The sequence below is a fragment of the Megascapheus bottae genome, chromosome 10 (assembly GCF_031878675.1).
Source record: "Megascapheus bottae isolate mThoBot1 chromosome 10, mThoBot2.hap1, whole genome shotgun sequence".
Taxonomy (NCBI): Eukaryota; Metazoa; Chordata; class Mammalia; order Rodentia; family Geomyidae; genus Megascapheus; species Megascapheus bottae.
The window spans coordinates 22,093,643-22,225,546 of NC_143518.1; the positions used below are offsets into that span (position 1 = coordinate 22,093,643).

A 131,904-nucleotide genomic window follows, 5' to 3' on the forward strand; every position below is an offset into this window, starting at 1 on the left:
TCTAGGCACAGTTCAAATAGATTACAGGAGAACTTTAAAATGTGATTGGACAGAAATCAAAACGGGCATTTTGAGGCCGGGAGTTTGGCCTAGTGGTTAAAGTGCTTGTCTAGCATGCATGAAGACCAGGGTTCGATTCCTCGGTACCACATACATAGAAAAAAGCCAGAAGTGGTGCTGAGGCTCAAGTGGTAGAGCTCTAGCCTTGAGAAAGTCCAAGGACAGTGCTCAGGCCCTGAGCTCAAGCCCAGGACTGGCAAAAAAAACCCCACAAAAAACAAAAAGGGCATTTTGGAAGAAATTTAATGTTGATCTTCCCACTTTTCCTCCTCTCCCTCCTCCTCTTCCTCCTCCTTCTCCTCCTCCTTTTTCTTCTTTTTTTTTATTAAATTTTTTTATTGTAATTAGTAAAAGGGTTACATGATATTTGCCAGATAGAAGGTGCATTAATTCACATACATTGATACCCTTTCACATGTCTTGGTACCCGTATCCCTCCCCCCCCACACCCCCCCTCCTTTTTCTTCTTCTCCTCCTCTTCTTCTTCCTCATCCTCCTAGACACAGTATCTAGCTATGTTACTAAACAACCCTCCTGCCCCAGTCTTCTAAGTAGCTAGGCTTAGTCCCACACAGGCCCAATGTTGATTTTCTATTTTAGGTATGATTATGGCATTTTTCTGATCTAGCCAAGCGTACTGAAAATGTCTGCAACTTATTTTCAACTGTTTTGGCAAAAGAGACAGGAATTATGTATGCCCATATGTAGAGAAATAAAGTTAGTATGGTATATTTGACAGTTGATAAATCTAGGTGGAGAACAATATGGTTATTCATTTACTGTTGTTGGGCTGGGAATATGGCTTAGTGGTATAGTGCTTACAACAACAGTAAATGAATCCTCAGTACCACATAAACAGAAAGAGCTGGAGGTGGCACTGTGAACCAAGTGGTAGAGTGTTAGCCTTGAGCAAAAGACACTCAGGGGCAGTTCCCAGACACTGAGTTCAAGCCCTGGGACTGGCATAAATACATAACTAAATAAATACTGTTCATACCACTTTGATTTGATTTGATTTTTTTTTTTTGTCATGAGGCCTGAACTCTGGGCCTGGGCGTTGTCCCTGAGCTCTTCAGCTCAACGCTACCGTCCTACCCCAGGAGCCTCAGTCCCACTTCCTGTTTTTTCTAGTGGTTAATTGGAGATAAGAGTCACGTGGACTTTGGTGGACTTTAGTGCTTGGGTTGGATTTGAACCTTGATCCTCAGATCTCAGCCTCCTGAGTAGCCAGGATTACAGGTGTGAGCCACTGCAGCTGTCTTGATCTTGATGTTTTTGTTTTTGTTTGTTTGTCAGTCCTGAGGCTTGAACTCAGGGCCTGAGCAGTGTCCTTGAGCATTTTCCTCAAGGCTACTTCCAGCTTTTTCTATGTATGTGGTACTGAGGAATCGAACCTAGGTCTTCATGCATGCTAGGCAAGCACTCTACCACTAGCCAAACTTCCAGCCCCTTGATTTTTTTTTTGAAGGAAAAAAAATTGCTTCGCTTGGTGGCTCATACCTGTAATACTACTCAAATCTTAGACTAAGATCTGAGGAACATTGTTTGAAGCTAGCCTGGGCAGAAAAGTGTGAGACGCTTATCTACAATTCACAAGCAAAAAGCTGAATGTGGAAGTGTGGCTCAAGTGGTAGAACATCCGCCATATGTGAAAAGTCACGAAAAATTGAGGCATAGGTGGCTCATGCTGGTGATCCTAGCTATACAGTTGTGGGTATTTGTGTAGCCTGACTGCTCTTTAACCCCTGCCTTGACTTTCAGTCTTTTCCCAGATAGACCCTTGGAGGGAAACTGTACTGTCTTTACTCCTGCCACCCTTTCCCTGTCTAGTCATCATAGCTCAGAGGAAAAGCCTCCTGGACTTAGTCCTGGGGGAGAGGTGGAACACAAACATGTGGCCAATCACCTTAGAGGCCTGATGGGGAGAAAAAATGGAAAGGGTTGGGATGTTTGGACATGGCCTAGCATCATGGCATCATGTAGTCTATAGACAACAGTTTGATGATTCCTTTGGTGGGTTGATTGGCAGATACTTAGGACTGTGGAATTAACCTCTGCTTGTTGACCCCAAAGACATGGTTATAAAATGTATCAAGATCTTGGTCATTCATTTTCAGAACTGATAGAAGTAATAGGAGTTACCATACAGCTCTGATGCAAGTTAAGTGTTTACATTTGGAATATGGGAATTACTAGTAATATTGACTGAGTAAAATAATTATGTTCAATTCTATAGTTACTGATATGGCATCTTTGTTCACAATGATGGTTCAGGGAAAATGAATTTTAATGTTATTCCTGTAACCAAAAGATCAGTTTTATATACTATGCAAGGGAAGAGTCAACTTCTTTTCCATTCATTCAAAGCTGGTTGAGCAGGCCATGGTGGCTCACACCTGTAATCCTAGCTACTCAGGAGGCTGAGATCTAAGGACTGGGGTTCAAAACCAGCCTGGGCACTAAAGACAGAGAGACTCTTATCTCCAGTTAATCACTAAAAAACAGGAAGTGGGACTGTTGCTCAAGGGGAAGGGCTGTAGCCTTGAGCTGAAGAGCTCAGGGACAGGGCCCAGGCCCAGAGTTCAAGCCCCATGACCCGCCCCCCCACCAAAAAACAAAAACAAAAAAATGCTGGTTGAGCTGGATGTTGGTGGCTCATGCCTATAACAATACCTACTTGGGAGGCTGAGATTGGAGGATCACAGTTTGAAGCTAGCCTGGGCAGGAAACACAGTGAGACTTTTATCAACAGTTAACCACCTGAAAACCAGAAGTGGCGCTGTGGCTAAAAGTGGCATAGTGCTATCCTTGAACTAAAGAGCTCTGGGCCCAGGCCTAGAGTTCAAGCTCTGTGATTTAAAAAAAAAAAAAAAAAAGTGGTTGAAATTAAGTTTTCCAAGAAATATGAAGGTGAGTTGAAGCCAGCAGGATACTTCCTAATGATTAGTAGGTCTTTCTTTGGGAGGTAACTACATATTGTATCTAAACATTCCATGTAATTTATAGCAATTCTAGTATTACAGGTTAAAAGAAAATCGGTAGTGGCTGGGAGTTTGGCCTAGTGGTAGAGTGCTTGCCTAGCATGCACGAAGACCTGGGTTCGATTCCTTGGCACCACATACATAGAAAAAAGCTGGAAGTGGTGCTGAGGCTCAAGTGGTAGAGCTCTGGCCTTGACAAACCCCAAAGACAGTACTTAGGCCTGAGTTCAAACCCCAGGACTAACTAGCCAAAAAAAAAAAAGAGAGAGAGAGAGAAAGAGAAGAGCAAGCAAGAAAGAAAATTGGTGTTTTGTTACTTGGCATCAGATCCTATAAATTGGGGCAGCAATCAGATTTGTTTTCCTAGATCCATAAACTATGGGCCTTGAGATAACCCATGCTGAACATAACACATTGGCTTTATCTTGTGCCAGTTGTTTAACTTCCTGTTAAGGAATTCACAGCTAACATTAGTCAGGGTCTTAAACCTTGTCTCCAACCTGTCTCCTAGTGTAATGTAATCCCAATGCTAGACTCAATGATGTAAAATAGGTCTGGGACCACAAAATGAGACCAATCAATGTCCTGTAGCACGAAGTCATATATGAGTCCATTCACTATATACCCTGCTCCTTAACTGACACCACTGACCTTGTCAAGATCATGATCTCCCCCTTTTTGCTCAAGGTTAGTGCTCTACTACTTGAGCCACAGCACCACTTCCGGCTTTATCTGCGAATGTGGTACCAAGAAATGGAACCCAGGGCTTTGTGCACGCGAGGCAAGCACTCTACTCCTGGCCCCCCACAAACTATTTTATCCTATACCTCAAAATAGGTTTTCTCATTAAGGTCCAGTTTGACCTTGGTCAGGTTCAGGCAGTCATGCTTCTGACAGATGATTCCTTATTTATAATTTTTGTTGTGTTTATACAGACTATGTATTAGATTATTCCTCTTTCTAGTCCTTGCCTTCACCCAGCAGCCTTTCAGGAATGATTTTGACTAGTATCTTACTTTACTACAAAAACATACCTTTATACCTTCTCATTTCTTTCCCACTTATTTATTTTTCCTTTTCTTAAAAGTTGTGTAAGGGGCCGGGAGTTTGGCCTAGTGGTTAAAGTGCTTGCCTAGCATGCATGAAGACCCGGGTTCGATTCCTCGGTACCACATACATAGAAAAAAGCTGGAAGTGGTACTGAGGCTCAAGTGGTAGAGCTCTAGCCTTGAGAAAACCCAAGGACAGTGCTCAGGCCCTGAGCTCAAGCCCAGGACTGGCAAAAAAAAAAAAAAATAAATAAAATAAAAGTTGTGTAAGAATTAAATCTTGTAAAACCTTTGAACTTTTTTCAGTAATAGGGCTTGAACTCCTAGAGCTAGGCTCAAGGATAGCACTCTACCACGTTGAGCCACAGCATCACTTCCTGTTTTCTGGTGTTTAATTGGAGAGAAGAGTCTTTTGTACTTTTCCTTCCAGGCTGGCTTTGAACCTTGATCCTCGGATTTCAGCCTCCTGAGTAATTAGGAGCCATGGACACCCAGCGATAATAAAGTTTTATATCCAGAAACAAAATGCATCTTAAAGTTTCTCTATGCAAGAACAATTAAACACAGTTGTTCAGATCCATATGTTGTAAATAGCTAAATTTGAAGGCCTCATTGCCATTCATGTTCAAAATGGCCCTTTTTTCCTTTAGCTGGAGTTGAGAGTTAATGATTGCATTTCTTTGGACTAAATTGAGGTAAGAATCATCTTTAAAAAATATTATTATTATCAGGGTGAGAAAGAGAGGGATTACAGTTACATTTGTATTAAGTACATTACTTCTTGAACATTGTTACCCCTTCCCAAGTTTTTCTCCCACTTTCCCTCCCCCCACTCCCATCCAAGTTGTAAAATTCATTTCCAAAATATTGTCTTATAAGTATTGCTGTTATATTGGTTCACACTTTATACGTTGTCTCATCATCTTGGTGTTCCCCTTCCCTTCCTTAATTCAAATACACAAATAAACATATATACAATATACCAGGTAACAGTAACAATAGGGGGTAAATGGTAAGGAAAACAAACTAAAACAAAAATAAAAGAGAAAAAAAATAACTTCACACAGTACATTAAAAAAACACCACCACAGAGGCTGGGAGCGTGGCCTAGTGGTAGTGTGCTTGCCTAGCGTGCATGAAGCTCTGGGTTTGATTCTCCAGAATCATATACACAGAAAAGACTAGAAGTGGTGCTGTGGCTCAAGTGGTGGAGCACTAGCCTTGAGAAAAAATGTCCAAGGTATAATCCTAGGAGGCTGAGATCTGAGGATCAAGATTCAAAGCCAGCCTGGGCACAAAAGGACCTGAGACTACTCTTATCTCCAATTAAACTGTAGAAAATGTGAGTGGGGCTTGGCTCAAGGTTAGTGTGATAGTCTGGAGCTGAAGAGCTCAGGACAGTACCAAGGCCGAGATTAAGCCCCACGACCCACAGAAGAAATAAAAAGTCCAAGGACAGTGCCCAGGCCCTGAGTTCAAGCCCTAGACTGGCAAAAAATAAATAAATAAATACAAAAACAACAACAAAAAAACAACCACCACAAAGATAAACCACGTTTCCATATCCTGGAGTTTATTTCGCTTAGCATCATCCTGTATGGCCATATGCACATAGCTATTGAACCATTGTGATCCTCTGCTAGGAGAATCCTAGACATAAAATAATTATTATAAATGAGGCAAACCATGGGGCCTATGTTTCTTGGGGTCTGGCTTACTTCACTTAATATGATTTTTTTTCCCCAAGTCATTCCATTTCCTTACGAATGGGGCGATGTCATTTTTCTAATGAAAACATAGGATTCCATTGTGTATAAATACTACAATAAGAACCATCTTATAAAGAGATAAAAACTTTTTTAAACAATAGATAATTTATAAATACCCCCAAGCTCATATACACAATGAGCTGGGTTTAGATCATCTTGGTGCTGGTGGCTGTTGTCTGTAATCATAGATTTCCAGCAGTCTGAGATCTGAGCATCTTTCTTTTATTGCCCATCATAGGGCTTGAACTCTGGGCAATGTCTCCAAGCTCTTTAGCTCAAGGCTACCACCTTGGCTCATGAGCCACAGCACCACTTCTCATTTTTGGGTGGTTAATTGGAGATAAGAGTCTCACAGACTTTAGTGCCTGGGCTGGCTTTGAATCTTAATCCTTAGATCTCAGACTTCTGAGTAGCTAGGATTTCTGGCATGAACCACCACACCCAGCTGACATGAGTATCTTGATTCAAAGCCAACCCTAGTAGAAATGTTTGTGAGACTTTTATCTCCAAGAAGTCACAAATAAAAAAAAATAGCTGAAAGTGGAGCTGTGGCTCATGTGGGTAGAATGCTAGCCTTGAGCCAAAGAGGCTCAGCCCTGAGCACAATAAATAAATAAATAAATAAAAAAATAGTGAGCTCCAAGTGAAAATAGGCTTTATTAATATAGAACACTCTCAGGTAGACATTCGTCCACATTCTCCCCAATAGACTATTTGAAAAATGTCTAAGGGGGCCTCCTTAGCTCCATTTTAATTGACTTCTCAGGGCTAGAATGTTTTTTTCTTTTTTTTGCCACTCCTGGGCTGGGCTCAGGGCCTGATTACTGTCCTTGGGTTTTCTCAAGGCTAGAGCTCTACCACTTGAGCCACAGTACCACATCTGACTTTTTTCTATGTATGTGGAATCAAACCCAGGCCTTCGTGCTTGCTGGGCAAGCACACTACCACTAGCTAAACTCCAGGTCCCTGGGCTAGAGATTTTACTTCCTATTTTTATCAAATGCCTGTGTACATGTTTTCCTTGGCACTCATCCCCCACATTGGAGGTTTCTTGTGTACCCATTTTGTTCTCAACCACCTCTAGTGAAGGTTTTTCATAAAATTAGAAATTCCTCCCAGAATATAGGGCCTCTGGAATCCTTCCACAGTTGCGACTCATCTCTGTCAAACACACACTTAAGGCCTGAAAATATCCTATCACCAAGACTATTTATAGACCATCTTTTCCTTTCTTGACTTTTGCACAAGGTTACCTTTTGATTTCAGATCCATTGTCAGCCTGGAGGGAAGCCTGTGTTTACCCTGAAGGCTGCAAAGGGAGAGCAGAGTACCTCTCCTTTTAAGGAGGGACTCCCCAACCCTCTGTGGTTACTTGAAAGATTGTAGAGAAATCTGTAAATTGTTAGAAATATCTTGGAATATTGTCATAAATTTGAAGGTGATGAATCGTGGTAGAAAATGGTTAATTTCCTTGTTTTGATAGTAGAAATGGGCAGCAGCAAGTAAAGTCTTTGAAAATATCTTGCTATGTAGCCCCAGCCAGCTTGGAACTTCTGATCCAACTCCTTCAAGCCTCTGCAGTGGCATCCTGTAGGAAGAACACAACTCAGAGGGAAGGCAAGGCAGAGGTTACTTCTTTAGAAGCATTGGGTAGTGACAGGAAGCAGTTTAAGCACGCCCACTTGGTGGAGTGCCCTTTCTTCTAATTGGTCATAAGTAGAATCGTAACCTTGTAGAACGAGTTTTAATGGGGTAAAAGTTTACTCAAGCAACCAACCAAAATCAAGGCACCTTTCCAAAGCAGGTACTTGTTATAAAACTAATTCATACTCAGTTACATTGACTCAAGCCCTTTCTTTACAAAAACATGCTTAATAGCAGGATTTTTATAAAAATCAGATGTTAACCCTTAACAAAAGTATTTTAAGCTGCAGGTAGTGGAGTAACGTGCAGCATGCATTGTGGAGGGGTCTCCCAAGAGCAAATAATTATTTTTTCAAGATCAAAATATATATTGCTTGAAATTACACTGATGAACATTTTTACACTTTGAAAACATTTTTTTTTGTTGTTTTTATTGGTAATGGGACTTGAACTCAGGAGTGGGTTTTGTTGTTGTTGTCATTGTTCCTAAATACTTACATACAAATACATATATACCAAATACTGTTTTAAGTATTTTATACATTTAATTCTCATAATAGTGTTACAGTGTAGGTACTATATATTGTCATTACTTTAGAGAGAATGAAGTGAGGCACAACAAATTTCAGTTGTTTATCTTAGTAGTATAAATGGATAAAGGTAAGTATTGTTTTTTGGAAACAGCATCTTGTTATGTAACCCTCAGCCTCTCTAATAATAACATTGCTGATATCCCATTAGGCCGTGACAGAGTGAAGTTTTGAATCTAAGCATATAACTTTTGAGTTAACACCCCTACCGAGTGCACTATACTATATTTATGTTATTATATCAGGCATGACTTCAGTGAGAAACAGAATCATTATCACAAAGCTTAAATTCTCACAAATAATAAAAATTTCAAAATAATTTTTGGTTTTATGGTCATCTTTATGATCTGCATTAAAACTAACCTGAATAATCTAACTGCTGAATTTTTTTGCTGTTGTTTTTGTGGGTCATGGGGCTTGACCTCTGGGCCTGGGCGCCATCCTCGAGCTCTTCAGCTCTACCCCTTGAGTCACAGCACCACCTCCACTTTTCTAGTGGTTAATTGGAGATAAGAGTCTCATGGAGGGGCCGGGAGTTTGGCCTAGTGGTTAAAGTGCTTGCCTAGCATGCATGAAGACCTGAGTTCGATTCCTCGGTACCACATACATAGAAAAAAGCCGGGAGTGGTGCTGAGGCTCAAGTGGTAGAGCTCTAGCCTTGAGAAAGTCCAAGGACAGTGCTCAGGCCCTGAGCTCAAGCCCAGGACTGGCAAAAAAAAAAAAAAAAAAAAAAGAGTCTCATGGACTTTAGTGCCCCAGATAGCTTTGAACCTTGATCCTCAGATCTCAACCTACTGAGTAACTAGGATTACAGGCATGAACCACTGTGCCTGGCTTCTTCTGAATAGTTTTTAAATTAATGTTAAACACTTCAAAAATGTTAAAAGTTTTTTTCTTTGTTTGTTTAAAAAGTTTAGACAGCATGTTGTTCTGTTGCCTTGGCTAGTCTCATATTCTAGGACTTAAACAATGCCCCTCCTCAGCCTCCTTTCTAGCTAAGATTGAGACTGCTTCATCTAGTGGGACAGCAAAGACAAAACATTTAGAGGGAGGCAGAGTCTTACTGTGTAGCTCAATATGTCCTTGAATCATGAATCCCTTGTTGTACCCTGACAATACTTCTTCCCCAAATATTTATTTTTTTCAACATTTGAAAATTGTTATTATAAAGGTAATGTACAGAGGAGTTACAATTATATGTCAGGAAAAGAGGACATTGATTTATTGATATTGTCATTCCTTTCCTTACTTTCTCACAGTTTTTCCCTCCTGTTCCTTCCTACAACTTGTATAGTTCATTTTCACCTTAGTGTCAAGTGAATACCACTGCTGCATTAGTTCACCATTTGTCCCTCTGTTTCTAAATTTTGTTTTGTTTTCCTGTGCTGGTTGTAGGGCTTGAACTCAGAAACTGGAACACCAGTTTAGCCTTTTTTCCCCTCTCCTACTCACAGCTGATGCTCTGACACTTGACTGTTACCTTCAATTTCTCATTTTAGATAGTTACCTGGAGATTAGACCCTTGGATTTCTCTGTCTGGGCTGGCTCCAGTGCTACTTTCAGATTCTAGACTCCTGAGTAGATAGACTTATAGGCATGAACCACCAAATTCCTCTCCTTTGCTTGATTTTTTCATATATTTTTATTGTAATTAATAGAAAGGTTACGTTATATTCACCAGATAGAAGGTGCATTACATTTATAAAGATTGATACCCTTTCTCATGTATTGGGCTTGATTTTTTTTAGATTGTATTAAACTAAACATTACTTGGTAGTGACTAAGAGGACCAAAGAAAAACATTTTCTCCTTTAGTCAGCAAAGGAAGGCTTTATCAATTGCATAATACATACAATATGCCTTTGCAAAGACTGGTTTTTATTATGAATCATTATAAGGGCAAAAACAAGCAAGTAGTACAATGGCAAAGAACTGATTAAAGCTAACATAAGATGAGAAATGGGACTACAAATGGGAGTATGGAGCACACATAACCCAGGTGACTGCAATTCACAGTTAAGCACAATAGCTCACACCTGAAATGGTAGCTACTGGGAGAGGTGTAGATTGGAACAGAACAATCCCAGTGAAAAGTTTGTTAGCAAACTCCTCCCTCCCCGCCATCTCACTAACAAGCACTTAAGGTGGTACTAGCCTGTAACTCCTGTAACTCTAGCTTGGCAGAGCACCTAAGTGGTAGGATCACTGTCGGAGCAACAACCATGAGATGCAGAACTAAAAGCACAAATGGACCTGGGAGGGATTTGTTTCAACCCATCCCAAGTTCAAGACCCTGAGATCAAACACACAAAAACTCAATTTACAAAAATTAAAAATGAGCTGGGTGCTAGTGGCTCACACCTGTAATCCCAGCTACTCAGGAGACTGAGATTGGAAGATGATGGTTTGAAGCCGCCTTGGGCAGGAAAGTCCCTAGGACCATCAGTAAAAATTACTCAGAACAAGCCAAAAGTGGTGCTGTGGCTCAAGTGGTAGAACAGGAGCCTTGAGCAAAAAAAAAAAATCTCGAAGACGGTGCTCTGGCCTTGAGTTCAAGACCCAAGATCAGCACCCAAAACAACAAGGGCGTGGGGAGAGGGAAAGGGTGATGAAAACATGAGAAGGGGTATCAAGGTTCGAGAAGTAATGCACTCATTACCTGAAGAATGTCACTGTGACCCCTCTGTACATGATCCCGACAATAAAATACAGTAAAAAGTAAAAAATAAAATAAAACGACAACAACAAAAATACAGAATTTTACTCTCATGAATTTTGTACCATGTAATATATGACTTGGGCTACGACGGATAGGGACGTTTAGGAAAGGACTCTCCTTCGCATTTTTGGGATCCTCAATTAGATGGCCACGAATCGCTAGGCTTCCTGAGCTTCAGTTGTGTTTGCTGGGAGCGGAGCACGTGGTGGGCCCTCATCTCAGCCCACATCTTTTGACAGCTGGAGGTGGGACCGGAAACGCTGGAGCCCAAAGCGGGAATCATGTGGAGCCGGACGTAGAGGAATGAGGCGTACTCATCCATCATGGGGAGATCATGTGTGTGCGCGGCCCTGACGGTGCCAAGAGCCACCCCGGGCCCTAAGACTGAGAGAGGCCGTCGTTATGCAAATTAGGTGGGCTTGGGGCAATAACCGGGCGGGTGTGCGTCCTGGGGTGGGAGGGCCCGAGGGAGGCGTGGCCACGACAGACCACGCCCTCCGCGTCGCGGAGGTGACTAGGCGGGCGGGGAGCAGGGGCGCTCTGCCCCGCGGTATCTCGTTGCTCGGCGGTTTAAAGATGGCGGCGGCGGTGGAGGCAGTGGCGGCGGCTTTGAGGGTGCGGAGTCGCCGGAGGCGAAAGGAAAAGCGAAGTGTGTGAATCGCCGAGAGGTAGCGCGGTGGTTGCTGTGAGGATTCCAGGTGCTGAGTCGCCAGAAACCCTGTCCTAGGGGTTTGGGCTGGGAAGGAAAGGCCGAAGCCGGGCACGGAGCCTGAGGCCGGAGCCCAGGAGGAATGTGACCGGGGGTCGGCGGTGGCGCGGCGGAACGCGAGCGCCAGGATGGGGCAGCAGGTGGGCCGCGTCGGGGAGGCTCCCGGGCTCCTCCAGCCTCAGGCGCGTGGGATCCGCGGCAGCAGTGCGGCTAGGCCCTCGGGCCGCCGGCGGGACCCGGCGGGGCGTACCGCGGAGACCGGCTTCAATATCTTCACCCAGCACGGTAAGTGTGTCCTGGAGCCAGCCGGACGGCGCGAGGGATACCGGGGGTGGAGTTGGGGCGGGGTTCGAAGCCCGGGGCGCACGGGCGGCCTCGGGGGGCCGAGGGTTGTCGGAGCGTGGGGGCGGAATCTGCTGCCATCTGGGCCAGTCATGGGAGGCGGAGTGCCACCCCTCCCCCGCCCGGCTCCGGGCTCCGGCTGGGCTGGCAGCGCTGGGGGCGGAGGGGAGAGCGGTGGTCTTCTTGACGTGGGGAGGATGAGGGGCGGGGGTGAGGGGAAGGCTGGCCTCTGCGTCGGGACGCGACTCTGCGCGTCTGTGAGACCATGGATGATCTCCTCCTCCGAGGGAGAAAGATGAAGGGAAGCTTGGGGCCCGATCCACGAGGTGGGAGCAGCATTAACTGGTTGTTAGGGAAAAGAAATAGGAAAATCGGAAACCGAGTCTGGGGAGAGTGTGGCACATGTGTCAGTCTGGCTATGCCGTGCGGTGGCAGAATGTCCTTAGTAGCTTTCTGTTGGCAAGGTAAGGGGAGAATCTCATCGTTTTGGATTATTTGCCCCTCAACTAGAAATAGAGGGCTTTGCCTCTATTTGGACTAGGACATAGGATTCTCGGGTGGTTGTCAGGGATTATACGTTGGTTGGTATAGATAGGACGTTAGTGTGGATATGGAGAGGAGTTTTTCCTTTGTATCACTTTTGTGTGTTTGTGGTGGGGGGGATGTGTAAGCTTACATACACATGCGTACATCCTTGGATATATAGCTAGCTATATAGTTTGGACTCATTTTTAGAGTTGTTTCTGAACTCTGAATGTCATACACTTATCAGAATACATGCTGAATTTTTCATATTTATTACATACGTGTTATACTGTGGTACTATGTAATTTGTAAATATCAACAATATGAAGACTGGAGAATTACTCTAAACAGTACATGTTTACTGTGAAAGCACTAGAAAGTTAAATCTCCAGCACCCACCTTACCTCACCAAAAATAAACTCAAAATAATAAAAAAATACAATAAGAGTACCCTGTTTTTGCTTTGCTACAGCATTTTTGTTTTTTGTTTTTTTTTAGAGCCATATCTCAAAGAATGAAAAGGAGAAAGGGAGAAAGGAAAACTTCATGGGATCAGTATCTTAAGATTTGAGTACTAGAGATGGTATGTGTCTTCCATAGAAAATACTGAAGAGATAAATGCTGGTGGTTCAAGCTTGTACATTCAGGAAATTGAGATATGAAGGATCTCAGTTCAAAGCCAGCTCTGCAGAAAATTCATCTATACTCCATCTCTAAAATAACCAGCAGCAAAAAGATTACAGGCCTGGATTCATTGGTAGAGGAAGTAAACAAGTCTAACATGTGTAAGGTCCTGAGTTCAAGTTTTGGTATCTAAAAAAAAGACTGAAATTGGATGAGAAATGTTGGACTTTTAATTTTACTGAAGATTGGTATAGAAAAAAATCAGGTATAAAAGCTGGAGGGTTTTCTATACTATGCGATTCAGTTAAGGAGAGAAAGCAAAAGAGATGAAATTTTGGAGGACATAATGGTAGATCCAGGTGAAATGAACCCAAGGATTTGTGACTGTGAGGCGAGTTCTGTGCTTGGACTTGTGAGTAAAATAATCCCTCCCCAAATTTTTTTTGTTTGCTGTCCCTAGTATTTGAATTCAGTGTTTTATGCCTGGTAGGTAGGCAGGCATGCTACTGCTTGAGGCATGCCACCAACCCTTTTGCTCTAGGGGGGGGGGGGGGTGGTGTGTGTGTGTGTGTGTGTGTGTGTGTGTGTGTGTGTGTGTGTGTGTGTGTGTGTGTGTGTGTGTGTGTGTGTGTGTGTGTGTGTGTGTGTGTGTGTGTGTGTATGGGTGTATGGGTGTATGGGTCCTGGAGTTTGAACTCAGGCTGCACTCTGTCTTTGTGGTGTTTAATTGGAAACCTTTTCCTGTACTGTCTGCCTTCAAATAGTGATCCTTGAGCATGAGCCGCTCTAGTAATTTTTGATATATATATATGTATATATATATATACATATACATTTTTTTTTTTTTTTGCCAGTTGTGAGGCTTGAGCTCATGGCCTGGGCACTGTCCTTGGACTTTTCTCAAGGCTAGAGCTTTACCACTTGAGCCACAGCACCACTTCCAGCTTTTTGCTATGTATGTGGTACCGGGTCTTCGTGCATGCTAGGCAAGCATTTTAACACTAGCCCAAACTCCTGGCTCCTTTCTTTTTCTTTTTGCTAGTTCTGGGCTTGAGCTCAGGGCCTGCACACTGTCCTTGGACTTTCTCAAGGCTAGAGCTCTACCACTTGAATCTCAGCACCACTTCTGGCATTTTTTTTTTTCCTATGTACGGAGGAATCGAACCTGGGTCTTCATGCATGCTAGGAAAGCACTTTACCACTAGGCCAAACTCCCGGCCCCGTAATTTTTGATATATTTGCCTTACCTTTTCGTCAGGGCTGGCCAGAGCTTCTCAACATAGGTGAGATGACACCTATGCCCCATTTTTCCTTTTTTTGTTTTCTTTTGAAATGAGGCATTGAAAGCTTTTTCTTTGCACAGGTGTTAGGGATCTACTATCTTCCCAATCTCAGTTGCCTACGTAACTGGGATGACAGCTGAGCCCTGATTCTAGCTGTTGATTGAGATGGGATCTCCTGAACTTTTGGCCTAGGATATCCTCAAACAGCAGTGATTCTGCAGTCTGCTTCCTAAGTAGCTTTCGATAAGATTACGGATGTGAGACACCTATATCAGGTTGGTAATTGTTTCTTTTCTTTTCTTTTTTTTTTTTGCCAGTCCTGGGCTTGAACTCAGGGCCTGAGCACTGTCCTTGGACTTTCTCAAGGCTAGAGCTCTACCACTTGAGCCTCAGCACCACTTCTGGCTTTTTTTTTTTTTTCTATGTATGTGGTGCTGAGGAATCGAACCCGGGTCTTCATGCATGCTAGGCAAGCACTTTAACCACTAGGCCAAACTCCTGGCCCCTGGTAATTGTTTCTTAATGGAGAAGGTATGGGTGATTTGAGCCATCTTAGCATCCATTTCTTTTTTTTTTTTTTTATTTTTTATTATAATTAGTAAAAAGGTTACATGATATTTGCCAGATAGAAGGTGCATTAATTCACGTACATTGTTACCCTTTCACATGCCTTGGTACCCCTTTCCCTCCCCCCCCCCCACACCCCCTTAGCATTCCATTTCTGCTGTTAGAAATGTGTTTGGGAATGTCTTCCAGGTATATGACTGTTTTCTGCACATGAGATTTGAATTCATTTTTGTTGAAATCACTTTTTAAAATAGGAAAGAATTGGGCCGGGAGTTTGGCCTAGTGGTAGAGTGCTTGCCACAAAGACCCAAGTTTAATTCCTCAGTACTAAATACATAGAAAAGCCAGAAGTGGTCCAGTGGCTCAAGTGGTAGAGCTCTAGCCTTGAGGAAAGCCCGAGGACAGTGCTCAGGCCCTGTGTTCAAGCCCCAGGACTGGCAAAAACAAAACAAAAACCAGGAAAGAATGGATTAATCGTTTTTTAGGGAAGAAATCATCTAAATAGCTTTACTTTATGTGAAATGTTAGTATGCATTAAACTTGGTTTGTGCATTAACAATGACTATCTCCAGAGTCTAGTATTTAATTCAGGACATAAGATTTTATATACCAGAAGGAAGTTATTAAGAGTAGAATAGGAAGAGATTTTGGCGAATGGACAAGATTTGGATTTGTGGAACAGAAAAAGAAAAAGCTTGATAGGAGAAACAATTTGAGCAGGTAGAATGGGAATAGATGCAGTTTGGTGATGGCATAGGTAGGTGGTAGTAATGAAGTAGCCTAACCTTATAAGTTGGAAAAATACATTCAGAGCAAAAATTGTTGGAAGAATCAAGTTCTGATCCAGACTTTGGTCCATTTTTGAGTTGCTTGCTGTCTTTTCTCCCTTACATCTCTTTTCATTAGACTTTCCTCCTTATGTAGTCTAGGTTGGCTCAAAGTGGAAACCCTCTTGCATTAGACTCCCACATGGTAGAATTATGGACATTCATGTCTGGCTATTCTTGTCTTTGTGTTTCTTTATCTTTAAATTAACAATACCGTATACTGTTATAATTTTTTAATTGTCACTGGGAAGTTTTGGGAAGAAAAATGAAAGGATTGGATCAAACTTTTTTTTTTTTTTTTTTTTTTTTTTGGTGTGTCATGGGGCTTGAACTTTGGGTCTGGGCCCTGTCCCTGAGCTCTTCAGCTCATGGCTACCGACCTATCCCCCCACTTCCCAATTTCCAGTGATTAACTGGAGATATGAGTCTCACGATCTTTAGTGCCCAGACTGGCTTTGAACCGAGATCCTCAGATCTCAGCCTCCTGAGTAGCTAGGATTACAGGCATGAGCAACCATGCCGGACTACTTTTTTTCTCTTTGAATACCTATTGTCCTGGGTTCTGATAATGAGTACAGTAATAAATGACACAGGAAACGTAATTTAAGTTTTGTTTTGCCAGTCCTGGGGCTTGAACTCAAGGCCTGGGCCCTGTCCTTGAGCTTCTTTTGCTCAAGGCTAGCACTCTGTTACTTGAGCCACAAAGCTATTCCTGCATTTTATGTTTATGTGGTACTGAGGAATTGAACCCAGTGCTTCATGCATACTAGGCAACCACTCTACCACTAATTCCCAGCCCAGTCTTTGTTGTTGTTGTTGTTGTTCTCGGTCTTGGGACTTGAACTCTGGGCCTGGGTGTTGTCCCTGAGCTCTTCAGCTCAAGGCTATTGCCCTACCCCTTGAGCCACAGCACCATTTCTGTTTTTCTGGTGATTAATTGGATTAAGAGTTTCACAGACTTTTTAGTGCCTGGGCTGGCTGTTGAATAGTGATCCTTAGACCTCAGCCTCCTGAGTAGCTAGTATTACAGTTAGCCCAATCTGTTTTTATAAATACTTGCCTAGCATGCATGAAGACCCAGGTTCGATTCCTTAGTACCACATACATAGAAAAGCCAGAAGTGCTGTGGCTCAAGTGGTGGAGCTCTAGTCTTGAGAAAGCCCAAGGACAGTGCTCAGGCCCTGAGTTCAAGCCCCAGGACTGGCCAAAAAATAATAAATAAAATAGCAGACTAAGGTGTCTTAGCCTAGGCATTCATTATTGACATTTCAGATTGTATAGTTGTTGATGTGGGAACCTGTATATAGGAGGATGTTTAGCAGCATGTTTAAGGAGGTAGGAGGTGTGTAGGTATTTATAAAGACATCATTAAAAATAAATGAGTTTAGGGGAAATTTTATATTAGTCAAATCATCCTATTGTATATTTATGTATTTGAGTGTGTATATGTCTGTATGACAGTATTGAGCTTAAAGTCAGGGCTGATATTCTTTAGCAGTTTTGCCCAGGACTAGCACTCTGAGTGGTCTTTATGTACTAGATGCCAGTAGAATTCACTTTTGCCTGCTCAGGTATAACTTTATTTATTCCTTCCCACCCCTCCCAAGATTTCTAAATTCCTTGAAGAAAAAGGGAGGGCAAAATTACCCTTAGTTATCAGTGTTTAGAAATATGAGACAGATTCTGAATTAAAAGATGAGTAAATTAGATTTGAGTGTTTGTTCTTGGACATCTCATTAATATTGATTCTAGAAGTATTGTAAATCCATTGTTTTCAGTTAGTAATATTGAGGTTTTTAGTATATAATTGCATATATGCTATTTAGGTCTGACAGGTTCTTGAGTTTACATGTAGGTTTTAAATAGTATTCATAGTTTATTAGTGATTTTTTTTCTTTAATCAAAATGATATTTTTTTTCTTTGTTAATATGTGACTGGTTTGCCCTGCCAAAGTACTTTAGTGAGTGTAATGGAGGAGTTGCTAGGATTATATGAGTGAGCCACCAATATTCAGCTTACTGTATTATCACTAACAACATCATGACCCTTTATTAGTCTAGGTAAATTTCAGTAAAATACTTTCCTTACCTTAGTGATTGTTTTTTTCACTTACTTGGTGTACTTACTTTACCTTGTAATCCTTGTAGTTACTGTAAGTATAATTTTCTGCACTAAATTTCCTAATTGTTTACTGTTAGTATACAGTAGGCTCTTCTTCCCTTTTGCTTGTATCATTCCTCTCCACCCCCAGTTGGCATGCTTGGTCAGCTGGTGTTTTACCAGTTGAGTCCAGTCTGTAGTTTTGCACCAATAATTTTGGAGATGTAATTTTAAGCATTTTTTGGCCTGGGTTGGCTTTGAACTACTATCTTGCAGATGTTTGTGTGTGTGGCTCAGACTGGTGATGTTTCTTTGTTGATGTTGGGTCATGTTGCCTTATTGTACTTACTATATCTAGTGGCTTTGAACTGCCATCCTCAGATCTCAGCTTCCTGAGTAGCTAGAATTACAGGCATGAGCCACTGTGCCTGGCTGTCATAGTAGCTTTTTGCCACTGTTTTCATTTTCTTAAAACTTAAATAATTAGCTGGGAGCATGGCCTAGTGGTAGAGTGCCTGCCTAGCACGCACCAAGCCCCAGGTTCGATTCTTTGGCACCACATACACATACACAAAGCCAGAAGTGATGCTGTGGCTCAAGTGGTAGAACACTAGCTCTGAGAAAGCCCAAAGATGGTGCTCAGGCCTTGAGTTCAAGTCTCAGGACTGGAAAAAAAACCCTAGTTTTTTGATGATTATTCTATAAAAATTTTAAAGCTGTTATTAGTCTATCTTGTTCACTTTACTGGGAAACTTAATATAAGTCATTTGGCTGAGAGGAGATGTGGTAGGTTATGTGTAGAGATCATCTGTATTTTATCATGAATACAAGCTTTGTCCCTTAGCTTTCCATAAAAGTATATGTAGTAAATGTAGTTATCAACATACATATATGTATGTAACAAATCTTTTTAGAGAACTCTCTAATATTTTAATGGGTGATGAGAAATTGTAGGTATTTGTCTGTATTAATTTGTGTATCTTTTTTTAGTGGAGGGGGATCATGGGGCTTGAACTCTAGCCTGGGCCCTGTCCCTGAGCTCTTCAGCTCAAGGCTACTGACCTACCCTTAAGCTGTTGCCCCACTTTCCACTTTCTAGTGATTAATTGGAGATAACAATCTCTGGGCTTGGTATTGCCCAGGCTGCCTTTGAACTATGATCCTCAGATCTCAGCCTCCTGAGTAACTAGGATTACAGGTGTGAGCTACCACGCCTGGCTTAATTTGTATATCTTAATGTCATTTCTTTTTTTAAAAATTCATTTATTTTTATTTTTTTGCCAGTCTTGGGGCTTGAACTCAGGGCCTGAGCACTGTCCTGACTTTGACCCTTGATCCTCAGATCTCAGCCTCCTGAGTAGCTAGGATTACAAGTGTAAGCCACTGGCGTAGCTGACTTCTGACTTTTTTCTATGTAAGTGGTACTGAGGAATCAATCTAGGTCTTTGTGCGTGCTAAGCAAGCACTCTGCCACGAGGCCAAACTCCCGAGCCCTCTTTAATGTCATTTCTGGTGGTTGGTATCTACAAGAAAGTAAGTGATTACTGTTTAGTTTGTGCTCTTGCACTTAAGGGAAAGTTTTATTTGACAAATATATTCCTCATGTTGGTGAGCTGGTGACAATTAATTGTCAGTGTTCTATATTAGTAGTTGAAAACATTGGGTTACAACTCTGAGCATTGGTTTGGCAAATGTAAGCCTTGGAGGCATGTAAGAGATATATTCTGTGCATAGTTATAAGAATTCTGGATTCTTTTTACATTACATTTGGTCTTATGTTTAACTTTAAAGTTAAATTCTTATATCCCAGCTAATTATACTGTCATTTGATCATATCAAGAATATAAAACTAGTACTCTGCCACTTGAGCCACAGTGCCACTTCCAGTTGTGGTTTTTTTTTTTTTTTTTTTTTTTTTTTGTGATACTGAGAAATTGAAACCGGGCTTCATGTATGCAAGGCAAGCGCTCTGTCACTGGGCCACATTCCTAGCCTGGTACAGGATTTTGAACTCAGGTCTTCAAGCCTTCTTATTTGATAACCTGTGCGTGGCTCCAGTTACCATTTGTTGGCATCTTTTTTTTTTCTTTTTGGTAGTATTCTATGATAATACATAATGAGCATGTGCTTTTCAGCTTTGTTGCAAGGTTTAATTATTGCACTTAATTATGGCTAGTAGGCAGGCGTGATTTGAGAGTTTGACTGAGTTCTCTGCTGTTCCTAGGAGGTGATAGCCTACATGGATGTTACACTATCTTTAAAAAGATAATTCATGATAATATAAAGTAACCAAATATGACATATGAAGTTGATTTTATTAAGAGTTAATAAGTAGTTTGTTCATTTTGAGATAAGACTTCATATACTTTAATCAGAACTAATTGTTAAGAAATTTAGATAGTGTTGCCAGGAAAATATTTTAGATAATTAGTATTGCCAGAAATGTATGTAGGAGATCAGTAGAATAACTTTTCTGACCTTCATGTAAAAAATATATTTTACACTTAAAATTCTTGAGGCTTTTTGGTTTTCCAGTTGCATGCTTTCAATTATAACATTGCTGCAACCATTTCTAACCATGATGATAATAGTATGTAATTTTGTGTAAGATTTACATGGGTTTACGAATTTGTTATCTTAAGTATGAAAATATTTAGAACCTGCAGGCTTTGAAATCATGTATTCGTCCTTTCTGCCTGCCTGCCTGCCTGCCTGCCTGCCTGCCTCCCTCCCTCCCTCCCTCCCTCTCTCTCTCCCTCCCTCCCCCCCTCCCTCCTTCCCTCCCTTCTTCCCTCCCTCCCTTCCTTTTTTTGGCCAGTCCTGGACTTGAGCTCAGGGTCTGAGCACTGTTCTTGGGTTTTCTCAAGGCAAGAACCCTACCACTTGAGTCACAGCACTACTTCTGACTTTTTCTGTATATGTGGTACTGAGGAATCAAACCCGGTCTTCGTACATGCACCCTACTTTTTCTCTTTTTGGTTGTGGTACTCAAGGCTAGAGCTCTACCACTCAAGCCACAGAACCACTTGTGGTTTTTGAGCCTGATGGTAAGGCTATAGAATTAAACTGGGTCCAGAAGCGTGGCCTAGTGATAGAGTGCCTGCCTAACATGCATGTAGGTGCTTGGCTCAAGTGGTAGAGTGCTAGCCTTGAGAAGTTCCAAGGAGTGTGTGTCTCGTCCCTGAGTTCAAGCCCAAGGAAGGCAAAAAGGGAAAAATAAATGAATTAAACTGCCTGTAGCATTTTGTTAACTATGTGAGTGACCCTGGGAAAGTTATTTAACATTCCTGTAATTCAGCACCCGTATTTGTAAACTACTTGTTAGATACCTACTGCACTTAACAAAATACTTTTCCCTGGAGTACTCAGTATGGAGTTAGTGCTGCTGCTGCTTCTTCCTCTTCTTCCTCTTCGTCTCCTTCTGTGGGTCATGGGGCTTGAACTTAGCCTGGGCATTGTCTCTGAGCTCTTTAGCTCAATGCTACCACCCTTACCCTTGAGCCAAGGCCCACTTCCTGTTTTCTAGAGGTTAATTGGAGATAAGAATCTCAAGTCCTTTTGTGCCTTGGCTGGCTTTGAACCTTGATCCTCAGATCTCAGCTTCCTGAGGAGCTAGGATTACAGGCATGAGCCACTGCGTCTGGCTTGCCTTTTTTTTTTATTGTTTTGCTATACGAAATGCTAGTTTTTTCTCGTAATCTAAAAAATATTTCTGCCTCTTCTTGTTTGGGATATTAACTTTATAAGCAGTTGCTCTAGCTAATTAGACTAAAATACATTATTATGGGTTAGTAATAACATATTTTTGGACTTGGTAGATAGTGCATAAAAAAATTTTTTTTTGAGACTAAGTATGGTGGGTTATGCTTGTAATCCAAGCTACTAGGAGGCAGAGTTCATCAGTTTTAGGGATGCTCAGGTCAAAATGTAGTGGGATTCTATCTCTAGATATAAGCTACGTGGGAGTTATAGATAGATAGGAGGGACACAGTATGGTCATCCTGGGCAAAAATTTGGAAATCTATGTGAAAAAAAATTAAAGCAAAAAGAATTTGGAGTGTAGCTCCAATGACAAACTCAAGTGACAGAGTGATTGCCTTTTATACATGAGTCTCTGAGGTCATACCCAAATATCACTCCTCTCCCATTTTTAAAAAAATTTTAAATTATTATTATTTTCCAGTCCTGGGCTTGAACTCAGTGCCTGAGCACTGTCCTTGGACTTTCTCAAGGCTAGAGCTCTACCACTTGAGCCTCAGCACCATTTCCGGCTTTTTTTCTATGTTTGTGGTACTGAGGAATTGAACCCGGGTCTTTGTGCATGCTAGGCAAGCACTCTACCACTAGGCCAAACTCCCAGCCCCTAAATTATTTTTTTTAGTGCTATAATTAAATACAGAGCCTCACATATGTTTGGTAAGCAGTTATATTGAGCTATACTTCCAGTTTCCCCATCTCTGTTTTAAAACACTGGGTCTTAAGGCTGAAGCAGAGGGATTGAGAGTCCTAGATCAACCCCTCCAGTCAATAAGAAGGAACAACAACAAAAGATAGAATTACTCTGTTAACTTATACAGATCATAACTGCTCATTCAAGAGATCTTATTTCCTCAATATCTCAAGTAGCTTAGTGTGTAGGTGTACAATAACTCACTAAGCTTGAAAAGAAATTTATTTATTTATTTTTGTCATGGGGCTTAGACTCTGGGCCTAGGCTCTGTCTCTGAGCTCTTCAGCTCAAGGCTACCACCCTACCCCTTGAGCCACAGCGCCACATTCCAGTTTTCTAGTGGTTAATTGGAGATAAAGGTCTCACGTTCTTTAGTGCCTAGGCTGGCTTTGGACCAAGATTCTCAGATCTCAGCCTCTTGAGTAGCTAGGATTACAGGCATGAGCCCGGCTTTGTGGTGATAATTTCAAGGAAATTTTTTTGCCCCAACTAGCTTCAAACCATGATCACAGGGAATAAAAGTGAAGTTCAACACAAAAGCCATTACAGAAAATACTCATTCTCATGGAAACTGAACCATACTTTGCTCAGTGGTCATTGAAGAGATAGAAAGGGAAATTCAAATGTTTCTAGAATTCAGTATAAATGAACACATGGAATACCAGTTCCTTTGGGAGATGGCAAAGGTAGTACTCAGAGTAAAATTTATAGCTATGAGTAACTACATGAAATTAGAGAAATTCAAATCAGCACTCTTAATGATCCTCTAAAGCTCCTAAAAAACAGCAGAAACAAGCCAAACCGTAATTCTGTAACTAGAAAACAAATTTAAAAAATGGATCAGAAATAGATGACATAGAGAACTGAAAAAACATAAAACATCAACAAAATATTGGTTCTTTCAAAAAATTAACAAAATTAGCTGGATTACAGCTCACGCCTGTAATCCTAGCTACTCAAGAGGCTGAGATCTGAGGATCGCAGTTCAAAGCCAGCCCCATTCAAAGCCAGGCTGCCACTGAGGAACATGAGACTCTTATCTCCAATTAACCACCAGAAAACTGGAAGTGGTTCTTGTGGCTCAAGGGGTAAGTCAGTAACCTTGAGCTGAATTCCTCAGGGACAGTGCCCAGGCTGAGTTCATGCCCCCACAACCACCCTCACCCCCCCCCCCCGCCCCCCCCAAAAATGGACAAAACTGACAGGCTCTTAGAAAAATCTAAGAAGAGAAATCACCCAAATAAAAGTAGTAATGAAAAAGAGAACACTGGGCAGGAAGTTTTGCATAGTGGTAGAGTGCTTGCCTAGCCTGCATGAGGACCTGGGTTTGATTCCTTGGTATTACATATGTAGAAAAAGTTAGAAGTGGGGGAGGAAAATGGGGATAAAAATGAGAAGGGGTATCAATATATGTGAACTAATGCACCTCCTATCTAGTGAATATAACTGTAACCCTTCTATTAATTACAATAAAAAGAACATAATTTTTTTTTTTTTTTAAAGAAAAAGCTAGAAGTGGTACTATGACTCAAGTGATAGAGCTCTAACTTTGAGATGCCCCAGGACTGGCAAAAACAAAACAAAGAGAAAGAGAAAAAGAGCATCATAACACAAAAAGGTAAATTCAGATATTTTATTTTATTTTATTTTTTGCCAGTCCTGGGCTTGAGCTCAGGGCCTGAGCACTGTCCTTGGACTTTCTCAAGGCTAGAGCTCTACCACTTGAGCCTCAGCACCACTTCCGGCTTTTTTTTCTATGTATGTGGTACTGAGGAATCGAACCTGGGTCTTCATGCATGCGAGGCAAGCACTTTAACCACTAGGCCAAACTCCCGGTCCAAATTCAGATATTTTAAGGGAATACTTTGCAAACCTTTATGCCAATAAATTGAGAATCTGGCAGAAGGGATCCTTTCCTAGAGAACCTCAAGATCCCTAAATTGAGACTAGATATTACCCAATTAAATAGATCCATAATAAGCTATGAATTTGAAATGAAAATAAAAGACCTTCCATCCAAGCAAATCCCAGGACTTGATGGGTTTACAGCCGAATTCTCTTAAGTTCTTCAAAGGAGAACTAACACCAATGAAATAGAGAAGAGATCACTACCAAATTTATGCTATGAAGCCAGTATTATGGTCATCCCAAAACCAGATAGGGACCCATCAAAAGAAGGTAATTATTGACATATCTGTTGGATGAAAATAGGTGCAAAACTTCTCATTAACACTTTGGCCAAATGACTAGCCGAAAATATCATAGACTATGATCAAATGGGATCCATACCAAGGATGCAATGTTGGTTCAACATATATAATTTGGTAAATGTAATACAGCATACCAACAAAAGAAAGGACAAGACTCTCACATGATAATCTTAGTAGTTACAGGAAAAAAAAAACAACTCTTGTCAATAAACAGCATCTTTTTATGATACAAGCTCTAGATATCCTAGGATTATATGGAATGTTCCTCAATGTAGAAGCTGTTACTACAGCCACCATCATACTTCATGGTAGAAAAACTACAAGAATTTCCCCTAAAATTAGGAACTAAACAAAGGATGTTGTTCACTCCTCTTTTACTACTCTAATACAATGTTGGAAAAACATAATGGGGATTCAAATAAGGAAAGAAGAGGCAAAACTTTTCATACTTGCTGATGACTTGAATCTGTGTTTTAAAAATCTTATAGGCTGGCTGGGAGTTTGGCCTAATGGTAGAGTGCTTGCCTAGCATGCACGAAGACCCAGGTTCTATTCCTCAGTACCACATACACAGAAAAAAGCCGGAAGTGGTACTGAGGCTCAAGTGGTAGAGCTCTAGCCTTGAGAAAGTCCAAGGACTCAAGCCCAGGACTGGCAAAAAAAAAAAAAAAAAAAATCTTATAGGCTCTTTCCCCAAGCTAGTAGAACTAATTAAAAATTTTGGTAAAGGGGCCAGGAGTATAGCTGAGTGGTAGAGTGCTTGCCTAGCATACTTGAAAACTTGGGTTCGATTCCTTGATACCACATACATTTAAAAAAAAGCCAGAAGTGTTTCTATGGCCCAAGTGGTAGAGCTCTAACCTTGAGAAAGCCTGAGGACTTGGGTGGGGAAAAAGGCTTTGGTAAAAACAGTAAGGTAGAAAATCCACAAAAATTACTTTTGACACTGAAATCAGGAAAGAAACTCCATTTGCAATAGTTAAGAGAAAAAAAGTGGGCATGGGGGGTAGGGGTGAGTTGGGCCTAGTGGTAGTGTGCTTGCCTAGCATGTGCTTCGCCCTGAGTTCAAGCCCCAGGCCTGCCCCCCCCCCCCCAAAACCAACAACAACAAAACAAATATGTGAAGGACCTCTACAGTGAAGATTATAAATATTTGAAGAACAAAATCCAAGATGGTAAAAGGAAGTAAAAACCCTTTTATGTTCCAAGGGTGGCAGAGTTAATATCATGAAAATGGCAATACTACCCAAAGTGATCTATAAATACAATGCTGTACCCATTGTGGGTCATAGGACTTGAATTCGGCCTATGTGCTGTCCCTGAGCTCTTCAGTTCAAGGCTGCCGCCCTACTCTTGAGCCAAGCCCCACTTCCCTTATTCTGGTTTTCTCAGGTTAGAGATGTGTCTCAGGTCCTTTTGTGCCCTGGCTGGCTTTGAACCTTGATCTTCAGATCTCAGCCTCCTGAGTAGTTAGGATTACAGGTGTGAGCCATTGCACCCAGCACCAACATCATATTTTTAATGAGTAGAGAAAACAGTACAAAAACTTAAACCCATAAAAGGCCCTAAGTAGCTAAAGGGATGCCTTAGTACAAAAGTAGTACTGGAGGTATTACAGTATAAAGCTTCAAACTACTATGGAGCTGTAGTGTTGAAAAGTTTGGTACAGACATGCACAGCCGTGGCACAAAATTGAAGACTCAGAAAGAAATCTACACAACTAAGTCATTTAACATGATAACTAAGCCAACAACTTAGGTTGGGATTAAACCTCATTAACAAATGGTACAGACATGCACAGCAGTGGCACAAAATTGAAGACTCAGAAAGAAATCTACACAACTAAGTCATTTAACATGATAACTAAGCCAACAACTTAGGTTGGGATTAAACCTCATTAACAAATGGTAGTGGGGAAATGGGATAACCACATGCAGAAAACAAACTGGATATTTATCCATCACATAACACTAAGATCAGTTCAAAATGAATCAAAGACCTCAATTTAAGATCTGAAATCCTGAAACTGTTATAGGAAGGAGAGAAAAATGAAAACTCCTTGGCACAGGAAGGAAGTTTCTGAATAACAACCTAGTTACACCATAAGTCCAAGAAAGTTTTGATAAATAGGATTGCGTCAAATTAAAATGTTTCTGCATGGAAAAGGACATAGCCAACAAGCTAAAGAAGATGGGAGTTGGCCCGGAGTTTGGCCTAGTGGTAGAGTGCTTGCCTAGCATGCATGAAGACCCGGGTTCAATTCCTTGGTACCACATACATAGCAAAAAGCCGGAAGTGGTGCTGGGGCTCAAGTGGTAAAGTGCTAGCCTTGAGAAAGTCCAAGGACAGTGCTCAAGCCCTGAGCCCAAGCCCAGGACTGGCAAAAAAAAAAAAAAAAAAGAGTTTTTTTTTGTGTTTTTTTTTTTTTTAGTAGGTCATAGGACTTGAACTCTTGGCCTAGGCATTGTCCCTGAGCTCTTGAGTTCGAGGCCACCGTCTTACTCCTTGAGCTACAGCACCATTTCTAGATTTTCTGGTGGTAAATTGATTGGAGTCTCACGGACTTAGTGTTAGCTTTGAACTGAGAGCCTCAGATCTCAGCCTCCCAAATAGCTAGGATTACAGGTGTGAGCCATCATGCCCAGTGGGAGATTTTTGTAGATATACATTATACAGTGACCTAACATTTAGAATATATATAGATACCTTAAATTCTGCTGAGGTCACTTTTTTTTTTTTTAATTTTTTTGGCCAGTCCTGTGGCTTGAGCTCAAGGCCTGAGCACTGTCCTTGGGCTTTTTTCAAGGCTAGTGCTCTACCATTTGAGCCATGGCACCACTTCCAGCTTTTCTATGTATGTGGTACTGAGGAATTGAATCCAGGTCTTTGTGCATGCTAGGCAAGCACTCTACCACTAGGACAAACCCTGGCCCCTGAGATCACTTTTGCGTGCGAGGGGGGGAGCTGGGGGGTCATGGGACGTGAACTGGCCTGGGTGCCATCCCTGAGCTCTTCAGCTCCAGGCCACCATCCTACCCTTGAGCCAAGCCCCACTTCCTGTTTTCCAGAAGTTAGTTGTGCCTGGGCTAACTTTGAACCTCAATCCTCAGATCTCAGCATCCTGAGTAGCTAGGATTACAGGTGTAAACCACGGGCACCCAGCATTGAGGTCACTTCTTGATTGTCTTGGCCTCCTTTGGACAGAACTAGCTTCCCCAGGCTCTGAGGTAACATCCGCTGTGATTACACCTCTTCCTCCTCTTCCTTTTCTTCCTCTTCTTTTTTGCTTGTCCTGGGTCTTGAACTCAGGGGCTTGGGCACTGTCCTTGAGCTTTCTCAAGGCTAACACCCTACCACCTGAGCCACAGTACCACTTCTAGCTTTTTCTATGTATGTGTTACTGGGGAATTGAATCTTTGTGCATGGTAGGCAAGCACTCTACCACTAGGCCAACTCCTAGCCCCTCAGAACTCTTTCATGCATATTATTTGTGTTGCTGATGAAAATTTATGAGTTTAGTTTTTAATCCTAGTTATTTTTGAAGGAGGAAGGTTGGTTGTGGGACTTGAACTCTGGGCCTGGGTGCTATCCCTGAACTCTTCAGCTCAAGGCTAGCGCTCTGCCACTTGAGCCACAGTATCTCTTCTGGTTTTCTGGTGATTAATTGGAGGTAAGAGTCTCAGGGACTTTTTGTGCCCTGGCTGGCTTTAAACTATGATCCTCAGACCCCAACTTCCTGAGTAGCTAGGATTATAGGCTGAGCCACTGGCACCCAACTTAAAAATGTTTTTAAAGTCAAGGTAAATAGCTGCTTACTCAAAAGTTGCAAATTTCAGTAAAAGAAATTTTAAATTAAAATCACAGTTAAATGAGAAACCTTTTGGACGGAACAGAGATTGTTAGAACCAGAACAAAAAGTTATATCTAGCCTTTTTGCTGTTTTGTTTGAAATGTTTCTGTTATCTCAGAACCAAATAAATACCTACATATTACATATTTAAAAAAGTTATATCTAAAGCAATAATTGAAATGGGTAAAACGTGTACTAATGGCAGACTTGAAACTCATATCTTTTTTGTTTTTGCCAGTCCTAGGGCTTGAACTCAGAGCCTAAGCACTCCTTGGGCTTTCTGAAGGCTACACTTGAGCCACAGCAACATTTCCGGCTTTTTCTCTGTATGTGGTACTGAGGAATCAAACCTGGTCTTTGTGCATGCAAGGCAAGCACTCTACCACTAGGCCAAACTCCCAGCCCCAAAACTCAGATCTCTAGGAAGGCTTGTTTGCAAGGTTGGGCCTTGGATGGCATTTGCAGACTTGGGTTTGGGGAGGTTTATGTATTATTCTCAGAACTGTGATGAATGGCGACTTACTGTGCCTAAAGTATTTTTAACTATGTTCTTTATGCAGAATATCTTTCTTCCTCAGAGTCTCATAATATATAATACACACACACACATATATGTTGTGAGGCTTGAACTCTGTCTCTGTCTCATAATATCACACACACACACACACACACACACACACACACACACACACACACACACACACACACACACACACACACACACACGTACGTTGTGAGGCTTGAACTCTGGGCCTGGGTACTATCCCTGAGTTCTTCAGCTTGAGGCTTCTGCCTTACCCCTTGAGTCACAGCACTACTTCTGTTTTCAGGTGGTTAGTTGGAGTTAAGAATCCCATGGACAGGTATCCTCAGATCTCAGCCTCCTGAGTAGTAGCTAGGATTACAGGTGTGAGCCACCGTGCCCTGCATAATTTTTGGGGGGATACTGAGGCATGGTTTCTGTGCCTTGTGCTTGTTAGTTCTGGCTCTGTTTTTCACTTGTTATTTGGAGATAGAACCTTCCTTTCTACTCATGTGCATGTCTGGATTATGATCCTATTTTTTTTGCTTCATGTTATAAGTACAATGACAAGTGTGTGGCACCAGGGCCATCTCAGCCTTCTAGTTGAGATGAAGTTTTGACAAGTTTTCTTCTGGGCCTGGCCTGGAACCCTGATCCTACCAATCTCATCCTCCTCTATAGCTCAGATAATAGGGTCACCCCAGTACACCTTATTGGTTATGAAAGGGTCTTACATGTATGCCTAGGGCCTACAAATACTGTTCTCCCACTCTTAGCTTTCTTTATAGATAGGATTCAGGCATCAGCCACATTGGTGCTTGGTTTGAGAGTCTGAAATTTTGATACAGAGGATGTTTATATGACCACTTCCCTTAGATAGTCCTTGAGTTAGTAAGTTTCTGAAGAGGTTATCTTGAACAGGACAGTTTACATAGTTTCAAACTCATTGTTGGAAGAATTAAGCAAGTCTTTTGTAATTCTAGTAGGAAGAGATGTTTGGAAGCTTGTCCTATTTTCCTTCATTTATTTTCCTCTAAACTGTTTTTTTCCCTTTGCTAGTTTGGTCTTGTATTCTTTTGGTGTAACAAATCATAGCCATGTGTACAATTACATGTAGAATTTTCTCAGTAATTTTGAATTATCAAACCTGAAGGTGAGATTTATGAATACAATGACACAATAATGGATCAGATATAAGTAGAATCTACCATATTTGCATAGAACTTCTACCTGTAAACATTAAACACATACATATTATTTTATAGTAAGATAGTAGGTAGGATAGGATAAAACTAAAAGTAAACGTAATAGAAACTTTATGAAACTTTTTTTTTATAATTTTCTGGTGGGTGTCATGAACTAATTGATACCTCTTTGTAAGTTACATTAACTGAAGAACATGGAAAAGTTGTAAGAATAATTCTGAATTACTTTTTGCCTAGCTTACCCAACACTTAATATTTTTTCTTTTTTCTTTTTGCCAGTCCTGGGCCTTGAACTCAGGGCCTGAGCACCATCTTTGGGCTTTCTCAAGGCCAGAGCTCTATCACTTGAGCCAAAGCACCACTTCTGGCTTTTTTTCTATGTATATGGTACCGAGGACTTGAACCTGGGTTTTTGTACATGCTAGGCAAGCATTCTACCACTAGGCCAAACTCCCGGCCCTCTTTCTCTCTCTCTCTCTCTCTCTCTTTCTTTCCTTCCTTCTTTCCTTCTCTCCCTCCCTTCCTCTCTCCTTCCTTTCCTTTCCTTTCCTTTCCTTTCCTTTCCTTTCCTTTTCCCCTTTCCCTCTCTCCTTCTCTCCTTCTCTCCCTCCCTCTCTCCCTCCCTCCCTCCCTCCCTCCCTCCCTCCCTCCCTCCCTCCCTCCTCTCTCTCTCTCTCTCCCTCTCTCTCTCCCTCTCTCTCTGGCTTGAACTCTGGGCCTGGGCACTGGCCCTGAGCTCTTCAGCTCAAGGCAACCACCCTACCCCTAAGTCACAGCACCATTTCCTCCTCTCTTACATTTTTTCCTCCTCCTTGCCTAGTTAATAAATAACATGTATCAAAATTCCTTGGAAAATCCTTTAAAAGTTTTACTATTCAATTATATAAGCTAGTTAAGCAAGCTTCCCCTAGTGATTTGGTTGTGCACATTACGTTAGTTCATAATTATACGTTGAAAAAATATATAAACAATGAATACATAGTCTTTTTAGGATGGGAAAGTATCTTGCTTTGTTGCTAGGCCAGTCTTGACCACCTGAGCTCAAGTGATCCTTCTTAAGCTTCTGGACTGATGGGACTATAGCTATATGCCACCATGCTCAGTGAATTCATATATATATGAACATATACATATATACATGTATATACATATATGTATATATATGCATATACACATGTGTATATGTACACATATTTATACATGAATATATATGAATTGTTGTCATTCAGATCAATGAAGTAGTTTAACTTCTTATTTTTTATTTTTTTGCCAGTCCTGGGCTTGATCTCAGGGCCTGAGCACAGTCCTTGGACTTTCTCAAGGCTAGTGCTCTTTTGCTTGAGCCTCAGCACCACTCCCGGCTTTTTTCTATGTATGTGGTACCGAGGAATCGAACCCTGGTCTTCGTGCATGCGAGAGAAGCACTCTACCACTAGACCAAACTCCGGCCCATAATTTCTTTGAATATTTTGCTTCAAATTAGTGTTACTGTGAAACAATACATTTTTTTTTTTTTTTTTTGCCAGTCCTGGGCTTGAGCTCAGGGCCTGAGCACTGTCCTTAGACTTTCTCAAGGCTCGAGCTCCACCACTTGAGCCTCAGCACCATTTCTGGCTTTTTTCCATATATGTGGTACCAAGGAATCAAACCCATGTCTTTGTGCATGCTAGGCAAGCACTCAACCACTAGGCCAAACTCCCGGCCCCTCTTTTTTTTTTTTTTTTTTTTTTTGTCAGTCCTGGGCCTTGAACTCTGGGCCTGGGCACTGTCCTTGAGCTCTTCAGCTAAAGGCTACTTCACTACCCTTTGAGCCACAGCACAACTCCGGTTTTCTGGTGGTTAATTGGAGATAAGAGTCTCAAGGATTTTACTGCTGGGGCTGGCTTTGAGCCCCACACTAAATGTGAGATGTTAGTACTCACATCTCAGCCTCCTGAGTAGCTAGGATTGCAGGCATGAGCCACCGTGCCTCACTACATTTCTATTCGTTTTCATGTAAAAAAAAAAAATCCTGGAAGAGTTTATTGGAAACAGCATCTTATGGAAAAACAAATGGGCTTATGCTGTGTTGAAACTACCGTAAATTAAAAATAATGAGTCTGGGAGTTTGGCCTAGTGGTGCAGTGCTTGCCTAACCTGCACGAAGACTTGGGTTTGATTCCTCAGTACCACATGGACTTAAAAAACAAAACAAAACAAAACAAAAAAACGCAGAAGTGGTGCTGTGGCTCAAGTGGTAAAGTGCTTGTCTTGAGAAAGCCCAAGGATAATGCTAAGGTCCTGAGCTCAGGCCCAGGACTGGCAAAAATGAAATTTAAAAAAAAAAAAAAAAGAAGGGGCCGGGAGTTTGGCCTAGTGGTTAAAGTGCTTGCCTAGCATGCATGAAGACCCGGGTTCGATTCCTCCATACCACATACATAGAAAAAAAAAGCTGGAAGTGGTGCTGAGGCTCAAGTGGTAGAGCTCTAGCCTTGAGAAAGTCCAAGGACAGTGCTCAGGCCCTGAGCTCAAGCCCAGGACTGGCAAAAAAAAAAAAGAAAAAAAGAAATTTATAAAAACTGGTTAACACTTTGAATCCCTTCTTTCTCTCTTCCCTACCCCCTTTCTCCTCTCCTTTTCCCCTTCCCTCTCTGTGTAGGGTCTAGGGCTTGGGAGCAGTCCCTGTTTCTTTTGCTCAGTGCTTCAGCACGCTACCATTTGAGCCACAGCTACATTGGTAGCTTTTTTAGTAGTTTATTTGGAGATAAGACTTTCATGTATTTGGCCTTCAGACCGTGGTTTTCAGATCTCAACCTTCTGAGTAGCTAGGTTTATAGGCATGAGCCACTAACAGCCAGCTGAATACTTCATTCTGATTAAAAGGTGCTTTTGAGTTGGGATTATGAGTAAATTTATTGTGATGAAAATAATTGTTCCTTACCAGTCCACTAGGGGATACTGCAGTACTTAGGAAGAAAACTCTGGAAAATTAATTTGAGAAGTACCAGTCTTTATAGAGATTTTGCTTTGATTTTTAAATTTTAGAATTTCTAGTATGATTTCTTTGCTTTGTTTTTCTTTCTTTCTTGGTAGTGTTACTTCCAAATGACTTCTCTGAGCACTTAAAAAATTGAAGTTTGTAATCCTAGCTACTCAGGAGGCTGAGATCTGGGGATCTCGGTTCATAGCCTCCATGGGCACTAAAAATCTTTGAGACTTTACAATTAACCATCAGAAAACTGGAAGTGGTGCTGTGGCTCAAGGGGTAGGGTGGTAGCCTTGTGCTAAAGAGCTCAGGGACAACACCCAGGCCCAGAGTTCAAGTCCTACAATCAACCAAACAAAGCAGAACAAAAGAAAACTGATAATTATACTAATTTTAATAGTATAGTATAAAATAGTGTGTGTGTGTGTGTGTGTGTATTTTTTTTTTTTTTTCTTTTGTGGGTCATGGGGCTTGAACTTGGCCTGGGCACTCTCCCTGAGCTCTTCAGCTCAAGGCTACCACCCTAACCCTGGGCCTGGGCATTGTCTCTGAGTTCTTCAGCTCAATGCTACCGCCCTACCCTTGAGCCAAGCCCTATCTCCAGTTTTTTAGAGGTTAATTGGAGATAAAAGTCTCAGGTCCTTTTGTGCCTAGGCTGGTTTGAACCTTGATCCTCAGATCTCAGCATCCTGAGTAGCTAGGATTAGAGGTGAGAGCCACTGGGCCTGGTCTATTTTTTTGTCGGTCATAGGGCTTGAATTCTGGGCTTGGGTGTTGTCCCTGAGCTCTTCAGCTCAAGGCTAAAGCCCTATCCCTTGAGCCATAGTGCTACTTCCTATTTTTTTCTTTTCATGTATTTTTTATTGTAATTAATAGAAGGGTTACATTATATTCACCAGAAAGAAGGTACATTACTTCACAAACATTGATACCCTTTCTCATGTCTTGGTCCCCATTTCCCTCTCCTTACCCCTCCCCTCATCTTGTTTTCCCCTCTTCCTATCCTATTTCAAATAACCAAATAAGCATATATACAATATATCAGATAACAAGGTAACATACTTTAAGAATATGAGATACCTGATTTTTTTTTAAGTTGTGCTTTTGTGTTTAAAGGCCAACAAGGCTGTTACTCAGTTTTTGTCTGTTAATTTCTCTAAGATAATATGTATTTTTAAAAATATCTTATGAAGGGGCCGGGAGTTTGGCCTAGTGGTAGAGTGCTTACCTAGCATGCACGAAGACTCAGGTTCGATTCCTCGGTACCACATACATAGAAAAAAGCTGGAAGTGGTGCTGAGACTCAAGTGGTAGAGTGCTAGCCTTGAGAAAGTCCAAGGACAGTGCTCAGACCCTGAGCCCAAGCCCTTATGGAGTATGAAATACATAGCATTAGAAACATACAGCAGTATAGTTTATATAAGCTAGGTACCTTCTCAGCCCTTAGCAGGATGAAACAGGAAGATCCCAGATTCAAGGCCATCCTGGGCTAGAAAACTCCCACTAAATAAATAGGTTTTGACAGGTTTTTTTTTTGTGTGTGTGCCATTCCTGAGGTTTGGTCTCAAAGTGTGGGTGCTGTCTCCTAGCCTTTTTGCTCAAAGGTCTTCCACTTGAGCTCTTATTTCCAACTATTTTGGTAGCTAATTGTCGATAAATAGTAACATGGACTTTTTGACCTGGACTGGCCTTCAAACTGCGATCCTCAGATCTCCATCTGTCTATATCTCTGAGTTGCTAGGTTTATAGTTATGTGACAGTGGCTCCCAGCTTTAACAGTTTAGTTTTTATTTCCTATGAGTGGTTTCTCACACCATTCTGTGGCAGCTCTCATCCTCCAAAGCCCACACCTGTCCTAATTCAGAACTCTGGAGGGGACAACATTGCATAAAAGCAGAGTAGAAACCTGTTCCCTTTCCCACCCTCAGTGTTCAAATGAGATTTGCCCCAGTTGGGCGGGGGAGGGATTGTAGAGGTGTGAATTTATAATCAGGTATGTTATTTATTTGATGCCAGCACCGAAGGTTGGACCCAGGTCCTGAACACTGTCCTTGAGCTTTCTCAAGGCTAGAGTTCTACCACTTTGAGCCACAACACCACTTCTGGCTTTTTCTCTGTATGTGGAACAAAAAGTCTAACCCAGGGCTTTGTGAATGCTAGGCAAGCACTCTACCACTAGACCACATTCCTGGCCCATAACATTGCTTGCTTGCTTGCTTGCTGTCTTCCCTCTCTTCCCTCTCCCTTCCATCTCTCTCCTTCCCTCTCCCTCTCTTGTTCTCCCTTTCTTTTTCTTTCTCTCTCTCCTTCCTTCCTTCCTTCCTTCCTTCCTTCCTTCCTTCCTTCCTTCCTTCCTTCCTTTCTTTCTTCCCTCCCTCCCTCCTTCCCTCCCTCCCTCCCTCCTTCCCTCTCTTTTTCCTTCCATCCCTCCCTCTCCTCCTCTCCTCTCCTCTTCCCTCTCTCACTTCCTTCCTTCCTTCTTTGTCCTGGGGCTTGAACTCAGGGCCTGAGCACTGTTCTCAAGGCTAGAGCTCTACTACTTGAGCCACAGCACCACTTCTAGCTTTTTCTCTGTATATGGTACTCAGGAATTGAACCCAGGTCTTCTTTGTTCGTGCTAGGCAAGCACTCTACCTCTAGACCAAATTCCCAGCCCATGAATTAATTCTTTTGCCTGCATGCCAATCTCCAGTGAAGATTCCTTCCTCAGCGGCATTTGTTCCCCTCCCCCCCAATCTTTAACACAGGAGATTGAACCCAAGGCCTTTCACATACTAGTTGTATGCTCTACCATTTAAGCTCTACCCCAGCCTGATGTATTTTAGAAATACGTTTTAACAAAATCATTTTCCTAATCAGGACACTTCAAACTCTAGGGGGTGATTTTAGAAGAATTTACTGCTCCTATTATTACCTGCCTAGATCTTACTGAAAACTCCCTACCCAGAGGACAAAATACTAGTTTTGTTTAAACTCTCTTTTCTTCACCAGAGAGCTTAATAATGTGGGTGGAGGTTAGATTCCCAAGGAATGTTAGCAGCTTGTCTGAGCAGACAGCTGTGCATTTAGAATGTCTGCAAGGTCCATATGCATTTTTCCCCCTGTGGCAGTTTGCATTGTTATTACAAGTTTCAACAATAGTGAGTTATTATTGAATATTACCTGTTTGAAATGTTTCTCCTTATTTTCTACAGAAACATTATACTTTTTTTTTTTTTTTGGTTGTGGGGCTGAGTGCCTGGGCACTGTCCTTGATCTACTTTGTGCTCAAGGCTTTGTGCTCAAGGTTTTTGAGTGGTTAATTAGAGAATCTCTTGGAGACTTGCCTCTGCATAATGCTCACAGCTCAACCTCCTGAGTAGCTATGATTACGGGCGAGAGTCCCTGGTACCCCTGGCATGTTTTTTCTGTTTTTGCACATTTATCTTTGTGATAATAATCAAGGCCTTTAACCAGTTCTTTAAAAGTGAAAGAATAACGAGAGTATTAAATATATGAACTACCTTTTTCCATTTTAAATGTTTTACAAAGTAGGGAAAATAAAATGCCTATGTTTCAAATAATTATCTTCTTTAAAAATTTTAATTTTATATTGTAACAGAATACCCTAACAGAAAACAGCCCTCTTATCTGAAGTTTTAATATGTTTTGCATAATATCCTGCATAAAAGAATAGTTCCTTGGTGCTGGCCCTTATCTACTTTGGCCAAAGGAAATCTCTGTTACCCTGTTTGTTTACTCTTGCTACTATACTGATAACATTTTACTCTTAATTATGGAGAGCCTTGTGTTGTAGGAATGAGGTGTTGAGGTGGTAGATCTTACTTAGAAAAGGATCCTTGATAATGCAGATTCTGTAAACTGAACATGGCAGCCTCACTCTTCTTCCTTCTCTTTTCTTTCTCCCCAAAACCTTTCTTGGAGCTGCTTTGACAGGTTGTATGGGAATGCCATGAGTCATAGTGCATAAAATTCTGATTTACTTACTTGTTGACCATCTTTGTTTGGTTTTTAGCCATCTTTAAGAAGCAGTCCAAACTCTTTAAGAGAACATCAAAGGCTTTCATAATTTGGTGCAGAGATCAATCCCATACATACTCCCTAGGTTCTCCTATAAAATGTGCATGAACCTTCCACACATCAGGTGGCCTGTGTTTCTCAAATAAGTGACAATGCACAGAGACATTTCAGCTGTGTTTGTTTTACATGTTAACTTATGTTTATTCACTAATTCTTAAGTTTAAGACAGGAATACCCGCCAAACCCCAAGTCCTAGGGCTTGAACTCTGGACCCCTGGGCCCTGTCCCTGAGCTATTCAGCTCAAGGCTACTGCCCTACTACTTGAGCCACAGCACCACTTCCCATTTTCTAATGATTAATTGGAGATAAGGAAGAGTCTCACGGACTTTATTACCTGGGCTGGCTTTGAACTGTGATCCTCATATCTCAACCTCCTGAATAGCTAGGATTGTAGGCGTGAGCCTCCTCGCCCGGCCAGGAATACTTTTTAAATGCCAAGATTACCTTTTAAAAATACCTCTGTTGGAACTGATGCTCTGTCTCCAGAGGTAGTATGGTAGCCTTGAGCCGAAGAGCTCAAGGACAAAACCCAGGCCCAGAGGTCAAGTCCCATGACAGAGAGTAAAGAAAAAAAATGCCTCTGCTTTCGTATTAGTAGACCTTCTTGCTGAATAATACCCGAAACATTCAGATTACCTCTTTTTTTTTTTTTTGCCAATCCTGGGCTTGAGCTCAGGGCCTGAGCACTGTCCTTGGACTTTCTCAAGGCTAGAGCTCTACAACTTGAGCCTCAGCACCACTTCCGGCTTTTTTCTACATGTGGTACTGAGGAATCGAACCCGGGTCTTCATGCATGCTAGGCAAGCATTTTAACCACTAGGCCAAACTCCCGGCCCCCTCTCTTTTTTTTTTTTTTTTTTTTTTAAATGAGTAACAGGGGAGGGGGAAGGGAAATGGGGACCATGACATGTGAAAGGTATCAATGTGTGGGAACTAAGGCACCATTTATCTGGCAAATATCATGTAACCCTTCTATTAATTACAATAAAAAAATATATTAAAAAATTTAAAAAAATGAGTAACAGTTTTGTTTCTCCTGTTTATATGTAAGTTCAGAGACTATGTCTTATATACCTTCCTATTCTCTAAATCTGAGCTGATTTTTCATAGACACTTTGGGTTACAAAGCAAACAAAATAATTTTTTTTTCATGTAACCCTTTTATTAATTACAATAAAAAATATCAAAAAATGTAAACAAAATCCTGTTGGTTACTAAAGGCATTCTATTGAGCTCCGAATCCCATCCATTTAAACTCCAGGCTATGGAAGTAGACATGTGGCTCAATTGGCAGAGTGGCAGCCTTGAGTGAACAAACAAGTAAAAGCACTAGGTTAGGCCCTGCATTGGAGCCCCACTGGGGCAGGTGGGCATACATACATATGCATGTGTGCACATGCACACACACCCACACACTCACACACAAACTGCTATCTAGACAATATTTAACAAAAATGTTAGTGACACTCAACTGTTTGAAAGCAGCTTCATGTCCATCTTCCTGCCATCCTTACAGGTGCAGAAGAAACTTCCCTTACTTTCAGTATTTATTTATTTTTACAAAATCCAGTTAAGCATAGACACAAGCACCTATAATTTTGATTTTCCATAGAACCACCGGTAAATTACATTTTTTAACAAGGAACATCATTAAACATGTAACAATTTTAAGACATCATAAAGTTTACTTTTTTTGTTTTTTCTGTTTGGAGTCAGGCTTGAACTCTGGGCCTGGCCACTGTCCCTGAGTTCTTCAGCTAAAGGCTGGCACTCTACGACTTGAGCCATAGCACCACTTCTGGTTTTCTGGTGGGCAATTCCTGCTCAGGTTCAGTTCGCCATCCACGTTCACGTCCGCCTCCTGCAGCTTGGCCATCTTTCCCGGGGATCCCGACCCGAAAGTGACAAAATAATTTTTAAAAAAATACTGTAAAATAGCTGTTTCTCTTGTTTCTTTATAATCACAGTATGTAATGTTACAAATTTAATAGCTGTGGTTTCTCTCCTCCCCAATGCCTACAGTATGTTTGGCCATTGTACACCTGAGTTCCTATTCTATGCCATTTTAAGGTGAAAAATGCCTTGGCACTTGTACAATAATAAGCATTCCAATAAGTATATATCTTGGTTTTAATTAGTATTATCTGATTGCTTATTACAGTATTGGTTTGGGCAGGATTTTAGAATTAGAAAATTCCCCTTCATTTTTAGGAATTATCTAAGCACATTAAATAACTAGGCTAGTTATATAAGCCCTTACCTTTTTAGATAAAATACACCTTGGTTACACACATTTTAAACTGGTGTGAGTCATTAAATCACATTTCTGCTTAAGATGTAACTATTGTTAATGCCATTTTATTTCTGAATCTCTTACTGCTTCTATCAGCGCTGCTTTTCTTTCTTAACCTGACATCAAGAGTTGTATAACCTGGATCCTTAGAATTAATGACTTAGTGATGTTTTTTTCCTACAAATCTTTCAAGTCAGGAGTTTGGTGCCTATCATGCTGCACCAAGACCCGGGTTCCATTCTAGGTACCATGTATACAAGGGGGAAAAAATGCTGGAAGTAGTTCTATGCCTCAAGTGTTACAGCTCCAGCCTTGAGAAAGCCCAAGAGCCGTACGCAGGCCTTGAGTTCAAGCCCCAGGACTGGCAATTAAAAAAAGAAAAGAAAAGAAAAAATCTTTTAAGTGTTCTGCCATGTTTTTAAATAATTTTAATGAACTTTAATCCTTTTGCTATAAAATTGTGTTGTGTTATGTTATGTGTATGTGTGAAATAGTAATTGGGCTTGAATTCAGGGTCTGGATACTGTCCTTTAGGCTGTTCATTCAAGGCTAGTGATCTACCACTTAAGTCATAGCTCCATTTCCTTTTTGCAATTAGCTTTTAATTTTTTTCTTCCATGTAATCATGAGAGTAGCTTAAACACTAGTCAATAATTTTTTTTGGAGGGGGGGGCATTCCTGAGCTTGAACTTAGTAGTGCCTGAGCACTGTCTTTGAGCTCTGTTTTTTTTTTTTTTTTTTTGCCAGTCCTGGGCTTGGGCTCAGGGCATGAACCCTTTCCTTGGACTTTCTCAAGTCTAGAGGTCTACCACTTGAGCCTCAGCACCACTTCTGGCTTTTTTCTATGTATGTGGTACCTAGGAATTGAACCCAGGTTTTCGTGCATGCTAGGCAAGCACTCTACCACTAGGCCAAATTCCCACCCCCCCTTTTTTTTCTTTTTTTTTTTTTTTTTTTGTCAGTCCTGGGCTCAGGGTCTGAGCACTGTCCTTGGACTTTCTCAAGGCTAGAGCTCTGCCACTTGAGCCTCAGCACCACTTCTGGCTTTTTTTTTTTTCTATGTATGTGGTACTGAGGAATCGAACTCGGGTTTTCGTGCATGCTAGGCAAACACTCTACCACTAGGCCAAACTCCCAGCCTGTCCTTGAGCTTTTTTTTTTTTTTTTGCCAGTCCTGGGCTTGAGCTCAGGGCCTGAGCACTGTCCTTGGACTTTCTCAAGGCTAGAGCACTACCACTTGAGCCACAGCACCACTTCCTGCTTTTTTCTATGTATGTGGTACCAAGGAATCGAACCCAGGTCTTTGTGCATAGTAGGCAAGCACTCTACCACTAGGCCAAACTCCCGGCCCCTCCTTGAGCATTTTAAATACCTAGCGCTCTACCATGGGAGCCACAACACCACTTCTGTTTTTTTTTTTTTATAATATAGTACCAAGGAATTGAACCCAGGTCTTCGTGTATCCTAGGTAAGCACTCCTACCACTAGGCCAAACTCCTGGCTTTTTTTTTTTTTTTTTTTTTTTTTTTAAATGCTGGTCCTGGGACTTTAATTCGGGGCCTGGGTGCTGTTTTTGACCTTTTTGCTCAAAACTAATGCTCTACTACTTGAGCCACAGTTCTACTTTTTACTTTTTGTGGTTAATTGGAGATAAGAGTCTTACTGACTTTCCTGTCCTGACTGGTTTGGAACTTAGATCCTCAGATCTCAGCCTCCTGAGTATGTAGGCCAAAGATATATTTTTTTTTTTAAAGTTGTGAGCCATGGCACCTAGCAGATGGAATTTTTAAGCATATTAAAAATTGTTTTGGGAGGCCAGGTGTTTGGTAGAGTGCTTGCCTAGCATGCACAAAGACCCAGGTTTGATTCCTCCATACCACATACATAGAAAAAAGCTGAGAGTGGTGCTGTGGCTTAAGCGGCAGACCACTAGCCTTGAGAAAGCCAAAGGCTAGTGCTCAGGCTCCTGAGTTCAAGCCCTAGGACTGCCCCCCCCCCCAAAAAAATTGTTGGGTATATTTTTCAATTTGCCTCAGTCAGTCTAAATACAGTAAAAGTTAGTATACATTATTGAAGATGCAGTCAACTCAGTGCTAGGGTCCTTTTTTGGTGGGGGTCATGGGGCTTGAACTCTGGCCTGGGTGCTCTCCCTGAGCTCTTCAGCTCAAGGCTACTACCCTACCCTTAAGTCACAGACCCATTCACATTTTCTGGTGATTAATTGGAGATAAGAGCCTCTCGGCTTTGTATTGCCTGGGCTGATTTTGAACCTGGCTTTGAACGGTGTTCCTCAGATCTCCTGAGGTGATCCTTCTGAGTAGCTAGGATTACAGGCATGAGCCACCATGCCCTTGCCTGGCTTGGGGTTCTTGTCTAGTACTGGTAGAGCCTAGGTTCTATTCCTAGCACTGACTTTTTTTTTTTATTTTGGTAAGTTGTGGGACTTGAACTCTGGGCTTGGGCATTGTTCCTGAGCTCTTCTGCTCAAGGCACCACTTCTGGTTTTCTGGTGATTAATTGAAGATAAGAGTCTCATAAATAGTGTGCGTCTGTGTGTGTGTGTGTGTGTGTGTGTGTGTGTGTGTGTGTATGTGTGTGTGTATCTTGGGGCTTGTACTAGGTCTGAGCACTGTCCCTGATATCTTCAGCTCAAGGCTAGAGCCCTACCCCTTGAGCCACAGTTCCACTTCCCCTTTTCTAGTGATTAATTAGAGATTATAGTCTCTCATTCTTTAGGTCCCAGGCTGTCTTTGAACAACAATCCTCAAATCTTAGCCTCTGGAGTAGCTAGGATTACTGGCATAAGCCACCACACTGGACTTGTTTTTATTTCTTAATAGTGCTTTTGTCGGTTTTTTTGGCCAGTCATGGGGCTTGAACTCAGGGCCTGGGCACTGTCCTTGGACACTTTTTGCTCAAGGCAAGCACTCTACCACTAAGCTATGCTCCTGGCACCTTGATACTGCTTTTTGGTGTTTTTTTTTTTTTTTTTTTTTTTAATTGGTCTTTGGGCTTGAACTCGGCCTGGGCACTATCCCTGAGCTCTTCAGCTCAAAGCTACTGCCATACCCCTGGAGCCGCAGTTCTTCGGTGGTTAATTGGCGATAAGACTTTAGTGCCCCCGGCTGGCTTTGAACTTTGGTCCTCAGATCTCAGCCTCCTGAGTAGCTAGTATTACAGGTGTGAGCCACCGTGCCCAGCTTCTTTTTCATTGTTTTTTTTTTTTCTTCTTGTTTGTGCCAGTACTAGGATTTTAACTCAAAACCACACAGCAATGGACTTTCTTGTTTATGACTGGTGTTCTTTCACTTGAGCCATATTTCCAATCGTGTTTTGCAAGTTGGTTGGACATAAAGTGTCTTCGGTTTTTCAGCTCTGGCTGGTTTCAATCTTTGTTTCTCCAAGTCTCAGCCTCCCGAGTAGTTAGGATTACTGGCATGAGCCACTGCTGTCCAACTTAATTTTGTTTTCTTGAATGGCACTGGAATCTGCTATGTAATTGTCTTTGTCTCCCAAGGAGTCATATCTGAAAAGAACTTTTAAGAAATATGTAATACTGAGAATTATATATAATGTGTATATTTAACAAGAAGTGACGTTGGCTTTGATAAGCTTCCTCTAACTATAATCTATTTTGCTAAGCTGATTTGTCATCTCTTTTCATCAGCCTCATTGCCTGGGGTGGTAGCTCATACTGTCATTTATTAGTGGTGGGCCACACAGTAGTAAAAATTTTTTGGGACATCTGTTGGCCAAAAGGTAAAATTTAGTTAGATGTTTTATTCCTTAAAGACATTGAAGGAGAGTTGTTTCTTAAATTGCTAATTTATTTCCTTTAGATAAATTTCAAAATTGTTCTAATATTTGGATTAAACCTACTTATGTAATAAATTTTATTAGCTGTTAAAGTAACTAGAAGTAGGTTTTGTGTTCAGCTCCACAGTGGGAAAACAGAAGGCTCCTTTGGGGGGGGGATAGTGGTGCAAAGGAACTTAGTTCTAATTATTTTTGTCAGCCTGTTGTAATATCTTTCCCCTATTTATTTTCTCTCTTTGACTTTAATTTCCTGTTGATAATATGGCCATGTATGTTTGCCTATTTGCTAGATACAAAGAAAATGTAGATAACAAAAAAATCTCAAAAAAAAAGAAGAGAAACAAACTAAAACTACCTCATAAATTTCTCCCATTTTTGGAATTTACTAGGAATAATCAAAGAAAAAGATTCAGGGGAAGCTCCTCTCTGTTTTTCCTTTTTCTCATTTTCGCTTAGAGCCAATAGGAAATTGAGGATATGAAAAAATGTAGTTTTTTTTTTTTGAGAATAGACTGTGGGTGGAATAAAGTAATTTATATTCATCTATATATACTGGAATTATTTCATTCTCATTTTTGGGTGTACATGTAGATCTGGGAGATACTAGGAATATATCAAAGAACATTATTAATAGAAAGGCATTGATCTGTATATTTGAAAGTAGGTAAAGTTTCTTATTACATAATTCTAAGTATGAAGAGGTAGGAATTGTGTGTTTCTTTTTTTTTTTTAGATACAGTCTTATGCTTCTTAAGAATCATTGCACTTTTTTGTCTTGCCTTACACTTAGAATTCCCTGTAGCCAGTATTTCAGATATTCCCTGTAGCCAGTATTTCAGATATTCACTGTTACACCTAGCTGTTTCATCCAGGTAAGACTTCCCAACTTTTCTCCCAGGCAAGCCTGTAATCACTGTTTTCCTAACTCTGTCTGAGGTAGTTTTTAACTTGTAATTGTGCTTTTTGCTATTTGAAAATTCTAATGAGTTATTTATTTTTCAGGCTAATTGCTTTGCTTTTTCTTTGTACCTAGGCTTTTTGTTTGTTGGTTTGGTTTGGTTTTTAGTTAATTTTAGTGAAGTTTTAAGGCCTTTGTATGTCTGCTTTTTTTTTTCCCCCACTTTAGGTTTTTTTTCTTTAGGGATATAGACCATTTTAGCTCTGCTTGCTGGTTTTTGTTTGTTTGTTTATTTTTTATTTTTTTGTTTTTTTTTTTTGCAGTCCTGGGCTTGGGCTCAGGGCCTGAGCACTATTCTTTTTCTCAAGGCTAGAGTTCTACCACTTGAGCCACAGCACCACTTCTGGCTTTTTTCTATGTGTGTGGTACTGAGGAATGGAACCCAGGTCTTCCTGCATGCTAGGCAAGCACTACTACTAGGCCAAACACCCTCCCTTACCTTTTTTTCCCCCTTAGGGTAAATTGACCAGTCAACAAGGCATATGTGACCAACAGTAATTAAATTTGAGGGTTTTTTTTTTTTGTTTTTTTTTAAACTGTGTGTGTGTGTTGTCTTTTCTTTTTTGGTTCTGGGGATTGAACCCATAACATTGTACTTGCTAGGCAAGCACTTTGCCACTGAGCTCCATCCCAGCCCGTCTCCCATTTGTTTGCTTGTTTATTCTGGTCCTGGTACTTGAACCCAGGGCCTGGGTTCTGTCCCTGTCCCTGAGCTTTTTTTTTTTTTTCTTTGCTCAAGACTAGTGCTCTACCACTTGAGCAACAGCTCCATTTTGAGGGTTTGTTGTTGTTGTTGTTTTTAATAGTTAACTCGAGTTAAGAATCTTTTGGACATGCTTTCCCTGGCTTCAAACTGAGATCCTCAGATTTCAGTCTCTTTAGTAGCTATGATTTATAGATGAGAGCAACCTTTGCCCAGCAGAAGTAGTTTTAGTTTTGTCGTTGCTTTTCAAAATCTTGTTAATGATTGTACTGTTTAATAGAAATGAAAAAATTGAGGAAATTTTTAATGTGAGAAAAACAGATCAAGCAGCTGGGTGCTGGTGGATCATGCCTGAAATCTTAGCTACTCAAGAGGCTGATATCTGAGGATTGTGGTTCAAAGCCAGCTTGGGCACAAAAGTCTGTGAGACTCATCTCCAATTAACCACCAGAGGTTAGTTTAGAGTAAGTTCATCTTATACTATTGAAATAATGTATGTGTCCTTAGTTATGCTACACAAAGGTACAAAGAAATAGATATAAGATAAGAATTCCATAAGGAACTCTAAAATCTCAAAGAATGACTTTTTTGTTTGTTTTCACGTTAAAAATTTCCTCAATTTTTTCATTTCTATTAAACAGTAAAATCATTTGAGGAACCTCTGTTGTCAGTGTCCATCACATTTGTAGTAGTTTGCAAACCTGCCAACAGTACAACAGGTTGCTTTTTCCTGCATATCCATTTAATCATTTCTTGTTTGTTTGCTTGGTTATTGGAATAGGCTGCTCTTTTAGTAGGTAGAAATTGTAAATTATATCTTTTCCCCCTTTGCCTTTGTCTTTTTATCTGATCTCTTTCATTGAATTTTATCGATTCTTAATACTATCTTATTTTCTGTATTTAAAATAAGCATATAGGACTGGGAGTATCTAAAATAAGTATATAGGGCTGGGAGCATAGCCTAGTGGTAGAGTGCTCACCTCGCATGCACAAAGCCCTGGGTTCCATTCCTTGGTACCACATACACAGAAAAGGCCAGAAGTGGTGCTGTGTCTAAGGACAGACAGTGCCCAGGCCCTGAATTCAAGCCCCAGGACTGCCCCCCCCCCCAAAAAAAAGAAGTAAATAAATAAATAAACGTATATATATTTATATATATATATATGAGAAAATAGTTGGGTTTTATGTGTTAATCATTTTATTATTAATTTAGGACATAATTTTCCTAGTAATCAAGATGTCATAAATTAAAGGTAAAATATGAATGGAAATTAAGTAAGCTACTGATAAAATAATGTTACGTAGCAAGTAATCTGAAAAACTTAGTTTCTTAGAAGCTTTTTTCCCCATCATGCATTTCAGCTTGGATGTTGCCAGTTTCAGTTTAGTGAGGCTGGTTTTAGCTGAAAGGTCACAAGCTTTGTTCTTCTTTCAGTCTTCTCATGGAAAATTGCTAAGCATAGTTAAGCCAGTTACAGCATTTGTTAAAAATGAACTTCATGGGCTGGAAATGTAGCTAGGTGGTAGACTGCCCTGTGTGGGACCTACAGAATTGCAAAACAATAATAAAACTTTGGGATGCTGGTCACATTATTGACAAGGAAGGTCATATGACTAAGTCCAACTTTAGACAATGAAGTATATTTTGCTGTCTCTAGTGGTAGTAGTATTTTGGCAAAGATATGGATGGATATATGTGTTAAGGAAAAACTGAAAAAGTAGGTATGTTGCAGCTGACTTGTGGTCCTTTTGCTCTACCTAGATATAAAGCATGAGTAGGTAAGGAAAAGGCCCAGTTATTATGGGCCTTTCACAGGTATTTATAAGTGGCTACAACTGGCTCTGGACTATCGAGAGTTACGACAACAGTTGTACATGAGGTTCAATCCTCAGGATATAGGTGTCAGGATTTTCAATGAGGCTCTATGCATTTACGGCTCTGCTGTTGGGGACAGGGACCTGTAGCAAGAGGGATTTTTCCATCAGCTAGTCCTGATCAACAACCAACCTGCCTAGGGTCTTCTCTGCACCCATCTGTTGCTTGAGCTTGGCTGGGCCTTATTCCTTCCTACTCCACTTTTGTAAGTTTTCCCCAGGCCAGCAAGCTTTGATTAGCCCAGTGATGCTCCTGCTGGGTCATAGCTCCTATAGCTCTTGGTGCTATGGGAACTATTTACCAACTTGGCTGTTGTTTTGCTGCTAGGGAAGTTTCTTCTCTTCCACTGATGCTGCTTTTGCCATAATTTCTCTGCATGTTGTAACACTGGGGGAGGATAGTGCACTGGAGGTATCTATCTCTCAGCTGATTACATAGTTATGTGAGCATTCTGCTTATGTAGCCAGAAACTGGCTTGAGACAAAGTGTCTTCACTAAACATGGCAGGACCCTAAGGCAAATGAAGGATTATTCTTTCACTAATCTTACAGTTCTTTATTCAATTAAAGCCAATCATTGATCTCCTGTTGGGGCCACTCCTCCCCTGCTGGCCTGTTTGGGAATGTCTCTTGTGGTAAAAATTTGCTGCAACATTTTACTGGCACAGCCTTCCAGGACTATAGACATGTTTTGGGTCCCTACATGAAAACAGTCCATTCTGCTGCCTGGTTCTTTGTCCAAGGCAGTCCAGAAAGGGTCTAAAGGAGCTGTGTTTGAGGGAACAAAGTCTCTGCAGCCCCCAACATCTTAGTACGTTCAAAGGAAAAATAAACTTTCAGAGGGTTGCCTACAATAGCTTATCAGGAACAGTAGAAGTGTCACAATGCTTTATTCGTCTGGAGTTGGTAGATCTCTACCATGTTTCAGGAATAGTAAGTAGTCTAATCAATTTTGTACTTCTTCCAGTGCTGAATATTGAATGTAGCAGGACTCTGGGTCCATTTTCATGAGATTTTTCTTTTTTATACCCATAGGTAATATTTATTAGGATGGGACACTAAAACAGATTTTACAGGCAAACTTAAGAGTAGAGGCAGTTACTCGATTATATCTTAAGATGCTGGACCACTTACCTAAATAAAGTTCAGTTTATCTAACAAATAGCTTAAACTGTTACTTTTTTTGTTTTGTTTTATTTTGTTTTGTTTTTGCCAGTCCTGGGGCTTGACCTCAGGGCCTGAGTGCTGTCCTGGGGCTTTCTCAAGGCTAGAGCTCTACGACCTGGGCTACAACACCATTTCTGGCTTTCGTTCTTTTCTATAAATGTGGTACCAGGAAATTGAACCCTAGTCTTTATGCGTGCTAGGCGAGCACTCTACCACTAGGCCAAACTCAGTACCTGTCAATTCTTTATCAACAAGAAAATGAGCAAGAGCTTAATGGTGGAAGTCCCTGCAAAAGAACCTTTCATGTCATGTGTGAAAGTTGAGACTTACTTGAATGTGGTAGTGGGAAAAATCAGTGGGAAAAAAATTTTTTTTTCTGTGGGTCATGAGGCTTGAACTTGGCCTGGGCACTATCCCCGGGCTCTTCAGTTTAAGGCTACCGCCTTACCCTTGAGCCAAGCCCTACTTCCCGTTTTTTTAGAGGTTAATTGGAGATAATAATCTCTGATTCTTTTGTGCCGGGCTGGCTTTGAGCCTTGATCCTCAGATCTCAGCCTCTTGAGTAGCTAGGATTGCAGGCGTGAGCCACCACACCCACCACACCCGGCCAAATCAGTGAAAATTTTAAAATAGAATAGATTTGCTAGTGTCTAAAAAAAAAATCTTGTCTTTGCATATTGGCTTGTTGTTGGATAAGACTAGTGGGTAAGAAACAGGTAGGTTGACCATTATAAAAACTCCAATGAGGAAGAAGTAAACTGAAGTTATGGCTATGGCATTAGAGTCAGAGAAAAGTAGCTTGAACTATTTTCAACCAGTTATTAAATTAGTCCTATTCTCATATATAATTTGAGTATTGGAATCACATTTCCAATTTACATATACTCTCAATAGTTAAGTAGAAGTGAATGTTGTTGTGGTAGTTTTAAAATGATTTACTTACTAAAAATGCCACGATGTTCACTTGTAATACTTTGTGAGTAAATTTTTTGTTTTTGTTTTTGTTTTTCTTGTCATGGGGCTTGAACTCTGTGCTTGGGTGCTGTCTCTGAGTTCTTCAACTCAAGGCTAGTGCTCTACCACTTGTTAATTGGAGCAAACAGTCTCAGACTTTTGTGCCTGGACTAATTTGAACCAAGATCCTCAGATCTCAGCCTCCCGAGTAGCTAGGATTACAGGCATGAGCTACTCACTGGTGCCCAGCCTAAATATTTTCTTAAGTCCAGTGAATTACTATTTAGACACTATATGAATGTGTGAAAATGTTAATCTACCCCCATTGTCTTAGCAGTTATAAATACTTACTGATTTAAAAAGAAATACTCCTGAAATTGTCACTGCTTTTCAACATCTTCAGTTGCCAGTAGGATAAATCTAAAGGGGACGGGAGTTTGGCTTGGTGGTAGAGTGTGTGCTTAGTATGCATGAAGACCTGGGTTCAATTTCTTAGTACCACATACACAGAAAAAGCTGTGTGGTTCTGTGGCTTAAGTGGTAGAGTGCTAGCCTTGAGAAAGCCCAAGGACAGAGTTCAAGCCCTAGGACTGCCCCCCCCCCCAAAAAAAAGATAAATCTAAAATTTTTGGTGTGTATTCAAGTCCAGAAATCTTCAGTTTTCACTTTCTTAGTCCTTTATTCAGTCACATCTTCACTTAAAACAAATCCTAAGACCATAATATATTTTCAGTTTCTAAAATTTATTAAAATGTTATTGTTATCATTTGCCACTCTTGATCTGGATTGTCTTCTTCCTTTTCCCTTTACTTTTTAGTTGATTGATACAAAAATGACTTTGTAGTGAATTAGAGTGGAAGTGATACATGGGGGCACAGAGTAAGTATTTTAAAATTAATTCATTGAAGTATTATTGATACTTTTTTATGTGTTCACAGATACATTCCATTCATATGTGTGTATGAAAGCAGTTGTTGCATGCTTCCATAGTCACAGTGAAACAGCTGACTGCTTAGATTACAAAAGATTGTTTGTAGATCCTTAGGAATGATGGAGATTTATTTGATAGTCCCTCTCTAGGAATGTGTATTGAAGTCATTGTACCAGGTGGTAGCTGCATTGACTGAAAATTCCAGGAGGAAAAATGGATTAGCACATTCCTTTTATCCCATAGGTATTTCATTGTCTTTTGGATTAACATAGGCAATGATACATTTCTACTCCGAGGAAACAATCTTAGCTGAATTTGTATATATTTTATATGTTCACGGAATTCCTTTTATTTAAACGTGTGTCACAATTATAAACAGAAGGTATTAGAAGTTTAGAAATTTAAATTCAGGGTAGGTTGCAAATTCTTATTCTATAATGATTGTTAATATTTATTCTTTGTATCTTTTATATTATGACATTTCTTATAACTGGATGAAACTATGCTTTAATACATTCATTGCTTTTTCCCCTCTTTTATTTAAAAGTCAGTACTCTCCAGTTGTGATTTTTTTTTTAATGATCAAACAGCTCATTTTTATTCATGTTATAAAGACAACATAAAATTACAAATGTACAGCTAGTATTAAAAATACTAAACATTTTCATATACTATATATAACAAACAACGGTTTCTTTCCTTGTGATTTCTAAATGCAGCATTTGTGGCTCACACATGGAATTCTAAATACTCAGGAGACTGATATCTAAGAATCCTAATTTGAAGTGCGGAGCTGGCTTTGAACTGTGATCTTCAGATTTCAGCCTCTTGAGTAGGTAGGATTACAGGTATGAGCCACCATGCCCAGCTGCAAGTATGTTTCATAATCCCTCTGTAGTCACTTTTTCTCCTAGCCTTGCCTCCTCACCACCATTATTTCATTTTCCATCACTGTAGTTCTAGCTTCTCAACTGTCACAAATGAAGTCAAATATAAACTTCTGAGAATTGTTTCTTAGAAAAATATACCATATTGGGCTGGGAGTTTGTCCTAGTGCTTCCCATGCACAAAGACCCGGGTTCAATTCCTTGGAACTATATATATAGAAAAAAGCTGGAAGTAGTGCTGAGGCTTTATTTAGCCTTGAGAAAGTCCAAGGACAGTGCTCAGGCCCTGAGCTCAAGCTCAGGACTAACCAAAAAAAAAAAAAAAGTACCATATTGCCATTTATTCACCCATCCAATTCTTCCCTCAACAAAGATGGATTGTTCCCTTCCTTTTTCCGTCTAACCAAAAAAAAAAAAAGTACCATATTGCCATTTATTCACCCATCCAATTCTTCCCTCAACAAAGATGGATTGTTCCCTTCCTTTTTCCGTTTCTCTGTGTTCTCTCCTTCCCTCTCTCCTCTTTCACTCTTATTTTTCTCTTCCTTTCTTTTTTCAGGCTCCTGCAGTGGACCTTGACATTTATTTTCTCATATGTTCAACTGACCTTACATTCTTGGAATAAAGTTCACTCCGTATAGTGTGTAATTCTTTTAATAATATGGCTAGATTTAGTTTGCCAGTAATTCATTCACAGTTTCTGAACTAGTGCTGATACTAGTCTATAGTTTCCTTTCCTTTTCTTTCTTTCTTTCTTTCTTTCTTTTCTTTTCTTTTCTTTTCTTTTTTTTTCTTTTTTTGTGTGTGTGTGTGTGTGTGTGTGTGGGTCATGGGACTTGAACTCGGCCTGTGCGCTGTCCCTGAGCTTTTCAGCTCAAGGCTACTGCCCTACCCCTGGGCCTGGGCATTGTCCCTGAGCTCTTCAGCTGAAGGCTACTGCTCTACCCTTGAGCCAAGCCCCACATCCCATTTTCTAGTAGTTACTTGGAGCTAAGAGTCTCAGGTCCTTTTGTGCCCAGGCTGGCTTTGAACCTTGATCCTCAGATCTCAGCCTCCTGAGTAGCTAGGATTACACGCGTGAGTCACCTCCCCCAGCTTAGTTTCTTTTTCTTGATTACTGTGTTTGGGTTTACTCTTCTCAAAGTCCATTGTCTGTCCACCATTCACTCATACTTCATTGAAAAGGTTGTGTATGTGTGTGTTGTTGACTTCAGGGCATCATGTTTACACCCAGCTTTCTGATCATGAAAGATGCTCTACATGAGCCACAGCTCTATTTTGGCATATTTTGGTTTATTGGCTATTTGGATCTTGTGAACATTTCTATCCAGGCTTATTTCAAACTCAGGTCCTCAGATACCAGGCTCCTCAGTAGCCAGGATTATATGTATGAGCCTGTCTGAAAAGACCTTATTTTAGCTATGCATTTCTAGCTTTTAGGTCACAGGTCAATTTTACTATGTAAGTGTAAAAAGCTAAATGTACAGCTGGTTGCATGGGCCCTTTTTGTACAGAAACAGTGATTCCTGTCAAAAAAATATGTATTTATTTATTTATTTTACTTTATTTTTTTTTGCCAGTCCTGGGCTTGAGCTCAGGGCCTGAGCACTGTCCTTGGACTTTCTCAAGGCTAGAGCTGTACCACTTGAGCCTCAGCACCACTTCCGGCTTTTTTTTTTTTTCCTATGTATGTGGTACCGAGGAATCGAACCCTGGTCTTCATGCATGCTAGGCAAGCACTTTAACCACTCCTGGCCCCTCAAAAAATATTTAATAAGGCATATACAATTCTGCAATACTATATTACTAGTTCTCAAGACTTCAAGCAAGACTTGGGCTGGGAGTTTAGCCTAGTGGTAGGTTGCTTGCCTAGCATGCATGAAGACCCAGATTTTATTCCCTGGTACCACATAAACAGAAAAAGCCAGAAGTGATGCTGTGGCTCAAGTGGTAGAGCTGTAGCCTTGAGAAAGCTCAAAGACAGTGCTCAGGCCCCGGGTTTAAGCCCCAGGACTGGCACCCCCACCCCCCAAAAAAAGAGACACTTAAAGACTTCTAAATGCTAGAGAGTGAATTTCAATTCTTATTCCAAAATTGTATCTTTATATCATACTACATCACTGTAGGTTTGACCTTGAATATTACAAAGGCTCATGTGTTCAAAGGCTTGTATAGTTTCCTATTGTCAATATTAGGAAATAGTGACACTTGAAGGAAATAGGGCCTAGGGCAGGGAAATTGGGACCCCTGGGAGCATATGCTTTGAGGGGACATTGAGAGCCTCTCCTCTCCTTTTTGATAAACAAGTACCTGAGACCTGCTTGATTACAAACTCCTGTCATTTATACACTGTTCCCATTTGCCCAAAGCAGGAAGATCAAGTAAAAATATCCACTGAAATCTCTGAACATGTGATTCCCAAATAAACTTTCCCTCTTTAAGTCTTATTTTTCTCCATTATTTTGTTATAGTGCTACAAAGCTGAATAATATAGTTTGTTCTAAGAAATGGAGAATAGTATCTAGCAAAATTAATGATAATGCTGTTATGTGTAAAATACCTGGCTTATGTTATCAAGTTCTCAGCAAATATTAGATGTTTAAAAAAAAAGGAAAAAAAATAGATGTTTATTTTTCTGTCTGCTAAATTGCTTCTAAAAGTTCCAAATTTAAATTTTGTTGCTATGAAGTTAGTATGCTATTGCTTTCTTTTCCTCTGCATTTTCCCTATTTCTAGTCCTCATAGTCTAGCTCAGTATTATGAAAGTGTTTTGCTTGTCTGCTTTACTTTGGTTCTCAGAGTATTCTGCCCTTCCTCCCATCATTAAGATAGAATCAGCCTACTTCTGAAGTTAATACCCTGTAATTCTAGCTACTCGGGAGACCTGGACCTGGGATATCCCAATTCAAAGCTAGCCCAGGCAAGAAAAGTCTATGTGAGATTCCATCTCTAATTAGCTAGTACACAGCCAGACTTGATCAGAATGTAAAATGACAGCCTCCAACATGAAAGCTGAGCCTTGAGTTCAAGCCTTTGTACTACACCATGGGTTAATATTATACTACACCATGGGTTAATATTATTCTATCTCTGTTATTTTTTTCTCTCTCAACACTCTTTCATTCCCCACAGAAATCCAACAATTACATTCATGTTATATATACACATACACATTCATGAAATGTTATTTTGCTTTGTTTGTGTAGATGTCCTTAAAAGAGGTTATTGGATAGATGAATGATCTGGTAATAATACATTCTACGATAACACATTCTATTAGTAGGTGAAATTCCTTCAAGAAGGGAACAGGGAAGATAAGGTAGACTAATAAGAGGCAGTAATGCTGATAGTTACATTATATCCAGCTATGGCAATGTCAAAATGAATGCCTCTTATACAACTAATATATGCTAATTTTTAAAAAGCTTCTGAAAGTAAGGAAAGCCAGTAGAGCTCAGGTGGTTCATGACTGTGATCCTATCTACTCAGAAGTCTGAAATCTGAGGACCAAAGATCAAAGCCAGTCCAAGCAGGAAAATCCTAGACATTCTTACCTCCAATGTACCATAAAATGCAAGAATTGGAGCTGTGACTCTAGTAGTAGAATGACAGACTGGAATGAAAAAGCTCAAGGACAGCACTGAGGCTCTGACTTAAAGTCCAGTACTGGGGGCCGGTGGGGGGAGACAAAAAAACGAAAAACTAAAAACAAACCAAAAAAACCCCCACCTTTTTTGCCATTCCTGGGACTTGAACTCGGGGCCTGTGCATTGTTCTTGAGCTTTCTCAAGACTAGCACTCTACTACTTGAGCCACAGCACCAGTTCCAGCCTTTTGTGTTTACGTTGTACCAAAGAATGGAACCCAGAGCTTCATGCATGCTAGGCAAGCACTCTACCACTAGGCCACACACTCTACTCCCAGTCCCAAACCACAAAATTAAAAAAAAAAATTAAAAGACAAAGCATTTTGATGTAATTTTGGCCTTAAATACCACTGAAGAGATACTACTATATAGAATTGAATTATGTAGATTTTACTGATATATTTAGATGAAAAGGCTGTACTTTCTGCAACTCAAGCTATAGAGTTGTTTGCCTCGTAACTGTCATGTCCTGAGTTGGACCCCCTGTAGGTTAAAACAAAATAAAAACAAAAATTACCAGAAATAAAAAGCTCACATCTTACAAGCAACATGGGGAAAATAGTAAGACATATTAAATATTGCCCGATGAGTGTTTCTGAATATAATAAATCATAATAAAACTTCTGTTGCCTTGATGATGATATTGAAAAGATTTTTCATGGGCTGCTGATATACTAATGAGGCCCTGCCTCAAAAAAAAAAAAAATAGAGAAAGAAAAAGAGAAAAATGCTTGATTTACCCTGTGGAAAGAATGAGAGAATAGATTTTTAACAAATTCCCTTCCATAGAATCAATGCATAACTGGGAATTGTGTTTAAAAATGAATCAAATTGGGGCTGGGAGTTTAGCCCTAGTGGTAGAGTGCTTGCCTAAGCATGCACGAAAACCCAGGTTCGATTCCTCGGTACCACATACATAGAAAAAAGCTGGAAATAGTGCTGAGGCTCAAGTGGTAGAGCTCTAGCCTTGAGAAAGTCCAAGGACAAAGCTCAGGCCCTGAGCTCAAGCCCAGGACTGCTCCCCCCCTCAAAAAAAAAAAAGGAATGAAATCATAGGCTCAGAATAAATTTCTCAAATATTAAAATTTTGTTATATAATTTTTTTTGGTCTGTTGTGGAACTTGGGGCTTGAACTCTAGGCCTGGGTGATACCCCTGAGCTCTTCAGCTCAAGGCTACCTCCTTACCCCTTGAGCCACAGCACCACTTCTGCTTTTCACTTCCGTTTTTCTAGTAGTTAATTGACGATAAAGGGTCTCACCTTCTTAATTGTGCCTGGGCTGGCTTTGAACCTTGATCCTCAGATCTCAGCCTCCTGAATAGCTAGGATTACAGGACCTGAGCCATTGGCTCCCAACATGTTTGTTTGTTTGTTTTTTTATTACTTTTTATTTATGTTTTGTTTTCTTTGGTGCTGGAGATTGATTTTTTTTTTTTTTTTTTGCCAGGCTTGGGCTCGGGCTCAGGGCCTGAGCACCGTCCTTGGACTTTCTCAAGGCTAGATACCACTTGAGCCTCAGCATCACTTCCGGCTTTTTTTTTTCTATATATGGGGTATCGAGGAATCGAACCCAGGTCTTTGTGCATGCTAGGCAAGCACTCTATCACTAGGCCAAACTCCCCGCTCCTCCCAACATGTTTTATTTAAAAATTTGCTACATAGGTGAAACTATGTAGCTTTATAAGTATATAAAAACTACAGTGTTGATATCAATAGAAAGGAGAGGGTGAATGAGGGTGAATATGGTCATATTTTAAATGCATGTATGAAAACATGAAAAATCAAACTTGTTGAAATTGCTTTAAGGGAGAGATAGAGCTGGGACAGAGATGGATATATAAGAGAATGATGGGTTAGTTGGTTGATACATCATGTATATTTATGGGAATTTTACAATGAATCTTCCCTTAGAGATCTTTTAATATTTTAATATTACAGCTTTTCAGACCAGACATTATTGAAATCATAGTAGTTGGGAGGTTGACACAGGAAGATTATAAATTTGAGGCCAGCTGTTTTAAAAATCCTTCACTCTGTTTTCTACCATTATTGTGTGAGCTGCTGCTGCTTATTATTATTATTATTATTTTTTGTTGGTCATAGTACTTGAACTCGACCTGGGTACTACTTGGGGACTTGGGTACCACCTGGGCACCATCCTTAAGCTCTTGAGCTCAAGGCTACCGTCCTACCCCTTGAGCCAGAGCCCCACTTTTCCTTTTCTAGTGGTTAATTGGAGATGAGTCTCATGTTCTTTAGTGCCTGGGCTGGCTTTGAACCTTGATCCTCAGATCTCAGCCGCCTGAGTAGTTAGGATTACAGGTGTGAGCCATCACCCAGCATGTCATCTTTTTAACCTGAATTAACTACATGTACAAAAAATTTGTGAAGACTTCTGACTGTGCTTATGAGGCATATTCTAACTATTTTTTTACTTTAGATTTGTGTTTTTTAAATTAACTTGCTTGATGTAAAGGATCTTTCCAGAGGGTTTTTTTTCCCCTCCCCTTTTAGAAATGTTCTCAGTGTTTTATTGTATACAGGTTTTCTTCAAGGAAATGTTCTGGTACAGTCTTACCTCATTTCCTTAAGATAAAAGCCTTTGTATGTACTAATCCTTAGCTTACTTATTAGTAAGCTATTTCTCATGAGTGTGAGTACATTTGTTTATAAAACATTCCCAGAGCTACTGAAGAAGTTCTCTTTCTGACTCAGTCTTTGGGTGTGTACTAGGTTTTCTATTCACTTAACCCACCTCCTAGGTTGTGAATGCTTTGGCTTTCCCTTTGGCTATGGCATATACACATGCTATTTGTCAGAGAGTGGACTTCTAAAACTTTCTCTTTACTTGGGACACTTCAATTTTTGTGCTTCTGGTTGGAGGTATGGTTCTGGGGACAGTTCTGCTTCCACCTCATAATTATGACAAGGATCAGGACATTGCAGTTCGTTGCCTATGCCATGAGGTTTCAGAATCTCCTCTATCCAACTTGACAGATACAGGTATGGACATTTGAGTTGATAGCTTGGGAGACTGCTACAACAATCAAGTGTCAGTAGCAATATTAAAATAGTTTACTAACACTTCATTCTTTTTTGTTTGTTTGTTTGTGGGTCATGGGGCTTGAACTTGGCCTGAGTGCTGTCCCTGAGCTCTTCAGCGCAAGGCTACCTATCGCTCTACCCTTTAGCCAAGCCATACTTCCTATTTTCTAGAAGTTAACTGGAGAAAAGAGTCTGAGGTCCTTTTGTGCCTGAGCTGGCTTTGAACCTTGATCCTCATATCTCAGCCTCCTGAGTAGCTAGGATTACAGGTGTGAGCCACCATGGCAGCTTAATACTTCATTCCAGTCAACAAAGTTTTATCTGCTTTTTCTGGTATTTTTAGTAGAATCCTAAGTACTTAATGATAGAACATAAGTAATTGTGTTACTTTATGATGTTTATATATATATATATATGTCTTGATTAAAGTATTTAGGATATACTGAAAACTAATAAGAAAAAAAATTTAAAGAAGTATTTAAAACTTTTTAGTTTCTTAGAAAATATGCAGTCAAAAGTTGAATTCAGACTAGATAAATTTTTACAAATACTTAAGATGTCTAAACTGAAAATTTGATACTTTCTCCAATTATTGTTTGACAGATTATTAAACTGATGAAAAATTTCAAAGTATTAATTGGTAAAGTGGTTGCAATAAAGTTAAAACATTAAGTTCCAAATTAGGTCTGAATTTGTGTTTCACCTTTATTTATTTTCAATTTTAATTTTTCCATAATGATAATCTTACTCTGTACAAGCTCTTTCTGATATTTTGTTTTATTTTTCTTGTATCAGTCATGTGTATTAATGAAGAACATAACATAGGGCTGGGGACTGTAGCTTAGTGGTATAGTGCTTGCCTCACATGTACAAAGCCTTGGGTTCAATTCCTTGGTACCACATATGCAGGAAAAGCCAGAAGTGGTATTGTGGCTCAAGTGGTTGAATGCTAACCTTGAGAACGCCCAAGGCCAGTGCCCAGGCTCTAAGCTCAAGCCCCAGGACTGACAAAAATAAATAAATAAATAACACAGAGAAGATAACATAATTTCATTTTCTTAATTGTCATATACCTGAGCTCTTTATACATATAAAAATTTCAGGGTCTTATATTCTTAAGTCTACATCAATAGAAATGACTCATGGAAATTAGTTGTTAGTATGTAAGTTAATACGCAATAGTCATTTTATATTGTTCAAAAATAAGACATTCCCAGCCTACACACTTAATTCTTGTGGTGCAGTACATCTGAGTCATCTAGATATGTCTGTCTTAAATGAAGTACGTGGCTAAGGCTAGACTTCAGTACTCTCTGTGAACACTTTTGACATTTGCTTGTTCTTCCCACAGCTTTTGTTTCATTTTAGTTTAGCCTTTGTTCCTCAGCTTATTCTCCTCTATTTAGTTCTTTAATTCTTCCTGATTCAGTACATGTTCTTTCTTGGCCTCGGAAAGTTCCCCCCACCCCCAATTGAAAGTGCTTTTCTTTTTGTTTGGATTTAATAGGGAGGATGTCCTTTTGGTTGATATCCTGCACAGATGGATTAGACAGGAAAATGACCTTAGTTCTGTGAGAACAAAAGGGTGAATGGTACGATAAGAAGAACTTTTCATTTGATCTAAAGGACCCATATATGGGAAGAAGAGAAATAGGTACTGAAAATACTGTTTTCTAAGTTAGAGTTGTTTGCAGGGTTTTTTTTTTTTGCCTCATATGTTTAAAGAATGTGTGGCATTGTTTGACTTGGGTATGTCCTTTAATTTTCACAAAATTGTTGTATGAGTCTGTCCTTTTGTTAGATAATAAGCTCTTTTGGCCTTAGAGTTCCTCCCCTACAGCACATATTCTAGACACATCCTCTTATATTAACAATCATCAGTCCAGCATCTGTACTTATCACACTAGATGGTTATCCAGTTTAAAGTTTTATATTTTGTTCTTTCAGCATCATTTATGACTATGGCAGTTCATACGATTCATTCATTCAGCAAAGCTTTTTTTTTTAAAAAGTCTCACTGTTCTTGTAACAAAATAGAAAAATTCTGTCCTTCTGTTGGGGTAGTTAGATAATATCAGTTAATGTAATAAGTTGGCAGTAATAGATGCTATAGTAATAAAGTAATTAGGAAAGAGAATTTGGGGATGTGGGAGTTTCATTAGGAACAGCATTATTCTTTCTGTACTTTCAAATATGATCGCTAAAAAATGTCATACTGACAGGATAGTACTTGGTGAAATGTCCTGAGGACCAGGCTTTTAAGCAGAAGGTAAAGCAAAACTGGTGGTTAGCATGAGGCCAGCTAGGGAGCTAAGCTGAATTGGGAAAAGAAAACGTCTTTTAGGCTTTTATGACTTTGGTCTTTTACTGTAAAATTGGGTAGCTAATTGGTTTGCTTAATTTTGTTTTAATTTTTTCCTCCCTCCATTCCTCCCTTCCTTTCCCTTTTCTCTCTTCCCTCTTTTTCTTTTTTCCTTCCCTCCCTCCCTCCTCCTTCCTCCATTCTTCCCTCTCTGTTTCTCTCCCTCCCTTTCTTTCTTGGTACTAGACTTAAAGTCAGGGCCTCAGTGCTATCCCTGAGCCTCTTCACTCAAGGCTGTCACTCTTATTACTTGAACCATAACTCCAATTCTGCTATTTTATGGTACATTAAAGGTAAGAATGTCTAGGGTTTTCCTGCTTGGGCTGGCTTTGATCTTTGGTCCTCAGAATTTCAGACTTTTGAGGAGATAGGATCACAATCATGTACCACTTGAGCCCTAGTCTCCCACCCCACCCCACATTTTTTTTCTTTTTTTTTAGCCAGTCCTGGGCTTGGACTCAGGGGCTGAGCATTGTCCTTGAGTTTTCTCAAGGCTAGAGCTCTGCCACTGGAGCCACAGCACCACTTTCAGCTTTTTCTATGTAACTGGTACTGAGGAATCGAGCCAGCAGAAGCTCTGCAGTCTAATGCCAGAAAGCAACTGTTTTCCATGATTCTAAATACTTGTTCTCTACCACTTTTTAAAAATACTGGCCGTTTTTTACACTGACAAAACTTTTCTGAAGACAGTCCAAATGAGAAATTTGATAAAGACTACGTCAAACTACAGCATTTCTGCAATACAGAGTTTCTGAATACCAAGGACCCCCCCCCAAAAAAAAGTCAACAGATTGGGAGAAGATATTTACCAAATATGCATCCAAAAAGCCTAATATCCAGAATATAAAAAAGGAGCTAAAAAAACTGAAGCCCCCTCTCCACTTCCAGTGAATAACCCAATCACTAAATGGGCAAGGGAGCTAGAGACTTCTCATAAGAACAACTACTAAACATGAGGAATTTTCAACATCTTTTCAATACAAATCAAGGAAATACAAATCAAACAACATTAAGTTCCAGTCTCAACCCAGCATGAAGAACTGAACAATAACAGGCTAGCTGGGATTGGAATGGGAACCTATTACACTGTTGGTGGAAATATAAACTAGTATAACCACTCTAGAAGGTGGTTTAGAGATTACTCAGAAAAACTAAACATTTAAGCCAGGTGCTGGTGGCTCACACCTGTAATCCTCGCCACCTGAGGCTGGGATCTGAGGATCAAGGTTCAAAGCCGGTCAGGGTATGGAAGTCCATCAGACTCATTTCCAGTTAACCACCAGAGAACTAGAAGTTGTGCTGTAGTTTGCCATGGTAGAATAGTAACCTTGAGCTGAAGAGCTTAGGGACAGTGCCCACGCCCTGAGCTCAAGCCCCACGACCAACCAAAAATTAAAAAAAAAAACAACAAAAACTAAATAAACATAGATCCAGCAATACCACCTTTGAGAGTTTCTCTCTACAGCATTACCAGTCAGGATACAGGAAAGACATTTGTACATCTATGTTCATGTCTGTTCAATTCACAATTATGGAAAGAGTACAGTTGCTCTGAAACAAGTGAGTGGATCAAGAAAAAGAGGTACATATATAGCATGGAATTTTATCATCCATTAGAAAAACTGTCTTTTGCAGGGAAATGGATGGACCTGGAGGAGGTTGGGGGGAACAACATATGCTAAGTTAAGTAAAAGGCTTAGAAAGATAACACAGTAAAGGAGTCATGAATTATTACCAAAATTTTGGCCTCCGCACTTAAACCAATGGAATTACCATTAGCTAAGATGGGGAATTCTGTGGGAGAAGCATTTTTCTGATTGAGGTTGGAAGTGAATATGGTATGATTTGCAAAATGGCATTTAAAAAAATTGTCCTATTAGGACTAACATTGGCTTCAGTATCTGCTTTTCTTACTTGGGTCATTAATAATGCAAAACTTCTGAGTTAGGTTTTCTTACAATTTCAAACAAGAAGGACCTTGTCCTATGAAAAAAACAATGATTTAATAGCATTAGATAGAGTAATAATAAAAAGGGGCCGGGAGTTTGGCCTAGTGGTTAAAGTGTTTGCCTAGCATGCACGAAGACCCGGGTTCGATTCCTCGGTACCACATACATAGAAAAAAAAGCCAGAAGTGGTGCTGAGGCTCAAGTGGTAGAGCTCTAGCCTTGAGAAAGTCCAAGGACAGTGCTCAGGCCCTGAGCTCAAGCCCAGGACTGGCAAAATAATAATAATAATAATAATAATAAAAATTGTAACATATTACATATTACTGTGTTTTGTCCTGGTCTTGGAATTTTTCCTGGACAGTGTGGTCTTCTTTGTGGTAAATAATTTTATTTCATGAAGGACAACTTTTTGTTGTCCAGTAGAAATTCTGCTGAGGTAGATAATCTTTTCATTGGAATAAAGAAAAACAAGTAAGTAGTTTAAAAGCATATTTCTCTTGGTTGGGCGTGGTGGTCACACCTATAATCCTAGCTACTCCGGAGGCTGAGATCCTGAGGATCAAGGTTCAAAGCCGGCCTGGGCACAAAAGGACCTAAGACTCTTATTCTTATCTCCAATTAACCTCTAGAAAATGGGAAGTGGGGCTTGTCTCAAGGGTAGAGCAGTAGGTTTGAGCTGAAGAGTACAGGGCCAGTGCTCAGGCCCAGGGTAGGGCAATAGCCTGGAGCACATAGGTTCTTTTTTTGTGCCTGTCAGGGACTGGGTAGTGAGCTTTTTTGCTCAAGTCTAGTGCTCTACCACTTGAGCCACAGTTCTACTTCTGGCTTTTTTGGATGGTTAATTGGAGTTTAGAGTCTCAGACTTTCCCAGGAGGGTTTCTATCCAAAATTCTCAGATCTCAGCCTCCCCAATAGTGAGTTTTATAGGCATGAGCCACTGGTACCGGTCCATAGTTCTTTTTCCCCTCTCCCCCCCTTTTTTTACCTTACCAGTCCCAGGCTTGAGCTCAGGGCCTGAGCACTGTCCGTGGCTTTTCTCAACACTAGAGCTCTACCACTTGAGCCATAGCACCACTTCCGGCTTTTTCTATGCATGTAGTACCAACAATCGAGCCCCGGTCTTTATGCATGCTAGGCAAGCAGTCTTACCAGTAGGCCAAACTCCTGGCCCCCATAGTTCATTTTTTTATAGTGACCTTTGAATATAATACATTTTTTTTCTCTTTCCATTTCTGTACAATCCCTTTGTTCACTCCCAAAACATGTTTCTTTTTCTTTTGCCACTCTTGGGCCTTGAACTCAAGGTTTGGTCACTGTCCTTGGATACTTTTTAGTAGTTTGTGAGGCTTAAACTCAGGGCCAGGATATTGTCCCTGAGCTGAGCTCTTCAGCTCAAGGCTGGTGCTCTACAACTTGAACCACAGGGCCACTTCAGGTTTTTTGTTGATTCGTTGGAGATAAAGAATCTCATGGACTTTGGTGCCTGAGCTAGCTTTGAACCATGGTCCTCAGATCTCAGCCTCCTCGGTAGCTAGGATTACAGATGTGAACCAGCAGCACCAGCTATGAAACGTTTTTTTTTGGGGGGGGGGGCATCCCTGGGGCTTGAACTCAGGGCCTGGGCACTGTCCTTGAACACTTTTTGTTTAAGGCTAGTGCTCTGCCACTTGAGCCACAGCTCCACTTCCATCTTTTTCTGTGTATGTGGTATTGAGGAATCAAACCCAGGGCTTCATGCATGTGAGGCGAACACTCTACCACTAGGCTACACTCCTGGCCCTGAAACTTTTTTTTTTTTTTTCCAGTCCCAGGTGTCAGCTCAGGGCCTGAACACTGTCCTTGGGTTTTCTCAAGGCTGCCACTCTACCACTTGAGCCACAGCACCACTTCTGGCTTTTTTCTATGTATGGGGTACCAAGTAATCAAACCTCGATCTTTGTGTATAGTAGACAAGCACTCTATAACTAGGCCAAACTCTCAGCCTGAAACTAACTTTAAAAACATTGGTTAATGTGATTTTGAGATTAAGATACATCTCATTGTTTTTTTTTTTTTATCACTTATGTATTTGTACAAGTTGGGAATTCAAGTAGCTATTACTTAACAGAATTCTTGGCAGAAAAAATATAGCTCTTAAGGTTAAGCAATATATTGAAGCTCAGGAAACATGCAGCACATTAGGTTTTAATGTAGGAAAGAGCCATATGTGAGATTTTTAGGGTAGAGTATAGAATCTTAGGGGACCTGAATTGAATGTTACATGAGAAATCAATTAAAGAGTAGGAAAAGAACCCATTCTAGGTGTCATGAACTGCAAAATAAAGGTCAGAATGTGGGAAAGCATGGTGTGTGTGTGTGAAAGTCCCCAAATTTAGGTGAAGCCAGAGAAGTAGGCTTTCATCTGCTGCTCTGAATCTTGGAGGCCTTTGTGGAGTCTTCAGATTGATGTGAACCATTGAAGAGACATAAGAAGAGTAATATGGTCAATTTTTTCTTTTCTTACATAGATCACTTTGCCAGCTGTGTGGAGGATGGATTTGAGGGAGACAAGACTGGAGGCGGTAGTCCAGGTGAGATCTGTTGGTCATCTGCACAAAGGCTTTGGAACTAGAAATGAGGGAAGTGAACCCACGGATTCAAAGGGTTCTTTCCTTTTCAAATATGATCTTTTTAAAGACAGTTTCAAATGAATGGGGTGAGGGAGCAAGCATAATAGAAAAATTTTATTTCAGATAGCTGGTTAGTTTGTGCTGACACAAACTAAAAGCAGTCTCTAGGCTCGTGCCTATAATGCTAGCTATTCAGGAGGCTGAGATCTGAACATAGGGCCTTAGCTATTTTACTCAAAGTTAGTGTGCAGCTCCTCTTCTAGATTTTTTTGTTTTGTTTTTGCATAGTTAATTAGTGATAAGAATCTCAGAGTTTTGTTGCTTTTTTTTTTTTTTTTTGAGGGGCAGGGTCAGGGCTGGCTTTGAAGTTCCATTCATGGATCTTAGCCTCCTGAGTAGAAAGGATTACATGTGTGGACCCCCAGTGTCCAGATGCAGATAGATTTTTAAACATTATATTGACACAATGAATAGTTGTGAATTCTTGTAACATAAAAAGGTATTTTGTAATGTCTAGATAAAATGTTTTAATATAGCAGGGTGTGGTGGCTCATGCCTGTAATCGTAGCTACTCAGGAGGCTGAGATCTGAGGATCACTGTTCAAAGCCAGCCCAGGCACTAAAGTCCATGAGACTCTTCCTCCAATTAACCACCAGAAAACCAGAAGTGACTCTGTGGCTCAAGGGGTAAGGGTGGTAGCCTTGAGTCGCACCCCTCAGATCCACAGTTCAAGTCCCATGATTGACCAAAATAAAACAAAACATGTTTTAATATAAAACATTTTGGAATATTTATTTTAAACAAAAACATGTTTCTCTTGCTAAGCAGATAATTTTAGAATCATTTTGATACACTATTTCTATAATTATACTTTACAATTATATATTTATTTTGATATAAATACAGAATTCTATGAAATTATATGTGAATCTAGATAGCTATATCTATATCTATATTCCTTTAAAACTTTTTCTATAATTTCCATTGCAAGAGTAAGGGTAAGAAAAGATAGTTTAGGCCAGGTATTGGTGGCTCACCCCTGTAACCCTAGCTACTCAGGAGATTGAGGATCTGAAGGTTGCAGTTCAGAGCCACCCTGGGCACCAAAGTCCATGAGACTCTTACCTCCAGTTAATCACCAGAAAACCAGAAGTAGTGGTATGGCTCAAAGGGTAGGGCCTGAGCTGAAGATCTCGGGGACAGTGCCCAGGCCCAGAGTTCAAGTCCTATGGCCAACAAAAAAGAAAGAAAGGATAGTTTAGGAGGATTTATATATAACCGTTCCTTATTTATTTATTTATTTTTGCCAGTCCTGGGCTTGAGCTCAGGGCCTGAGCACTGCCCGTGCACTTTCTCAAGGATAGAGCTCTACCACTTGAGCCTCAGCACCACTTCCGGCTTTTTTTCTATGTATGTGGTACCAAGGAATCAAACCCCGGTCTTCATGCATGCTAGGCAAGCACTTTAACCACTAGGCCAAACTCCTCCCGGCCCCGTTCCTTATTTTAAATAATCATAATAAATGGTGCTGTGGCACAAGTGGTAAAGCGCTAGCCTTGAGCTGAAGAGCTCAGGAACAGTGCCCAGGCTCAGAGTTCAAGCCCTACAACCAATTCCCCCCCCCCCAAAAAAAATCATAATATATCCTATGTACATCTCTTTTTTTTCATTTGTTTTTCATGTTGAGAAAACTGTTAATTGCTACCTCATAATCAAGAAACATAATACCTAATTGTTCATTCTTTGACTCTATAAACCATACAGTTCTGTCCCCACTTTGGGAAAAGACCAGTATTTGAAATAGTATGGTATGAATGTTTGGCTGCTGAATTAATTGTGATTTTTTTTTTTTTCCTTTTTGTGTCTTTCAGAAGCTTTGCACCGCCCCTACGGTTGTGATGTTGAATCCCAGGCCCTGAATGAAGCCATTAGATGGAGCTCCAAGGAAAACTTGCTTGGAGCTACTGAGAGTGACCCTAATCTTTTTGTTGCACTTTATGATTTTGTAGCAAGTGGTGATAACACACTCAGCATTACTAAAGGTAAGACTTCTGTGTAGCAAGCATCCTCTCACTTTCCAGTTTTCATTAGTAGTTAAAAAGTAATAAGTCTTTTGCTAGCTTCTTTATGTCAATAACTAAAATTTGGTATTTTTAGTTCATCCTCTTTCGTTTTACATGTATTTGGGATAGTGATCTGAAGTGTATAGGTATAGATAAATATCTAGATCTAGATATCTAGATATCTAGATATATAGATACCTAGCTAGATCTGGATATGTCAGTATAGATATATATCTGGATATACGTATATCTAGATAGATACCTAGCCAGATCTAGATATGTAGGTATAGATATATATATATCTGGATCTAGACAAATAGGTAAGTAGGTAGGTAGATAGATAGATACAGAGATCTGTGTGCGTGCATGCCAATTAAGTCTTACTCCCTCTAACATTTTCACTTCCCAGAGCAGTTTGGAATTTTGTTGTTTTTGCTTTTTCCCTTTTTGAGGTACTGGGACTTTATACATCCTAGGTTAAGGCTCTGCTACTGAGCTTTATACTCCCGTGCCCTGAACATCAAATTTTAACATTCAATCAGATCAATCAGAAAAAAATTGTACAATTGAGTTTTTCAGATTGAGGTACAGGTGTCTCCTAAAGTGGGTATGATTACATACATGTCAGGAGTTTGCATTTCTTTATGCTCAGATCTTTGGGGCAGTACTGGGGACAAGATAGTAGTAATAAATTGTATTGGTGGGGGCAGATTATTGTTTTTATGCAAGTGAAGGAAAATTTTTCATAATGTCAAGATGCAACAAAGAAATTTTCTTTGGATGATAGTGAATTCTATTTTCATTTTACTGTTAGTTCAGAGGAGAAATTTGCAAAGCAATAACTCAGACATTTTTCTAGGTATAATTTTCTTGTTAGTGTTTCCTTTCTTTCTCTTTCTCTTTTTTTTTTTTTTTTTTTTTTTTTTTTTTTTTGTTGCCAGTCTTGGGGCTTGCACTGAGGGCCTGGGCAGTGTCCTTGGGCTTTCTCAAAGATAGCACTCTACCACTTGAGCCACAGCACCATTTCTGCTTTTTTTCTATATATGGGGTACTGAGGAATTGAACCTGGATCTTTGTGCATGCTAGGCAAGCACTCTTACCACTAGGCCAAACTCCCTGGCCCTTGTTAGTGTTTTTTGAGATAATTTACTTACCAAGAAAATGTTGGTAAAGTCCATTAATTACTTGCTTACCAGTTAAAGTAACAACTAGTGAACAGTGGGTTATCTTTAAACATCCTTAAGATATCAGGTCAAGATAGTTTATTTTAAAAGATTAAGAAAATATACTTTAGACACAAAATCAAATTTTAGTTCCTTCTCAAATTTTAGTCCCATTTCCACATGTTGATATTACGATATCTTGTTTGAATTTGAAATGTTTAGCAGGATTCAGTAATGCATTTATGCCTAAAGTTGCAGCCACTAGGGCAGCTGAGCAATAGGACGGTGTGATCCTAGCAGTTTGAAATCCGTCCTTACAGTCTCATCTGAGAATAGGAGTGGAGAGAGGAGGGAAAAGGAAGCAAAGGGTCCGGAGTTTAGGAGAAAGGAGGGAGAGAATAAACGTTCTTTCAGAAATTCCTATATGGATAATCTCATTATTAGTATCCGTACTAGTTGTCTTCCTAGTTACCAGACTTTCAGAGTAGAAGATAAAAACCAAGTATATTTGACTCTATTCTAATTATGACAGCCTATAATTAATTACTAGTTCTCTTTAGTGTAAAACTGCACATACAATTTCATCTTTAGGTTTTTTGGGTTGTTGTTGTTGTTTTTTGGCCAGTCCTAGGGCTTGAACTCAGGGCCTGGGCACTGTCCTTGGACACTTCTTTCCTCAAGGCTAGGGCTCTGCCACTGAAGCTACAGCACCACTTTCCAGCTTTTTCTATGTATGTGGTACTGAGGAATCGAACCTGGGTCTTTGTGCATGCTAGGTAAGCACTCTACCATTAGGCCAACTCCCCCCCTACTCACACACTTTTTTTTTTTAAACTGGTTTATTGGAGATAAAAATCTCAGGACAGTCCTGCTCAATCTTGCTTTGAATCTGAGCCTTCTAAGCAGGCAAGATTTCAGGAATTAGGCTGGTGCCCTACTATGTGTGTTTTCTCATATCCCAAGTATCTCAAATGAGATAGTAGAGACTAAGAGAGAGTTTCCCATGATATAAACATTTCTTTAGACCATTGAAAAAGATAGGCAGTTACCAGAATAATTATTCGTAGTTGTTTCTTTAGTTTTTACTGACCTGGTAACTTTTGAGCCTTATGCTTTTGATTGATTTGGTTTTCTTCTGCTTTCTGATACTGAGAAAGTATCAAGTATCTCTGAAAGTATAATGTATTAAAGACTCTAAGGCTTTGCAAATAATTCTTTAGATTTAACATTCATATATTGTTAGATAGATACCTCTTCCTTTTCTTCTCCCTTTTGCCAAAAAAGCTTCTCTCTATTCTATCCATCTATCTATATCCATCCATCAATCCATCCATCCATCCTTGATGCTAACAAGTTTAATGGGGAAATTAAGGACATTGAATTTGGTAGCAAAGATAGAGTTAAGTGAGTAGGGTTGTGGTTCCAGCTAAAGAGTTGGCTTCCGCTTCCATGTGCTAATTTTAGAGGAATGGATAACCGTGAGTCATTCTTTGTGGGGAATGGCAGGGAAACAGGGAAACAATTATAGTTTTAAATCTTGATTCCTGGAAACTGATGTCCTCTGGGAATCCTCAGTGCATACTTGCATACGTCCAGCTCTACCTTGCAGTTTTCTTGGTGTAAATTGTTTATTTACTTATATCAGTGGTTTGTTGCCTTGGTGCCAAGTGAAACTTAGAATTAACTTTGTATTTCACAGTTTTTATTTCTGATCTTACTGTCATTAATACATAAACCATATATCTATAGGATTTTTTGTTGTTGGTACCAGAGATTGAACCCTGCCTTGTACTTGCTAAGGCATTCTACCACTGGAGCCACACCCCATGAAAATCAATGTATTTTTAAACTGGTGTATTTCTCTTTTGAATAGTCAGCACTATTTGTTTGTAGTTATTTTGTCATCTTTCTCTGTATGCCATCTTACCACAATACATAATTTTATGAGGACTTTCTAAAGGTTGTATATAATTCTTTAAAAACCTATAGTCAGTATTAGATAAGCCCCCTTTCTTTCTCCCCTCTCTCTCTCTCTCTCTCTCTCTCTCTCTCTCTCTCTCTCTCTCTGTCTCTCTGTCTCTCTGTCTCCTCTCTCTCTCTCTCTCTGTCTCTCTCCTCTCTCTCTCCTCTCTCTCCTCTCTCTCCTCTCTCTCCTCTCTCTCTCTCATGCATACTAGGCAGGCACTCTACCACTAGGCCAAACTGCTGGCCCCCTCTCTATTTTTCTGTGGTTATCACTACAAACTAAAACAGCAGTCGGGATGTGAATAGCTATCTTTGTTTTGACAACATTGTCATAAATGTTTGTGATTCATTTTGCAATGAATTTAAACACTTTTTTTTGTTTGAAGCAATCTTAACATCTTTCATTCTGTGATAAATTCATGGCCAGGTGAGAAGCTACGAGTCCTTGGTTACAACCAGAATGGCGAGTGGAGTGAAGTTCGCTCTAAGAATGGACAGGGTTGGGTGCCAAGCAACTATATTACCCCAGTGAACAGCCTAGAAAAACATTCCTGGTACCATGGACCTGTGTCACGCAGTGCAGCAGAGTATCTTCTCAGCAGCCTGATCAATGGCAGTTTCCTGGTGCGAGAAAGTGAGAGCAGCCCTGGGCAGCTGTCCATCTCGCTCAGGTATGAGGGGCGTGTGTATCACTACAGGATCAATACCACCACAGATGGCAAGGTAAGAGTTGCCAGTAACTACATTTAGATGTGGACTGGCTCCTATGTAGAACCAATACTCAAAGTAACTAAAGTAGAAAGTACTTTTTATGTATGACATAAAATGATTTGTAAACTTTGTGAGTTGGAGCTTGCACTTTTCAAACATTTATTAATGCTAATTAGGAATGGTAGTATATTAAGAATATGTAGGCAAGCTAGATTTGAAGGTGTGTTTATACGTTAGCTCATCAACACACAAAGGTACATTTCGTATGTTGATGTATGGCTGGAGGCATGGTTCAGTTGTTAAAGAACTAGCTAGTGAGCAAAACTGTCAGGTACCGAGTTTATGTCCTGGACTTGAACCAAAAAATGAAAAGGCCAAGAATTTGGCCTAGTGGTAGAGTGTTTGCCTAGCATGCACAAAGACCAGGGTCCAATTCGTCGGTACCACATACATTGAAAAGCTGAAAGTGGTGCTGGGGCTCATGTGATAGAGCGCTAACCTTGAGAAAAGCCCAAGGACAGTGCTCAAGCCCTGAGTGCAAGTCCCCAGGACTGGCAAAAAAAAAACAAAACACATAAAATGTATTTGAGAATTAGACTCATCTCTCATCTTTACTGGAAGGTCCACAACAGAGAATTTAGACTTCTGAAACTGGTCTGTATTGCTAATCTATGTTAGTATAAATAGATAATTCTATTACCTAGCAGTGTGCATATCAGGAAGACCAAGCACATTAGAATGGATTATTGGACTATAACTGCTGTATTTTATGAATTATAAAGCTTGAGCTTAAGTGAGGTCTTCGATTGAACATCAAGTTTCGGTTGAATTAATTTTTTTCTATTTTTCCTCTTTATACAATATTTATAGTAGTGGGAAGGTATAGATTTTAAAGCCAGCGGACCCAGTTTGTTTTTTAAGTACACAATTAAATTTCTGGCCTTAGGTAAACCTCAATTTCCCTGTCTCTTATTAAATCCCATCTTACAGGATTGTTTAGATTAAATGAATAATTTTGTAAAACACAGTACTTCTCTGTAAAGTAGGAAATAAGTAAATTGCTAGCTTTCTTTGCCTTTTAGTGCCACCATATGGATATATAGTATATTATAAAGTGGCCCAAGCAAATAGAATCAAATAATTCATAAAGGAAACATGTTAGTTTTTTGTGTCCCTCCTCTCCCCTGAGTGCTGTAGACAAATGGCACAAACAATTTAAATTAATTATTTAATTATTTTGTCAGTCGTGGGACTTGAACTCTGGGCCTGAGTGCTATCCTTGAGCTCTTCAGCTCAAGACTAGCACTCTTACCACTTGAGCCATAGTGCTGCTTCCAGTTTCTGGTGGTTCATTGGAGATAAGAGTCTCACGGACTTTTGTGCCCAAACTGGCTTTGAATCTCGATCCTCCTCGGATCTCAGTCATCTTAGTAGCTAGGATTATAGGTGTGAGCCACCAGTGCCTGGTGCATTATTTGTGGTTTTTTTTTTTTTTTTTTGCCAGTCCTGGGCTTGAGCTCAGGGCCTGAGCACTGTCCTTGGACTTTCTCAAGGCTAGAGCTCTACCACTTGAGCCTCAGCACCACTTCTGGCTTTTTTCTATGTATGTGGTACCGAGGAATCAAACCCGGGTCTTCATGCATGCTAGGCAAGCACTTTAACCACTAGGCCAAACTCCCGGCCGCATTATTTGTTTTGGTTCATGATTTCAGTTACCAGTTCAAGGTCAACTGGTTCAATTACTTTTAACCTGTGGTGGAGCAGAATACCATGGTGAGAAGTGTGGAATGCATCCCAAAGGTGGTGGAAAGGAATTTGGAATATTATATGCTCTGCAGAGGACCACCTCAGAGACTTTGTTCCTTCAGCTGGGTTCTACCAACTCAGATTTTTGCATTCTCCCTAAAAATGTTATTGGATTGTGAATCCATCAATATAATTCCCCAGTGGGTGAGAGCACTCAGTTGAATGATTAGATCCACCAGCTAGAAACCAAGCCTTCAACCCATGTGCCTTTTGGGAATACTTCATTTCTAAATCATTATATACATAACATACAGAAATAATGAGCATATATGTGAATCAGAATTCGTGTTCAGGAATTTTGATAGCAATATTATTTGTGGTAGTGCCAAAGTAGAGGCACTCAAATATCTATGAACAGGACAATGGATTCATAATTTCTAGTGTATGAATAAAATGGAATATCTTAATAGAAATGAGCATAGAGTTCTTCATATAGCATCATACTTAAAGCTGTACCCGACTAGCCACCTACTTAAAGAAATAAAATTGTATTGGAATACAGCCACAGTCATTGTTTATATATTATTTATGACTATGTTCTAGGCAGACCTGGGTAGTTGCTATGAGAGAACCTGTGGCTGCAAATTTAAAATTTTTTTTAGCCCTTTACAAAGGCATTATTGTTTGTTTTTGTTGTATATAAGCCTCATATCCAGAAAGCTGATTGGAGAAAGTGGTTGCCCAGGATATAGGGAGTTGGGGAGAATGGGAGTGGTTGCTAAGCAGTAAGGTTTTCTTTTGGGGATGATGAAAATAGGTTAGAATGAACAATAGGTTATTGAACAATTTTGTAAATATATTGAAAATGCTTGACTTTCAAATTTTATGTTTTGCGAATTGAAATAAAAAAAGTTAAATGAAAGAAAACAGACACTATGTGGCATATTATATGATATATGATTTAATGTGCATGTCCTTCAGGGAGAGATAATCCAAGGTGTTAGAAAGTCAAACAAATGGTTCCCTTTGCAGGAGGAAATAGTAGGGAAGACTTGTAAGGTGGTAGTGGTGTAAAATTCCCTTAAAAATATATATAATTTTAGGCCAAGAGGGTGGCCTAGTATGCACAAAGCCCTGGGTTCAATTCCTCAGTGCCACATACACAGAAAAAAAAAACCAGAAGTGGTGCTGTGGCTCAAGTGGTAGAGTACTAGCCTTGAGTAAAAAAAAAAAAAAAAAAAAGTTCAAGGATAATGCCTAGGCCCAGAATTGCAGCCTCAGGACTGCCCCCCCAAATATATATACATATATATAATATTAATAACATGTTATAGAGAGGGATTATTATTTCATAAGTCCGGTAGTAAGTACATTTCTTTTTTTTTTTTTTTTTGCCAGTCCTGGGCTTGGGCTCAGGGCTTGAGCACTGTCCTTGGGCTTTCTCAAGGCTAGAGCTCTACCACTTGAGCCTCAGCACCACTTCCGGCTTTTTGCTATGTATGTGGGGTACAGAGGAATTGAACCCGGGTCTTCGTGCATGCTAGGCAAGCACTCTACCACTAGGCCAAACTCCCGGCCCCGTAAGTACATTTCTTTTTGGACAATGTCATCTCTTCCCTTGTTTTCCCTCAGTTTCCCCCACAAATTGCTTAGTTCATTTTCCATGTAGTATCTACTGGGTATTATGCCTCCATTTGTTCATCCTTCCTTCCTCCATTTCTGCTCTCCTCCCTGCCCCAGCCCCACGAAAAGACAGAAAAAAGAGCAAACATAGTGCCTGTAAAATTCTTGCATGTTGATCATATTTACGTGGGAGAGTTTATTCTGTAGAAATAATGAATTCTTCTTTTATGGAGTCTGTACTTTTTTTTTCTTAACATGTAATAAAACCAATAATTTCTTGAAAAATAGCCCAGGTGTAGCAGAGATGTAACATGACCTTTAGGAGATTGGGACAGGAAGATCATGAGTTTGGGGCATAAATGCCTTCCTAACTTTCCAAAAATCAAAATCACTTTATTAATTTATATTTTTCTTTTGCAAGGTTCTAGGGTAATATTTATTAACTTTCTTTTGTCTTTGGCAGTTGCTAGACACTTGGTCTGCTAGTTGAGTCACATTCCAGCCCTTTTGGGTGTTTGTTTGCTTGTTTATTATGCTAGTATGGGGGCCTGAGCTCAGGGATTTGCACTGTTTGCTTGCTCTAGGCTAACACTATGTCACCTGAGTTACGTTTTCAATCCAATGTGGTTATTTTTTTTTTCTTTTCTTTCCCTTATTTTTCATCTCTCACAACCTCCTTCCCTCCTAACCTTATTCCTCCTCTCTTTCCTCTCTGTTGGACTCAATATTTCATGTTCTCAGCTTACTTGAAGCTGATGCTTTTCCACTCTTAATGGCCCTTTGGTTATCTTTTGACAGTGTTTCACGTGAGCTGAACTGACTTGGCCCACTTGGAAAGGATGATAGTCATTTATCATTACACTCAGTTTTATTAGTTGAGATATGGTCTTAGGAACTTTTTGACTTGAACTCAAAGTCTGGGCACTGTCCTTGGGTTTTCTCAAGGCTAGTGCTCTTCCACTTGAGCCAAAGCACCACTTCTAGCTTTTTCTGTGTATGTGGTACCAGGCAATCAACCTTATGGCTTTGTGCATGCTAGGCAAGCACTCTACCTCTAGGCCCGACCTGTTAGGAACTTTTTGCCTAGGCTGACCTTGAACTTCAGTCCTCACTAACTTGCCTCTTGTGTTGCTAATATTGTAGGTATAGCAACTGCCCATCTTAGGACATTTCACTTATTGTCTATATGTGAGTTCTACAGTCTTTACATTGTCACCATTGTTGAAAAAGGATCTTGCTTTGTATCACAGAGTGGCCTCAAGCTCAAAATCCTCCTTCGTCACCTCTCGAGTTCTGGCAGTTAAAAATGTGCACCACTATGCTTGTCTGGATTCTATAGTCTTGTTACTCAGAAATTCCATGAAAAATAATTAGCTTGATGATGCGTTTTTACCCCAAAACATAGTTAATTTAGCGAGAGGAGACTAGGGAGTTTAAGCTTAACGACATTGTTTCCCCTTACTCTTATCATTAACTCTTTTATTTGCCTCAGCTAGGATAATCTGTCTTTGTATTTCCAGGCTAATATTAAAAAATATTTCTCCTGGGCTACAGTGACTCACATCTAACTACTCAAGAGGCTGAGATCTGAGGATTCGTTTTTGAATCTGGCCCTGCCAGGAAAGTTCATAAGACTCTTAACCTCCACTTATCCATCAAACAATAAAAAGCCAGAAGTGGAACTGTGGCTTAAGTGGTAGAACACTAGCCTTGGGCAAAAAAGCTCAGGGACATTGCTTTGCCTCTGAGGTCAAGCCCTAGGACTTGTACTTCTCCCCCTGACAAAAAAGCTACTAATCTCTTTTCAAATTATTTTTTCTCCTTTTTCCCTCAGGTATATGTGACTGCTGAGAGCCGCTTTAACACCTTGGCAGAGCTTGTTCACCACCATTCTACAGTGGCTGATGGGCTAGTGACAACGTTACATTATCCAGCACCCAAGTGTAATAAGCCAACAGTCTATGGTGTGTCCCCCATCCATGACAAATGGGAAATGGAACGAACAGATATCACTATGAAGCACAAACTTGGAGGTGGTCAGTATGGAGAGGTTTATGTTGGTGTCTGGAAGAAATACAGCCTTACAGTTGCTGTGAAAACATTAAAGGTGGGTTGCTAAGAATTACAGTTTGCAGGCATCTTTTGTGTATGTGTGATGAATCACTTGGAAATAACAGCATACCCTTCTTTAACTTTGGAACTCTTCCACCCACTAGTGCCAAACACTTCTACAAATTGTGGTGATTAACTGTAGTGCCATTGCTGACAATACAGGGACAGATTATTCACTGCAGTGCAGTGAATCAGTCTCTCCCACATGTGGGAGAGATTGTTTTTTAGTAGCTGTTGATGTACATTTTAGTAGGAGTTTAGAAGAAAATTGTAAGTTAGTAAAGCAAATCAAGCTGCTTCAAGAAGGACTCTTGCTAAACTCTTGCTAATTCTTCATGCATTATCTAAGAATCATAAGGTTTCTTATTCTATTCTTTCTCCCTTATATGCAATTAGATCCCACACACCCTCCTTTTTGGGGAGTTTGTGGTGGTTTTGGGGGACATTATACTAAGAAGCCCAGACTAGACTTGAATTTCTAATCTGCATGCTCTGGCCTCCAAAATGGCTTCATCACTTCTATTGTAAAATCCACAGAAATCTTTTTCCAGATGCTATCCTTTCTCTTCTTTAAACATTACACTATAAAAATTATAGGGCAATGTAGCATTCAGTTCTTTGAAGATTGTCATTGTTTCTGAAGCCCTGCACATCCCTCACACTGGGTTATTATTCTTCAGTTGTGAGTAGTGGTCAGTTCTGTGTATTAAGTATATCCTACATGTGATGCTGTGTGTGAGCTTGCAACATTCTTTGATCCTTCAGAAATATTGGTCAAAGAAAGAAGATAAAGCTATAAATAGCCTAACTACTATATTTCTTTATTCAAATATTAAAATATCATTATGAGTAAACTGTCAGAAAACTGAATTATCCATGCCTCAGTTGATTACAGGATATAATTGTTATCTAGCTCTATTAATTTTTACTCCAATTTCTAATATCATTCAAGAACATTATTCTTACTTGAATTTCTATAAAACATATTAGATTGTAATAAGCTTTCTTAAATTAACATACTAATATCTCCAAAAGCTATTCCCTTTTTTTAATGTATTTTTTATTGTAATTAATAGAAGGGTTACATGATATTTGCCAGATAAATGGTGCCTTAATTCCAACACATTGATACCTTTTCACATGTCATGGTCCCCATTTCCCTTCCCCCCTCCAAGCTATTCCTTTTATTCTTTGAAACTGAAGATGTGTGAGTTGACTCTATAGATGGAAGTTTGTCACCTATTTTTTTTTTTTTCTTTCCTGCTTCTCTGTTTTTAGGAAGACACCATGGAAGTAGAGGAATTTCTGAAAGAAGCTGCAGTGATGAAGGAAATCAAACATCCTAATCTGGTACAACTATTAGGTGAGAAAACAGATTTCCTTCCTCAGATGTTAGCAATGTCCCCCAATCCCTTGTTGCCTTTAATTGCTTTACACACACACACACACACACACACACACACACACACACAGCGCGCTCGCATGCGCAAGTGCACGAACATCGGGTGCAGTGACTCACGCTTGTAGTCCTAGCTATTCAAGAGGCTGAGATCTGAGGATCCTGGTCCAAACCAGCCCAGGCACTAAAGTCTGTGAGACTCTTATCTCCAATTAACCACCAGAAAACTAGAAGTGGTGCTGTGGCTCAAGGGGTAGGGCAGCAGCCTTGAGCTGAAGAGCTCAGGGCCAGCACCTGGAGTTCACATTCCACGACCAACCCCAGAGAGTTGTGGGGGGCGGGAGAGGAGAGAGAGGGGAGGGGAGGGGGAACAATTTTTAATTTCTTTTTGACATTACTAGAATTTGAGATCTGGGGAAGTACTCCACCACTTGAACTGTGACCCTTGTGCTTCTTGTGCTTCAAATTCTTTTTTTGAATCACTGTTGGAAACTAAGTGAATTTACTTTTATAGATTATTACAATAAGCTCTCGGAGATACAGATTAGTAGTAATGTGTTGTTATCATGTATGAGTCCTCATGTTCATCTCTTAGCACCACATATAGAAAATACCATACAGGAGCCGGGAGTTTGGCCTAGTGGTTAAAGTGCTTGCCTAGCATGCATGAAGACCCAGGTTCAATTCCTCGGTACCACATACATAGAAAAAAAGCCAGGAGTGGTGCTGAGGCTCAAGTGATAGAGCTCTAGCCTTGAGAAAGTCCAAGGACAGTGCTCAGGCCCTGAGCTCAAGCCCAGGACTGGCAAAAAAAAAAAGAAAAGAAAAGAAAAAAGAAAATACCATACAATTAAAACCATTATTTTTTTTTTTCTCTTGTTGGTTGTGGGACTTGAACTTTGGGCCTGGCCATTGGCCCTGAACTGTTCAGCTCAAGGCTACCACCCTACCCTTTGAGCCACAGCATAACTTTGGTTTTCCTAGTGGTTGAAGATGAGTCTCATGGACTTTAGTGCCCAGGCTAGCTTTGAACCTCGATCCTCAGATCTCAGCCTCCTGAGTAGCTGGGTAAATTACAGGCCTGAGCCACCACATGCAGCTTGAAACCATTATTTTCATCACTAGGTTCTGTGTTTAAAACAAAATGATAGTAGCTTGAGCTGATTTCAATATGTATCAAGCTTGGGCACCTTATGGGTACCACAGAGTCTAAGTTCAGAACAATTTGACAAGGTACTATAGCAAGAACTTTTTTTTTTTTCTTTGTGGGTCATGGTGCTTGAACTTGTCCTGGGCATTGTCCCTGAGCTCTTCAGTTCAAGGCTACCGCCGTACCCCTGAGCCCCAGCCCCACTTCCCATAGTCTAGTGATTAATTAGAGATAAAAGTCTGGTAGGTACCTTAGTGCCCTGTGCTGGCTTTTAACTGCGATCCTCAGATCCCGGCCTCCTGAATAGCTAGGATTATAGGCATGAGCTACCATACCTGGCTATAGAACTGTTCTCTTAATAGTCAACTTACGTTTTGCTATGTTAATTGCAGAAAATGTGATGATAGACTAGAAAGGATTACTGCCAAAACAGACCCAACTACTTTTGAATTATTGTTGGCCTGAATGAATATATTTTTAAATCATTCTAAAAATCAGTTTATCTTATTTTTTGTTGTTGTTTATTTGTACTAAAGAACTGAACCCATCGGCCAGGAGTTTGGCCTAGTGGTTAAAGTGCTTGCTTAGCATGCATGAAGACCCAGGTTTGATTCCTCAGTACCACATACATAGAAAAAAGCCGGAAGTGGTGCTGAAGCTCAAGTGGTAGAGCTCTAGCCTTGAGAAAGTCCAAGGACAGTGCTCAGGCCCTGAGCTCAAGCCCAGGACTGCAAAAAAAAAAAAAAAAAGAACTGAACCCAGGGCCTCATGCATGCTAGGCTACCACTGTACTACATTCCCAATCCTGAATATATTTCTAAAAAAGAAGTTTTATCCTTCATCTGTCAGGTGTATGCACCTTGGAACCACCATTTTACATTGTGACTGAATACATGCCATATGGGAATCTGCTTGATTATCTTCGAGAATGCAACCGAGAAGAGGTGACTGCAGTTGTACTTCTTTACATGGCCACTCAGATTTCTTCTGCAATGGAGTATTTAGAGAAGAAGAATTTCATCCATCGGTATGTAAAACCTGATTATTGCCTGAGACTAATCAGGAAGGCGTTTTGCTTGATACGATGATAAAAGAAAATAAACTTACCAGGTGATTTAAAGAAAGTTGTTCTCTCTTTCACAAGACCTGTTATGTCATCTCCATCTGTTGTGTTTTCTTTAAAATCTGTCTTGTCAAAACAGGTATCTCTCTTTTGGCCATTATATCCACTATTTGGCCATTATATCCACTATGCTATTGCTTCCTCTAGTGGCTGGTTTTTAAAAACATCATCTGTCTTAGACGAGTATTTAAAGCTTTCTAGAAAAAAAAACAAAAAAACAGGGGCTGGGAGTTTTGTCTAGTGGTAGAGTGAGCCTAGCATGCACGAAGACCCGGATTTGATTCCTCGGTACCACATACATAGAAAAAAAAAAAGCTGGAAGTTGTTGCTATGGCTCAAGTAGCCTTGAGAAAAGTCCAAGGACAGTGCTCAGACCCTGAGTTTAAGCCCTATACCTACCCCCCCCCAAATCAGTCCACTCTAATAACCTATGTTGATATAAAGATATTCATTTTATAAAACTCCTTATTTAGTATTATTAACTGACTCTTGATAAATACTGCATAAGTGATAATTTTTAAATTAGTCTTCCTATCACATTAGTGATTATCATAAAATACTTCTACATTGGCTAGTGCTCTCTTACCAACTCTGCTTCTAGCACAAGGAATCAATAACAAAGCAAGCATTCATGGCCACTTTTCTCACTGTCTGAATTGGTCCTATTTCTCACAGAGATCTTGCAGCACGTAACTGCCTAGTGGGAGAAAACCATGTGGTTAAAGTAGCTGACTTTGGCTTAAGTAGACTGATGACTGGAGATACCTATACTGCTCATGCTGGAGCCAAATTTCCAATTAAGTGGACAGCACCAGAGAGTCTTGCTTATAATACCTTCTCAATTAAATCAGACGTCTGGGGTAAGGTTGGCATGTTTTCCTTGATATGTTATTTTTTTCATAACTAATTTCAGTTCTTCAAAGAACCTGCCTGTCTCCTTCCCTTATTCCTCCCTTTTTTTCTCCCCCCTCCTCGTGTGGTACCTGTACTGATTGATCTGAGGGCCTCAGGCTCTTACTTGACTTGCATGCTCACAGCTAATCTTCTATCACTTGAGCATGCCTTTAGTTGGCATGTTGCTGGTTAATCCTACACAGCATCTCTTATTTTTGCCCAGGCTGTCTTTGAACCTCAGCCCTTTGATCTCAGACTCCTGTGTTGCTAGGCTTATTCATATGAGCCATTAGTGTGTAGCTTAGAGCTTCCCTTTTATATGATACTGAGATGTATAGATGTCTTCTCCCCACCCCCCCACCCCAGAACACATGTCTATAACCCTAGCATTTTATAGACTTTTACAGATTGAGGCAGGATACTTGCGAGTTTAAGGCCATCCTTAGGGTACATAGCAAAACAGTCTCAAAAAATTAAGGGATGCAGTTCAATGAAAGTACTTGCCTAGCATACAGAATGACCTGCATTAAAGAGAGGGGGGGAGAGGGAGGGAAAACGAATATAAGCAAACTACTAGAGCTCAGTGGAAGAGTGTATTTCTCTACTTCTGTTTCATAAGCTGAGCTGTAAAGATTGCTTAAGCCCAGGAGTTTGAAACTGACCAGAGCAACATTGTGAGAGCCTCCCTGCCCTTTTCCCCTATCAAGAAAAGTAAACAAGTAATACCTTCAAAGACATTATAATGTACACCTCACATTGCTTTACAGTTTTAATAATATTTTGTCAAAATCTATGATAAGGTTTTTTTTTTTTCCCTTAGAATTCTACCTTGTTTCTGCTCCCCGAGGAACAGAATGACTAGGTAGGGGCCCAGTACTTTGAACAAACTGATATTTGGATTATGGGCCCATAGAAATAATTAAAGGATTCTAAGTCAATTTGTGTAAGAGAGAGAGAGAGAGAGAGAGAGAGAGAGAGAGAGAGAGAGAGAGAGAGAGAGAGAGAGTGTGTGTGTGTGTGTGTGTGTGTGTGTGTGTGTGTGTGTGTGTGTTTATATGTGTGGTCCTGTGAATAGAATTCAGGGCCTGGGCACTGTTCCTGAACTTTTAGCTCAAGGCTCTATCTATCATTTGAGCCATAACTCCACCTCTGACTTATTTTTGTGATTAATTTGAGGTAATAGTCTCAGGGACTTTCCTTACTAAACTACCTCCCTCCCTCCTTCCCTCCCTCTCTCCCCTTTCTCTCCTCTCCTCCATTTCCTCATTTCTCTTTTGGATACTACCAGAGTTGGAACTCTGGAGCCTGTGTATGTTTACTTAGCTTGCTGGTTCAGCTGGTGCTCTACCACTTGAACTACAACTGAAGTTTTTGCTGAGTACATTGAAGATGAAAGTCTAATGGATTCTTCTGTTTCAGCTGCTTTTGAACTTTATTCCTTTTTAGCTTTCAGATTTCAGTAAGGAGGATTATAGGAATGAACCACTGATAATAGCTGTGATTGCTTTTCTGTTTCCTTTTTCTTTCTTTTGTGCCAGTCCTAGGGCTTGAGCTCAGAGCCTGAGCACTGACTTTCTCAAGGCGAAACCTCTACCACTTGAACCACAGCATCACTTCCGGCTTTTTAAAAAAAGTGTGTGTGGTACCAAGGAATCGAACCAGAGTCTTTGTGCATACTTAGGCAAGCACTCTACTACTAGGCCAAACTCCTGGCCCTGCTCTTCTTTTCTTTTTCTTTTAATGAGTTATGGGCCTTGAACTCTGGGCCTGGGCACTGTCCCTGGGCTCTTCAGCTCATGGCCACTGCCCCACCACTTGAGCCACAGCACCACTTTCCAGTTTTCTAGCGTTTCATTGGAGATAAGGGTCTCATGTTCTTTAATGCCTGAGCTGGCTTTGAACTGAGATCCTCATATCTCAGCCTCCTGAGTAGCTAGGATTACAGGCGTGGGCCACCATGCCTGGCTTTTACTAGCTCTTTTTACAATCATGGAGCTCATGAAGTAGATCAAAGATCATTCTGGGCTAGATGTATGTATGGTTCATAGCCTAACAAGTATGAGGCTCTCAGATCAAACTGCTATAGTTTTCAAAACAAAATTACACCTGGATGCCATTGGCTCACACCTGTAATCCTAGGTACTCAGGAGGCTGAGATCTGACGATCTTGATTCAAAGTAACCTGGGAACAGAAATCTGTGAGACTCTTATCCCCAGTTAACCACCAGAAAACAGGAAGTGGCTGTGGCTCAAGTGGTAGATTGCTAGCCTTGAGCTAAAGAGCTTCAGGACGGTGTCCAGGCCCCATACTTTTTACATTGGTCATAATTTATTGTCCCACATTGTAGTAAAGAAAGCCTAAATAAAAGTGGGAAGTTTAAATTTTTTTTCTGCAGTATTCCTGTAGCAGGAACCTTACCAGTCATATACAGGCCGATACAGGCTATATGAATTTTGTAACAATTTATGACAATGACTCAGAATGATATAAGCTAGCTTTTTTATGACTATTCTTTTCTGTAGCTTTTGGTGTACTGTTGTGGGAAATCGCTACCTATGGAATGTCACCATATCCAGGAATTGACCTGTCTCAAGTTTATGATCTACTAGAAAAAGGATATAGAATGGAGCAACCTGAGGGATGCCCCCCTAAGGTTTATGAACTTATGAGAGCATGTGAGTATTCTTTCATAGCTTAATTTTGAAGCAGTATGTTTACCACAATTGGAAATATTTTGCTAGGATTGAGTCTAGACTCATGTTTAAAGATCTTGTCATTGGTTAGCCAGCTGTCACATTTGATATACTAGTGAGTCTTATAGGAATCCTAAGAATAGTTGTCTGTGGCCCCAAATAATTGTGTAGTTATTTTTTAAAGTTGTATCTTTAGTAAGAAATTGGGTGCACAAATTATGTTAGGAAAGGAATGCTTTCAGCTACATAAAATGTTTGCTAAAGAGTATAAATGATGTATAAAAGGAACGTCAGTGATGTAAATGAAAAGATTTGGCTAATAAAGAACACAGGATATAGTAAAGTGCAGCTGCTTGTACATAAATCTATATTATCTTTTAATTTTTTTGCCAGTCTGGCCCTTGAACTCAGGGCCTGAGCACTGTCCTGGGCTTTCTTAAGGCTAGAGCTCTACCACTTGAGCCACAGCACTACCTCTGGCTTTTTTCCCCCCCTATTATGTATGTAGTACATAGGAACCCAGATCTTTGTGCATGCTAGGCAAGGACTCTACTAGTAGGCCAAACTTCCAGCCCAGTCTTTCCACTTCTTTTTTTTTTTAATATATTTTTTATTGTAATTAATAGAAGGGTTACATGATATTTGCCAGTCTTTCCACTTCTTTAAAAACAAACCCCGTCATTTTTCTCACTCATTTCTGTTCCTCTTTGTATAGAGGGAATGGCAGCCAAGATTATATAAAAGGACAGGAATGGGGGAACGGGCACTTACATGTCTGGAACTGAAGTGACTTCATTAATACCATAGTGAGCATCCATTAACTCTACATCATGATGAGTGGACTTCATTTTCTTGGGTGCCACTGGATATATAATACTAATAGAGGTCTTGATATTGTGGTATTGTGATATATAGGCTGGAAATGGAGCCCGGCTGACAGACCTTCTTTTGCTGAAACTCACCATGCTTTTGAAACCATGTTCCATGACTCCAGCATTTCTGAAGGTGAGAATCTAATGGACTTAGAATTGACTGCTAGGTGGATGGTACTTGATGATGGCAAGTAGTTTGCAAAAATAGTCCTTATACTTTCTGTCTGTTTGAAGATCATGAGTTAACTTTTTTTTTTTTTTTTTTTGGTCGGTCATGGGGCTTGAACTCTGGGCCTGGGCACTGTCCCCAAGCTCTTCAGCCCAAGGCTACCACCCTTCCCCTTGAGCCACAGCGCCACTTCCTAGTTAATTATTTTTGAAATGATTTTTTTTTTTGCCTTGTATTGGTGGTACTGCTTTTTTTGTACTTTTCACTTTTATGTTTTTAGCTTATTGAAATGAATTTTAACTTGAAATTAGTTCAGTCTCTACCTAGAGAAAATAAATAAATTTATTAGTGCTCTCTCTACCTTTTTAACACCATGGTACAGAGAAAATGGGGGGAAAAATATTCCAGCTCTCCATTTAGAAGCTCCACTTCTAAAATACTCCAACTTTTGGCTAGGTGTTTGTAGTAATTGTGTACTTGGGTGGTTATAGGTAGAAAGATCTCAATATAAGGCAAAACAAGACATACTATCTGAAAATAACTTAAGTACTTCCCCCCAGACGTCTGCTTGCTTGCTTTCCCTCCCTTTTTCCTCTCCTTCCACCTCTCCCACCCCCCTCCTTGCCTGGGCTCCCAGAGCTTCTTTTGCCTAAGACTACAGCACTCTACCACTTGAGCCACAGAACCACTTCTGGCTTTTTCTAAAAGTTTATATGGTACTGAGGAATCAAACCCAGGACTTCAATATGCTAGACAGCCACTAAGCCACATTCCTAGTTATTAAAACAATATCTGGGGATTCCCATTTCTAGAAAAATATCTGAAGAAAATCAGATTAAAAATAAAATTTAGCTACCAGAGCATAATTTCTTATATTGAAAAATAAGGGTCTGATGTGCTACATGACTATAATCCTAGCTGCTTAAAGGTAGAGACAGGAAGATCTTTTGGTTGTTGTTGTTGCCCTGTGGTTGAGCTCAAGAACTGAATATTGGCCCTGAGATTTTTTTGTTCAAGGGTAATGTTGTGCCACTTGAGCCCAAGCTCCACTTCTACCTTTTTTTCCTGGTCAATTAAAAGTAAGAGTCTCACAGATTTTCCTGCCCAGGCTGGTCTTGAACCATAATGTTCAGATCTCAGCCTACTGAGTAACTAGTATTATAAGCAAGAGCCACCAGTTCCTGGATCTTCAAGGCCAGTCTGGGCAAATTTTTGAGACCATATCTCAAAAACAAAATACAAAACATTCAGCCCAGATACCATAGAGTAGATGATTGGATCCAAAAAATGTGGACCTATGTTTTAAGGAAACTCAGTGGTACCACTTAAAAGGCCCAATTATGAGTCTTTATTGGAGAGACAGAGCCCTGTTGGTGTTGGATCAAAGACAAACACAAAAGTGCAATTTGATCATACAAAATAATACTTATAGAAATAAATGCCAGGAAATGAAAATAAGCCTTTTTTTATTTTTATTTTATTTTTTTTTTTGTGTGTGTGTGTGGGTCATGGGGCTTGAACTCTGCCTGTGCATCATTGTCCCTGAGCTCTTCAGCTCTTCGAGGTTACCACCCTACCCTTGAGCCAAGCCCCGTTTCCCATTTTCTAGAGGTTAATTGGAGATAAGAGTCTCAGGTCCTTTTGTGCCTGGGCTGGCTTTGAACCTTGATCCTCAGATCTAAGCCTCCTCTGTAGCTAGGATTACAGGTGTGAGCCACCCTGCCCTGCTCTCTTCTTTTTGTTTTATTTGTCTTTGGGGACGGTAAGGAAGGCCTGGAAATGGAGGGGCTAAGAGTGAACAATGCAGTGGTGGTATATGTAGAAAATGAGCTATACAACTTGTGGGCAAGATGGGACGGGAAAACTGGGTGAAAATGAGGGAAGGGGCGACATTACCCAAAGAGAAATGTATTCTTGACCTGACTATGTAACTGTAATCATTCTGTACATACATCACCTTTAATTTTGTTGTTGTTGCTGGTTGTAGGGCCTAGGAGCTGTCCCTCAGCTCCTTTTGCTCAAGGCTAATACTCTCTCACTTGAGCTGCAGCACCACTCCTGGTTTTCTAGTGGTTACTTGGAGAGTCTTACAGATTTTCCTGCCCTGACTGGCTTTGAACTATGATCCTCATATCTCAGCTTCCTGAGTAGCTAGGATTACAGGTGTGACCCCTTTTGTGTGTACTGCGAGTCAATTTTGCACAACTACATAAAGCTGAAGTACATGTACCCGATAACCTCTTGGTTCTCCAATGCTTACGCTAAACAGATAATGTGCATAAAGTTAAGAACCATAAAACACATAGCAGGTTCTTCTTAACAGTATCCTCCCTTGCTAAAAGCTGGAACTAGCCTACATATCTTACCAAGAGGAATTCAGATGAATTTGGCTTTATTTACACCTAGGAATACTGTCCATTCATGAGAATCCTCACTCTATGCAGTAATATGTGAGTCTATAGACATATTGTTGAGAAAAATAAGCCACATTATATACTGTAGGATTCCACTTATACATTTTATTTATTTTACTTTTTTTTGGTTTGTCCCGAGGCTTGAACTCTGGTCCTGGGCATTGTCCCTGAGCTCTTCAGCTCAAGGATACTACCCTATCCTTGGAGCCACACCCCCACTTCCCCTTTTCTGGAGATAAGTCTCAGGTACTTATAATGCTGGGACTGGCTTTGAACCACAGTCCTCAGATCTCAGCCTCCTGAGTAGCTAGGGTTATGGGTGTGAGCCACCGCACCCACAGCACCGGCCTTTGTTTACTTTTTTTTTTTTTTTTTTTTGTTAGTCCTGGGCTTGAGCTCAGGGCCTGAGCACTGTCCTTGGGTTTTCTCAACACTAGAGCTCTACCACTTGAGCCTCAGCACCACTTCCAGCTTTTTTCTATGTATGTGGTACTGAGGAATCTAACCCAGGTCTTCGTGCATGCTAGGCAAGCACTTTTACCACTAGGCCAAACTCCCAGCCCCCATTGTTCACTTTTGAGATGGTGTCTCACTATATTTACTAGGTTGGTCCTGAATTTTGTCAACTTGAAGGATTCTGTAGCCTCAGTCTCCTGTCTATAAGCGTGTTCTACTATACCTGGCTGCATTTATGCATTTCTCTTTTCTAGTCTCTATTGCTTTTCTGAAGAGAAAAATTCTCTTTCTCTGCCATAAAATTACCTTTATTGATCCTTTGTGGTTTTAACAGAGGTAGCTGAGGAGCTGGGGAGAGCTGCCTCCTCGTCATCTGTTGTTCCATACCTGCCCAGATTACCTATACTTCCTTCTAAGACACGAACACTGAAGAAACAGGCGGAGAACAAGGAGAACATTGAAGGGTCCCAAGATGCTACAGAAGAGCCTGTTTCCAGTTCAGCACCAGGTAGCATCAGAGTAGAAACTGCCTTGGTTAAAGAGCCTTGTGGCTTGATGCTGTTGTGCCTGTTTTCATGTGCTTTTTTGTGTAAGGACAGCAAGGCGGCTCTGGTTTTTGGTCTTTCATTACTAGTTCTGGAAGCCTAACATACAGTCTGTCATTTCTTTTTTTTTTTTCTTTTTACAGTTCTGTCATTTCTTAAGCTCTTGACTTCCACATAGATCTCATGCTGCCAATTCGCAGCATGGGGAGGGGGGGAGAGCGGGGAGGGAAAAGACTCCTTTACTAAGCCTTATACATAATGCCAGGCTTATTTACTTTAAGAGAAAAGGTGAATACTGGGGTGTGATAAATAACAGGTTATTTCTCCCCATCTATATCTACATCATATTTAGAATACTAATCACTGTGAAATGATAGTGTGTTAATTTCTTCGGAATAATGACAGCACCTGACAATAAATACTGACAGTTCTTTTATAAGGGAGCCCTGGTTTCAATTCTTGTCTTTTACATTATTGATTGTGTTTCTCATCAGGGTTCATTAGAAGTGCACAGGCCTCTTGTGGGTCCCCAGCACTGCCTCGAAAGCAAAGAGACAAATCACCCAGTAGCCTCTTGGAAGATGCCAAAGAGACCTGCTTCACCAGGGATAGGAAGGGGGGCTTCTTCAGCTCCTTCATGAAGAAGAGAAACGCTCCCACACCCCCTAAACGCAGCAGCTCCTTTCGAGAAATGGAGAATCAGCCCCACAAGAAATACGAACTCACGGGTAACTTCTCATCTGTTGCTTCTCTGCAGCATGCTGATGGGTTCTCTTTCACTCCTGCCCAGCAAGAGGCGAATCTAGTGCCACCCAAATGTTATGGGGGGAGCTTTGCACAGAGGAATCTCAGTAATGATGACAATGGAGGGGGTGGGTGGTCTGGCATCACAGGCTTCTTTACGCCTCGCTTAATCAAAAAGACACTTGGCATACGAGCAGGTAAACCCTCAGCCAGTGATGACACTTCCAAGCCTTTTCCAAGGTCAAACTCTACATCTTCCATGTCCTCAGGGCTTCCAGAGCAGGACAGGATGGCAATGACCCTTCCCAGGAACTGCCAGAGGTCCAAACTGCAGCTTGAAAGGACAGTGTCCACCTCTTCTCAACCAGAAGAGACTGTGGATAGGGCCAATGACATGCTTCCAAAAAAATCAGAGGACAGTGCTGCTCCAACCAGGGAGAGACCAAAAGCCAAACTATTGCCCAGAGGAGCCACAGCCCTTCCTCTGAGAGCTCCCTCTGGGGATCCAGCCATTACAGAGAAGGATTCTTCAGGGGTGGGGGTGGCTGGAGTAGCAACTGCCCCCAAGAGTAAGGAGAAGAATGGTGGTTCGCGACTTGGGGTGGCTGGAGTCCCTGAGGATGGAGAGCAGCCAGGTTGGTCTTCTCCAGCCAAGACTGCATCTGTCCTCCCAACCACTCACAACCACAAAGTGCCAGTCCTGATCTCACCCACTCTGAAACACACTCCAGCTGATGTGCAGCTCATTGGCACAGACTCTCAGGGGAATAAATTCAAGCTCCTATCTGAGCATCAGGTTGCATCCTCTGGAGACAAGGACCGACCCCGACGGGTAAAGCCAAAGTGTGCCCCACCTCCACCACCAGTGATGAGACTACTGCAGCATCCATCCGTATGTGCAGACCCTGCAGAAGAGCTACCTGCCCCGACTATAGGACAGCCCACTTCAGAAACCCAGGAAGGAGGGAAAAAGGCAGCTGCAGGAGCTGTGCCCAGCAGTGGGAAACCTGTGAGGCCAGCGATGCCTCCACCTCAAGTGCCTCTGCCCACACCTTCCATCTCGCCAGCCAAAATAGCCAATGGAACAGCAGGTACTAAGGTAGCTCTGAGAAAAACCAAACAGACTTCTGAGAAAATCTCAGCAGATAAAATCAGTAAAGAGGCCCTGCTGGAATGTGCTGACCTACTGTCCAGTGCGATTACGGAACCTGTACCTAATAGCCAACTGGTAGACACTGGACACCAGCTGTTGGACTACTGCTCAGGCTATGTGGACTGCATTCCTCAGACTCGCAACAAATTTGCCTTCCGAGAGGCTGTGAGCAAACTGGAACTCAGTCTGCAGGAGCTGCAGGTTTCTTCAGCAGTTGCTGGTGTACCTGGGGCAAACCCTGTTCTTAATAACTTATTGTCATGTGTACAGGAAATCAGTGATGTGGTGCAAAGGTAGCCACTGTTAGTATAATAGGAGATGCACACATTTCTGAGAGTGAGGGACTTGTTTCCCTTTTGACCTTGTTTTCAAAAACATGAGAGACTGATACTTGAGTGTGTTTGTGTGAAGTACCTCAGATCCCTGGGTTCTCATGTTTACAGGTTCATCTCAAAAAAAAAAAAGAAATCACAAAAGGCAAGCCACATAAGTATGAGAATGGTAAATTCAGTAAAGGCGAGACAGTAGTGGAAAAGGTTGGAAACTGCACTGGAAAATCAGGGAACTTGTTATCTGTCAAAAAATGAAACCTAGCCCTTTCCTGCATGAAAGACTGAACAGGCTAGTCTGGCTGCACCCAGTCAGGCACTGCTCTGGGCTCTGGTAGTATAATTGTGCTCCAAGACTCTTAACAATTTTGGAGGACAGAAGAAAAGAAGTGTACATGAGAAGTTCTATTCCAGATTGTTGGAGGTGGCTTTTGGCCTTACTTCCACAAGTCACTGCTGCTTGTAGTAAGAACTGCAAATCAGATTACAAGAGAACAAAACAAGGAAACATAGCCCTATCTTTTTATTCCTATCCTGATTTCCATTGTTGCATTAGTCAGTACAGGAAGGCAAGAATGCTGAAAAATTTAGTGAGGGAGGTTAAACTCACCTCCAAAAATCTTACATTAAAAGCAGTCATTTTCCCCAGTCTCTAGTGTGTTGTTTACTATGGACCAGAATCGACTTTCTGCTTTGTTGGTGACTATCAGTAAACTTTGCAAGTAACGGTCTATTTAATAGTTATTCTCTGTCCCTTGCTAGGCAAGCTGTCTTCCTTTATTTATACCTACAGCATTCAGGGCATTAACCAATATTGAATTTGAAAATATTGTCCACCACAGGTGTTCACAGGGAAGCCTTTTCTGATGCAGCACCCTTGCACACTGGTAAATAGGGCAGGGACATGAGCTGATTTGTATTTAACTAAGATCCAGCTAAGCCAAGAGGCTTGCAATTGAAAAAGAAGCTAGGTCATCCAAAATGGCTTTTTCTTCTGTACCTTTATTTTCCCTTCTCACCTTAAGCCCAACCTAGTGGACCTAGGGAAAGATATTATCTCACATATATTATCTCACATGCTCTTCTCTGATGACCTATTTGTCCCACCCTGGTCATTATGCTTGTTTCTGTCATCCATATTGGGAATATTAATTATTTTGTCATTTCACTTGAATTTAATTACAGAGTGCAGATTTGGAGGAATTTTTGGATTTTGGAGTACCACTTAGACCCTGGGAAGCCAATAACATAATCTTGAAATGTGTTTGCCCTCAAAAAATAGGCATTTCTCTTTCTTTTAAAATTATGGAAGTTCTAAGTGGGGTGGCATAAAAATGAATCAAATGGGTTAGACAATAACAATGTTCTTGCTATCAGGTTTTGCTCCAGTTTCTGCTTTTGCTTTTGATGCTTTATGATTACTACTCCCCAAGAGAACCTAATGTAAAATACTTTAATTTTTTTCTTTCTAATAATTTCAGATGCAAGATAGGGAATTCAACACTGAACAGCATGTTTTCTTCCTGGCTTTGTTATTGTTCTACTGCCAAACCACAGTCCCATCTCTTAATCTATTAAATGAAGGTAATTATTCTCAAGGGTGTTTTGCAAGTAAGTGCGTAGCTACCCCACAGAGAGCATCTCTGGAAATCTCTGTAGTTTAGTGCTGTTATAATGGATTGTTTTTTATTTTCATGGCTGAGCAGCAGATACTAATGGAATTTAGAACTGTTGAGCTTATATTGGGAATAGAATACAAAGGGTAGAACTGTAAAATAATTTGGGCATTTTTGTTAAGGGAAGAAATTCACATTTTCAGTAGAACAACAACAGTGGTTCTTACTGCTACTCCAGAAAAGGCTCAGATTAACAGAAGGACTGGGAGGAAAGGGGCAGTATTGGTCATTGGTAGATTTTGGATGATCTCCATGTGGGTTTGTTACCTACAACTATAGTATAGGCAACTAGTATGAAGCTTAGTTTCCTTATAGTAGTTTAAAAAGACTTAGGATTTAAAAATCCACCTCTTCTTTTTTTTCCTTGACATCTTCATCCTTTCTGTGTCCTTAAACTTGAACTTATTTCTTAGCAGTTATCAGCCTTTTAATGATGAGTAGGAGGAAGCTCAAATTTTACAATATTATGCTGCTTTTTTAATTTATTCCTGCCATTATGGGATGTGAGTTAAGGGATTATAATTGTTTTCAGGGTTTTTTTTTTTCTTTTCTTTTTTTTTTTTTTTTTTTTTTAAACAAGGGCTCTGTTTTTTCCTTAAGAGTTCTGAAAATAAGCCTTGGAGAAACACTGCTTACTATATTTGAGACCCTTGGTTTTCTCACCACAGGTGAGAAACAGCCAGGGCTGTTTCTTACTCAGGGCAGCACCTAATTGCTTCTTGCTTACAGTCGGTGCTCAGTAAATTCTTAAATTTAATTTTCAGCTTAACTATAAGTCATGTCATCAACCATTCACACCCCATTCATGTAATGCTTGAACTACTTAATTTCAGGGGCTGAGGGTTCGGGATTCAGGTTTAAGAGGCACTGTCAACTTGTTATTAAAGTATCATTTAGGTTGTTAGAGAAAGTGGCTTTTAGAAATTGAAAATTTAATTTTATCTGTTGTAAAAACAAAGCATAGAATAAGAGAAAAGGCTCTGTTACATCATATCAGCTAGTTTCTAACTGCTTATATCTATACCTGCATTTTGGATGCTGCAACTTGATTCTTTTCATCTACCCTTAAATAGGATTTCAGTTTAGATTTCCTGCCTTATAATTCAGTGTTTTATTTTGAGTACTTCTTGGTATTTCTTTACACAAATTACTCTCTTGGAAGGCTTTGTGTAAAGTTAGTTTCTTATTTTAAGTGGAAGCCTCCATCATTATTTCTAGAGATACAACCTTAACTGTTTTTGCTCTCATCCAGGAGCAGGTGGCACATGCCTGTAATCCTGGCTGCTCAAGAGGTTGAGATGTATGGATCAAAGGCAGCCTTAACTAGTAAAAAGTTGGAAGTGGTCGTAAGGCTGAAGTGGTAGAATGCCAGTGTGGAAGAGAGGTGGGAAAAACTGAATGAGAGCACAAAGCCCTGAATTCAGTTCATACAGACACACAGACATATTTGCTGTCTTGTAAAGAGTGTATTTTGCGCATGTTCTTATAGTGAATTGAACATGGTACCAAGCTGTGAGCTCTATTATTCACAAAGTATATACATTTTCTAATTACCTCTGTAGAGAGATTATAGTTAGTACAGGCTCTTTCCTAGCTGCATTTCTAGGTTTAAATTGGAATTTTTCTTACACAATTTAAAACTTGGTTAGTAAAACAGTTCATAGTTAATACCACATGCTGCTTTTGGTAAGGCACATTTCATAATTACTTAACTAAAAATCACAAAGATTTTGAGCTTTTAAAGATGCAGTATAGATGATGGTTTAAATTTGAGCTTTGAAGCCAGTCTAGAAGGCACATCATAATAACCTCCTGAGCCTCAGTTTCCTCAATGCAAAACAGGGATAATAAAAGTAACTACCTCAGGGTTGTTGTAAGGCTTAAATGATATAGTGTTTTTAATATGCTTAGCTAAAGTGCCTGGCATAAAGTGAGCACTCCATAAATGTTAACTACTGTTATTTACACATAATCCAGGACTGCAGCAGTATCATTCCTTAGGGTTTTGTTTTGAAGAAGAACAAATTAGCCCCACTCCACGTCAGAATTCCCAGTGGAGTGAGGTCTCAGTCATTGTGTTGTCCAAGAATCTCTTCAGGTGTTTCAGACTCCCATCACTGAAAATTGTCAATGCCCTTTGCTTTATAGTCTAGGAAACTAGAGGAGAGGATAGTTAAGTTACTTGCCCATGATCTCAAAACAGTAGCAGATTCCAGGTTAGTATTCAGTCTGACTTTTGGTTAGGAGATCTTTCTACCATATCTTGTACCTTGTGAGACACTGCTAAGAAGTAACTCTTGCTAAACAGACAATCAGCCCTCTCTGGTGCACATTCTCTAAAGCACATATGCTCTGACTTGGGAGCTTAAATGTTTATTGAGTAACAGTAATATTAACAATGCAAACATCTAGCAAAACCAGTCATTTAAAGATTATCTGAGCTTTTTCTCTTAGCCCTCCTCAGCAACAGCAATCTGCACAATTGTGCTAAGGAATATCAGCTACCAGCCTAGTTTTAGAGGCCTGGTTTTAAAATTATAGTCCTACATTCCTTTTTCATAAATGAAAAGATTCAGTACCTTAGTGGTTATTAATATATATATATATGAAAGCACTTTGAGAAAGTATCAAATATAAGTATAAAATTGTATTATCAATATCTGGATAGAAGATAAATCATTTGATTGGATGCTGATTGACTTAAAGACCCACCTGCGTTAGGGACATACAGAATCTATAAAGAACCACCTCTATACTTTATTTGATTTGTAAGTGTGAAAGTGCTGTGAATATGTACAAATATAGCAAATGTTGAACCAAAGTTACAGCTCCAAGCTGAATAACCTCAAAAAAAATTGGAACCAATGTATTGGTTTTATTCTTACCTTTAAAAGTAATATATCACACCTGTAATTACAGCACTTGGGAGGTTGAGGCAAGTGGATCATAAATTTGAGGCCAGCATGTGCTACATAGAAAGACCATGTATTTAGAAAAGAAAGAAGTAAGGTGTACTCTATAAAAGTACAGAGTTCCAGGGGTTCTAAGGAATAGGGTCCTTAGGAGTCTCTTAATCTTGGAGATTTTCATACTTCATGTTCCGCTATTAATTAGCATCTTCCATGTCGTAGGCACAGACTCCTCACCCATCATGTTGACAGTGGTTTTTAACCTATGTCCTGCATGGTCTCATGGGTTGTTTTGTTTTCTGTGATGGTGGGGAACTAGGTGGCCATAGAACCATTTCCCTTGAGGAATTACTTTCTTAGTTTCCTACTAGTTATAAATGACACACATTATCTTTTTTTTTTTTCTATACGGAATAGCTGGACTTAATTCACCTATCCCATTATTAAAATCTTCACAGGAAATTTCAGTAGTGGCTATTTTTTATTTTTTAGATACACTTCTCCCTGATCTCTCCCTCCTTTCCACTTCTGCTTTTGATGTCCTTATTATTAGGCTCTTCTCACTTCCCACTGCCAGGAGTTCAGATTAGGCTGACAGGGCTGTTTTTGTCCTTGATGATTTTTAGGTTTCATTATCTTGCTTACATTGATTTACTCTATCTGGTGCCAGTTTCTGTGCATTGATTATGGCCAGTCCTTTTTATGTAAAAAGGCCCGTGCCCTTGAGTTTTACTCTTATGTATTGATAGATGCCACCTGCTGATATTCCCTAACCTTTTCTCCCTTCACTCCAGTAGTCCAGATACTTCGAAAATGTTTACTTCTGTTGGGGAATGGTGAGTGTTTTAAGAGAACTAGAGAAAAGCCGCTTTAAAGGAGCCTATACATTGCTGAAACAGGTTGACCAAAAGTACTTGTACCTTCCATGTGACAACCTAGGAAACTGCTGCTAGACGTAGCCTCGCCAGTCAGGCCAGGCCTTGGGCTACTTCTAAAAATTGGCCACAAATTAACAGTAAGATATCTATAATATTTGAGTAGTTCCATTTTTCTATCTACTAGACTTCAAAAAAAAATGAATTCAAAGCTAGCTCTGTAGGGCACATGTTAGTACTGCTTGTGGCAGCTATTGTTACCTGCCCTGCTCATCACAGCTTGCAGTGGCTGAAATTTACTGTCATCCTCCATGCTCTGTTACTGAGAAAGTGTGGGTGGTCGGTCTTCAGAGCTGAGGATTGGGCTGTTCCCTGTCCCAGAGCATCCTATAGATGACATCAGTTCTACTTTGTCTTTTGTAATGTTCATTATGATACCTGTCCAGGCTGGTTTCTACCTTGGGCCTGTTGTTTCCAAGCCTCCCTCCTGAGTGGTAATGGTCTATCTTTGAGTATATGTAAGAGAATTCCTTCTTTCTGACTTCTGAATCCTAGATCTGAAGATCAAGAAATTAGGACAGGCTCCTTTGTGTGGTGAGGATAAACAGTTACTGTATTCCTGCTGAGGAAGGCCTGTAGCAAGTTGATCCTAGGCAGACTTGGGAGTGGCTGAGGTCAGCAGTAGAGACTGAGGCCTTCAAATAAGAGTTCATGGTCTTGAAGAGGAAAAGACATTGCTCTGTTGATTTGGTAGGGAGACATTAGCTTCATCAGAAGCTCTTGATTGCAGTGTCTCCCATAGAATGCCAACTGGCCAATGGCTGCACTGTTCTCCATCTCACTTACCTGAGGGAAAGATACTCTCATTTGATCCTCCCTCCCTCTCTTGTTTCTTCCTTCCCTTTTATTCTACCTTCTTTCTTCATTCAGACTTCCTTGTACCTATGTATTGTTAATTTCTCCTGGAAAAAAATATGCCTTTAATTGGCCACGTGCAGTCTTGAAACCTGCTGATCATCTAATAGGAAAGTATGTCTACTTTAAGTAGGCTTTTCACAATCAGACCATTCACACCATCTTTGGGGGGGAATTGTGATGCTTGCCCTGTGTTCTGTGAAATTCTTTGTTGGAAGTTTTTGGGTCCTACATGTCACTTCAAGCTATTCACTGTACACACAGCCCATCATCTGTGAACATGCTACTTAATCCTCAGATCACGGTGGAGGCCAACTGTCAAATGCTAACAAGTTTCATCGAAGAAAATAAAGGGAATTGTGTAGTTGGAGTTTGCTAGATTTGCTTTTCACATATTTAGGAACTATAAAATTTTGTTGAGAATGGGACTTGTGGCTAGTATAAAACTTTCACTTACATGGGTACCTAATTTTCAGCTTTTACAACAAAAAATATTTTTCAGAATTTTGCAGCACTTTAGGATCATCACTAGTATTTCTGAAATAGTGCTGTATACATTTCTGAAGAAGTATACTTCAGAATGCCAGGGGTCATCTGCTTTGAGAGATGGAGGCCAAAGAAGCCAGCTCGCTTCCATCTTGGCATCTAGTTTTTCCTATGCAGTCCACTTTTGAAGCATTTCCTGAGATCTTGAGGATTCTCCTAGTGTAGTTTAATTGTCTAATTGTTAATCTCCTTGATTAGAAGGAATGTCCTTCAGGAAAACTAGTATTCAGAAATCTGGAAAGAATAGAGATGCCTTGTTTCATTAAACCCATTAGGGTATGTATTGGAAAGCCCTCATTTCTCATGTGGATGTAGAGGCTATGAGTTTATGGGCACACGTACTGATGCCCATCAAAGAGGGAGAGTTGGTAAAACAGGAGTTAGATGTTTGTGAACAGAAGCAGTGGCATGTTTGGTGTGCTGCATGAATAGGCTGACCCAGATATTATCCATACACAAGAACACACCCCCCTGCAGGCCTGCGCTTACCTTCTTTCTAATCTCCCTCTGTAGTGACCACCATCACAGAAACCCCAATTTAGTGCTTGCTTGATTTTAAAAGTTTGAACATTTCATGGTGATTGAAAGAACTTTTTCCTCAAATGTGCTAGTTGAGACTCAAAAACTACAGTTGATACCAAAGGTTCCAGTCTGCAGGTGTGTGCGGGTGCAGAGGTCAGAGTCGGGAATAGGTTTGTGTGCATTGCTGAGGGGACACAGTACACAGTGAGACAACATGGGATTTAACTGAAAACCGTCAATCATGGGTCACACTGTCAATGTTGTTAGGTGTTTGTTCATAATTGTTATTGTATTATATTTTCAGTTGTTTTGTTTTTCTAATTTAATTCTCTGTTGTCTGACTGTGAACTGCTAACAGTGTTAAACTTGATGTAAATAAATTATGCCCTTAAAAGGACTGCTCTTGTTGTCTCACAAGCTTTGCAAGTTGTGTTTTATTTTAAATAAAGTTTCCAATATTTCATTGGCAAAGTAGGTTTGAGATTGGACTATTTCTCTCAAGACTCTACACGAGGGTCTCTAATAAAATAGGTAAAAGATTTTAAAAGATGATATTTTAAAATTCACATTTGTTCAAGTGTAATGGTGTGAGCACTCCTCTGATGAATTACATTTTTGGGGAGGGTCTTGGGGCTTGAACTCTGGGCTTGGGCACTGACCCTGAGGTCTTCAGCTCTACCACTCGAGCCACAGTGTCACTTCTGATTTTTCTGGTGATTAATTGGAGAGAAGAGTTTCACAGACTTCAATCCCCGGTCTGGCTGTGAACCACAATCCTCAGATCTCAGCCTCCTGAAGTAGCTAGGATTACCGGGTTACCAGCGTGAGTCACTGGCGCCCAACTTGGATTATTTTTTATATAAGATTTCAACTGGAATCCATACTGCTGTTCACAAGGTAAGTTTTGATTTATTGTTACTTTAATGTTTTAGTAAAACATCCGTGTCCTCCCCATTGGTTGTTTCTTTATGGTGAACACATTCAAAGTCCTGTCTTGTAATATGTAGAAACCCATACGACATTATTGTCTATAGTCATCTTACTATGCTGTAACACACTAGACCTTCTCACGGTAATTACTGTATAAACTCAGTTTCTATTAGATCAGCTTTTATAGATTCCACATAGAAATGAGACTGTGCAGTACTCTTTCTTGCCTGATACAACATAACATCTCTCTACTCTTGTGCATGTCATAAATTATCTCCTTATTTATTTGAGCCAGTCTTGATGTCGTTTTGCATTGTATTTCTTTTTTTGTTTTTTGTTGTTTTATTTTGCCACTCCTGGGCCTTGAACTCAGGGCTTGGTCACTGTCCTTGGGCTTTCTCAAGGTTAGAGCTCTACCACTTGAACCACAGCACCATTTCTGGCTTTTTCTATGTATGTAGTACCAAGGAATCAAACCCCAGTCTTCGTGTATGCTAGGCAAGCACTCTACCACTAGGCTAACCTCCCTGCCCATCTGTTATATTTTGAATAGGGTTATTAATATACTTTCCAAGTTTCTCATGTATTTTGGATTGTTTGCAAACTGTTTCTCCAAGTCAGTGGGTTATTTTTAATTCCATATAATCTTACTGGTCCATTTTTCTTTTCTGTGCTGCTTTTTTTTCTTTTTTTTCTTTTGCCAGTCCTGGACTTGAAGCTCAGGACCTGAGCACTGTCCTTGGACTTTCTCAAGGCTAGAGTTCTACCACTTAAGCCTCAGCACCACTTCTGGCTTTTTCTATGTATATGGTATGGAGGAATTGAACCCATGTCTACGTGCATGCTAGGCAAGCACTCTACCACTAGGCCAAACTCCTGGCCTTTTTCTATGCTTTTCTTTTGTTTCCAAGAAATACTTATATATTCTAATGTCTTGAAGCATTTTGATGTTGTTGTTGCTGCCAATCTTGTGGCTTGAATTTAGGGTTTGAGCGCTGGCCTTGGGCTTTCTCCAGGCTAGCATGCTACTACTTGAGCCACAGCACCATCTCCAGCTTTTTCTATTATGTGGTGCTGAGGAATCAAACCTGGGTCTTCATGCATACTAGGGAAGTACTCTTACCAGTAGGCCAGACTCCTAGCCCCTTCCTACTTTTTGTAGCTCCAAGTCTTTCATTTATAAACTTAATTCATCTCCAGTTATTTTTTATAATTGGGGTTTTGGGGTTTTTTGTTGTTGTTGTTTGTTTGTTTTTGGTCAGTTGTGAGTCTTAAACTCTAGGCCTAGATGCTGTCCCTGAGCTCTTCAGCTCAAGGCCAGTGCTCTATCACTTTGAGCCACAGTGCCACTTCCAGTTTTCTGGTGGCTATTTGGATATAGTGGCATGGACTTTCATGCCAAACCCCACTTCCCATTTTCTAGAGGTTAATTGGAGTTGTGAGTCTCAGGTCCTTTTGTGCCCGGGCTGGATCTGAACCTTGATCCTCAGATCTCAGCCTCCTGAGTAGGGCTGTGCCAATTTATATACCTGGTATGTAGGAGTTTTCCTTTTTTCACATCACCTGGATTCCGATTTTTTTTTTAGTAAGAACTATAACTGAGGTAAGATAATATGTGACATTTGGGTTTGGTTTGAATATATCTTTGTTAAGTCTTGATTTTCAGCATTTTTCCTAGGACTGTTGGCTCTTTTTTTGGTGGTGGCAGTACTGGTTCTTCAAGTGAGGTTCCAATGGCTTACTAGGCAGGCACTCTACCACTTGAGCCATACCTCTGTCACTAACTGCAACCTGTGGTGGTGGTGGGATGTGATACCAGAGCCAAAGTAATGAGAAAAGCCCATCGAGAAGCAGCAGGGCCTAGGTGTCCCAAGGCGCACCAGCTCTTGAACCCCAGGGGAGGTTACCGTGGGCATGTGCAAAAAACAAAGCATCTATACTATCAGAGTGCCGTAAATGTATAGATACTATATACGTGTGTGTGGTATGTGTATCTGTCTAAACAATTTGTGTAAATAACTGGCTCCCAGGCAAAATCCAGCATGTATTAAAAACATCTAGCTTTCAAGATCTAGCTCTTAGCCCTTCTAGCACTAAGGAAGGGGGTGCCACTCCATCCTCTTACCCCTCTCCAGCTGTCTTAAACCTTCTTCACATGGCCACTTTTAAGCATTCTGTGTACTGTCAATGGGGCATTCCAACCTCTCAAACCTTTCCCAGGTTTCACAGCTCAGCTTCAGAGTTCCCCACATGTCTCCACCTTTTTTTTTTTTTTTGGCCAGTCCTGGGCTTGAGCTCAGGGCCTGAGCATTGTCCTTGGACTTTCTCACAGCCAGAGCTCTACCACTTGAGTCTCAGCACCACTTCCGGCTTTTTTCTATGTACATAGTATGGAGGAATTGAATCCAGGTCTTCGTGCATGCTAGGTAAGTACTCTACCACTAGGCCACACTCCCAGTCCACCTTTTTTTTTTTATACTGCAAGAATTTTTTGTTGTATGTTTTAATAGTCTCACATTTCTGCCCTGCCTCTGTCCATGATCCCCACCTATTCCTGGTAGCTGGCATTAGATATGTACCAGTTATGCTTTTGGTTGAAGTGGAGGTCTTGGTAACCTTTGCCAGAGTGGTCTCAAACTGGGATCTTCCTGAGTCTGTAGGATCTGGAGGATTCACCCCAGGTCCAGACCTTCTGCCCACTTCTGGTCTCTTTAATATTACCCTTAAAAATATCTGGTATTTCAGGTATGTCATTGGTTTCTGGCTTTCTATAAGTGGATTATATTTTATGTTCAGATCCTACTGTATTAAAAATGTTGTCCCTGGGCTATATGCATAGTATGTAAGTATTTTCTTCCATTCTCTAGGATATCTCTTCATTTTATATATTTTTTTTTAAATTCTGGGGTCTTACTGAATTTTTATATTCTAATGGGTTTTTTTTGGTGTGTGTACATATATGAAGTATTTCGGACATTTTATAAGACCATGCCATCTGCAACAGGGACATTTAACTTCCTTTTTAATTTGAATTCTTTTTCTTCGTTTTGCTTAGTTTCCCTGGCTCAGACTTACAGTGCTATTTTGAATATCAGTTGTGAAAGTGGGCATTCTTGTCTTATTCTGCATCACACATGAAAACTTTTCGATTTCTCTCCCTTCAGTGTATTACCTATGGTTTGTCATCTACCACCATTATTGTGTTGGGATAGATGTTCCTTCTATCCTTAATTTGTTTGGAGTTCTTATGAGCTGATGAGTTTCATTATAAGCTTTTCCTGAATCTACTGAAATAATGTTGAGAACAGACTCTTGTTATATGTAGCTTGATCTAGGCCAGAACTTGGTGAATGAATGTAAAACTCAAGCTGGCCTTGAGTTCTGAGCCTCACTTCTTTAAGTGCTGGAATTTCACGTTTACCTCACCATACCTGGAATTCATTCATTCTGTCAGTCGTGGGGCTTGAACTCTAGGCCTGGGTGCTGTCCCTGAACTCTTCAGTTAAGGCTAGCACTCTACCACTTAAGCCACAGGGCCACTTTGGTTTTCTGGTGGTTAATTGTAGATGAAAGTCTCACAGATTTTTTTTGCCTGGGCTGGCTTTGAACTGTGATCCTCAGATCTCAGTCTCCTGAGTAGCTAGGATTATAGGCATGAACCACCAGTGCCTGGCACGAAAGCCCATGAGACTCCTATCTCCAATTAACCACCAGACAACCAGACATGGTGTTGTGGTTCAAGTGGTAGAGTACTAGCCTTCAGCTGAAGAGCTTAGGGACAACACACACACAGGTCCAGAGTTCAAGCCCCGTGACTGACCAGGATAGTTTCTTTTTTGCCTCAGACCTCTTAGGAGGCTCAGGAGCATGATGGCTTTTGTAAGTCAGGTGGGAAGGCATAGAGACACTTCTCTAGAACACTGAAACAGACCTCAGCCCAGCAGGTGCATTTTCTTTGTAGACTAGCATTGCTTTCCTGCAAGGTATTTATATGAGCTGAAGGAAGGAGTAGAGAGTGTCAGGTAAAAGGTGAGACTGTTAGGAGAAGGGGAAAAGCCTGTTAGCTTCTAAAGGCAGCTGCTGTTGTATGACTATAGACACACAATATGCTGTGTGGCTGGAACTATTGGTTCTTCCTGTCAGTCTTAAGATGTGACATTCAGATTCTGTATTTATGACACTAGACATAGCTGGCTTGTGCCAGAAAAACATAGACAACTGAGTTTCAGAGGCAAGAAACAGTCTATCATGGATTTGAAGTGTTTACAGCTAGTATTCTTCCAGAACAGCAGTGAGCAAGAAGCTAATACTAGCCCCTTGAATGTGCAGTTAGACCCGTGGGTCTAACTTGAGTGTGTACTGAATGATACCTCATTTGGCTGGATAGGTACTCCATAACCTTGTGATGGTCGAGTGCTCAAGTCCTAAGAAGAGAGGGATGAAGAGCACAATATGATGGAAAAGACCTGTGTTTTACACCAGAAGTGCCCTAGAGGAAAGTACCAGAAAAGGGAAAACTGTGGGAGGTACAATGGCACAGTACTGCTAGTGTGCGCCTTCCCCAGGTCTCTAGAGCACTGGGCTTGGATTGCTGTCCCGTCTGAGCTGGAAGGATGATGAGTGTGGTTACATGTGCAGGCACACTGGTGAGCAGACAAAGCGGCAGCCAGCCTGCCCTTTGAGGCAGGTCTGCCCCTTGCCCACCATTCCCTATCAATCAGCATTAGTGAGTTTTGCTAAGCCACCAGTAAGAAATGAGGCCAATGATGTTAGAAAAATACAAAAGTTTAATCTTCACATATGACATTCAAGGCTTCTATTTTTTTCAATATAGCTTCTCCTGCCCATCTGCTAGGATTACAGGTATACATTATCACCACACACAGCTAAGGCCCCTAATCTTCTTTTTCTTTTCTTTTTGCCAGTCCTGGGGCTTGAACTCAGCCTGGGCTTTCTCAAGGCTAGCACTCTAACACAAGGCCACACTCACAGCCCCCTAATCTTTTTTTTTAAAGAGAGGGTGCTTTACATTTACAAGATTTAAGTTTCCTCTGTGCACCTTTCTCAGGCTAAATAAAGTCTTTGCTGCTGATCTGTTCATCCACAGCTCAGTTTGTCCTACAGGAGGAAGAACTGGAAGGCAGACAGATCTACAAGCCTGCAGACTCTGGCTGTACTCCCTACTTTTGGCCATAGAACTTCGCTGTTCCGTAACCCAACAACCCTCCAGCTTCTTGGCATGCAGGTCTTTAAGGCACCAGGTGATTATATGAACTGTCTCTGCTTCTAATTACAGGCCATCCTTGTCCATACAAGCTGTGTGTTAGTGATTGCTGGTCACTAACCGGTCAGGTCTGTTAGTAGAAATGGGCTGTTTCAGGAATCCTTGGAGTTGCTGTCAAGGCAGGAAGTAATTAATTCTCTGGGAAATTGATTTGCAGCCCTGAGAGGAGAAGAGTTGCGCCTCCTTAGGGACATAGGTCATCATCTTGGCGATTTCATCCAGAGTGGCTTCTGTGTACTGGAGCTCCTGACTCATGAAAGCATCACGTGCGCATAGCCTCACGTGACGGTACTCCAGTGGCAGGAAGGGGACAAAGAAGTCAACCAGGTTTTCCTTTATAAGACAGCTGTGTCCAAAGCCACTCTCTGAAATCAAAACCCAAATTTAGTCGGGTGGTGGCTGAGATTGAGGGGGTGGCAAGTTCCAGCCCAGTTGGTAGAGAAACCCCCGAAACACCATCTTAATCACTAAAATGCCAAGCAGGGAACCCACTCGAGTGATAAAGCAGTACCAGCAAGAAAGTTCAGTAATTATAAGGCTTGGAGTTGAAATCCTAGTACCAGCCAAAATAAAAGACCCAAAGTTCAGACCTGGAGTCTGAACCTAAGCTGGTATTTTAAGTCATCCCTAAGGCCTAGCAAAAGTTGATTTTGGTATACCAGTCCCAGGATAGCAGTCTGTTACAGATGCCAGGAGCTAAATGGCGGTGTCTGCTTGAGGTAAACAATGCCAGGGTTTTTTTTGTTGATGCTTTTGTTTTTAGCCAGTCCTGGGGCTTGAACTCCAGGACTAGACAATGCCCTTAAGCTTTCTCAAGGCCAGTGCTCTACCACTTGAGCTACAGCACCACTTCCAGCTTTTCTGTGTGTGTAGTACTGAGGAATCAAACTCGGGGCTTCATGCATGCTAGGCAGGCACTCTACCACCAGGTTTAAAACAGGCTAGTACAGTGTGAACAGGGAGGGGCTTGCTTTGATAGCTGGAAGGATACCCCTGAGGTTCTCAAAGTGAGCTTCTGTATTTTCAGAGAGACTGCCACCATTCTGTCTAAAAGCATTTACAGGAAAGGAGTTAAAGTTTTGGCACCTGTGCCACCCTACATTGAGATGAGAGGTGATTATGGGGCGTTCTCTGGGGTTCAGCACACAGCATAATCACTAAAGCTGTTTTTCTGGGAGGCAGGCAGGGAAGTCATCTCCTTACCGGTGGACTCCGTGATCTCCGCCTGGAGGTGGGCCTCCAGGTGCTTCATGGTGATTTCTTCCCGGGACTGTCCAGCCTGAAGCAAATTCAGCACCCCCTCATTGATGACATTGCCCCCAAGGTTGCTGGAAGAGACCAGGATTGTTGAATAGATTTGTCTCATTTTTTTGGCTGTACTGGATTTGGCTTGGTGTTGCTAGGTAGGGAGCTGCTTTACCGCTTAAGCCATGCCATCCTAGTGGATTAGATACCTTCATTTCCATACTTCCTTCCACCTGAGACACCTGACCACTATGAGATGGCGGCTCTGGGACCTGTACTCTGCAGGAGAGTTGTCACAACTCAGTAGCCTTCAGAAAGACCATGTCTTTTGACATGGAGTGACAGAGGCAGGATGGCTGGCAGTGTGGGAATCTCCTTTGGGGGCCTTAAAAAGCCCTCTGTCATTTGGTACATGAGACACATCCATCTGAGGTGCCTACATGAATACTTTTGTATGACTTATGAATGTTAAAATATCCAAATGGTTCTTGGCTAATTGATGGCCCACCCCTGTAATTCTAGTTGCTCAGGAGGCTGAAATCTGAGGATCCCAGATCAGAGTCAGCCAAACCCAAGACTCATCTCTTGTTAACCAGGGCTTTGTACATGAATTAGGTCCTTAAACAAGAGTGTAAGGCTGTCAGTTCAAGCCCCACATCAACACAACAAAGAAAAAACACCAACTTGTGAGCCTGGCTAAGGTAAGACTGGATTCTTTGAGTTCTGAGGTATGCAAGCCAGATGTGTAAGGCTCCAGAACAGTGTGGCAAGTGCTGATGTAGAAATAGGTCTCCTTAGGATACCACTTCTACACTGTCCATAATGCAGACGGGAAGTGGCTGTCACGTGCCAGGAGTGCCTGTCTACTATAGGCAGAAGAGGTCTGGAGACACACATGAAAGCCAGACAACAAGGGTAGGAAGCATAGAACAGTTCAACCACTGGAGAGGTTGCAGAGCGGTTTACCAGTCAGGTTTATGTCCTGGCTAGAGGTTGCATGTGGAGCAGCTGTGAGGTGGTTACAGAAAGGTACTCCCTAAGCTTTTTACCAAGTCTGTTTAGAGATGGATGGAGAATTAAGTTTAGGCAAGACACCATGCATTGCAGAGGGGGCAGATGTTTGCTGGGGGCACTTCGCTATCTATCCCTCAGCAAGGGAGAGATGGGAAATTTAAGCTTGGTTTTATGTAGCTTTTGTAGGCAAGTTCTCCCTCTCATTTCTCTGCGTCTCATCTGATGCACTGAAATGAGAGCTAGGGTAGAGACATAGAAGAAATGAAGGAAAGACAAACCTAAAGAGCCACCATCTGAGAAGATGAAAGGAGGCATTGAAGATCTGGAACCGAGATCATGTCCTTTGGTGTCCTGCATAGCCATGTCCCTCCTGCTATCCCACTTCCACACTGGAAAACTCATTTTTCTCCCCCTTGAACCAGTTTAGCCAGGAGCAGGGGTGTAGTAACTGAAGAATGGAGAGTGCAAGCAGCAAGTTAAGGAGTTGGGAACTCCCTTCCTCTCCTGCTCTAGACATCTTCCGGTGCATTAAGGCACCGTGTTCCTGTGGGCAAGACTCCCTGTGTCCCCAGTTTGTGGGAAAGAGGCTTCCCTATGAAGCAGGGAAGCCAGCTGCCCCCTTCCTGAGTCCTCAGCTTTCAGAAATTACCAGCAGCCAAGTTCCTCCTAGCTGGAGGAGCCTTGAAAAAATGAGGATAGTGCCTATCCCTAACTCAGCAAGACCTCCTTCCCCTTCCCCTACTCCTGGATGAAGAAGCTGCCGACAACACTCGCCCGCTTCCTCTCTAGGCACCTATGCTAGCAGACCCGCTGGGAGGCTCACTGAGCCCAGGACTGCAGCAGAGGCAAAACTGACTGCATTTGCCTTTTCCACAAGAAGTGGACGCAGGTAGCCTCCACTGGCAGAGGCTGCACCGACAGCAAGCTTCCAGGGATTGTGGATAAGTCACAACAGCCTAGGAACATTGATTCGTGTCTTCCCATTTGTACCCAGAAACCCAGCAGACACTGTGAGCAGCTGGCCCTCCGTGTTTTAGGTGGCTATCTCAACATCTGCCCACACATCTCCCCCTGTTCTGCATTTTCCCTCCCTCCTGCAGGACAGCATGTTAGCTGGGAGCCCTGTCTTCACTGCCCCTTTCATCCTCAGCGCCACCACTCTGGTACCAACACACCCTCCCTTCTCCCTTGCAGTTCCTTGCTACCACCCAATTCATGGCAGATGTTGCCCTGGAGCACCTCAGTTCCTTTTACATCCTCCCCGGCTACCGACCACCATCTGAAGCAGCCAAAGGACCACTAATAAACACCACCAGCTCAGTCTTTCCTGAACAACAGAAATAGATTTAAATGATGTCTTTGTACTTTAGTGTCGGGAGCAAGAGTGGAATCAAACTGTACTTTGATTTGCATCAGATAATTGCTTGATTGTCTTATTGCTTTTTGGCCTTCTCCTGTTCAATTGATCTGAGATTTACCATATGAATGTAACCCCCAACAGTTCCCTGATTAACCATCTGGATGTAACACCTGGCAGTGCCCTGGTCTCAAGAAGGGATATAAACTTTGAGTTAAGAATAAACGCGGCGGCAGTTTTTGCTTGGGCTGCAGACCTCCTGGACCCGATGTGTTTGTCTCTCTTCTAATTTTTCCAGTCCCTGCCCCTTATTTCAGGAACCCCAATTTGCTGCCGGGAGGCCCCGGCATCTGGCGCCCGAACAGGGACCTGAAAATCTGGGACGAAGGTGAAGGACCCCTCCCTGTGGTGAGTAACACATCGTAGGACTATTAAGAGAGTATAGTCAGGAGTAAAAATTATGGGTCAAGCTAATAGCCATGGGTTATTTCTACCGATCTTAACAGGCCTATTTGAAGCCCACGGAACGTGGGTGGAAAAAGGGGTGCTTCAGAGCTTCCTACAGTTTGTCTAGGAGGCATGCCCGAGGTCTATAGAGGAGGAATTCCAAAAAGCCTGGCATCGGATAGGAAAAAGAATTCAAGATTATTATGATGTATATGGCCCCGAAAAGACCCCAATAGAGGCTGCTACTGTATGGAATTTAGTAAGTGAATGCATAAATCCTCTACATGAAAATGCTGAACTTAATCTTGAATTAAGGGAACTTTATGAGTTAAAGGACCCTTCTGAAGAACCTGAGGCTGAGCCATATGCCGCAGCCCAAGAGAGTCTAAGTGAGATCTTGAAAAGGGAACAACAACCAGTAGATATTGAGTATCAGAATTCAGGTTTGAATACCAAGGAGGAAAGTTATGATGAGTCATTGGAGGGCCGGGTGGCTACGATAGAGAAGAAGTTAGAAGAAATGCTACATCTTCTATCGAAAATGGGGACAGAGCAGAGAGCCCCCCCAGAAGTAGGAAAGAAATATGACCCTCAGGCCACTATGATGTCTGATTCTAAACCTTACCCCTCACACCCACCGCCTCCAGCTGCAGCCTTACGGCCTCAATCCCTTTCTCAACCTTTAGGCAAGCCTAAAGGCCCTAGCAACAAGTCCCTTTTAACAGGCACTACAACCAGGCACAGTGCATCGCAATTAAACCTGACTCAGGCTGCTAGAGAGAGGGAAGGTATTTCAGGGCCTCGATGCTTCCCTAGTTTAGTTGATCATGATGAACAAGTATACCATCAACCTGTTCCTGTTAAACTATTACAGGATTTAAAAAATGCCTGCTCCCAATATGGGCCAACTGCCCCTTTTACTCAAGTAATATTGGAGGCCGCGTGTGCTGGTATTGCATGCCCAAATGACTGGAAGCGGCTTGCCAGAGCATGCCTTAGTGCAGGAGAGTACTTATTATGGGAGACAGAGTTCACTGCACAGTGTCGGGCTAAAATTGAAACAAATAGGTCTAAGAACCTGCCTTACACTGTTGATCAGTTGTTAGGAGAGGGAACCTATAAAAACACCGAAGATCAATTGGGTTATGCAAAGGAGGCCTATTTACAAATAAATGCTGCGGCGAGAGAGGCTTGGAAAAGGTTACGCAATTCCAATCGTACGAAAAATCTAGTAGAAGTTAAACAGGGACCGAATGAACCTTATCTAGAATTTTTGTCTCGATTAATGGAGACTGCAGACTGCCTAGTACAAGATGAGAATGCAAGAAAGAGTATAGTTAGACACATAGCCTATGAAAATGCCAATGCCGCCTGTCAGGCGGCTATCAGACCCCATAGGAATAAGGGAGGAATCACGGACTTTATTTCACTGTGTGCTGATATTGGACCCTCCCATGTACAAGGCCTTACTTTAGCCGCCGCTCCTCAAGGAAAGACTGTTACTGAGTCTCTAAAATATAGAGATCAGCGGCATTCTCGGGATGCTAGACCCCCAGGGCGTTGCTTTTCTTGTGGACAAATAGGACATTGGATGACGCATTGCCCACGCCAGGCCAGGCAAAAGAGAGAAAAATCACCTGGCACATGTCCACGCTGTGGTAAAGGGAAGCACTGGGCTAAAGATTGCAAGTCAGCAACAAATCGCAATGGCCGCCCGCTTTCGGGAAACTGGAGAAGGGGCCAGCCCCTGGCCCCGCAAAACCATGGGGCAGTCCCTCCCTCTTCTCGGCCACAAGTGCATCTTCTAACAACCCCCCAAGATCAGTCTCCAGCCTCCTCCGTGCCACCCCAGGCAGTGCAGGATTGGACCTCTGTTCCTCCACCTGCTCAGTATTGACCCCAGAGATGGGGACACAAGCTCTCCCCACAGGGGTCTTCGGCCCCCTTCCCCCGGGAGTGGCTGGATTGCTGTTAGGGCGAAGTAGCTCAGCCCTTAAAGGGATACAGATTACACCTGGCAAAATTGACCAGGATTTTACTGGAGAAATCAAAGTTATGGCCTCTGCCCCGAAACACGTGGTATCGATCCCAGCTGGTCAAAAATTGGCACAACTAATACTCGTCCCTTTACCTCCCGGGGAGACTACTAATTCCCCATGTGGACAGAGAGGATTTAGATCTTCTGATATCTATTGGGTACAAGGCATAAAACAAGAGAGGCCTGAGATGACTATATTTATACAAGAAAAGCCCTTTAAGGGAATATTAGACACTGGAGCAGATGTGTCTGTGATATCTAAGAAACATTGGCCAGCCCAATGGCCCCTGACAACCTCTATGACTTCCCTACAGGGGGTTGGGCAAGCAACTGACCCACAGCAGAGCAGTGCAATCCTTGTTTGGAGAGATGAGGAAGGGCACTCTGGTCATTTTCAGCCATTTGTCCTGGATCATCTGCCAATTAATTTATGGGGTCGTGATATCATGGAAAAAATGGGAGTGTATATGTTTAGTCCTAGTGCTGCGGTCACTAAGCAGTTACTTGATCAAGGCCTCCTCCCCTTTAGGGGACTAGGCCGAGCAGCACAGGGGGAGCTAGAGCCGCTCCAACCCCAGTCTCGCCCTACGAGACAAGGATTAGGGTATTCCTTAATGGGAGCTGTCGTTTGTCCTGCCCCTCATGCTGATCCCATAAATTGGCTCTCTAAAGAACCGGTATGGGTCGAACAGTGGCCTCTTTCACTAGAAAAGATCATTGCAGTACAGCAGCTGGTACAGGAACAGCTGGACTTGGGGCATGTGGCCCCTTCTAACTCTCCATGGAATTCTCCAATTTTTGTTATAAAGAAAAAGTCAGGTAAATGGAGGCTGTTACAGGATTTGAGAAAAATAAATGCCACAATGGAACTGATGGGGGCCCTACAGCCTGGCTTGCCTTCACCCATGGCAATCCCAAAGGATACTTATAAGATTATTATAGATTTGAAGGATTGTTTCTATACTATACCCCTGGCGCCTCAAGACTGTAAGCGCTTTGCCTTCAGCGTCCCCTCTGTTAATTTTAAAGAACCCATGAAGCGATATCACTGGCTTGTGCTTCCACAGGGCATGGCAAATAGCCCAACTTTATGTCAAAGTTTTGTAGCTAGAGCCATTTCTTCCACTCGTGAAAAATTTTCTTCTGTTTATATTGTTCATTATATGGATGACATCTTGTTGGCTTGTTCTGACCCTATCGTTGTACGACAAGCCTTTGGACAACTAAAGCAAGATCTGAGCCTCTTTGGCCTTATAATAGCAGCTGAAAAGGTTCAGGAACACCCCCCTTTTACATATCTAGGCCATATATTAGGCCCACACTATTTTAAAAGCCAAAAAATACAATTAAAAACTTCACACTTAAGAACTCTTCATGATTTTCAGCAATTCTTAGGAGATATAAATTGGCTTCGGCCTTATCTAAAGCTCTCCACAGGAGAGTTAAAACCCCTCTTTGATCTCTTAAAAGGAGATACCAACCCTACATCCTTGCGCGAATTAAATCCTGACGCCAGGAGGGCCATCCAAATTGTAGAAAAGGCAATTTCCCAGCAACAAATGACCTATTGTGACTATTCTAAACCCTGGGGAGTTTACATTTTAGCTACTTCTCACTCCCCAACTGCTGTATTGTGGCAGGATGGCCCATTTTTATGGCTTTATCTACCATCAACACCCGGCAAAGTGCTGACCCCCTACTACGAATTGGTAGCTAATCTGATACACATGTGCCGAGTGGATTCCCGTAAATATTTAGGTCAGGAACCTCATTTTATCTGTGTCCCATATAATTTACAACAACAAGATTGGCTATTCGCCCATTGCGATCCTTGGGCCATTGCTTGGGCCAATTATACGGGAAAAATTTTGCATCACTACCCGTCTAACAAACTTCTCCAATTTGCTGCGTGTCATACGTTTCTATTTCCTTCCATAGTACAGGCCTCGCCTTTATCTTCTGCCGCTTTGGTATTTACAGATGGATCCTCAAATGGAACGGCTGCTTTGACCATTAATGGGAAAACTCAATCTTGGGTTACAGGTTTTTCCTCCGCCCAAGAGGTGGAATTAGAGGCTGTTTTACAAGCACTCGTCCTGTTACAAGACGAGCCCTTTAACTTATACTCAGACAGTCAATATGTAATTCGTGCTCTTCAAGTCATAGAAACTGTTCCCTTTATTGGAACTACTAACTCCAATATTCAGACCCAATTTCACCAAATACAAACTTTGCTTTGTTCTCGCAACCACCCCTGTTCTTTTGGCTTTGTTCGAGCTCACACTAATCTTCCTGGCCCTTTAAGTGAGGGCAATGCGGTCACTGACTCTGCCACCAGAGTTTACTTAACTCAGGTTGAACTTGCTAAGCAGTCACATGCCATCCACCATCAAAACAGTCGAGCCTTGCGCCGACAGTTCAAATTATCTAGAGAAGCCGCGAGACAAATAGTTAAGACTTGCTCCAACTGTGTCCCTTTTTCACCAGCCCCCCATTTAGGTATAAATCCACGAGGACTGCTTTCTAATCACATTTGGCAGATGGATGTCACGCATGTTCCATCATTTGGCCGATTAAAATATGTTCATGTTACTGTAGATACTTATTCTAATTTTATCTTGGCCACCCCCCTTGCTGGGGAAGCCACTAAACATTGTATTTCTCACTGCATTCGATGCTTTGCTGTGATGGGGATTCCCTCGCAAATAAAAACAGATAATGGCCCTGGCTATGCAAGCCGAGCATTTCAATCCTTCTGCCGTTCCTATAATATCACTTATATTACAGGCATTCCTTACAATCCTCAAGGTCAAGGCATCGTGGAGAGAGCTAATGGATTATTAAAACATCAAATTGCTAAAATACAGAAAGGAGAGTCGTATCCCGCTACCCCTGTGAATATACTTAATCATGCTTTATTTGTTTTAAATTTTTTGAATTTGGATTCAAATAATGTATCTGCTGCTCAGCGATTCTGGGAAAAAAGAGAGCAGCGTGCTTTTGCCTTAGTAAAGTGGAAGGATCCCCTAACTGGTGCTTGGCATGGACCCGATCCTGTTCTAACCTGGGGTCGAGGGCATGTATGTGTTTTTTCACAAGGAGAAAATGACGCCCGCTGGCTGCCTGAACGCTGCGTTCGGATCGTGGAGAGTGACAGTGGCCATCCAAGCAGCGACTCACTGGGCCTACACCCCCAACCCTCCAGTGGTGCATCCTGCGATGTGGAAAGGACCTGAGTTATTTGTGCATGTCAATTGGGACTGCTACTGATCCACTTGTTCCACACATTCATATGAGCTGTGTTTCTCCTCCTTTTACTATTATGTAGGGACCTTTTAACATATTCATTGACTCTACACAATTTAATATGTGACATTATTTTGTCTTTACCATCCCTCTTCTTAATAACCTTTTTTGTAAAAGATGCCCAGGTGAAAAGCAAAGGCCTCCAGAGGTAAGTAGAAGTCGGCCGACCCCCTGTATGTCTGTGTTTTGTTTTATTTTTTTTATTTTATTTCATTTTATTTAAAAAAAAAAAAAAAAAAAAGGGATGCACTGTGGGCCTAAAATAGAGGCCTGGGTGGTCAAGGGACGCCTTGACCCCCCTTCCCCTTCTGAGTTTCTTGTCAATATCAAGGCATACCTGAGAGTCCCACCAGCAAGACATGTCTAAATCTAAAAATAGCTGTTAAATGTATCTGATTGAGTCCAATTTTCTTGTTATATGTCAATGTCTGTTTATTTAAAAGTCTCCGCTTCTCTGTCTTGTTCGTGTTACATATTTTTCTTTGTCCAGTTTTTGTCTTTAAAATTGGTACCATTTCCAAGTATGGATCCTTATGGTTTTTCTGTGCGTACTCAAGCACACATCCTTGTTATTTATTTGAACATTTCTGGACCTAGCATGGCCGCTCCCCCATGTCTGCAGTTGTAACAAGCCCTGGAAAAATAAACTCCAGCTAAGTTGCCTTGCAAAAAGTTTTGTTTCGAACCTGGTTCTCACCTGTAAGAGTAAAATTGGCAAAACTCTCTTGACACAAACTTCCGGAAATTGAACGGCCGATATTAATTTTGCGCGCTTTATGATCTTTGAGTATGAATGTGTGTGAATGAGTGAGTGAACATGTTCAAGGTTAAATTGTCAGCATGCTGTATAAAACAATGGATAAATTTATACTTAAACACAAAGACAATTGGGTAAATCTAAGCTTAAAACTTCAAGAAAAATATTAGGTTTGAATGTTTTACAATGTCTCAAAGAATTATTGTGTTGTCTTAAAGAAAAACTGGTAAATATTTTTCTAGATCCTGAAATCTGCATTTTATTGCAGGGCATACAGCTGTTTACATTGTAAACATTGTATCCTGTTCAGCACAGAGGTGTTAGGGAATTTGGGATTTATTACTTTAAGTTAAAGTTTGGAAACATGTATTAGAGATTTAAATGTAAAATTGTTCATTAACGTCAGAAACTTTGCCTGTCCTTTCTTGCAAACTGACACTAGAAATCTGATGGTAAAATGTGGATAATGTGATTAGTATTTTAAAGGAATGTTCTAAGTCCAGACTTAGACTTTTGGTGCACTGATGTCTATAGTTCTTGCATTAGGGAAAAACTGTTATTTGAGTTTAAACTGTTGTTGGAGTTTTAGACAGTAATCTAAACTGCAATTTTGAGCCAACCCCGGGCAAAGCAAAGTCCCTGTGAGATTGTGGTGTCTAATCTGGCAGCAGAGTGCTATTAAGGCAGAGTTGCTTTGGAGCTCGAAGCCGCAGAGTGCTAGCTCTGAGCTGAACAGCTGGGGGACAGCACTCAAGCACCAAGCTCAGGACTCAAAGTGGCAGGGTGCTAGCCTTGAGCTGGAGAGCTGAGGGACAGTGCCCGGGCCCTGAGTTCAAGTCCAGCAACTAAGCAAGTGAATTGCCAATGGGACATTTATCCCTGTGTGGAGAAACTCTACTGGGACACGATGCAGAAAGCCTCTGCTTGGATGGCAGAGTTGGTGTCAGATCTTAGTCACTTGTGCTTGGCCGATCAAATTAATCAGAGCCGGGAGGTCATAGAATAGTTTGTAAGCATGCCTTACTAATGCCCGTGCCTTTCATAACTGGGCAGGAACTTGTCAATCTTCTGTGATAGTGGGTAGTTTAAAGCCCTAATTGAGCGAAATATTTATTTATTTATTTATTTATTTATTTTTGACACCAGCCACAAATTCAGGAAAAGTTTGTGGATCTGAGACTTGTGTCTCTATTAATCTGTTTAGATCTGACAACTGAAGCATTGTTAAGGTTGCAGAAATTTAGTTCCCCAGACAATCAAGAAAAGGCCTTTGCAAATGGGTGCTATGTAACTACACTATTGTAGCCAAAGATGGTTCGTGCAGTTGTTAAATGTTAAATATGATCTCCAGTTTGGAGCAAATTATTATTCCTGATATCTAATCCTTGCAATCCCTAATAAAACAGGCTAGGCTTCTTAAGGTCCCTGGTCAAGCACAGAGACAACGCCCCTGAGTCAGCTTGAAGAAGTCACAGAAGCTGAATCTCCGCCCATCTATCCCCTTTAGATGAAGGGACCAGTCATTTTTGGAAAGTGAGACAGGATAATGAGATAATTAGAGATAGTGGAAAGAATAAAAATTGCACTTGTGTTTCTTTTAAAATAAAGATGGGGGATATGTCGGGAGCAAGAGTGGAATCAAACTGTACTTTGATTTGCATCAGATAATTGCTTGATTGTCTTATTGCTTTTTGGCCTTCTCCTGTTCAATTGATCTGAGATTTACCATATGAATGTAACCCCCAACAGTTCCCTGATTAACCATCTGGATGTAACACCTGGCAGTGCCCTGGTCTCAAGAAGGGATATAAACTTTGAGTTAAGAATAAACGCGGCGGCAGTTTTTGCTTGGGCTGCAGACCTCCTGGACCCGATGTGTTTGTCTCTTCTAATTTTTCCATTCCCTGCCCCTTATTTCAGGAACCCCAATTTGCTGCCGGGAGGCCCCGGCATCGTGCCCTGGAGCACCTCAGTTCCTTTTACATCCTCCCCGGCTACCGACCACCATCTGAAGCAGCCAAAGGACCACTAATAAACACCACCAGCTCAGTCTTTCCTGAACAACAGAAATAGATTTAAACGATGTCTTTGTACTTTAGTTTCCTCATTTGGGAGGAAGGGTTGAATTCCCTTCCCCCACTGTGTAGCGCAGGCTCCTCTTCCTTCACCTTCTCAAGTGTGGGGGCTACAGGCATGTGTCATCACAGAGGCATGTACTCTCATATGCCTACATTTCATCAGTAAAATGAGAGAGGCTTCCCAAGCAAGACAGATGTGCAGAGGTTATTTTTTTACATGCTGAAGTACAAAGCCTGGGAGTATTACTCAGTTCATTTCTAAGCCCTTTCTATCCTGATAGAAACTGCCATTACTAGGGCCAGGAGCATGGGCTAGTAGAAGAGTGCTTGCTTAGCATGCACAAATGCTCTGGGTTCGATTCCTCGGTACCACATACACTGAAAAAAGCCTTGAGCAAAAGAAGCTCAGGGTCAGTACCCAGGCTACACTGTGGTAGAGTACAGGCCTTGAGGAAAGCCCAAGGACAGTGCTCAGGCTGAGCTCAAGCCCCAGGACTGGCATTAGTAGCCCTCTTGTAGCTTCAATAAGAAAATAACTCAATCTTCCAGTCTTGCCATGGGACTCCAGGGCCTTCCCAACTTGGTAGAAATGCATAGAAATAGTCAACATTGGTGATAACTAGATATTGGCCACAAAAATAACAGGCACCCCAATTCTTCCAACAGATGAGGGCTAAGCTAGAATACTGTAGCCCATCACAAAGCTTCCTGTATCGCCTGCCAACAAGTTCCAGGTGGACCAGTATACCAGGTGTGACGTGTGACAATTCTGTGGACTTCTAGTAACAACCAATCAGCTAGTCTCCTTCCTTCGGACTTTTCCTCCCTGCCATCCAATCCACAGGCTGAGGGGTCCTTTAGGTGGACCACCAGTAAAGCTTGCTTTTTATAAAAATCCCAATGCCACCATTTTGGCTTGTCTACACATCTGGTAGGCAGTGAACCCTGCCTCACAGCCTCTCTGCTTATTGTTGAAAGGCACAGATGCATGTCTCACTTCAAATAGCAAGTTCTGGATATTTTGGGGGAATCAAACTACAAATCCTGCGCTAGTATATGATTCCAACAACCTTGAGCTGGGAATGTAGCTCAGTGGTAGAGTGCTTGCCTAGCATGCTTGAAGCCTGGGTTTGATTCCTCAGAACCACAACCAGAAAAAGGCTAGAAGTAGCACAAGTGGTAGAGCACAAGCCTTGAGTAAAAGAAGCTCGGGGTCATTGCCCAGGCCCTGAATTCAAGCCCCAAGACTGGCAAAAGAAAAAAAAATCCAACTTTCATTGTAAAGATCTCTCATCCCTTGAACACCTGAGTATAAGGCCTAACAGGGAAAAGGTCCCCACCACCCCCTCAGGCCCCTGGTGCAGGAACTTCCTTCTGATGAATCCTTTTAAAGCCTTCACCCAAACTCTAGGCAACAGGCACACCTGGAGGCAGACATTTTCCCTTTTCTGAGGTCTAGTCCTGAACCACCTAGGTCACGCCATCTCCCACCCCCCTCCCTACTTACACTTGGACCCTGCCTGGTCACCTCTACTCCACAGACCCTCACTGCAGACAGGCCAACAGTTTGTTCTCCAGTAATCTCTCTTCTGCCTGGACCAGGTAGAGGTTTACTCAGCAAAATCTTACACTGAGACCTTTCAGGGAGATTAGAGAGCCACTTCAAGGCATGCTAGCCCACAGTGGGTAGCATGCAAATGTGGGAATCTATAGATGAGAGCCATGAGGTCTAATAAAGAGAACTGGAATGTCATTCTGTGACTCCCAGAAAGCCAGAGTGGCCAGAGAAAGATCAGTTATTCTGTATTCAGAGACCCAGGATTCTGCCCTAAATGTGAGTTCATCAAAATCCAAACTTCCCTAAACTCATGAAATGCTGTGGGTCTCCTAAATCAGTCCTGACTTGAAGGACCTCAGCTTCCTATCCCAGGTGCAGGCTAATTCTACACCCTACTTTCTGGGAAGTTAGAGAAAGACATAAATCTGTGCTAAACGTACCTGCTTCTTAAAGGTTGTTTGTCACATGATTGTTGCTGTGACTTCAAGGTTACTGTGATCTCACTCTTTCTGCACATACACCCTTGTGTCCTTCTCAATAAATACCTTGTAAAATGAACCCAGGACATGGGTTCCATGGTCTGGTGTCATTGTTGTCTTTTCCCCGGTTCTAGCGGTTTTCGACAGGGGAGCAGTGTGGTTGTCCATGGTTCCCCAGTCTGGGATGGACTGGAAGCTTAGTTCACACTGTATCCCACTGCACACACCTAAACCAGGGCCACTGGAACCCAAGACCACATTTTAATTCAAATGACCCCCTGAGCCCTTGTCAACATTTCCTCACTGGAGAGCAGAAATGACATCTGGCAGATGATGAAGTTAGTTAGCAGGTCAGCTTTTCCCAAGTCCAGACTCCACCTAGACAAGGTAGACTGTGATAGACTGTGTGGGCCCTGTCATTGTACCAAGGTTAGGTCACTGGGGGAAAGTACAGTGTTGTCTAGGGGATGGACAAAGGCAACTGTTTGCCTAAAATAGGATCAGTATATCACACTAGGCAATAGCCCAGCCAAGGGTTTGCTAAAACAGGTGAGTCAGTGTCACACCTAGTGGCACAAGTAGGGGAAAGGTGCCGGTTACATCAGGGCCTGAGCCGAGCATAGTGAAGTGCTGTGGAAGGTTCTTATGTACAAAAGTGAAAGAGCCTAACACAGAAGGTCCCAGCTATAGACTGCCCATCCCCAGGGAAGGAAGGGTCATGCCAGCCCCTCTTCCACCTGGAAAGGCTAAAGAAGCTACCTTAGGCATTACTCCAGCCCCTTTTCATTTTGGAGCCTCCACCTAATTCACACCACATTCCATCCAAGCTCATGCACTGAATGGTAGAAAACAGTTTAGAACCTGGGGAAGAGAACTGACCTGATTCTGGGCTAAGTTGTGCAGGAAATACCTCTTCTCATAAATTTCCTCCCTTGGGAGCCTCACCTTCTCACCCACCTCCCATTTCAATCTCAGTGGTAATCTCCCAAACCTGATTTACATGCCAGGAAGAATCTAGAAACATGGTCCCAGCAGTGTTGTATACGCCTTTTTCATGCTGTCTTCAGGGCACAGTTCACCTCTCTATTCTCTAGACCTGGAGCAAAATCACCTCCACTTCTCCCTCTGCTAGGAAGCCTTCACTACAGTCAGGAAGGAAGTACTTGCTTAAGTACTACTGGGGCATTCAAAATAGAGCCAGGTACAGGAGGGTCACACCTATAATCCTAGCTACTCAAGAGGCTAACGTCGGAGGACGGCAGTTTGACTCCAGCCAAGACAAAGTCTATGTGACTCCCATCTCCAAACCACCAAAAAGCCAGTGGCTCAAGTACAAATGCTCAGGAACAGCAACCAGGCCCTGAGTTCAAGTCCCAGGACCAGTACAAACAACAACAAATCAGAAACAACACACAAAGTCATTTCAAGGGCCAGATAGATAAATAGAAGCCCAGCTATAAATGGGTGCAGTGGCTCACGCCTGTAATCCTAGCTACTCAGGAGGCTGAGGTCTGAGGACCAAGGTTCAAAGCCTGGGCACAAAAGAACCTGTGACTCTTAACTCCAATTAACCTGTAGAAAATGGGAAGTGGACCATGGGTCAAGAGTAGGGTGGTAGCCTCGAGCTGAAGAGCTCAGGGATACTGCCCAAGCCAAGTTCAAGCCCCATGACCCCCTCCCCCTAAATAAGCACAGCTATGCACTCCAGTGGTCAAATCCTGTACCCAGACACCCCAGTACTCACATTAACAGCTCGGAGGTTTGGGGAGTACTGGAGTTTGAGGTCAGGGCTCTGTATTTGCTAGGCTGGCACTCTACTACCAGAGTCACAGCTTTTGTCTTCAACTGCAATCCCGCCGCTGTACCCAGCTAGCTGGGATTATAGCTACATTACCACACTGGGCCGTACAGCATGGTTTTTTTTTTTTTTTTTTTTTTTTTGGCCCCTTTCTCCTTCTGGCCCCGCTCGCTCCGGCCCCGCTCGCTCCGGCCCGGCTAGGCCCCCTTTCCAGCTCAGGTCCCGCTCGCTCCGGCCCCGCTGGCTCCGGCCCGGCCAGGCCCCCTCTCTAGCTCAGGCCCCGCTCGCTCCGGCCCCGCTCGCTCCGGCCCGGCTAGGCCCTCTTTCTAGCTCAGGCCCCGCTCGCTCCGGCCCGGCTAGGCCCCCTCTCTAGCTCAGGCCCCGCTCGTTCCGGCCCCGCTTGCTTCCGCCCGGCTCGCTCCAGCTTGCTCTTGGCCCCGCTCGCTCCGGCCCGGCCCTGCTCCTGGCTTGCTCTGGCCCCGCTCGCTCCGGCCCGGCCAGCTCTCGCTTGCTCCTGGCTCCGCTCGCTCCGGCCCCTTCTCGCTCTGGCCCCGCTCGCTCCGGCCTCGCTGGCTCTGGCTCGGCTCGCTCCCGCACGCTCCGGTCCCGCTCGCTCCGGCCACCACTCGGTTGGGCTCTGTTCACTTCAGCTCAGCTCGCTTCTTTCGCTCTCTGTCGCCGTCGCAGTCTTGTCTCTGCCACTTTTCCGGCTTGGTTGTGTCTCGTCTCTGCCACTTCCGGCTTGGTTGTGCATGTGGGATACCGAGGAATCGAACCCGGGTCTTTGTGCATGCTAGTCAAGCACTTTAACCGCTAGGCCAAACTCCCGGGCCCCAGCATGAATTTTAAGGTAGGGATTTCTTCAGGCCCGAAAAGAAATTGACCTTCGAAGTCTGGAGGGAGAACTGGCCATGCTGGACTTTCTTGGAACTATGATGTTCTCTGCCCAAATCTTCCATGGGAGTTTTCACAGCAGCTTTGAACTTGATTTGCAACTAATAGAGACTTGCAAGATGGAAAGATGTCTTTTTCAGGAGCGTTCACTGTGGGAGCAGCCCCTCTCTCAGAAAGATGCTCCCTTTTTCTCACTTAGTCCTGCACTTCATCCACCAACTTTGGCCTAGGTGGTCTGGGCCTTGGTCCAAGCCATGCTGATGGGGATGGATAATTGGGCCTGAGTGCCCCACCCTAGCTTTTACACAGTGAAGCTTCCGTTCCTGTTCCCTCCGTAAGCTTTAATCTTTCTTAAGGAGCAGGTTAGAGCCCCTAGATTTGAAACCCTCACACTGTCAGGAATGACCTCCCTTCCCCAGGCCCGGAGCTGTGCCCCCAACCTCACCTGAGAAAGAGAAAGATGGCCTTTGGAGGCTCAGCCTGGGGGCCTTTCATGGCCCAGCGCTCCAAGTGTGGTCCAAGGACCTCCAGCAGCCCAGGATGCAGCTTCTCGGCTTCATCGAAGATAAACAGGTTCTGGTGGCAGCTCTGCTGCGTCCTGAGGATCTGGCTCTGCAGTTGCTCCTGAACAGGACAGTAGAGAGCTGCTGGGGCGTGGGCAGCATGATGGGTCACCTGGGGCTGGGCTCCACCCCCAAGTCTATACAATCAAGCCTCCAGGGAAGCTCGGGGCTAACAAGCTCCCCAGGTGACTCTTGTGTATCTAGGTTGGGCAGCTCAACCTAAGCAGAGGGCAAGGGCCAGGAAGTTAGTGAGAAGCTCGCCCACCTGTGGTTGGAGCAAGCCCAACTCCAGCCCTACCATCTCCAGGATAAGGTCCAATGAAAGGCCAGCTCCCTGCCCGCCCCCCTGCCCTGCTCCAGAGGAGTCAGTCTTTGCTATGGGAATGAAGTCTGAGGAGAGGTTCAATTGCCAGAGGCAGCCCCAGTCCCCAGTCCTGCCTTCTATGCTAGGCTAAGAGCTTGGAGGGAGGGAGCAGGCAGCTTGCTTAGGGCAAGGCAGGGGAAGCAACCTGGAACCTGAGGACTCCCACCACGGGCAAGATCGCAAACTCTCAATTGAACAATGCAACTCTCAATTGAACAATGCGTCTTTGTGGTATTCGCTGGAGCTGGACACAGATATATTACTTGGGGAAGCTCCCAGCAGTCTCCACTCCCTGCCCATCTTTACCAGTCATCCAAGCAGACTTCGGGAACCATAGCAATTTGTCCACAAAAAGCAGGTAATTCTTTGTGGGAAGCCCTGCTGGTCAGCTGCTAGCGCTAAGACAGCCTGGATTCAGGACAGTTCAGTATGCCCTCAAAGGCCATAATGAAATTACCAAGTGACTCGGGCAAGCTCCGCCCTCATAGGCTCATCATCCAAGTTAACAGACTGCAAAAACAGGCACTGTCACCTCTGCTTACTGCAATGAGCTTGCTCATCCACTCACTTGAAATACTTTTCTGAATGGGGAAAAAAAATTGTGGAACAGAGGAACTTCCTGTCCCTAGTCTAATAAGCCATTCTGGAAGTTACAGAGCCTCATTACCTGATGAGAAAGGCTAGGAAGAGGAAGGAAGGGAGGTAGGAAGGAGAAAGAGGAAAAGAGTGTGCTCAGATTTGGCTGGGACCTAACTCCATAAATAGTGTTTCTCTAGCAGTGCTAGAGGCTTTGGGATCTATCCCCATATTAAAAAACAAAAATAAAAAAATAATGGGAGAGTGAGGGGAGGGGTGATATTGTGACCATCTCACTGTACTCATGGTCTTGCACTTTTTTCACTAAAGGCTATCACCTGACTCACAGCTCTACTTGTAGCCTTTCGCTGGTTGACTGTAGCTAAAAGTCACTTGGACTTTTCTGACTGGGCTAGCTTTGAACCTTGGTCCTTAGATCTCAGCTTTCTGAGTAGCTAGGTTTACAGGTCTGTTGATCTCTAATTCTGTAATCCTAACGAAGCTGTCTGGCCTCTCCTGTGGCTGTAGTGGAGGCAGCTCAAGGGAGCAGCTGGGAGTATTCGTCCTCAGGCTGCTCAGGGCTTCCTCTGTTCACAATGGACCGAGTAGGGGTAGTCATTTCAGCTTCTCCCGAAACAGTCACCTCTTCCATAGCCTCTCCAGAGCCCACCCCTTGCAAGCACTGGCTGGCCTGAACTCTAGGCCTGTGAGCTCTCCCTGAGCATTTCAGCTACCCCTGGAGCCACAGCCCCACTTCCCTTTTTCTAGTGATTAATTAAAGAGTCTCTCTTACTAGTGTTCTTTAGTTCTTTAGGCTGGCTTTGAACTGCAATCATCAGATCTTAGCCTTCTGATGGTCTTGTTCCCTGCAGTGCCCGGCCTCACCTTGTACAGGTCCACATACTTGGAGTGTGGAAAGTGGAAGGTGGCAATAAACATTTTGACGCAATCACTCCTCAGCCCATCTCGATACAGGTTCTCTGCCAGCATCCGTGCTACAAAGTTCTTGCCTGTGCCAGACCAGCCATGGAATGACAGAACCAGTGCCTTGTCTGGTTGGGACATCTCTAAGTAGCTCCTGATTGCTCTCAGGATCAGTTCTCTGGCCAAATGTTGGCCATGCAGTCGTGTTGTCAGGTCCGATTCTAGGCCTAAGGGCAGGAAAGGTGCCATAGGAGAGGCAGATGGCATGTTTCCTCTGGACCCCCAACCATTTCTGAGGTAAAATCAGTGACTCTGCATCCCATGTAGCTTCAGAACATGAAGCTAGAGAGGATACCTCTTAAAAGCAAGGACTCAAGTGTTATTTTCTGAAGAGTTTGAGAAATCAAGTGATTGAACTCAGGGCAGAGCTGAGGACCCATTCTCAAGACACCCCAGAATGAGTGACAGGGACCAGGGCTGAGATGTTTCCACTCCTTAGTTTCAAGTCTCCTTAAAAATGTCAAGAAGCCAGGATTTCATCCTCTTTCAATTTGGTACAGATGTGGGGACCCCATACCAGGCTGCCTTGCTATAATCCAGATCATGAGACTGGAAGCCAGGAGGCTGTGCTGCCGGCTGAGGTATAGCATTGCCACTTGGAGTTCCAATCAATCCATCTGGTCTACTACGCCAGCCCACAGGGGATGGTATGGAGCATGGAGTGAAACTCTGCTGGCATCACATTTCCCAACCACAGTGCCACAGAAGGGAAAATTAGTATTTGCTGCCCTCTCCCCCACACTCAGAACTGTGCTGTATCATATTTAATTTTCACACCAATTCTGTAAGGCAGACAGGAAATGACTTCCTAAAGTTTTTTGGGAAGAGATGAGATAGGAATTTTATATAGCTGTTCCTGGTTCTCTAGCCAGAAGGATTCCAATATCCAGTCCCCAGCAAAATAATTAGGTTAAGGGTATGGTTGCCTGTAATTCTAACTAACTAATCAGGAGACTGAGAGGAGGACTGAGGTTTGAGACCAGCCTAGACAAAAAAGTTTGAGAGGTTTCATCTCTAATAGCCAAAATGTGAGTGTAGTGGTATAAATTTGTTACCCTAACTGCAATTCAGCCAAAACAGGAGACTCACAGCCTAAGCTAGTCTGGGGGAAAAAAAATCAAGATCCTATTTGGAAAATAACAAAAGAGCTAGGTAATGTGGGTAATGGCTCAAGTGGTAGAGTACCCTCCTAGCAAGTCAAATGGCCCGAGTTCAAACCCCAGAAATTTTTTTTTAAGGAATAGAGATAATTATTTTTTCTTCTTTTTCTCAGGGTATGATGCCACTGAGGTATCCTCACTGACCCACAAAATGCATTTTACATTCTGTAGACATTTGCTGGCTATCAGCCTGAAAGGGACATTTTTTTCTTTTCTTCTTTCTGGAGACAGAAGTTGCCATCTAGTCGAAGCTGAACGTTAGATTTTCAATATTCCTGCCTCAGCCGCCTAGCGCTGGAATTATAGGGGTGTGCCACCATGTTCTGCTAGAAAGGGACATAAAAAAATCACAACCCACAAGTTTTGATCAGTTCCCTTTCTCAATACTGCCAGCCATCTGGCAGTATAAACTGTTCCAGTTTATAGAGACAGGTACTCTGAGCCTGATTCTCACAGGGTCAGGTAGATTTGTTAAGACTCAGAGTTCATCCTTGTAAAATCCTTAGCACGGGGCCTGGCTGGCAGAAGGATGTAGTAAGGAATGACAAGCAGAGGAAACCTCCAGCGTAGACAAGATAGACAAGGACAATCAGGAGTCTGGCTTTGTCCTACATCTGGCAGTGGCCCTTCCTCAAAAGCTGTTTACTAAAACAGCATGTCCATGGTATTCCCACAGATTCCAACAAGTTCTGAGCCCATAAAGGTCAATGGGTCTCCTGCACCCTTAAAAATAGGTAAATTAAGGAAATAGGTTTCTCTTCTCTGATGTAACTTAGTGTTGTTTCCAGCAACAGGATAGAGGGTTTGTGTGTAGTTCTCTATAGCTGGTTTTCCACCCGTAACACCAAAAGAAAAAAAGATAACCACTTAGGATTGGAAGTGCTTTGACCTCAGTTCTGGACTAGAGAATGCAAAAGCCCATTAATGGCACCATTAAAGCTGATGTTGTGACTGGCTCATTCCTGTAATCGTAGCTACTCAGGAGACTGACATCTAAGGATTGCAGTTTGAAGCTAACCTGGACCGAAAATCACTGTGAAACTTTTTTCTTTTGTCAGTCGTGGGGCCTGGGTACTACCCTGAGCACTTCCGCTCAAGGCTACCACCCTACCACGTTGAGCCACAATGCCAGCTTCTGGTTTTCTGGTGGTTATTTGGAGATAAGAGTCTCACAGACTTTCCTTGCTGGGGCTGGTTTTGAATTGAAGTCCTCGGATCTCAGCCTCCTTAGTAGCTAGGATAACAAGTACTATAAAATTATCTCTAATTAATCACTAGAAAACTGGAAGTGGCACTGTGGCTTAAAGTTGTAAAGGACTAGCCTTGAACAGAAGAGCTCAGGAACAGGACCTAGTTCCTGAGTTCAAGCTCCATGCCATCTCCCTGCCCACCCCACCCCCCCAAAAAAAGTTGTTTTTCCTAATGTTGGAAGTCCTAGCACCTCAGTGGAAGGTACTCAAATACCTACAGACTTCAGTTGATTTTGAGAGTTCCTGCTTAGAGGGGAGGTGAGCTGGATGATAGAAGGTCCTTGTACTGCAGCCAGCTCCTTAAAGTCACCCAGGCCCCCGCACTCCCGCCCTCCCCCAGGTCTAACCTGAAAAGTTGTTGGAGATCCGGCAATCTCTTCGGCCCTCACAGCAGTCCTGGAAGCTGCAGTACCACATGGTCAGCTTCTCCAGGGACCACTGACCCCACTGGGGCAGGTTCCAGCCTACAAATCGAGGAGCTGTGAGATTCTTTCATCCATGAGGCGGATGTAACAAACCCACCCCATCATTTTTCAGAGACTGGGCCAGAATTAAAAAGGGGGACCCAATTCCAGCTGAAGAGCTTGGCCAACTCCAAGTATGCAGCACTGCCTCCAGCAGCGGAGGGGCGGGGCGTCTCCAGCAGACCTTCCTCCAGGCCGTGGGGAGGGAGGGAAAGACCACACAGGAGATGGTGCTGCTGGAGTGGGCAGGGGACAGGTCAAGAGCGGGGTGTGTCTGAGGAGCAGGGCTTTCCTGATCCCCGGAGGCTGCCGCTGCCCACACTGCAAGCCTGATACGGATACTGGACGTCCGCCAGGTGGCAGCAGAGCCCCCCAAACTCCTCGCCGTGCTGTGCCTCCCGGCCCAGTGCGCCCGGAAAGCCAGGCTCTTACCCAGGGGGCGCGAGGTCGCCTCATCACTGTCCTCACAGTGGTCGGGCCACACCTGGCAGCTGAAGAGTGTCCAGTACCGCCTTGAGAGGGCACGGGCCGCCCTTAGCTGCTCCTCCATGCGCGGGACGCCAGGCCAGGACCACGAGGAGCCGGGCTCGTCGGCCTGCTCCCACGGCCTCCCGCGGTGCCCAGGCGTGCCCGGGGGGAGCAGCAGCAGCAGCGGCAGCAGCAGCAGCCGGAGCCGGACGCACTCCATGGCTGGTCGGCCCAGCCCCGGCTCTCCACCCCCAGCCGCTGGCGGACTGACTGGGAGGATGGAGATTGCGGATTGGTGTTGCCATGACGATGGGCTGGCCGGGTGGGGCTAGCAAGCCGCAACCTGCCAACTTGCTTCCTTGTGACTGGCTTAGGGAACCGGAACCTAGCCTGGTGTGTGGGACACAGGCAGCTGGAGGCCAGTTTCAGGCCGTCCCTCCAGGCTTCCAGGAAGCAGTCTATTCTGGGGGTGATGGTGGTCACGAAGGTGACATCAGGTCTTAGGACTTGTCCATCACTCAACTGCCTTCGCGCAGCTATGATAGTCCTTGTGAAAACAACTCCATAAGGACTTTTTTTTTTTTTTTGCCAGTCCTGGGCTTGAGCTCAGGGCCTGAGCACTGTCCTTGGACTTTCTCAAGGCTAGAGCTCTACCACTTGAGCCTCAGCACCACTTCCGGCTTTTTTCTATGTATGTGGTACCGAGGAATCGAACCCGGGTCTTCGTGCATGCTAGGCAAGCACTTTAACCACTAGGCCAAACTCCCCGCCCAAAGACACTCACTTGCACCATTTCTGGTTGCAGGCCAACCTCCTCCCCGCCCATTAAAGCAAGCTAGTGAAAGCACTGCAGCCAGCAGCAGTTGGCTGCAGAGTCTGCTGAGTGGAGAAACCCTGAGATTTGGGCACCAGACACCCATCTGCCCAGGTTGCTCTGTTTGTTGTTTTTGTTTTTGTCAGTCCTGGGGCTTGAACTCGGGGCCTAAGCACTGTCCTTCGGCTTTCTTAAGGGTAGAGCTCTACCACTTGAGCCACAGCACCACTTCAGGCTATTTCTATGTATGTAGTACCGAGGAATCAAACTCTGGTCTTTGTGCATGCTAGGCAAGCACTATACCATTAGGCCACACACTCCTATTCCCTGCTCTGACTCTTCTGCAGAAGAAAATGAAAGATAGCATGTTTACACTGATGCAAACTGCCAAAACAGGAAAGGATGAGATCCCTGATTCACAACAGAATCATACTATCTCTTGTAAATAATATTGCATAAAATAGCAATTTTCAATTGCTTTGTACTATAAAAAGCCATTACTTTTCCTTCAGCTTTCTTCCTAACTGGGAACACAGGAGGTGGCAGATTTCAGAAGAGTTTAGTGTATTTTTCAGCATTAAGAGCCATCAATAGCAGGGCACTGGTGGCTCATGCCTGTAACCCTAGCTACTCAGGAGGTTGAGCTCTGAGGATTGAGGTTCAAAGCCAGCCTAAGCAAGAAAGTCCAGTTAATCACCAGAAACCAGAATTAGCACTGTGGCTCAGTGGTAAAGTGCTAGCCTTGAGCTGAAGAGACCACGAACAACACCACCTCCCCCCAAAAAAGCCATCGGTGGCCCTGGAGAACGGTGCCTTGGCTGAAAACTTAACTAGTCACAAGTCATGGTTGGTGGCTTTGGGGCGTGGCTATCTAGATGTGAGGCAAACCTATGCACTATGGCCACAAAGGAGGGCAGACAAACATCTCACCCTCTTATCTGTGTCTTCCATCACCCTCTACTTGGGGTATTTCTTCTGCTACCAAATTTGTTCCTCCTTTCAAACAGCCAGGGAAACCAGACCAGTACCTTTGTTAGTACATCAAGAGAGATGGGTTGAATAGCAATGCATGTGTTTATACTGGATCTTAAATCATCAGTGCTATCAAAACTAGACCTCAGCTTTCTATGGAGCCACAAATAAGGCAACAGTGCAGCCAATGCTTGTGGAACCCTTCACAGGTAGTTATCCTTGAAACACACCATAAGCTTGGCTTATTGGTAGGTGGTGAAAACTTCTACAGGTGGGGCCTACAGCAAGGTCTTTGGGCCACCAGAAGGAAGTTACAGGAGCCCAGTCTCTTCTATTTCCCCTCTGATTGTGGAAAGCGGTTTTGTTCCATCGTAAGATGTATTCCCCCAACACTGGGGGGATATACACAATGGACCATAAGCAACCTTCAAAGATATAAACAGCCTCCAACACCACACACCCAAATTAATGATTCCCTTTATAAATTAACTATCAGGTTTTGTTATAGTGACAGAAAGCTAGCACACTGTTAGTACTTATTTGAAATCTGAAAACATTAAAAGGTCATTGTCTGTATAGCTCCAGGTATTATCTATCTGCTTTATGTCTCCACCTCCCTCAAACATGTCACTTTGGCTGGGCACTGGTGGCTTGTGCCTATAATCCTTAGCTATTCCAAAGGTTGAAATCTGAACATTAAGGTTCAAAGCCAGTCCTGGAAGACAAATGTAAGAGACTCTTACTTTCAATTAACCAGGAAAAAGTGGGACCTTGAAGGCATGACCAACTGGTAGAGTGCCAGTTGTGACCAAAACATTAAGTGAGAATCCAAGGCCTGGAGTTCAGGCTTCAGTACTGTACACACACAACTCCCTTCACAGTGATACTATGAAGATAAATTCAGAGTGTTTGATCTTAGTAACATTATCTTAATATGTGTTTCCTTATATATAGTATACTTTAAAGGCTATTGAATGGCTTTAGTACTGATAGGAATTTATGTTAAAATACTAATAACTAATAGCTATTAATAGTTTAAGAGATAGAGCTCTTGCTTACCTTACCACATGCTGGCCATCCTAAAAGACAAAAGTTTCTAATAACAATAATTTATTTAAAAAAAACTTGAGGAAAAGTTTACCGCAACTTTTAGGTAGTACTAGTTCCTGAGATCTTTGGTGTAGATTTAGCAATTCAACTTGACTCTAAGACATTCCTTTTGCTAAAAAAAAAAAAAAAAAATTGTTTTCACCAGAATCAACCTCACCCAGAAACAAAATCTATACACTAATGTTTAAGTCTTGAGTACTTCAATAAATTCCTCACATTTCATTCTCAGGGACTGGAGGCTACTAGCTAAAAATTTCCAGGATTAAGAGCACAAGGATGGTGAGACATCTAGAGGCTGCTGTGGGAACCGCAGGCATGGTGAGGTACCATGTTCACTGCAGTACCATGGCATTGGTCCAGATGCCCCTCAATGGACAGATCAGTATGAATCAATGCGATCTCTATGAATTTTGTATCTGTAGATTCAGCCAGTGAGCATATCTAAATTTGTATTTGTCTTACATAGATGTAGGAATTTTACTACTCCAGTGGGAAGAATATTTCATCACTTGCAAAGAAATTGATGGACCTGGAAAAATATCTATTAAGGTGAAGACAGGCCTAGAAAGACAAAAGGCTGCATGTTTCCTCCCATGTTAAAGGTAGGTCTAATTTATAAATATACAAGTAGAACATATACAAGGTCTTATCCAAATTTACATCCTAAATGTATTCACCAAAGTATGGTATATGCAGTAGGGAATTCAATGGTGTATCTCCTTAGAAAAACTCAGTTCAATAAAAGGAATACCAGGAAGCTGGTATTTGAGATGTATTTTGGGGAGGATATTTGGTGGGGAGGATAGGAAGATGGAGAGGGAAGGGGGGGTGAGAATAGTTATAATATTCAATGCATATCTTGTTTCCTAAAAGCTGTATGCTGGGAAATGGATCTTTTCTACATTTTTTTGTGGGTCATGGGGCTTGAACTTGGCCTGGGCTGTGTCCCTGAGCTCTTCAGCTCAAGGCTACCATTCTACCCTTGAGCCAAGCCGCACTTCGTTCTCTAGAGGTTAATTGGAGGAAAGTCTCAGGTCCTTTTGTGCTTGGGCTGGCTTTGAACCTTGATCCTCAGATCTCAGCCTCCTAAGTAGCTAGGATTACAGATATGAGCCACTGTGCCCTGCTGGACCTTTTCTTCTTGCCTATCTGAGGATAAATTCTTTAGGATCCACAATTCTTTTTTGTGTGTGTTTCCTATGCATATGGTACTGAGGAATCATACCAGGTCTTCATGTTTGCTAGGCAAGCACTCTACCACTAGGCCAAACTTCTGGCCAAGGATTCTCACTTCTTTACCGCTAAAAAACCACAATGTTGGCTGGGTGCTTGTAGCTCGTGCCTGTAATCCTAGCTATTTAGGAGGCTGAGATTTGAGGATTGCAGTTTGAAGCTATTCTGGGCAGAAAAATCCCCATGAGACTCATCTCCAATTAACAACTCAAAAACTTTAAGTGGCACTGTGGCTCAAAGTGATAGAGTGGTAGCCATGAGCAAAAGAACTCAGGGACAGTGCCCAGGCCCTGAGTTCTGGCCCCATATCTGATAAAAACAAAATCAAAACCAAATCCTACAAAGTTGGAGTTAACTACGAAATATACAAGAAGCCTTGAAGAATGATCCTGTGGAAAATTCTGGTGCAGTTACAAGTTAGTATGGACCTTCTGAAGACCAGTGAGAAGATTAAACTTCTTACCCATTGCATATTGTGAAGCAGTCCCTGTGGAAGGTTAAGTGGAGGCAAAAGAAGCAAGCTGTCCCTTATGAAACAGGCAGAAAATTGGTATAGGAAACAAGGGGAAATCCTGACAGGGAGAAAATAGAAAAAGACGATACACATCAGTATATATTAAAATCTTTATTTTCTTTCTGTTCTGAATTGAAACCCATAGAACACAACAGAAATTCGGGTGTACGTTTGCTGTTTAGAATCCTACCAAGTTTAACCTTTACTTGTGCAGTGGCAATGAGGAAATTCTTGGTAGACCAAATGAAAGTAGTGACTCCTACATCTTCGTTTAGGCAAATAAATTAGCTTCCCACTAAGTTATTTCCAGTTTCCCAATGTTTGCTTGTGAGGAACACCTTAGTTCCTAAAACATGTGACAGTCCCTACTCACTACCCAGGCTGAAGCAATAAAAGGGCAAGAAGCCAGCCTGCCCCACAGAACAGATTCACAAAGGCAGGCTCACTAGGTGGGTAGCCACAGCTGGCTCACCAGAGCGGCTCAGCAGGTATTTGCTGAGCAAATGGTCCTATGTCACTTAAGGTCCACTCATAGACTAAGAGAAACTTTTATTAGCTTCAAGTCCTCCTTTAGTCAGTACTTCTGTGTGACAAAATACACTTTTCTTGCTATAATACACAGCTAGCTATGTTAATTCATACATCTCTGCCTATGTTTCCCAAAGCTCATTCTCACAGGATGACCACTCACAAGACAGCTTATGACAGAGGTTGTTTCACCATCTTGCAATGTGGTTAGAGGACACTAACAGAAGGGATACTGAAGGGACATAGGGCATGGGAAGGGGAAACCAACTTTTGTTTCTTTTAAATAAAAGATGGATTTCTTTGGGTGACTGCACCATTAGGTTATACTGAGAAACTGCCATGTACAGGATTCAACTTTTCTGAAGTATTGTATAATAAATGTTCCTAAATTCCTCCATTTTCTTCTTAAAATTTAAGTTGATAATTAACCCTGAGTGCAAACAGGGAGAAATGCCAAAATACATATGGAACAATATTCTGAGCAAATCAGAGCTTGATGTCTTATAGAAAAATTACTTATACTCCTGTCTCAAAACCACAGTGCAGCCTCATATTTAAGAATAGTTTTAGAATAAAGCCTTACATCCTGTGCCTCCAATTCAAACTTCAAAATAGACATTTTTAAAAGCAAAAAAGAGCAGAAAATATTAATCGATTCTGATTTTCCTAAGTTTATAATAT

General features: G+C 41.8%; 2 protein-coding genes across 6 annotated transcripts; one reads left to right on the forward strand and one right to left on the reverse strand.

Moving 5' to 3' along the window:
• The first annotated feature begins 11,345 nt into the window (after positions 1–11,345).
• Positions 11,346–94,066, forward strand: Abl2 (ABL proto-oncogene 2, non-receptor tyrosine kinase). Of its 5 annotated transcripts, none has more exons than XM_090340342.1 (13): positions 11,347–11,806; positions 64,168–64,230; positions 66,142–66,312; positions 69,889–70,184; positions 75,376–75,648; positions 76,932–77,016; positions 79,052–79,229; positions 80,001–80,185; positions 82,743–82,895; positions 83,829–83,918; positions 87,159–87,332; positions 87,864–88,097; positions 88,383–94,066. In XM_090340342.1, exons 1-13 carry the CDS (start codon positions 11,650–11,652, stop codon positions 89,561–89,563), a joined length of 3,240 nt encoding a protein of 1,079 aa, XP_090196468.1. In that variant the 5' UTR covers positions 11,347–11,649; the 3' UTR covers positions 89,564–94,066. The 5 variants fall into 5 exon arrangements, with proteins under 5 accessions (XP_090196467.1, XP_090196468.1, XP_090196472.1 ...); XM_090340343.1 differs by lacking the exon at positions 11,347–11,806 and adding an exon at positions 57,190–57,307; XM_090340341.1 differs by having other exon boundaries at positions 11,346–11,806; positions 87,864–94,066.
• Positions 94,067–102,737: 8,671 nt separating this feature from the next.
• Positions 102,738–126,277, reverse strand: Tor3a (torsin family 3 member A). Its single transcript, XM_090340350.1, has 6 exons — positions 126,017–126,277; positions 125,468–125,584; positions 122,612–122,877; positions 120,669–120,847; positions 104,456–104,580; positions 102,738–103,617 (listed from the first exon to the last, which is right to left on the reverse strand). Exons 1-6 carry the CDS (start codon positions 126,270–126,272, stop codon positions 103,367–103,369), a joined length of 1,194 nt encoding a protein of 397 aa, XP_090196476.1. The 5' UTR covers positions 126,273–126,277; the 3' UTR covers positions 102,738–103,366.
• Positions 126,278–131,904: the final 5,627 nt, after the last annotated feature.

What these genes read in the sequence shown, in the direction of transcription:
- Abl2 (XM_090340341.1), top strand. Translation starts at nt 11,650, where the DNA reads ATGGGGCAGCAGGTGGGCCGCGTCGGGGAGGCTCCCGGGCTCCTCCAG. An exon ending in AATTAAATCAGACGTCTGGG is followed by an intron (nt 80,186 to 82,742) that starts GTAAGGTTGGCA and finishes TCTTTTCTGTAG; the next exon opens with CTTTTGGTGTACTGTTGTGG. An exon ending in TTATGAACTTATGAGAGCAT is followed by an intron (nt 82,896 to 83,828) that starts GTGAGTATTCTT and finishes TGTGATATATAG; the next exon opens with GCTGGAAATGGAGCCCGGCT.
- Tor3a (XM_090340350.1), bottom strand. Translation starts at nt 126,272, where the DNA reads ATGGAGTGCGTCCGGCTCCGGCTGCTGCTGCTGCCGCTGCTGCTGCTG. An exon ending in GGCGACCTCGCGCCCCCTGG is followed by an intron (nt 125,585 to 126,016) that starts GTAAGAGCCTGG and finishes CTCGATTTGTAG; the next exon opens with GCTGGAACCTGCCCCAGTGG. An exon ending in GCCATCTTTCTCTTTCTCAG is followed by an intron (nt 104,581 to 120,668) that starts GTGAGGTTGGGG and finishes GGTCTCTTCCAG; the next exon opens with CAACCTTGGGGGCAATGTCA.